Source organism: Acanthopagrus latus, chromosome 8 (genome assembly GCF_904848185.1).
Source record: "Acanthopagrus latus isolate v.2019 chromosome 8, fAcaLat1.1, whole genome shotgun sequence".
Lineage (NCBI taxonomy): Eukaryota > Metazoa > Chordata > Actinopteri > Spariformes > Sparidae > Acanthopagrus > Acanthopagrus latus.
In genome coordinates this window covers 28,154,181-28,296,495 of record NC_051046.1, presented here as the reverse complement: position 1 = coordinate 28,296,495, position 142,315 = coordinate 28,154,181, and the positions used below count along the sequence as shown (strand labels likewise).

General features: G+C 40.6%; 4 protein-coding genes and 2 long non-coding RNA genes across 10 annotated transcripts; 1 reads left to right on the top strand and 5 right to left on the bottom strand.

Moving 5' to 3' along the window:
• Positions 1–7,749: 7,749 nt before the first annotated feature.
• cry2 (cryptochrome circadian regulator 2) lies at positions 7,750–29,737 on the bottom strand. Of its 2 annotated transcripts, XM_037107901.1 has the most exons (14): positions 29,421–29,737; positions 23,094–23,202; positions 20,234–20,376; positions 16,197–16,381; positions 15,833–15,921; positions 14,793–14,933; positions 14,550–14,675; positions 13,643–13,828; positions 13,305–13,456; positions 12,948–13,150; positions 11,429–11,509; positions 11,147–11,302; positions 10,734–11,065; positions 7,750–10,428 (listed from the first exon to the last, which is right to left on the bottom strand). In XM_037107901.1, exons 1-13 carry the CDS (start codon positions 29,576–29,578, stop codon positions 10,740–10,742), a joined length of 2,055 nt encoding a protein of 684 aa, XP_036963796.1. In that variant the 5' UTR covers positions 29,579–29,737; the 3' UTR covers positions 7,750–10,428; positions 10,734–10,739. The 2 variants fall into 2 exon arrangements, with proteins under 2 accessions (XP_036963796.1, XP_036963795.1); XM_037107900.1 differs by having other exon boundaries at positions 10,734–11,302.
• Positions 29,738–32,479: 2,742 nt separating this feature from the next.
• Positions 32,480–37,633, bottom strand: LOC119024795. 2 transcript variants are annotated; one of them, XR_005076603.1, is made up of 4 exons: positions 36,427–37,633; positions 36,272–36,319; positions 36,044–36,170; positions 32,480–32,669 (listed from the first exon to the last, which is right to left on the bottom strand). It is a non-coding gene; the product is annotated as an uncharacterized LOC119024795 (long non-coding RNA). The 2 variants fall into 2 exon arrangements; XR_005076602.1 differs by having other exon boundaries at positions 36,044–36,319.
• Positions 37,634–37,740: 107 nt separating this feature from the next.
• Positions 37,741–38,705, top strand: LOC119024796. The gene is made up of 2 exons (XR_005076604.1): positions 37,741–38,435; positions 38,524–38,705. It is a non-coding gene; the product is annotated as an uncharacterized LOC119024796 (long non-coding RNA).
• Positions 38,706–39,266: 561 nt separating this feature from the next.
• On the bottom strand, positions 39,267–75,047 carry plcg2 (phospholipase C, gamma 2). 2 transcript variants are annotated; one of them, XM_037107895.1, is made up of 33 exons: positions 74,866–75,047; positions 66,212–66,403; positions 64,589–64,738; positions 63,902–63,995; positions 63,718–63,765; positions 62,347–62,431; positions 62,165–62,245; positions 62,020–62,063; positions 61,836–61,908; positions 60,631–60,732; positions 60,224–60,342; positions 57,468–57,553; positions 57,218–57,335; positions 56,809–56,977; positions 56,603–56,698; positions 55,757–55,843; positions 54,927–55,096; positions 54,071–54,271; positions 53,746–53,868; positions 53,474–53,654; positions 52,781–52,849; positions 52,575–52,684; positions 52,263–52,359; positions 52,100–52,172; positions 49,527–49,699; positions 49,273–49,375; positions 44,627–44,830; positions 43,995–44,131; positions 41,638–41,746; positions 41,365–41,532; positions 40,454–40,542; positions 40,180–40,346; positions 39,267–40,091 (listed from the first exon to the last, which is right to left on the bottom strand). In XM_037107895.1, exons 2-33 carry the CDS (start codon positions 66,393–66,395, stop codon positions 40,049–40,051), a joined length of 3,753 nt encoding a protein of 1,250 aa, XP_036963790.1. In that variant the 5' UTR covers positions 66,396–66,403; positions 74,866–75,047; the 3' UTR covers positions 39,267–40,048. The 2 variants fall into 2 exon arrangements, with proteins under 2 accessions (XP_036963790.1, XP_036963791.1); XM_037107896.1 differs by lacking the exons at positions 63,718–63,765; positions 63,902–63,995; positions 64,589–64,738; positions 66,212–66,403; positions 74,866–75,047 and adding an exon at positions 63,195–63,416.
• Positions 75,048–77,811: 2,764 nt separating this feature from the next.
• meak7 (MTOR associated protein, eak-7 homolog) lies at positions 77,812–92,202 on the bottom strand. 2 transcript variants are annotated; one of them, XM_037107902.1, is made up of 9 exons: positions 92,050–92,202; positions 90,980–91,144; positions 86,114–86,377; positions 85,794–85,938; positions 85,481–85,692; positions 82,447–82,633; positions 81,164–81,282; positions 80,216–80,392; positions 77,812–79,381 (listed from the first exon to the last, which is right to left on the bottom strand). In XM_037107902.1, the coding sequence occupies exons 2-9, from the start codon at positions 91,136–91,138 to the stop codon at positions 79,259–79,261; spliced, it is 1,386 nt and encodes a 461-aa protein (XP_036963797.1). In that variant the 5' UTR covers positions 91,139–91,144; positions 92,050–92,202; the 3' UTR covers positions 77,812–79,258. The 2 variants fall into 2 exon arrangements, with proteins under 2 accessions (XP_036963797.1, XP_036963799.1); XM_037107904.1 differs by lacking the exon at positions 92,050–92,202 and adding an exon at positions 91,889–92,035.
• Positions 92,203–127,263: 35,061 nt separating this feature from the next.
• cotl1 (coactosin-like F-actin binding protein 1) lies at positions 127,264–140,260 on the bottom strand. Its single transcript, XM_037107817.1, has 4 exons — positions 139,821–140,260; positions 138,819–138,901; positions 131,388–131,545; positions 127,264–129,727 (listed from the first exon to the last, which is right to left on the bottom strand). The coding sequence occupies exons 1-4, from the start codon at positions 139,895–139,897 to the stop codon at positions 129,617–129,619; spliced, it is 429 nt and encodes a 142-aa protein (XP_036963712.1). The 5' UTR covers positions 139,898–140,260; the 3' UTR covers positions 127,264–129,616.
• Positions 140,261–142,315: the final 2,055 nt, after the last annotated feature.

The window sequence follows — 142,315 nt, the reverse complement described above, 5'->3', positions numbered from 1 at the left end:
CCCAGAAACTACAATGGTGGAGGTAGAAGTGGTAAGTAGTGCAAGATATGTAGGTGCTTATGGTGCTACATTAAGGGTTATTGGTGTTGAACAGTCTGACAGCAGTTGGAAAGAATGACCTGCGGTAGCATTCCTTAATACACCATGGGTGAAGCAGTCTGTTGCTGATGGAGCTGCTTAAGGCCCCCACAGTCTCATGTAGGGGGTTGTCTATAATTGATGTCAGCTTGGCGAACATCCTCTTCTCACCCACCTCCTCAATCGAGTCCGGAGGACAGTCCAAGACTGAGCCAACCCTTTTGACCAGCTTATTGAGTCTCTTCCTGTCCCTCTCTGAGCTACCACAGCCCCAGCAGACCACAGTGTAGATGATGGCCGATGCTTACACAGAGTCATAGAAACATTTTAACGACGTCCTGCACATGCCAAAGGACCTCAGTCCTGTTGCAGTTGGAGATCACTGTGGCCCTTCTTGTACAGGACATCTGTGTTACTGTATGTGTCCAGATGAGGTTGTTGTTTATGTGAACACCCAAGTATTTGTACTCCTCCACAATCTAAGTGTCCAAAACCCTGAATGTTCACTGGTGTAGTTTGAGGAGCCTTCTTCCTGAAATAGATCACCACCTCCTTTGTCTTGCTGGCATTGATGCACAGGTGTTTCAGTTCACACCAGGCGACAAAGTTGGTGATAACCTTCCTATACTCCAGATTGTTCCCCTCTGTCACATGTGCAACGATGGTTGTATCGTTGGAGAACTTCTGAAGGTGGCAGCTGTCCATGTTATAACTGAAGTCTGATGTGTAGAGTTTAAAGAGGAAAAGAGAGAGCACTGTACCCTGCGGAGCTCCCGTGCCGCAGATTACCACATCAGACACACAGTCGTGGAGCCTCACATGCTGCGGTCTGTTTGTGAGGTAGTCGGTGGTCCATGCAGCCAGGTGGCAGGCAACTCCAGCTCCCTCCAGCTTCCCCCGGGCAGTGATGGCTGGATTGTGTTGAAAACACTGTAGAAGTAAAAAAAAACAGATTCAACTCATTTGCCCAGTCCAGGTCTCCAGATTCAGGGCCCCTCCCGCTGTCCTTAGTGAGGCCAGAGATGGTTTTTAGGCCTCTCCAGACCTCTCTGGCGTTGCTCCCCTTGAGGTGCTTCCTTCTGTAGCTGTCTTTGCCTCTCCTTATCCCCCTTTTCAGCTTCTTCTGCATTCTCTTCAGCTCCTCCTTGTCTCCAGATTTGAAAAACCTCTTTTTTTCATTAAGCATGGCTTTTGGCTCTGGGATCACCCAGGGTTTGGTGTTGGAGAAACACTGTATCTTCCCGGTAGGCACAGTGTTTTCCATGCAGAAGTTTATGTAGTCTGTGATGCAGCACAAATGTGAGGACTTAGAGTCGCGGTCAAGGAGGAATAATATCAGGATCGTGGGCGTACCGGAGAGCCATGACTGCTCCACAGGTACCGTATCAACCCTATTTCAGAGGGCATTCAGTCTAACAGAGACGCCGGTGTTAGATCTCATTGCTCGCTGCTGCCCAGGCAAGGCAACCAACCACGCATCATTGTGGAACTCCCCCAGTCACTACAATAATTTTGCATTATACAACAATACCAAATAAAATCCAGTCTCTCCTCTGTCCAAACTAGCAACTCTTTTTCTTTTCAGTTCCTGTATTTGTTTGAATCGTGTCATTTGATTAATCCTCTTCCTCTTGTTGGGGGAGCTGAGGTACGGAAAAATTGTTGGTACAAAGTTAGGGCTCAAAGGGTTCTGGCTCTTCACACCTGGAGAGATTTCAGGGGAGAATTTAGATGTGAATAACTCTCAAAATCAACATGTGAATGAAATCATGTGAATGAGATTCATGAACAATATGTTATTGGAAAGAAATCTACAATGTCAGTAAAATAAATAATACCAGTATGTGAATTTAATAAGGACTGAGGAACTCATATGTGCTTTGATTTTGCAAAACAGTGACTACAAACAATACTCCAAGCTGCCAACGTTATGGTGTAAACAGATTGGCTAACCACTTGCTCATGTCACCAGTCTTAGGAGCACTTGAATAATATCCGTGAGATATGTTGTAAATAACGTTGCAGGACAGAGTGCAGAGGGGAGGCTATGGCATTAACTCATTTACACTAAAACCATTAAAAGCACACACACACAAAAAGAGATGGTGGTGTTTTCGGGCTATAATCTTAAACTGCTTCAAAGCTTGAACAAATATCCTCAGCTAACGTTAATGACTGATATGATGTCTTTACAGATATTGTAAACTGACACCTGATACTAGACTCCTGCTGTCAGACACAGTATATGAACCAATTCACACTGATTGCTTAATTAATACTGTTTGGAAAGATTTGTAGGCTATGTTATCATCTTTAATTAAATTTGGCAGTTATCGACAGCAGGTTGGCTAGTGATCGGAAGGTCACTGGTTCAAATCCTGGCTTCCCTGGGCTGGACTGTGCTGCTGGTTGGAGTGTCCTTTAGCAAGATACTGGACCCCAAATTGCTCCCTGCGATGAGCTGGTGACTTGTCCAGGGTGTACCCTGTTTTCGCCTCTTTTTTTGTTGTTGCACCCTACCGCACAACATATTGAAGGCATAGCTAGTTCCTTTGTGACAGACTTAGCGATCTCGCCAAACCAGGCACTCAACATGGCGGAAGACAAGCTTGAGATGTGAGTGACGTCAGGTGGGGATACATTTGTGACATCGGCTGATATTCATGAATAGAGTTCTACAAGTTATTCTCACACAAATTGGTACCTATTCTGAACTCTGTTCAAGGAAATTATCCTGGCAGGGAAACTACCTCCAACCATGATTCGGGCAACAATATCAGTCCTATTGAAATAAGACAAAGATCATGGGAAGAGGACCTGGGTTTTGAACTGTCTGATGAGACATGGCAATGTAATTTAAAACACATACACACCACCTCTTTATGCAGAAGACATAACCTTATTAAATTTAAAATTGTGCATCGATTGCATTATTCTGGCCAAAATATATCCTGGCACCAATCTTGTGTGTTCGAGGTGTGGCCACCGTCCAACTAAATTAGGTCATATGTTCTGGTCTTGTATTTCACTTAATAACTTCTGACAATATCAGTCCTATTGAAAAAGGACCAAGATCCCTTGGAATGTGGTTCCTATCACCCTATTAGTCTCTTATGCTGTGATTACAAAATCCTTAGTAAGGTGAACCTCTTGCCGTAGCACTGAGGATGCAACAGGATATTCCAGGTATTGTTAGGAACCAGGTAATGCATAAAGTTTCACTGTATGCGGTGGACCTTCTACTCTATATATTCAATCCAACAGAATCAATCCCTAAGCTTATTGACATATTACAACAATTTTTCAGACAGGGAATGGCAGAGTGGGAGTACCAGATCTGATCGTGGACAGAGGCACCTGTGCACTAGTGCTGGGCTAGTCAATCCAGTCTGAAACATCGGGAACAATCCTTCCCCTGGCAGAGGAAGGGAAACGCCCAAAATATCTGACCCTTGTGAGCACTATTATGCTGCTCTTCCCAGGGGTGGAGTGCGTGACAGTACATGGCTATCCTGTCAGTGCTCAAGGGAAATTGCACGGGCCAAACCGGAATGTGGACGAAGCCAGGCAGCTCCAGCTGGCTAAGATAATCAGTAAAAGGGTGATGCTGTTTACTAGTGACTTATGCAAACAATATCTGAGCCTCACCAGGCAATCCTGAGTGGACTGGTAGAGGAGGTCCCCAGAGCCCCACCGGATTGTTCATGACAACGGTGGTGAAAGTCAAGCTGTATGTTTAGACTGAATGGCAGAAGGTCAGTTAAATATATGGGGAAAAAAAGGAAAAAAATAGAGAGAAATGAGAGAGATATCCAGTGTGCGTGATTACTATATAAAGGCCGGCTGGGGCCTACTACTCATTATTACATATATACCTAGACGTTGCTCGGTTGATGGCCTGGAAGAGGGTGAGCTGGAAGGCCAAGCTGGCAGTGGGTCACGATGCCCAGGGTGGGCTCTGGTGCGGTCACCTGGTGCCCTGCTTGTTGCAGGTAGTGGTGTCTTGGGTCGTATCCAGGGTTACAGGCGGGCATCGCTGGTGGCGATGGGGATGGGCTGGTCAGTCAGTAGCCCGATTAGGGCGGGGCAGGACAAAGGAAGCTGGTACCCGGAATGGACTGGTTCATGGGGAGGGTGTTTCGTTCGGTCAGGCTGGGGACAGTTCATGATGCCCAAAACAGGCCCTGATGCAGTTGCTTGACGCCACGATTGTTACAAGTGGTGGTGGCCTGTTACCGGGTCCGGGGTTATGGTGGGTCAGCAGCCTGACTCCGAACAGGGTGAGGCAGGAGAAGGGAAGGTGGCACTCGGTCTGGGCTGTTCCGGGGGAAGGGTGTATCAGTTGCTTGAACCAGGGATGGTCTGGGATTTCTAGGACAGGCCCTGATGCGGTTACTTGACGCCACACTTGTTGCAAGTGGTGATGGCCTACAGCCGTGTCTCGGGTGATGGGTGGGCCTCTCGTGGGCGTCTCCGGTGGTGGTGATGGTGGGCCTCGGCCCCGCTTGCTGCCACGGTCTCCTGGTCGCCTAACCTTGGTGGTCTGGCCAGCAGCCAATGCTTAAGAATGGGAAGCAAGTCAAGTGGATATGGTGTGTGGTGCCTGACAAGCAGCACAACCATGTAACTGTCTGACAACGCCACCCACTGATGGTGGGCAGAAGGGACCCCTCAGTTTTCCTTTATATGTAGTGTGGCTATCTGTTATCTTCCCCCAAAAAAGGGATAGTTGACAATGAGGCAAATATGTATAAAAAATAACAAATTTATTACAATTAGTATATATACAAAATATTCAGTATAAAAGCAATAAGTCTGGGATGTTATGAACAGAATGTTTTAAAAAGGTAACTGGTTGGAACTCCTCAATCAGGAAAAGGTCGGACTGGCATGAGCAAAGATCCCTCTTCCTCAGAAGGCCAGAAACAAGAGACAGCAAACCCACTACAGTGTCTCACCCGTGTGGTCACCCCGAGGAGATGAGCAGTACACCCATGCGAATCCGGCCTTATACAGAGACAGTCTAAGAAGAGAGCACATGTAAGAGAGGAGAACAACCAGCATCCGCGCATTTAAATTAACTCACTCAGAATTACAACTGACAATTGGCCCCAGAGACACACAAAAAAGGAAGAAAAAGAACCAAAACAAGTTGAAATTCACAAAGACATATGATTTAACAACAAAACAGTGGCTGGCCTGGTCCTTTCTCTAAGAGAGAAACAAAACGCATTAGTTGTCAGCCTAGTTTAACACCACAGCATATTCAACCTTTAACATAATCAATAAATATACATATGCCTACTTGGCAGGTATTCTCAATTGTCCCACATCGCAGTAACTATGCAGGTGTAGTTGAACATTCCAAGTGCTACAGACACAAAGAGAGGCTTTAAGTAGACATTTCAACACAGTTTAAAAACATTCAATAAAAGTGGGCATTATATAATTTACCATCATATCGGTGTCCATATCTCCGCAGCTGGAGTCACAATGTGATGATCCCGTCAATATAAAAAGGCCATGCAGTGGTCTGTGTTCTCCGCAAGGAGCAAACACACTAGATTATCCTGATAAAATGGAATAAATAAGTATTAAACCTATGTTTTAGTAACTGAACTGCCATACACCTAAATGACCCCCCATACCTGCGTGTGAGGTGAACCCAGCTCAGCTGTGCAGAATTGGCTGGCAGAACACAGAGAGACTGCCTGGCATCTCACAAACATTTATCACTTCCTGATTTCAGTCATGTGATCATGAGACATCATGTCACTCTATAGGGTGCGTGTGAGTGTTGCCACTGAGTGTGTCAGACTTCCTGCCCAAATACCCACAGGTGCATGATCCTGGACCGAGCCCCAGGAGTATATGAAATTGAGGTGGTGCATGGCCACATACCCACAACACGGGCTGACAAGGGATGTTGAGTACACGGAGGTAAAGGTGGTGCATGAGTACTGCTGAGGTAACACTCAGCCAAACAGAGAAAGGATGAACTGGAAGTGCAGGCTGGATGACAATTAGGCCGGGACATACTCGGCTGAACAAGGAAAAGGAAAAACTGGTGCCCATGAAGTCTTGGGTGTCTCGAGGCCCGAAGGGAAGGAGGAAAGGAAAGGGAAAGGAGCCAAGAAGGGAAGGAGGAAATGGAGGACTGAATGCAAGTGGTGAAAGTGAAACACTGTAATTTAATTTGTGATTTCAAAATGTTTTTCTTTCCTGTCAATGATGTAGTGTTTGATTAAACATAGCTCCATCAAGTTAAATCGCTTGTAATAAAACCAAGTAAAAAAATTAATCAAATGAAACTTCCATTTTGTGATAATATTTTTATCACATTATTTATTTTAAAACATGAATGTGTGAGCAGGAATCTTACTGTATAATGCAGCACAAACAAACATCACACCAGACGCTCTCGTTTCAATCACAATTCCTTCAGCAATTTTAATGAAAATAAACTCTTTTTGTACAATACAAAACAAATAAATATCTATGTAGCCCAAAGTTCCCAGACAGATCCCTGGCCCTGCAGAGCATCATACTGCTTTAAGTTGGAATGTAGAGCAACATAAAAGCATCCGATTAGGGCTTGATTTGTGTTCAGCCTAAGTGGGAACTGTGAGCTTATCTGACCTGAGGTCAGGCCAGTCAGCCCTGAGAGGCTGAACTGGGGTTCCACCTGCTGAATTATCCTTTTGCCTTCTGGGATTCAAACTGCAAAGTTCCCACTCAGACTTTAACACCAACAGTATCACACCTGCACAGGCTTCTGTGGTTTGTCCTTAAACAACCTATGATCCCCCTTCAGGGAAACTTTAACGTGTTCGGACAACAGAGGGGGGGGTTTCACAAAGGCAAACTGCTGCTATGGCCTGTTTATTCGGCACTTGGTTAAAAAAGTGAGTACTGAACAAAGTGGTGAGGATGAGATAGCCACACTGATTGTCACGTTCAAATACCAGAGAATCTCCCAAATGGATGAAAATGTGTGGTTTCTGCAGCAATAACATGACCTGGTTGGTTTAGAGTTGGCAGTTTTTTCTGTACAAAGTACAAATTAAAAATGATCTACTCTTCTATCATAGTATATATTGTATACAAGGGTGTGAGAGTGTGTTATATACCAATTCTGATTAAAAAAGGGCTACTGAAAAGATTTCCTCCAAACTTGGATGGAGGATGGGTCTCTGCCCAGAATACATCCCATAAACTCTCACTCAACTCATTATTATTGTTATTGTTATTATTGTTATTGTTGTTATTATTATTGTTATTATTATTATTATTATTATTATTGTTATTGTTATTGTTATTGTTGTTGTTGTTGTTGTTGTTGTTGTTGTTTTGTTGTTGTTGTTGTTGTTATTATTTCATCTTAGAGGAATACTGGATTTGTCAGTCACCATTTATTAAAACACTATTAGTAGTTGTAGCTGACTCCCCACCTCAACAAGGGAGACAGAGACAGAGCAGCAATGGTCAAGCGAGCTACCCAATTAATGAAGAGAGCGAGGTGTGGGTAGCACAAACAAAGCACAATGTTGTGCATCATTGCTAGATTCTGTGTGAATTCAGCTGAAGTGAACGCATGTGTGTGGCCACTGGTCGGCCCTGTGTCAGCATTCAGTCACACCACTGCCATGTTCAAACAGACACAGACGTGGAGCTCTGTCACACACGAGTCAGTAGCATCATCATGCAGAAACCTGTCATGTGACATGATGAAGTTTTCAGAAAGGCTTGGGAAAATAACTTTTTTTAGTAGTACAGATGGACTTTGACCAAGATTTGAATACATATGGAAAACTACTGGGGAAGCAACAGAATTATATTACAACCTAAAATGGCATTTTTCAACTTATTTATCAACTTCTCAGGGGATAATGGGTTTTGATGTGCCAAGTATCTGAATGTGAATAAAAAAATGTATACATTTTATTTAGAGATGCCTTTACAAGCACTCAAGGACACAAGAGCAAGTTAAAACAAACAGCTATGTATCACACATCAGTTGGTACAGTGTGATGTGAGATTTGCTCCCTCTTGTTATTAATGTAATTGTTAATAAAAGAGTGTCAATCATATCCTAGTGTGAGCTTGAATATTGATTTTGTTGATCTTCTGTAATTTGGCCTGTTTTAGGCCAAGTCAGGTTTTATTTGATATTGGATTAGGCCTGATTAAATCAAAAGAGGCTGTTGGGCCTTAGTGGAGGTATACGCTCTGAGTGTAACTCTAGTTTACATAAGTAATAAGACAAAAGTATAATTTTGGACATTTTGTACCAGTTTAATCAACTACAAAAATGTTTACCTCAAGGAGCTTTGAGACAAATTACACTGACTTATTTCAGAGACAGTTAAAGTGAAACTCTCGGCAAAATGCAACCTAGGTTTTTTTGTGACTATGATTCACAAAAAAAGCCTAGGTTGCATTTTGGCGAGTTTCACTTTAATCAAGTTAGAGTAATCTAGAAATAATTTGTATACACTTCTTGTCAATTACTTGATCAATTGACACATTTTTTTCAACTACTGTAACTGTAATAACTGTTTTGCTAATTTATCAAGATAAACTGCCACACACCATTCTTTTACTGAAGTGAAATTAGGGTGATTTGACTATTTTGTGACATTTAATGAAACAATTTGGAATTGATAAATCCAGAAAATAACCATCAGGTCTGAATCTTGATCATGATCTTCAGTCGAAGCTCTCGTGAATTTACAACTTGTCTGATAAATGTAAGTTCACTGCCCATGTGAACCTGCTGGGTATACTACCCTCTAGTGGACACATGGCAGGAACAAGACACATGCGTTTGTGAAACCCCCTTAACCAGATTATTAGTAAAACAGACAGGTTTAGTTTTACATACATCAAATAAAAACTGTGATAAATATTATGTATGGGGAGAACACCCAACAGTTTTTTTTCCTCTACATTCATTCCACACTGTATTTTCAATTGCCAGAGAAAAATATGGCAAATTCAAAATCGTGTGTGTTTTCTTCCGATTAAAGCTGTACAGTGCCTTGGCCAATTTATTTACAAATGGTTCCATTAGAAACGTGCTCAACCATCAGAGATGTGTGACCCTTACAGACAGATAGGGAACTGATGATTTTCGGAAGGGGACTATAAAAATGTTATGTTCCCTTTCGCTAATTAACATCTTCACTGCAAAGCAAAGATGTTGATTAGCAAAAGTATCATTTTCCAAACAAAAATATAATTTTCAAAAGTGTTCATCTTGCATTTACATGTAAATTCATTTTAGATGTTATTACTTACAAGTGTAGAGTTTCCGTAATGTTCTTTAGTGTTTCTTTGAGTTTTTATGCGGTAAAAACAGGAGAATGTCCTGAACAAAATCACCAGGGCCACGTGAACTCAAATACCCTCCATTGTTTTCTTTGTTGAAGTCTGACAGACAGATCACCATTTTCCCATCTGAATATAAAGACTGCCTCCTAAATCTGGCCCAAAACATGGACAACTGTACACTGAACGTAGCTACAACATACAGTTAAGTTTAGCACATTTCACTGATGGTCAGTAAATCTGTCTGAAACAAGATGTAGCCGTTCTTCCTGTCTGCCTTTTAATAACAACAATCAACAAAAAAATTTTGGCCTGGCCAGGACCGAGAATGACCTGGTTCATCACTCCAGGACTGTGTGGTCACCAACACAAATAAATCTCATGAACTACAGTTATGCAAAATCATATCTGCAAAATGTCAAAATACAATGCTTTTTCAAATGACTTAGGTATGGTTCTGTCCTAGAATATAGAACAACAGAGTGCAAAGAGTCTGGTGTACAGACAGAATAGGTGACCTTCAGGCTCCTGCACAAGCTTGTTTCTAAGGAGGGGACATTCGCAGAAGCAGAGAGGACAAGCAGAGAGGTGCTACTGCTGATAGTCAAACTGTGTTTTAAGGGTTCAATAGATATGGTGTGTACATTATGTTGCTGCTTATTAGCTGTGTGTGTCTAAGAGATGGAAGTGTACAAGAGAAGATCACTCGTTACTCGTCAAACACTTGCTAGGATCGTGGCTTTCATTTCATCATATAAGAATTCTTTTCGGATCATTTACAGTGATTCTGGACTTCTGTGCTAAATGTCAGAGTGGTTCAAAAGACACTTATTTAAATGCTGAGAGAATCTTGAGAGTAAAATGCTTTTGTACAGCTTCCATTTGTGTTGAATGCATGATACATGTGTGTATGTATGTATATTCATGTTGTCCACATGTCCAGAACCCTGTCCCCAGTACATCTTCATAAGTCCAGTTTTCAAGGATAGATGTTTGAGGAGTGTTCTTTTAAAACCACATCTGAAAGAGAAACCAGAGTACAAAACACTATGTTAGTCACAACAGTATTGCATCTCTGATAATCCAAGCTGTCATTCACTGACAGAGAGAAACACAGCATGTCATGCTTCTCTTAACGAGAGTGAGCCACTGAGGTGTGTGGCACATGCACCACCAGTGGTATTCTGGCTCCACCTAGCCCAAAGAATAGACACACACACACACACACACACACACACACACACAGATTTGGATATCTATAACCATTGCAACAGGTGACACTTTGCCGCATCCAGGTCAGCTCTAAAAGATACTGTGTAGTGTACCTCATATCACTGCTGACGTCCTGCTGTCTCTTCAGAGGGCTCCTCCTCCATTCTCTCTTCATCCTGCTCCATGTCCTCCTCCATCCTCTCCTCCCAGCCCGTTTCTTCCCTCTCCTCCTCCTCCAATTTCCTGCCTCCCTCCCTGGGTGCTGGAGTCCAACTCTGTCGCCCTCGTTGCCTCTGGCTGCGGCGGACCTTGTGGGCCAGGCCTTTCCTCCTCTGCCCAAGAGAGGAGGTCTGAGTAGGGGTTGTTGTTGGACTAAGGGATTCGGAGAAAGTGGGACATGAAGAGGATGGGGAGGATGGTTTGGACCTTGATAGAGGGCTCTGGGCTGGGGAGAGAGGAGCTGTTGTACATGGAGAATGGCTGGCAGATGTAGATGTTATAGCTGCAGAGCACTGTGTGAGTGAACCTGAGGAGGTGTAAGGTTTCTTGGATGGGTAATTGTCCCCTTTGTCCTTCAGGTCTGGATGTAGAGCATAGGTAGAGGATGCACAGACTGTGGATGAATCAGGAGCTGTAGAGCAGCCAGCCGCTTCGCTGTCTGCAGGACCTCTAGGAGGAGAGTCTAGAAAAAACAGGAGAGAATGCTGGGCACACAGTGTACAGTCTGACTGTGAAAACAATAATTATGTTAATATTGTGTAGAGCCTAGTTGGGATAATGAGAATGTTGCTTCTACATTTCTTCCTACCAGGGCCACTACTCGTCTGGGACTCATCGGTCATTGGTGGTTCTGCCTCCTCTTGGATCGTTGGTACTGATGCTAGTAGACCTGGTGCACGCGCACACACACACACACACATTTTTTGCTTTAAATTATACAATTACACAATCACCATCAATGAACTGGACCCTGTCTGACTCTCTCACTCGCGGGGAGGGAGGCTGTTTTCTGGGAGAAAGTTCACTGAAGTCTCGGTCAGGTGGAATGACCGTCATAGTGATTTTTTTAAAACTAACACTTGGTGAGTTAAAGTTTTTTGCCAGTGACAGACACTGTGCTTTGGGCAGAAATGTGACAAAGAGCCCGAACAACAGACAGGGTGACAGACACTTCTCTACGTATAACTGCATTATTTTTTTTCCTTATATGAATTGCCAAAGACAGTTACAGTTACTATGTTACTTTTGTTTGGTCATGCAACGTTACTCTGCTCTGTGGCGTATCCATTCACACAGGTTCGGTTCGCCAACGCTGAGCCTCTGATACTACCACCAGAGGGAAATTTCACCCCTCGCTGTATCTGAGACTTTCACACAGAGGAGGATGCGTAGAATTGACGCAGGATCCCAGCACTCAACGGGCAGTGTGAATGGGGCTAGTGTTTGCCTTGGGTTTAATGAAACCTGACAAAGTGAAAAGTGAATCATTGTGGTTTATCAGTGTGGATTTCAATAAAACTGCCCAACGGTACTGATGGAAGGTAGATAACAATCAACAAGATTTTGACTGGAGCTGTCAGGGCAATTATATAGTATTCAGATGAGGAATGGTTCCACATATACAATATATAATTTCTATTAGTTGGCAATCCGAGAGCCTGTCCCCTCTCCTCGGCCAGATGCCCGAGTATAATGGGAGAAAGGCTGATTGTTGGAGAGTGCAACTGAGGTAGCTGGAGGGTTTTCTGAGCATCGCCTGGTTTCAGTGAGGGCTAGCATCTTAATAATGTGACTGAATAAAAAATACAGGTATTAAATCAGCTTTATTGACAGCGGACTGGCAGCTACACAGACCAACTGAGAAGTCTGTAATGAGCGACTGACAGTGTATGCTTATAATCAAAACTAAACGGAAATGTTACTTCGTACCATATGACCTATGCCCCGGCACCCATAATGTAGCTGTGCATCAGAGGGATGACCGCCAAGGTTTGCATAGCAAGATATGACCACAGTAGCAAGAGTAACACAGACAAGCAGCATGTTTGGCTGGTCCTGTGGAGGCGGTTCCTCATCTGTTGATGAGCCACAAATATGTGCCTTTCTATTGGTCCAACTGCTTACTGAGGTGAAGGTGTTGTGTTCACTGTGCCCCTACAAACAGTAGTTTTACTAATGACAGTGACAGAAATTGTAAGCAGGGATGTTCACTGCAGTATGTAGCAAAATTGGTATACATTCTGTAGTATAAACTGTGTGTTGTCCTTTTTATAGACACCACGTGCTTATGTTAGTCATGTACAGGTCAGTCTTGTTAGTTGACTTACTGAGTCCTCTGTAATGGGAGAGTTGCTGGTAAACTTGTTTCATTCTCTCAATGTTGAGTCTGCTGCCCTCTGCGTGGTTGATCATAGGTTTGGGGTAATCCACTCCCACCACACAATTGGCTGCCTTCTGGACCGACTCTGGGGCGTTCCATGGCTCATAGATGTACCGGTTTGGGTAGTCCTTCAAGATCGGGATGTACCGCCTGCAAGGCATTACAACAGAACAGTTCTAACCATTTGACCAACTGTATTTGCGGCTGACATTAACAAGCATGATCAGTCACACAGACGAGTCATCCCTGAGCTCACATATATTTTATATGGGAAGTAGGAGATACTATAGGGTATAAAGTCTACCTGATGTAGTCTCCTGAGGGGTCTGTTCTTCTTCCAAAGCCAACAGGACAGTAGCAGTGGAAGAACTGCTGGAAAAAGGCACTGCAGGACAGCCACATCCAGCTACCAGCATTTACACTCCAATCTGCATCCAGCAGCAGCTCCTCAAACACCTGCGGGAACAACAGACACAAAATGCTACATGATGTATACTGTCCGTTGGTCCTACAGTGAACTTGGCGCAAGAGGTCATCGATGCTGCCACTAAACTGTGTACAAACAAACTAGATTTAAAATGTTCTTCAACCTGTGATACACCAGGTTTAGACTTCTAAATAAAAAAAACTGTTGTGTCCTACCCTCATGCCGCTCTCCCAGCTGACCCACAGGTCTCCCCTGGTGAGGAAACAGGCCACAGCATGTCGGGCCAGGTGGTGGATCCAGCCCTCTTGTCTTAGCTGCGTCATGATGGCATCAATCCAGGGAAAACCAGTTCGACCCTCAGCCCACTTGGCCAGTGCCTCTGGGTTCTGGTCCCATGGGATCTGGAGACATGTGACATGTATAATACAGGACAGAGACAATGACTATATACTGTTCTTTCGCTCTACAGACGACCAATCCTCTATCTCTATATCATATAACAGTCACTGTTTGTTTATTGTTTCTTGTCTTCGATGCGTGCACCTTATCCACCAAGACAAATTCCTTGTTGGTGTAAAATCTTTCTTGGTAAGAAATCTGGTTCTGATTCTGATTCTAATTAAGTGTCATTAACTCAGTTTATGTTGCTCTTTAAACAATCACTGGTTTACATGCCAGCTAAAGCCCAAAAAAAACACACATGCATGTAATTCTACTTATTCAGTTGTACCTGAACTACAATTTCAATAAACATTAATGAATTCCACACATCTGCATAGATTTTCTTTTGTCAGTGCATGAGTCATGTTATAATCATAACCACCACTGCACTGGAATAGGCAAAGGCTGCCATGCAATGTGCCACCTGCTCATCAGGAGGAATTTGGGGTTCAGTATCTTGCTCAAACAGCAACGTGCAGCTGAGGGAGCCGGGAAATCGAACCAGCGACCCCTGATTACTGGACGACCAGCTCTTCCTCTTGAGCCACAGCCACCCAGCTGCTGTCATATCTACAGGCCAGAGTGCTGCCAACTTTCTGACCAAAAATAAAGGTTGTTCACAAGTTTCCCCCCTGTTGTGTGTATAGCTTTTCTTTCAAACTGAGTGGTGCAGAGGCCAACCTGGACACAGATTGGGTTTCCATCCATGCGATCAAAGTTTGGGTTGTTGGTGGCAGCTGTGTAGAAGAACTCTCTCCATAATAACTGGCCAAACAGGGACAGAGGAGGACTGCAACGTTTACGGAGCTGAGAGAATTAAAAAGATGCAATGGTTCAATATTATAACTGTGAGAGCAAACAGACATCAGTGTGTGTTTGTGTGTTCTACACTGAAATCTGAAGTTGAGTGGCGGATCACAGTACCTTCATGTAGAGCTCTCTGAGGTTGTAGTACAAAACCCTACAGGACAGACAGCCGAAACGCAGGTAGGGACTGAGGCCAGTGGGACTGGCATACAGAGAGCACGTGTTGACCCGGGGGTGCTCCAAGTTGGCCACCCACACCTAAATAGATGGACACAGTTACATTCAAGTGATCATCTAAGATATGGTCATGTAAAACAAACAAAAAAACAAACACACTTAACTCTGGGTTCTTCACATTTGAAAAAAGGGGCACTCGGTAGTTTTGAAGAAGAAATTAAAACTCAAAATTGTAGTATTTCCAACATAAATACAAACTCAGCAAATACATATTTTTTTTCCCCTAAGTGAATAAACAAGCTATTCTCAGACGAAAATAAGGTCCTCACAACAACAGTCGGAACTAGAGATGTGGCAGGGTCCGCCACATATAAACAAAGTATAACAGTATAAATTGTCCTTTAAGGTCAGTTTATTTATTCCGTTTATTCCGTCATGAAAACAAGAAGAGAGTTTATCTATTTAGGTTGTTTAGACATTGGCTATAGGCACAGTATTACAGTCGTGTAACACTAATTATGGGCAGCTATAAAACAGATGATGAGAATCAATGAAGCAGGACCACAGATATCACCTTCTCTATTCCATGCGTTGTTCTTCCTTTTTTAAAACCTGGTGCCTACATTACCCAACCAATGCAACTTAGGACACATCTTACTCAAAAACGCACTAATACTCCCCAAAACCTGTAAACATACTTTAATGAGTAAAACTGGTAAAGTTACGCCCAGTGATTAAAAAACAGTTGCGTCAAAGAGATTGGAATAAACAGGGAACAAAGACAGCATGTTCCGAGAGGAAACTCACAGCAGCAGAGTAAGTATATGATACTGATGTCGTACTGTCGTACAAGGATAACAGCCACATTATTGGACAATTAAGTGATAGGTTGCCACTGTAACATAATTAATCAAAAGTAACAAGCTTAAAATACTGTAGATTAGACAGCAATATGGTCTTAACATCAACTTCTGGTTTACCTTTTTGTCCAGATGTTTATTGAGTCTGTCCAAGGCCTCTGACTCTCCTCCCCGCCAAATAGCTGGAGGCAAACCTTCTGTCCTGAACCCTGGATACGTTCAGATCAGGTAAAGGTCAAATACAAAGCAGCTACTGTGAAATTAGTCATGTTTTTTTAAACCATTATTGGCAATTAATATCAGCCAACCGGTTGACAACAATGTTCAGCTAGTGTGGAATAATTTACCAATTCAAGCCCAACAGTGATTAATAAACTTTTCAAATCCACTCTCCTTGCTGTCCCTAAATATGCAGTGCTCATCAGCAACATATAAATGCTTACATATTCAATCCTAAAAATGTATTATAAATAATCATATATACCTAGTTCTTCCAGTGAAGGTATACTGTATAGCTGGTCGTGGTTGTCAGCTATTTTAGTGCAACATTTGTCCATCTGCTGCTGGGTGATGGGAGGCAGAGGTCTCCTAGGCAACTCCAGTCTGCTCACAATGGTCTGAAACCGTTTAAAGGTCAGAGGAGGACTGTTGTTGTTCATCTCTATTATCCTGTGACAGACAGAACAAACATATAACTGGTTTAATTGGTGGCAACTTTAAGCTGAAATAGCCGCATAAAAACAAACATACACAAATAAAAAGTTGTTACTGTTTTGTTTTTATTGTTTTTTGTTTTACATGAAGGTAAAAGTTAGGCCAAACCTTTGACCTGATGTTTGTGGTGCAAATTTATCAAATATTATATATATATATATATATATATATATATATATATATATATATATATATATATATATATATATATATATATATATATATATATATATATATATATATATATATATATATATATATATATATATATATATATATATATATATATATATATATATATATATATATATATATATATATATATATATATAGACACACACACACACACACACACACACACACTCCTCAGGCATAACATTATGACCGCCCGCCAAATTTAGTGAAGGTTCTCCTTGTGCAGCCAGAACAGCTCTGTCCTGTCAGGACATAGGCTTAAGGCCTCTGAGGGTGTCCTGTGGTGTCTGGCACCAGGGCGTTTTATAGTGGATCATCTAGGTCCTGAATTTTGGGGGGGGGGATTTGGAGGCCCGGTCAACACCCTGGGCCCTTTATGGTGTTCCTCGAGCTGTTCCTGAGCAGTGTTTGCAGTGTGTTAGAGCACACTGTCCTGCTGGGGGGCCACTGCCATCAGGTAGGTTTGTTGTGATGGGGGGGTGTACTTGGTTCACAACAGTGTTTGGATGGGTGGTGCGTGTCAAGTGGCATTCACATGAAAGGCACCAAAGGTCTCGCAGCAGAACATTGCATTGTGATGAGATGATCAATGTTATTTCCATCACCTGTCAGTGGTTTTAATGTTGTGGCTGATTGGTGTATAGACACAATGTACACTTGTTGATACACCTGGACTAATAATCAGCAGCTTCAAACAGGAACTTTTGATTTTCAACCAGCTTTGTATGACTACAGTGTTGGTAATATATGCAAATGAACAATGGTAAAATTCTCTCCCTTTTGTCAGCACCCAGAGCTCCCAACTCTTTTGCCCACAACAATCTTAGGACTCTTGTATTATCACAGATGCTACTTTCGCATTTCTGTATGGCTGCATCCATGGACACAAAGGGCTCTATCTTATGCCTGGTGCAAAGGGCAGTGCAGCACAAGGGTAATGTCATTTTCCCAACCAGCACCCCATTATATCAATGGCAAATGTACATGGTACCATGTTGCTTAAACAGCAATCAGTGCGCAAGAACACTAGTGTTACTAGTGTTCTTGCGCACTGATTGCTGTTTAAGCAACAGAAAGTTATCAAAGAAAACCTGGTCTTAAGTCAATTTCTTGCCATTTAAAGGGCGCATTATTAAAACAGGAGGGTTGTCATCACAGGTAGACTCCGCTTTAACGATTAAAGACACTATTTTCAGTTAATATAGACATTTCTATGAGCAGTAATATGACTGTAATGGGTATGTCCTGGTGGTAGAAGAACAAGAAATCTAATGTGATTATTAAAACAAGTGCTCAGTGGATTAAATGGTATTGTGCCAGAAGGATGTTTAAATGATTAAATGTTTCCATCTAGATGGAAAGTAATGTTTGTTGATCAATGTCATTCCAAATCTTTGCTCCAGACTTTGAAAGCTCAACATGTATTTGTAGAACTGCCACAAAATGTTGCACAGACTTTCATGCTCCTCAGAGAATGAGTCCTAATGATTTCAGTGATCTCCTGATGTTTCTTCTCATGCCACATTATGTTGACATTTGTGGCTTTGAGTAAAATGTCTCAGCTATTGCATAGTTTGACGTGACATTTGGTTCAGCATGGCTACAGATTTTTAAGTCTTGTCTCTAGTTTTTTCTAACCTTTTTCCTTCTTTAAAGACTACTAACAATGTTGTTACTGCATAATGAATATGAGAGAAAACCCCTTTTAAAAGGCCGCCCATCTGAACTCCTAAGATTCATCTAAAAGTCATGTTGAACCATTTTTTCATAATCCACACTGACCTATGCTGTCATGAATAATTCATCTTTTATTTGACTTAACGGCTCCTCTTTTGCTTGTTTTGCCAGAGCAACTGTCAGTAGAGCTATGTATTTATAGTTTCTGTCTTACACAACTCATTTGTACCAGGGAGGCTTTTCTGGCTCCGTGGCTGCTGGATTTGCTGCAGGGATAGCCTCCTATTGGTTGATTAATTGTGACTACTGTGAATGAGCAGAATAAGCTGGCCACATGTCTACAACTACCAATATAAACCCTGCAGATGAGAGCACACAAAGCTTAGCTCCCTCCTGCCTAACACTGAGGCCAGTAATATTCCAATTCATTATGTAATACAGTGCTGTAATACTGTGTTGGCATAAATGCTCTCCGTGCAGAAGGCAAGACACAAAAGGCCTGGAATCTCGACTAAGGCGATACCAACAATAGCATCAGGTACCAAGTACTATCCACAATCATGGAAAAGCAAAAAAACAAGTGGAGTAAAGCCATGCAGTGGAAACACTGTATTCTCATCCAGCCCAAGTCCCAGCACATGTACAGGGGTGTGACCTGCAGTAACACAAGATGCTCACTGGAGGGCTCTGCTGCGTGTGATAATGTGTGAGGGATCTTAGATGTCCATGTTATGTTTGGCATCTTCTTGGATAGTGTGGATTATTGGTGGTCTTCTTAAATTACCAAGAAGTCTCAAATTGACAGGGGACTCTGTTTACAGGGTACCCTTTCTCCAGCCTTTGTATCATGATAAACAGTCGTCTAAATTTTTTCCAAATCCTTAGATCAATCTTAAAGGCTATAGCCCTTGTTTTTCTCTGTTTTAGCACATTCAGCTCAAGGAACACAACATTTAAACTTCCTACCAGGGGTACTTGTACCCCAGAGGAGTACTTTGGCAGCTGCCAGGGAGGTACACTGAATGATATACGATGTAAAACATATAGATAAAATGCTTAAAAATGTTAGTTAGGTCTGTCTGATTTACTTCACAGCCATGTGACATGGTTGTGGTTATAATTATGGTTCGTTTTAAATTCTGTATCTCAAAATTAAATTATTTAACAAATAAAACCCCAAATCTGAAAACAAAACAATGTCAAATATAGATTCTAGAGATCAACTGATATGGATTTTTTAGGGCTGATGCTGATTTTTTTTTTTCATCAGCCTTAGCTGATAACCGATATGGACTGCTGATTTTCTTGAGCCGATGCTACTTTTGCTCCCTCAATTTACATCATAAAAATTACACAATGATGATGACAAATGTTACAAGTCTCAATCTAAAAAAGGGAACATTTATTGAATTTAAAAAAGGTGAGGTAAAACAAGAACAAGTAAACAATATTTAAACAACAAATATAACAAATATTGAAAACGGGTGTGTTGGTTTTCTGCTCTGCCATTTCTTGCAGCGTCTCCAGCAACACGGAGCTGCCTGTGGACACCTGTCTGTAAATAATGCCGGATCGGCGAACGCAGCAGCCCGCATCGGCCGATGCCAATACATGTCAAAAATGCAAAAAATCTGCGATAATATCAGCCAGCCGATGTATCGGTCTATCACTAATAGATTCTTCAATCTGAGCAGCCTTATTTTTCATCTGTCATCATCTACATTAGTGAATATTGCACTGATCAGAGTTGATCACCAATTAGTTTATTTACATTTAAGTTTGCATGTCAAGATGACTATGAACAAAGTGTGCAGATGGTAAGACATGGTGACCAGAGGATTTTTCTTGCAGTGAGGTTTTTTTTTTTTGCAACATCAATACACAGTGTGTGCGTGTGCACGTGTGTGTGTGTGTGTGTGTGTGTGTTTTACAAACCTATCCAGGTTGTAGAGGGTGTGTGAGTTTCTGACAATAGTCTCCACTCCAAACTCTTGGGCCATCTTCATGATAGCCCCATCCCTCTCCTTCCCATAAGGCTCTGGGTCATATTCAAATGTCAACCTGGTCACTTTCCACTCCTGCAGCGAGAACACAGAAGCCGAGAGAGAGAGAGAGAGAGAGAGATACAACTTTGTTTAAACTAAACTAAACTAACCATTTAAGTGCTTGGATTCCACATGGTTCTCAGGATATATGCTTGCTGTAAGGTGAATTTAAGAAATATAAGCTTGTAACAAGTGTTGTCATTCATGTTTTTACTCTAATGGAAAACTACAGTAGCACATGACAGTCTGATATGACATTATTCGGCAGAGCTCCTGTAGTTAACCACCCTGTGATCTATGATCGGTCTATCAAGTGTACACTGTATGCATTTACTGTGTGAGCAATATAGTCCAAACTAATTGCTCAGTCACAAAACCAGTAATAACAAAGGCAGCTTCCTCCATTCCTCAGGTCTCGCTGCCCAGCCATGTCTCTCTAGTGACAGCTAGTGTATGTGTGGTTGTGTGTCTGCGTGCGTATGTGTGAGTGTGTGTATGAGTGTGTATGTTTTTGTGTATGTCTCTGTGCATATCTGTGGGGGTAGGAGGGTTGGGTTCTTTTGAATTTTCTTCTCTTGATTTTATTTGCTGTTTCTTTTTTCTTTTTTTAATCTCTGTAAGGCACTTTGCGCTACTTTTATGTATGAAAAGTGCCATACAAATAAAGATTGATTGATTGATTGATTGATTGACAATGTTTTTGGCTCCATGTCAGCTGCGGTGGTGATCTCAATAGCACTGCAACAACAAAACACAACCACACCAATACCAATACCTATACTAGTACTACGGGATTAATAGACCATAATGCATAATGCAACCAAGAACTGAGGGAAATGGGTGGGTCAATTAATCAAATGACAAGTTTTTCCTGTATTCAACACTTATGAGACAAAGAGTGTCCTGGCTTCTGTAGTCAGCAGTAACAGTGTTATCTACATGGCTGATACAGTCTACAGTCTGTCTGATACATACATAACAATCTCATACATAACAATCTGCTGTCAGATAATCCTTCTCTAAATTAAATCATTTTTAGTGTATTACTGTCATTGAAAGGGGGCTCTTGAAAAGAGAGGGAGAGAGTGTCAATCTTGGAACCACTGGATTCTGTCACCTCAGAAGCACACTCATGTGGGAAAATACGTTTTAAGATGGAAAAACAGCCAGTGCAAATGTGACCATAAGAGCTCCTGACATGTGTCACAAGCCGTGTTTAGACAGAGCACCAAGCCGCCAATTTGCCCGTCTTTTTGGCAGCTCGGTCCGCAGTTTTAGACAGAGGCCGGCAAATTGGGGGTATGTTTTGGTCCGCCGATTTTCCGCCTCAGAGAGTACACTTATTTACTTAGCTTGTTGTTATGTAGGAAAGCTAAAGACGGTTGCTACTTTCAAATTAAAAGCCCCCCGCTAAGAACCCAGTTCTAAACTCCTATGGGGTGCAGTGTAAAGCTCTTATTTTGAAGACAAATTCTATGTCACTGTTCACAGCCCAACTTCCAGCTTCACGTCACATCACATGTTTACGCCTACCTCAGAGGCGGCTTTTGGAAAAGGAGGAATATTACACCTCGGTCTTAGAAAGACAGGCTGGCACATTGCCACCCTTACCTTGGAGCAAATGTGCCACCATTTCTATCTAAAAAGAGCTACAGTTTGTGTATGCCCATTAGTTGTTAAACAAGGGTTGCAATAATTACTGGGTTTACTGAAGATCCTCCTGAGTTTCTCAAGATATTTTCATGGCATAAGGAATGACAATGTTATATTTTTCTGTCACCTCCTCTCTGTCTGCTCTGGATCTTTGAGAAGTCTTGACATGAGGTCCAGTTTGGGTAGCCACTGGTTTTCAGTGTCCCTGGAGTACTTTTGTTCCATCTCCACAGATTTGTACATTGGGGAGACAAAACAGCTTCACCATGAACAAATGGCACAACAAAGGAGGGCCAACTCCTCAGATCAAGACTCTGCTGTCCACTTACATCTGAAGGAGACAAATCATTCCTTTAAGGACTACAATGTGGACATCTTGAGGAAAAAAGACAAGATGGAAGACAGATGGTTTTGAAGAGGAATAAAACAATCCATCTGTGTCAAACTGGAACGACTGTCTTTGAACAGAGGTGGCGACCTATGAGACTACTTATCACCTACTGACAATGGAGTACTGAGTTCCCTCCATAGACATCTTGACAACCATTCACACCAGGGCTCACCTAGCTCTAGCGACCCACACGAAGGCCTCTTTGGTCAAAGACCCACAAGTGGCCCTAAGGACTCAGAAACTCAGAACTCGTGTGTGTCCTTAACAACTCTATAAGGACACTCCCACACAGGGTTTAAAAGCCTGCAACTCCCCTCCAGGTAGTTAGAAATGAAGATGCCTCTTGGATGACCACTTGGTGAAATGTCTTCAAGAAACTGAAGCATATCAAGCTGCCTACGATACAGCACTCAAAATTACCGTGACCTGGGTGACTGAGAGACATAATCAGCAGCCATAATAGAAGTAGGTTAACATTCCTTTGACCACTCCAGCATTGGATGCTGATGCCAGCAAAGAGCTTACTTCACAGCGTTGTTATGACAAGAGTCAGCAAAATTGTTTGACAAAAGACTAGGATTTTAGGCTTTGTTTTACAAGTTAGAAGCCTGTGTTTTGGCTCCATCTAGAGCCTTTAGTGTTTGCATGATGTGAGTGCTGGTCCCTGACAGACAATGAAAGGACAGGTAGTGGGCAGAATACAGACCTTTAAAAGCCTCGGAAAAACATCAGTGGGCTGCCCTCTGACTACAAACAATCTGGAGTTGAGCTTCTTCAAACTGCTGTCCAGGTCCTCCAGAGCCTCCAGCAGAAACCTGTACACAGACAAACACAAGGAAACATAATGAGTGAAAAATATTTCCTGCCTATAGGACTGCAGGATGTATAGTATAGCTGTAATGGTGATAGTTGTTTCTCAGCACACTGATAGGACAGCACACCAACAATTATTATTATTATTATTATTAATTAAAGTGAGTGACAGCGTCAGGAATGCAGTTGCCAAGACTCCAGCTCATTCGCTAACTACCAGCAGTCACGTAAAAACAGAGATCCTTCAGTACTGCTGCAATTAAGACTCTTCACTATGCCAGCTTGGTGCACACCACAACATAGTATAACACCATGTTTCTCGTCCTGCCAAACCCTGCATACCCAAAACTGTTGCAGTTGTGTGCAGTTTCTTGTCACAAAAGCTCACAACAAATATGTCATATTCTTTAATACAGTGTACATATAAACACTGTATTCTAGAATGCTTTGAAAGACTCTGTTCAAACAGATGCTGAGAGGTATGATGCACTTTAGTGTCAATAAACAGCTTTTACAGCAATGCCAGGACAAGTAACGTGAACCCTAGCGGGAATCAGGACACCCTAACCCTAGGCTTGAACATGCAAAATGTCTGAAGTGACATTTCAGTTATAGACTCATATTTTATGGATTATTTGTTGAGAGCTGAATTAATTATGAAACCAATTGTACCTTGAACCCAAAAGGCACTGCCACTTCACATTAGAATCTTTACACTAGTTGACCAGTGGGATGTTGTATAGTCAAGCAGCATGAAGAAGGAGTATGTCTGCGTTAGAGATCGTAAGTGTGTCCCGTGGACCACCCAGCTTTACAAGCATCACATTTTTAAACTAAAAAAACATATTAGTATCAGCCTCAAGAATCCAGTATTGGCCATTCTATATTCAAAATGCGCCTTGAAGTAAAATATCTAATACACAAAATTATATCATATTGATCATGTGGACCCAATTTGTTTCTCAGTCAACATGATACAGAAAAACTAAAGAGAAATGTGAACACTGTCAGAAAAATAGCACAGCCTCATTGAAAGTGCTCACCATGGCATGTGTGGCCACTTAGCAGGAAAGAGGGACTAGAGGGCGCGTGCGTGTGTCTGCCCTCAGACAGTCAGGCCTTGTCCATACACACCAAAATGATCTTTTTTTTCCTCTGTCTTCCTTGGCATCATTTCATGAATATTTGTGTCCACACGGAACCACTGAAAATGACTCAAAACGCTGTAGTTCACATTCCAGGCCTCTAGGTGGCGCTTGAAATTCACCAAAAACGGAGAAGAAGAGACAGAGCATGCGCAGTGTTTAGACTTTAGACAGTAGAAGGAGAATCCGAAAACAAGAAGACGATGAAAATGGCTAGTTCAAGGAAACCAGAAGCGTTTGTGTTGATCGATAATGAGGTCGAACTGCTGCTGTGACTCACACTCAACTACAAGGCGAGTACATTGCAAGAAACACGAACACAAGCAGTAGTCCGCCATTGTTATTGTTGTTGTTGTTATGAGATGTCACAGGTTTCAGAGGTCGAGGGGTGGGGAGATGGCGTCATTGTTTGGGAAAGTATGCAGATTCGCCATCCACCATGGACAGGAGAACGGGAGAGCTGCGTTTTCAGATTTTTCCACCCTGAGACCCGTTTTCAAAAAAGCGTGTTTTCAGTCGCTGCGTTTTCAGGATCTGTGTAGACGGTCGGCCAAAACGATACAATACATGTCGGTTTTCGCACGAAAACGCAAAAGAGTATTTTCATGTGGATGGCTTCTCAGAGTGTGCTGGATGTTGACGCAGTCAGGTTAGGAGTAAACTGTGACTCTTACCAGTTGATATTGATCCTGAGCTTGTCAGAAAATAAATGCTCCAGCACCTCAACAGCCTGGCAGACTTACAGTGTTTAGTTTACAAGCAGAACATTACCGTTATGCAGATAGCTAGTTGCCCAGGTGGCTATAACTTATGTTCTGGAGCTATGAAGAGTCTCCACTGTGCTTATCAACCCAAGACTAGAGGCTTAAACAGCAGGACAGTTGTTAAACTAATGTCACTCCATACCCTAAAACAAACCACTGATGGAATGGCATGACAGAAACCATTTAAGTGTTTCACTGTTTCAAATTCATTAACGATAGCAACATTTTTGATGGTGGCAACAAAGAATGTCAAATGATGTTCATTTTAATTTGATTTCCCTAGCTTAGCAAACAAATGCTTGGGTGTTCTTGAATACAGAATATGTGAAATAATATTAATGTAAATAATCCCTGATTTCCTTTCATGGGAGCTGTGTTGTTTAATAAAATCGTGTTTCATGAATTGTTCATTAATCATTTATCTGCTGCTATTTAACAACAGAAATTAAATAGCCATAACGGCTACTAGTAGAGACACTAGCCACCTTTATACTGATTTTTTTTTTTTTCCAGGATCTATACATTATTGCATGGAAAATTATCAACAATGTTGAAAATCACCCTAGCTCACAATGTTAAGGAACATGAAAAAAAAAATCCATTCAGTAATTTTGTGTAATCCACCAACCGACATGCCAACCCACCAACCATCAAACGGAGAGGGGTCCTTGTGGAGGTAATTATCTGCTTTAAATATTTTAGTCTTAGTTCCAAACCATACAGTGTGTTTGTTTTGGTATGAAAGTTAACTTGTGAGGTCCACTTAACAACACTGTCTACTTATTATGTCTCAAAAAAATTCCTCAGTGCAAGTTCTTACTGACCAGGGGAGCATTAAGACTGGTCATTTAAGTTAGCGTAATGAGATATTATATATTATTCGGTTTTTACTTTCAGATCATATTTTTTAATTTCAGGGTTTTTTGCCCTGATCTGGTGTGGGGGGGTGTGGCATCAACTGAGAGGTGCGTGGGATTGTGAGTGACTGCATAATAAAGAAGGTTCAGGGCCTTCCTCAATTATGTTGCCTTCAGGAAATGTGAGAAATATGACTCTGTAGCAGACTGAACGGACATAATTCACCATAATCTGGGTAGTTTCCCTCTCACTGACAACTGACTGCCGGGCAATGCCCCCCTAGTAAGCATCAGTAAATAAGTATGGCAATGGAGAGCTGTGAATGAGTAACCATGGCAACGGAGTTGGGAGGGGCTAGGAGAGATAGCAGTTTATTAAAATGATTAAATGATTAGGCTAATGTTGGCTGTTTTTAGCGGTTATTTGTGGGCTGCCACGGTCTTGTGAATCTCGTAGTGAAAAACAAGTGTCCCACTCTGATGCAGGCATTTGTTTGAGATGCTGAAATAAATAGGACAGCCCACTACAAATCCGAACTACTGACAAGACAGTGCCTTTTTAGGAACAAACTCTTGGCTCGCAGCATGTTGTGTTTGTCTGTGGAAAGTAAATGCGGGGGTAGGGTGGTGCCCACTATGAACTACGGGTGCCCATGGGGAGTGGCGGCGGAGCAAGTTAAAGTGAAAATAGATTTTCATTCTTTAAAATCATAATTAATTGTTTTTATTGATTTATCGCCCAGCCCTAGGATAATGTTTTGAAAACATTAACATTGGAACAGCCATCATTTATCGAAACAAATACCTCACATGTCAATGTAGATTTGGATACTGACTGACTGGCTTAACCCTTCTGTCCTGCTGGCTGCTTTTCTCAATTAAAATATTTAACTAATGTAAAATGCTCAGAAAAAAACAAAATTGACACAAATGATAATCAAGTGGTTAAAGCAACATTATGTAGAGATTAGCATTTTGTGCAATTTGGCCCTCCCACAGTTTCTGAGTGTAACACCACTATGATAAATACAAATCCCAGGTGTGGAATAGTTTGTCAGACCTAAAGTAGGTGCTAACTACAAACAAAACTCATGACATCATGACAATGTTATGAGTTGAAAATGTGTACGTTTAAGTAAATATGTATTGAATGCTGTGATCTTACTCTCTTATTGAAGTTACATAGAGCTGAAACATGTGCTAGAGACACAACTCATTCTGTTACAAGACACTGTACCATCAACATGATGCTGAAGATGTTACTTTAAGGATAACAGGTTCTAAGGGGTCAGTTCAACAAAATCACACAACACATTTGTAGGGCTTTATGCCCATGTTTTGAGGGATCCATCTGTCTCTGCCATCAGTACAAAATGGCTTGTTCTGCTTATCAAAGCTTTTAAAACAATACATCTTAAAAATGTGTTTTTCTTTCCAATAAAAAGCACTGAGCAAGTCATCCAGGGGCAGCTGGTTGATAGAGTGCAATTTATTGTTATTATCAGCTTCATTATCGTTGTTATTCCTAATTTATTAAACTGAACAAAGCTGTAACACAGGGTGTTATCCCACAATGCAATGCAGCGGTGACGACAACAACAACACAACAGACAATGGCGGACAGCGACACTGTGGTAACCCGTGCCAACCTCATCTCTACTGGCTCCTCTATAATAATATAAACGTTAATATCATGCAGTCCAGTACAACAACATCACTTAACGAGTTCGCCTGCTGTTCATATTTATCATTGTGTGGCTTCTTATTGGATGCCTAGATTGTTATTATTAGATGTACTAAAAGAGTATTATTGCAGACTGCCAGTAGAAGTGAGGTTGGCACGGGTTACCATTGTTACGCATCTCCAATCCAACTGGCAAAAGGCTCTCAGGAAGTGTGTCACTTCCCCAATAAACAGTGTGTCGGAAAAGATGCATACTACTGGTATTCACTCAAAAGTATGTTGAACGATAGTACACATATTGAGTATGTAGTGTACAGTATGGAATTTCGGATGCAACAAATGTTTTAGACCGGACCCTTTTCAATGTTGCGCTTCTAAACAGCTCTGCTCCGTTATGGTGAAGATTGCTAGGATAGACATTGCAGTCCATGACTTCATCTGCAGATGTCAAGATAAGGAAAGCTGCTGAGATCCGGGAGATGCTGACATGTTCTCTGCCTCTGTAGCTGTCAGCTTGCTGTTGTAGTGGTAAGCTACTAATGGTCATTACTATCAAATTAAAAGTCCCCCGCCAGGAACCAAGTTCTAAACTCCAATGGGGTGCAATGTAGAGCTCTTATTTTGAAGACAAATTTGACCTGCTTCCTGTTAGCTGTCTGTTGCTTGAGGCAGCTAACGCAAGGCGCTCGGCTGCACGCTTCCTTTAATTGCGAGCCACAGATTGTGGCATATTAATGTAGTATATTAATCATATTAATAATAGCCACATATTGTCCCATGCATTTGTTGTACGTCACTGTTCACGTGCAGCCGTTACCTTGCAGCATATGTGCCGCCTTTTCTATCTAAAAGGGGCTAATAATTCCTCTCTCAACCAGTAGAAAATGCTGTGAACACCTGATTATGCATGAAAAAAACCTCATATCCAATGAAACCGAATTATGAAAAATACCGTGATATACATTTTTGGTCATACCGCCCAGCACTACAAAACTGCCTTTCTATCTCCCCAACAGCAGAATGTAAATGACACGTTATCAGGCCCATTGCCCTGCTGTTTATTCTGCTCCAATAAGACACTTACAATTTAACGTTACTTATAAGAAGTTACAAGTTACTTATAAGTTTTTACATCCAGAGGTGTTTTGCTCGTAGGCGGCAGAGGTAGCTTATTAAACCCGGCAGGACAGTCGACATTCTGCAGCGCAATGCAGTGTGTACATTATTCATAAACACGTAATTGCTTCAAACAAACTGTTGTTATTAGGCGGTGATTTGCGGGTCGGAATCATGACCTACTTTTTGTTCCGTCCAACAAACTTGAGTGGGAAGTTGGGCGAAATATCGTGCATCTGTTGTTGTTTTTTTTTTTTTTTGTTTTTTTTTCTGTGACGATATATAGCTAGACAATTTCTTTAAAATAAATTCAACCACTACTTAGTTCACGTGTATGCCGAACAGACCAGTGGACAATGCTGACAAGTTAAAGGGAGAGGTCTTCTGCTAAGAGGGGGTACTTTGCCGATATTTAAGGATAACATTAAATTGTTATTTCCCTCTATGGTACCTGGCATGTCAGGCTCTCTATTTTAAGCTAGCGTTAGCTAACTTACGTGGAGTACAGGCCCAAGCCTAAATCCCAAACGCAGCCGCTTCTAAGGCGGTGAATTTTACCAATGGCGACCTGATTAATACTTTCACGTTATACACTACGTTCTACGAGCTTTACGTCTTACTTAATCATGTCACAGATCGAGTTATGTTACAAACCTCCATCGGTTGATTCCCACGTTAGCGGCGCCAGCAAACCACGGGTCCAGGATATAAACACAGCGCACTGTGTCCGCTCCATTCAGGGCCTCCTGCAACGCCGGATTATCGTGCAACCGCAGACCTTTGCGAAACCAATGCACCGAATTCACCACCATGATTACTTTTTATTCCATGTCTGGAGAAAGATCCATTGTGAATCCGTCAAAATGAAGGCAGAAAATACACTGATTTAAGAATGAAATGCGCAGTCGTGGTGACTCCCAAAACTTCACTCGCTGTCAAACGAAAACCAACACTGAGTGGGCGTGGACAGTGCGCTGTGTGACTGCTTAGATGTTATTATCCCTCCATCTGTTCGCTGATTGGGCAGACGGTAAAACGTCAGCATGAATTATAAAACTGAAACACGTTGATTGGATGACTAGCGAACGGCAGAGAGCTGTGTGGCGGGTTGTGTCACGTTACCGAACAGGAGCAGTGTCCACATCTGATATATAATAGAACGAGACATGGTACATATTTGTATAAAACCCCGTGCAGGTGTTACATTCTGTCTCAATTCTTCGCTACTTGATGGATGTGTTAACTAAGGTTTATATAAGTTAGTTAAGTTGCATACGTTATAGGCAAGCATAAGTAAAATATGTCACAGGGATAAGTCAGTTTCCACCCACCTGCAATTGTTTTTAGCTAAACTTGGCTCAGTTGGGAAAGATTGAGTATCCATAAAAGCTAACTGCGACAAATAGGCCAGAAATCATGCAAATAAATAATGGTGTACATGAAGTATGTGATCTAAATATAAACTGAGTCCACAGTCCACTGTAGAGATGAAAAATAGCATTATATTAAAAGAAGCCTTTGAGCCTCATGAAGACATGGCATAGAGGTGCTTGTGAAGGAGTTACTCCAGTGGTAGGTGTATGATATTTTGTATTTGACCAACTTTGTTTGTGGTACTTATTGTTAATGGGACTACTTGTCTTTGTTCTGCCTCAGCAGGTTCTTGAAGACATAACCGGGATGTATCCACCTACTAAACCATAATGATGAAAGTAGATTACTGAGTTGGCATAGAATGGGTATGATTTAAAACTTAATGTTGTGGTTTTTATGTCTGCTGATTGGAAGAAACACATGTAGTCCAAAACAAAAAGGTAAAGAATGCTCAGCTCAAGACTTTTGCTACCTGATTAATCAGATTACTAACATTTAACTTCCACCAGAGTATAGATCAGAAGTTGCTCCTCCAGCAGCCACAAACTTTATGCCACAGCCAGCCCCTACTTTCTATTGGCGTCTGACTGAAGGGATGAGTTCTAGCCTGAGCAGCAGATCCCCTCTACCAAGTCTCACCAACCCAAGCTTTGACAAAGCCAATGAACTTCCTGCTCTACGGAGGCTACGGTAGCTCAGCTGGTGTTGATGGAGGGGACGACTCCTACGGGTTTGCTCTGGCCCCTCGAGTATGACGGCAGCAGGAAGGAAGGACCTGCAATACCTCTCCGTCACACAGTTTGATGTATCAGTCTATCGCTGAAGGAGCTGCCCAGTGCTGAGATAGTGACCTGCAGGGGGTGGGACTCCTTCACCAGCAGAGATGACAGCTTATCCATCAAATTTCTCTCTCCCACCACCTGCACTGGGTCAAGAGGGCATCCCAGGATGGAGCTGGCCTTGATAAGCCAAGTCTCTCCCTTCCTGCTGCTGAGATGCTGCTGCTCCAGCAGACTTCTCCATAGAAAATGGTTGATGCCACCACAGAGTCATAGAAAGTTGTCTGGAGCGCCCCCCGCACTCCGAATGACCTGAGCTTCCTCAGCAGATGGAGTCTGTTCTGACCTTCCTTATATGATGCTGCAGTGTGATCAGTCCAGTCCAGTTTATTGTTCAGGTGTACTTCCTTGTACTTGTATGATCCCACCATACCAATGCCCGTTCCCAGGATGTTTACCTGTGTGCAGGTTGTCTATGCCTGCAGAAATCCATTACCAGCTCTTTGGTCTTCTGGGCATTGTGCTGAAGGTGGTTCCACAGGCACCAATCTATGAAGTTCTTGTTAACTTTGTCTTTCCTTGATGAGAAGTCTGCAGTGTACAGGGTGAACAGAAAAGGGGCCAGGCCTGTTCGCTGTCCCAAGTCCTCAAATATTCGTGGTCAGTCGGTGAGGTAGTCGAGTATCTAGGACGTGAGGTGCTGGTCCACCCCTGTGAGCTCCAGCTTGTTCCCCAGAAGTGCAGGCTGTACGGTGTTGAAAGCACTGGCGAAATCAAAGAACATGATCCTCACAGTGCTTCCAGGCTTTTCCAAGTGAGACAGTGATCTGTCCAGGAGGAACATGATGGCGTTGTTCATTCCGAAGCCAGGTTGATCAAATAAAAAGGTTAAAAAAAAAGGGTAAAAATATAATCCTGCTTCACACTGTACACTGAATTGTGTTTTCATAAATTGAAATACTGTCATGATTGTTCCAATGAGCACAGGCTAAGGTAAATTATTTACACCTGGTAGTTGTTCTGAGATGTTGCTTCAGATACTAGCAAAGCAACAGTACACTATCTTTAAACATTTCAGATATGGCTGAAATTAAGAAAAGAGATACTAGCAGATTTAATATGTGAACTTGTTGGTTCTTCTTGGATGTGACTGGGGTTCATAATTTTGTTGGATGTGCTTCATGATGTTTAAGTTGAGCATACTGCTGTTTTAGTGATGCATACAGGGGTTGTGGGGTGTGTTTGAGAAAACATGCACACACATACTTATATTGTTATATCTAATGATTATCTCTATATGAAACACACATTTTCCAAATACATTGAAACTCAGTGTTTTACAGTTCCTGACATTCAATCCTAGTTAGCATTGCTATGTTACTTAGGATCACTACTTTATTTTAGTAATGTCAATTGACATAAGTGTAATAGTGAAGTGATTGATTCATTTTAGCTTTTATGTCTTTCATTACATTCATTACAAGTTCACATACTTAGCATGCACCTTGTTACACCACGTTGTAGATAGTTGAACCCAAAAGCAAACAATGAGTCAGTGAGTAGTGTGCAAGGTAATTTGTTTAATTTGTTGGATGTAGAAGGGGTAGGAGAGGTTGGTCACAGTGGCACTGGAGGATAACATGGCGAGTAGAGACACTGTCGAGTGCAGGGCAAATCTGTTGGCTACAGAGGTGTGGAAAACTGGGTTGCCGGAAGTGGAGCCACTGGTAGCTGGGAATGTTGGGGAACACTGGAGGTAGCACAAAGAAATATTAGATCTCTTAGAGAAAGCAAGTAGTAGACACACTAGAAAATGATATAGCCAGAACCATGTACCACATCTGACTGACAAAATCATCTTGCATCTGGTGAATGGAAACTCTGCCCAGCCTCTCAGTGCACCACTGCAAGCAGAACAGAAAGCCAAACCAAAAACACAAAAATCTACCACAGAATTATGACAGACTGTGACACACCTAATATTTGGTAACATCATCTTTAAAATGTTTCACAAATGTTCATGTGGATAGTGGTCAGGGCTTTGTGATGGCCACTCCAGTACCTCAACATTGTTGTCCCCAATCCATTCTGCCACAACTTTGGAAGTATGCTTGGACTCATTCCCCATTTGGACCGATTTGTGACAAAAGCTTTAACTTCCTGGTGGATGATTAGATATGTTTCTTCAGTATCCACATAGTATTCGTTCCTCATGATGCCATCCATTTTGTGAAGTGCTCCAGTCCTCCTGTATCAAGTTACACCCACAACATGATGCTGACACCCCCTGCTTCATGGTTGGAATGGTGTTCTTCAGCTTGATCTCTGTGGTAAGACACAACTATATCCACAATATCTACCCCATTCTCTACGTGCCGTCTGCGCTCAGTTGACTTACTAGTGCCTTTACCTTGCAGGTCTTAAGACTCCAGATGTCTCATTGCTGCTACAAGAGCTGATGCCAATAAACTCATTGTTTAAAAATCTCTTGCCTCACACTGCTTGAAGATCATTTGGGACTCAAAGGGACTCAGTTTGTGTTCATTGGTCAGTTCACAATGGTCAGCCCCATGTGTCACATCCACAGCTACACCAGTATCACCTTGACAACACCAGTGCATTTCAGTCTAGTGATAACGGTTATATCAACACTCTAAAATGTCAGAACTAGATAAACCAATATTGTCTTAGACTGCCTGTCAATGGTGGGTACTTGACAAGAGTTTGTGTATGGACCTGCTGGCCTCAGTGTCTGTATTCTGCTGGGTAAAATGAAATGGGGCCCATGAGCAATTAATATTGTACAAGCGCAGTTTACAAAGGTCAACTGATACATACATACATGACATTTTCCATGTCATCACAAACAGACATTGCCTCAGAGGAAAGGAAGTTTCATTTCTCAAAACACATTTCCTCAGTCCTCTGTCCTCAATGAAGAAACAAATGCTAAACATGCAAAACACAAGGGTCATAAATCCACTATCAAGGTCCTGCTTACACATATGGAGAACACACAAAAACTGTATTTCCATATTGCACACATAATTCAATTCAAAATTGAGTAAATAATGAAACTCAATATATGGAGAAATGATAAATCCATGAGAAATACATGAATAAATTAATCAGGTAAATCACAACTTACACTATCTATATTGCCATGTAGGCAACAGGGGGTGTATAAATATGGTGTTGTGTTTGCAGCCAGATGGGGCACCACTCCAAAGTCCAAGTGGGGGTTGAATAAAAACGGATTACACCCCACACAGACATTGTTTCACCACATTTAAATAAATGTTCTCTGTTCTTTTTAGACCTGCAGGTTGGCCAGTGGGGCCTTTAAACAGCAGGATGGGAGGCAAAGGCTCATTTGAGGTGTAAGGAGGACCCCTGCTGGATGAAGCATTTTTTTTTTTTTGTAGTGAAAAAATGTATAAAAATGCATGCAAACACATTTGTTAAAAAATATTTTATTGCATACTCTAGTGAGCAATGTGATAATGTAATTAACAATTTTCTTCTTCTGATTTAGATTTTAAGTTGAGGCCTAAAGGCCCCTCTGCCCCTCAATTTTTAAATCCGCAGGCTCTCTGTCTTCGGCACTAGCCCCCAGTCCATGACGCACAGGTCAGTAGACCTGTGATAGATAATTGCTGGATGGAATGAGTTTGGAAGTGTTGTGCCAGAGGGTGTTCAGTCTGCCTTCCCTAATATTATAGAAGTATGTTTTAACCTTGTTAGCAGGGTTTTGCCTGTTTCATATATTTTTCAGAGATTACATATGTTACATACACATACACATATTATGCAGTAAACTTTTTGTAGATTTTTGCTTTCAAGAGTGAAATTGGTAGTGATTGAAGCCCCTACACTCTGTGTGGATTAAAAAGAATCTTCCTTGATGTAAAAGCCCAATGACTGATTGGCTCCCACCCAGCCACCTGTCTAATAACACTTAAACAAGTGCATTTTGTAGGTTTTTGTTTTCCATATGTTGAAGTTACTCACTCAGTATTCACCCAGCTGGTGGTGATTGGTCAAGTGAGTTTCAAAGCTATTTTGTAACTCTATGTCTAATTGCACATATTGTTTGCATAGCTTCTTACTAGTCTCTCCATCTTCCTTTAGGCTCCGCTGCTGTGCAACTTCAGCGGGGAGCAACGGGGAGGGGCTTCAGTGGGAGAGATAGGCTAAAGTGTCTCCTGAATGGAGTGTCCTCTGAAACTCAGGTTGTGAATGTGGATGGACATCGAGTTGTATAAGTCTGTTTGACAGTATGAGATTTTATGGAAACAGATCATTTGGGATTTGGCTGTACCTTTGAAGGTGTGTGGGGTGATAAATGGCTTTATGTGTCAGTGTATACAGCCTGCCTGCTCATGTATCAACAGTTTTGTGTTTTTAAGTTTTTAAGTGTCTATGGGCTCAAAGTAAACACAGGTAAGTAGTTTTTTGCTATGTGTGTTATGGTTAGCTTCATCAAAGAAAACTGTGGTGTCTAAAAAGTCGGCTGAAGTGGGTCTAGGTAGTATTTGTAAGAGATGGATGGCAGCAAGTCTAACACGTGAATGTTCAAAGCCACATTGGAGCAGGGATTAGGCCGCCTGCACAGTGGAGTGGGTCAGCCTGGCCTTGTAGCGTTTTTTCTGGCCCAATGTGTTGCTATGGAGAAGGCCACATTATCAGTAAGTATATAAGTATAGTATTGTCAGTAAGAATGAAGTTTAAAAAATGATCCTGGAGGATCAAATTATTTTGCATCCAGGATTCTGTATTTTTGGCTAGGGCATGTCTGGGTAGGAACTGATGAAGGCCATGAGTTTTACCACATGCTTGGATACCTTTGGGTAGACTGTGGATTGAAATTGATGCAGCAATTATATTTTTTGTGGTGTACAGCCTGAAGTAGCTTGAAGTACCCCTTTGCTAGCTGCCTGGTTTGTTTTTATGTGTTCTTCATGCATTTCTGTCTCCCTATTGTTTCCCTGTTTATCCTATTGAGTAGATTAATTTCCCTATGTCTAAACCTGTTCTGTGCATAAGCTTCACCACCGCCCAAGACTGAAGTGGGCTGCCTCAGACCTGTGAGAAAAAGATACATGGTCAGTTTGTGAGGCTTACGTCCTGCAGAAGCCTGGAGACTCGTCCAGGTTAGGTGTAGATATGGGTGAGGGTTAAATAACCAGGCGAGGCTAGGACATCCAGGTCAGGTTTGAGGATCTCTCAGTTTAGTTGCAGACGTCAATGGCTAGGCATCAATGTTTTAGTAGAGGTTTTGGTTAGGGTTAGGCTCTGCCTATTTGTACACTCCCTCAATCATCATCTGGGAAAGTTATCTGCATCAAGTACCTCTGGCAGCAACTTCTAAGCTCTTCAGGCATATGGTGAAAGAACGGTCTGTAAAACAATGGATTCATTTTTTTGAGCGTCACAACCCCAGAATGTCTTGAAGGGGTTTAAAGGGGAAAACTAAAAAGGAGATGGAACCAAATGCAGTTACTCACAGGAGGCAGGATCAGTGGAAACAAAAGGCAAGTTTTATTGAAACCAAAGTTGAGTGTAAGACAAAAACCAAGGACCAAAAAATGAAAATGAGTCCAAGGACCAGAAACCACAGTGGCTACAAAAACATCAAGACAAAGTAGAACCAAAAAGCAAAGTTCAAATTAAAAAATACACAACTCAAAATCAAAACATACCAAGACAGGAGACTGGAGACACAAGACAAGGTATTTGGAGGAAAAATCACGCACAATAACACCAGACAGAAACAGGAACAGAAGCAATGAACAGACAAAGACAAGTGGGAAAGCAGAGGCTAAATGCACAGACACTAACAATGGGATGAGGAACAGGTGAGGAGAGAGAGGAGGGAGGAGGCCAGGTGGGGTAATGAGGGGAGGAAGCACAGAGGAGAAAACACTGACAGACAGAGGGAGACAAACCTGCACAGAGGGAAGAACACAGGAGACAGTGAAAGGACACAATAGGGCATGGAATATCAAAACATGACACAACAAGACACAACACAAAGACATGAATCTAGAGCCATGACACAGAGAAATAACTGTCATAACTGGAGCCATCCCGTCCAATAATATTTGGAAAGTCTAGAAGAGCTGCACAAATGATTTATTGTCATTCAAGTTAGCCAGGTGCTAAACAGGAAGTTAGTTTGCTCAGTTGACAGAAGTTGCTAGTGCGCATGCTCTAAGGGGGCCCCACAATGCGGAAGCTATACTGATGTAACCCCTCCGGAGCATGGCCGGAAGTCGAGCGTTGTTGGTTTTATGCACCACTGTGCAGCTTTCATAATAATGAACAGGGCTCCACCTCAAGCGCTGTGTCCACTAGTTACAGGTCCATGGCTGAACTAGCATCTTTTTTGCTTTTTTAGTCAACCTTTAAAAAGTGAAATGCAACAAAAACCTAAACAAGATTTAATTCTTTTTTTCAATTATTAAGTCACGCACATTAAGTTATGTTTTTGTATTTCCCCCCCTATGTGTTATTTAGTTTTTTGTTGAATGGTTCAAGGTTCTTGCACAGTCCAACATTTTATTTTTATTTATTTATTTTTTTGTCATGATTAATTTCCCTCGTTTTTTTGTTCTACAACTTTGTGTATCTGTTGCTGGTGTTTGAATTGACAGTTGTAAACACAGTTTTAATGACAAAAAAAACATTACCGATGGCTTTTATATCTAAGGCATGAGGTCACTGGAAACCCACCTGCTATTTCTCTTCCAGGGGCTGGACAGTGTCTCATTACCCTGCCTTAAAAAGTGGGGGGCTTATAGTTTGCTCCTCTTGTGGTGCATTGACGATAGCATGGCACAGAGTAAAGCACAGCTTTAAAATATAGAATAACATCAAACAACACATCTTTAGGCAAATTTAGTACAAGTACAATGAAATAGAGATGTAGGGTTCTATTGTTGTGTCTCGTCTTCTCGTTCTTTTTGTTCAAAAAGGAAATAATCTCAAAAAGTCCTCAAAAGCTGAGTGCGGTAATGTTTTATTTGTTGAAAACTGAAATATGGGATCCCACAGACAAAAGCCCATGAAAAAGAGACCCGAATTTTCAACCCAAAATATTCTACTTGTATTCGCTGAGATGGCCCCATGGTTTATTCAATCCTTGCTCCTTCTTTTGTTTTATGTACCAAATTCTGCTGACTCGGAAATTTCCCTGCACAAGGCTAAACGTGTGCCCACTAGGGCTGTCACTTTTTATTCGAAATTAGAATATTCGTTCGAAAGTGGAGGGAAAAGTCCCTATTCGAATGTAATGACCTGTTCGAAATCAAAATGTACAACAGACCGCTTGAAGTAATTCGCCTTGTGATCCAGCAGAGGGCGCCCTTGATTTAGTTTGACCGATAAACACGCCCGATTAACTCTTGACCTGTCAATTCAGCTAGTAGTATTATGTTGTTTGCTACGAAAATGGAGGACGCTAGCAAGCAAAGCCGTCCTGCGTGGACAATCGCGACACCAAAGCATCTGAGATGTATGTGTGTGTATGGAAGTATTTACTGTTCTACACCGTAGATGGAAAAGTAACTAACAAAGCTGTTCGTCGACTTTGTACAAAGCAGCTATCTTACTCCACAACGACAAGAAATCTGCGGACTCACCTGCTAGCTTACAACCACGTAAGCTAACGTTAGCAGTGGAGTATACAGCCTCGTCTGATGGAATACTACTCGGCACACTCAGCTTCACCGGGGGGGGATTTATTCGAATTCATTCGAATAAATTGCGTGTCATTTCAAATTCACTCTAACTTATTTTATTTTATTTTATTTTATTTTTTTTTAAGTGACAGCCCTAGTGCCCACCCACGCCAACATCCCTCTGAGCCCACTCCTCACGAGTGTTACCCTTTAAACTCCCTTTGCAGGTATTTGGCCTTGAAACTTAGCTGTACTCCCTCAGCTACTGTACTTCAGCCTTGGACTCCTGTTGAACGCCTCCCTCCCCCCAGAGTGCTGCTGCTTGATCTCTCTGTCTTCCCTTTGACACACTCCACTGCCCTACTGTCTGCATTTCTCTTAAAACAACAAAGCTGCTTTAAAAGTAATGCAAGTTTTGTATTCAGCGTTTGATTACATGATACTTTTCTTGTATCTTTGGTTATATTTTTACACTCATAGATTCTACAATTCAGTGAATCGGCTGATGAGTACGCATTCAATCAGCTGGTGCAGAATAATACATATTTCAACATCCATTATAATTTCTTCACACTTGATTACCTAGCAGAGTTTGAATTTCTCCCCCCAAACTGCATAGTGTCCCTTTAAGATATAACACATTACCAAAAAGAGAAGAAGAGAAGTACACAACAAAAAACTTTTATTTCATCAGACTCAAATATCCCCCTGTATGCCACGGTCCATTTCAGCTGTTTTACATTTTTCAGTATTAAAATGAACCAAAAAAAAAAAGAGAGATCCTTAGAAGAAAAACAGTATTAAACTGCAGTGAACAGATTACTTCAGTTAGTCAACACAAATAAATATTCTGTATAGTTTGATTACAGACTGGATGCAGAATTGTCGAGCACTTCACTGGCTGTCTGTGAGAAGAAAATGTTACAACCTCACATCCAATCTATCATAAAGAACTTACACAATTAACCCTCCCTCCTGTCTTAACCAGTTCGGTTTAAATTAATAGTTTCCTACATTTTCCAGAAGACTTTCAGAGAAAAAAAAAAGCTCTAAATATTGTCATATTTCAATAATCTTATGTCTGAGAACACAAGTTACTTACGTAAATAAATATACAATTATTTTGAAAAACTCTTGAAAGGGCTCAATGGAACTGGACTGTTGGAAAATCTGACACAAGTCCCTCAAAAAGAAAATCCACAGTCCAGCAGCATTAAACAACTTCAGCAAATTGTCCACGTGCTTGTATTGGCAACTGAGAGGGACGGGAAAGGTCTCATTTTTCACATCACAATACAATCCACTCATATATGAGCAATGAAAAGTCATTAGTACATGTAAATTGCAACAAATCGCTTCATACAGCCCCGTTAACTGGACAGATTGAAAATCTTTGAGTAAGCAAACAGGCAGGAAGAATGTGGACAGGCAAAGTTCTGCTGAGTCCTCAGGAGTAGAACTTACTGTTGTTTATCTTCTTTTCTTTTGTCCTGGGGTACACAAAAAAGACAGCAGGAATAATTAGAGACCTTCCATATTGCATGTTATCTAACCACACACTGCGAGTTGGAGGCTAACCTGTGTTTCTCACTGGTGCTGAACTCTCTCTCGAGGTGGTTGTGTTGGCGAGGGAGGGTGGAGCGCTGAATGTTGGTGTGTGTGTCATACAGGAAAGGTTCACTGCTGAGCTCAGACTGCTTTTTCTTCAGCTGGCTGGAGGATGAGTACAGCTCCTCCTCTGCTTTCTAAATGACAAGGGTCATGTGATTACCACAACAGACATATCTACATGCTGATGTGTCAAACTGCAGATAGATGTAAATCAACAGTGATGTGTGCCGTGTTTTCTCACCCCTGCTTGCAGTATACTGATGTGGACCAGCAGAGAGGCTAACTCTAAGTTTTCACTGTAGCCGTTCTTTAGGGGAACGGAGCGGTAACCTGTTGATGACAAAAAAAAAACAACAAAAAACATTCAATCAGCTCCCTGTGAACAAAAACAATAAATTCCCTGACAAACCAGCACCGATGCCTCCAGGTTTGCCATTGCAGTAATTCAGTGGGTTAATGTCACAACAATGCTATTTAAACAAGCCACACTATTTGTATCTCGCTTCTGAGCGGACATATCACTTAGTTTTTTTTTAACAGACCTTCGACAACATTAAAAGTCGACCTGATGCTCACTGTGATGAATCTGCTAGTTCAAGCAAGGTTTTTCAAGCTGATTGTTGTGAAACTAGAAGAAGAAAGTAGAAGAAATTCAAAGCAAATTCACAACACTATTGCTATCATGGGACCATGATACTATGTATACATAATACTGTGTATTCACAGTAGTTCACCAGAAGAGCAGCGATGGACAGCCTACAGAGCATTGAGTATGTCTGCTTATAAGTTAGCGTTGCTATGCTAACAGCTGATCGTTGAGGCTAACAGCTGATCGTTGAGGCTAACAGCTGATCAGCGGGGCTAACAGCTGGCCATGCTCTTGGGGCTGGATGGATGGATACATACATGGATAAAAGTATTCACACCCTGTATCAAATAAAGGAAGGGACCTTTGACATTTCTACTAACTCTTCACTGCATGGAATCTGAATCATCTCATGACAAAGAAAAGGTAAGGTAAAACTGAAAAGTGATCAAGTCGGTATAGTATACACAAATGCTATACTTATGAGTAAAGTAAAACTCTTGTTTATTAATGACTTTGACAAGAGTTTCATAGGAGCTGTGCAGTAGAGATCTGTGTGTTCCCACCTGAGCGGATGCCTTTAACAGGAAATGTGGCTTGGGCTAGGAAGTTGGGGTCTGAGAACATGTCCTCCTCATTGACCACAAATCGCAGGAAGGTGAGTTCAGGCTCGTACACACTGAAGACTATAGGCTCTGCTGGGGCTTTCCACAGCGGGTTCAGACCATTATCTCCTGCAGCAGGTACATGATCACAAACAATGTATCACTTCGCAATCAGTTTTCTGTTCTCTACATGTAACTTTGATCCTCCCCACCTCCCACATCCCCTTTCCTTACGGTAGACAACAGTCTTGAACTTCTCTTCTGTGTGTCCGCACAATTCGATCTCCACGAATGGACTGGCAATGCTGCGGCCAGGCTTAGGAAGATGACGTGCAGCAATGACCTGCAGATGACAAATACAATTGCTGTTATAAACTTTTCTCCTGAACATGCTGATTTGATTGCCACAGCTCTATATCTTACAGCTAGTGTATAGTCAGGAAATCTGGCTGCCAACGCCACTAAGCACAATCAATCCCTCTGCGAAACCTGTGCGAGCCACACAAGGTGACAGTTTGCTGAGGATGAACACACCATTAAAGGTCCCATATCATAAAAACAAGTTTTCTCTGGTCTCTACATATATAACTCCCAGAATGAGGAAAACAAGCAATTCCTGCATGGTCTCTGCAGCCCATCCACTGGTAACACAGTGCTCCTACATGTTGGTCAGAATCTGCTCCTTTCGTTACGTAAAGAAAGGAGTCATTATCATAGGCCGACCTCCTCTGCCCGGTGATAGGAGATATCTGAGAGTGGGGCGTTCATCCCGAGGTGAAGTTCAGTGAGTCCAGCGGTGAGACAGCAGTGTTTCATAATGTCGTCGCTCAAATCTAGACACGCAAATAGCTCTGTTGTTGGTTGTCAAACTCATCATAAGTGCCTATATTCTGTCCCAGCTACAGAACTACAGAAGAGACAGTGGTTGCGTTTCATATTTTAAGACAACGTGCCGGCTACGGTTCGTCTTAGCTTGTGTGTGTGTGCTAATTGCTTCACATTGGACTGCTTCAGTAACAAGGGTCAGTACAAAGCTGGCTTTGCCTCGACACTGACCATCGCAAAAGGATCAGTCCCAACCATACCGGACCCAGAAACTGCACCCAAGCCACCTAAAAATGTCGCCGCGGCTTAATAGTATTTATAGTTGCCTACAAGTATGGTGAAGTCAGCTGGAAATCGGCTAACTAGTTAGCTCCGCTTCGGAAGCGAGTTTAATGTTAATAATACTATAATGGAGCTTGGCTGTCACGGTAAAAAGTCTGGAAACGTGTGCAGACTGGAGACAGAGACGATGCGAACCATGTCCAAGAGTTTGGAAAATCTCCGCGTGCCATAGCAATACATATATACATCCACCGTAAACATTAACACATGCTACCGCTAACGCAAGGGGCTTCCTCTCCCTGAGAGTGACGTAGCAGGCAGGGCTCTCCAAGTAGGCGTTGACAGACGGAGCTCATTAGCATTTAAATGTGCAGCACAGAAACAGACTGCTCTGTATAGAGCTCTGTAGAGCAGCTTTTAGACAGCTGAATTTCAGGACCACGGATGGGTTTGTGGCAATACATATCGAATACAGATCTGTTGGACCTCTGACAGCTGTGTGAAATTGATGAAAAACAGTATAATATGGGACCTTTAAAGGGATATTCCGGTGTAAATTTAATCCATGGTCTAACACACCGTGACACAAAGTAGGACCCCCCCTCGAGAGATAAAGTTTGCATACTGCTAGCTTTTGTAGTTTTAGCATCCTCAGAAACGACCGCACAACAATACACTGCAGTAAATGGGTCCACGTATTAATCACCATCAAAAAGCCACAAATAATGCTCAGAACAGCACCAAACTTCAGCAACATTAGAAACAGTCCCAGTACATATTTCAAGGCATCAAACATTTGATATCGTTGCCGGCTTTGTCGGAAAAGATAAACAAAACTCACCTCTCCAGCTGCAGGCTCGTTGTGGGGAAGCCCTGTGAGTCGATTACCGAGTGCAGTAGAGTTCCGCAGCTCAGTGAATGTCATTACTGCGGAGGCTTCTCAGGTGGTGAGTTTTGTATGTATATGTGCTGGGACCTTGTTTCTAATGTTGCTGAAGTTTGGTGCTGTTCTGAGCATTATTTGTGGCTTTTTGATGGTGATTTATACTTGGACCCATTTGCTGTCCGGTCGTTTCTGAGGATGCTAAAACTCGGTAAGCTAGTGGTCTGCGAACTTTATCTCTCGAGGGGGGGTCCTACTCTGTGTCAAGGTGTGTTAGAACATGGATTATACTTACTTTTATACTTAATGGAATATCCCTTTAAACAACCACCATTGCTAATGAAAATCTATCTGAAGAGACTCAGGTGCAAATGTTCTCCTAAAGGTTATAGCAACTGGTGACCAACTGAAACGCATTGTTACCTAGAGTAACAGAGATTTCTGTGAGTTTGAACACTGTTGGAAAGATTTGCACTAAAGTACTTACACAATTCAACAAATGTATAACACAGGTCTAGTTGATTGTAAACATTTTAGTGCAGAAATCATATTAAATCTTATACTGTATCTTTAAATGTGTGTGTTGTATGTGCATACATACCCGAATCTTAATGTTGTACTTGACCTTCTTTTTCTCCTGAGGGTCAAAGCTATCATATCGCATTAGCTCCGGTTGTAGCACATAACCTGTACATCCATTCAGACTGAAGAGGGCGCTGTTCAACTGGGTGTATTTATCTGGGTAAACACATACACATTGTAGAAATCTAAGTGAAATTCATTTCGTAAGATGGAATGATAGGCATAAAGACTGGTTCCGATAGCTGCTCTGCCTCTTTGTCTTGCCCTACATCAATTTGTGACGAGTAGCGTGAAGATAGTCCTGACTTATAATATGTATGTGGTACATGAGCAAGACATTTAGATATTGGTGAAGGAATGTAAAATCCAAATTCTCATCTAGGACAGACAGTAAACACCAGTGAGATCAAGAAAATACAAGTTGCTGTCGGACAACATGTAATAAAATCGTTTACATTTTCCCAGTAAGGTTAGCACAGCGAAGCCAGTGTGACCAAGTCATAGAACGCAGTGTCGAGGTTAGACATGGGGCTAATGTGACCAATTCCTAATAAATGGAAATGGATGGACAGACATAAGAATTGGTGGACCCCTAAAATGTTTCACTACAGTTGTACTTTCTGAGAGCTCAGCCCAGATAAACTACTGTACCTGCAGTCTGGTAGTTGAGAGCCACCATGTGACAGCCAACGGCCCATAGTGGGTAAGGGTCGTAGTTGGAGGACTCCACACGCTGACCTTTTGGGTAAATCCGACTCAGGGCTTTGCGGTTGTACTGTAGGAAGTCTTTGGTGCGGCTCTTTCCTGGAATCTTGTTCTCCACAAAGGAGCGGACCTCTTTGTAGCTGTAGCTGTCTGGAGAGAAAGAACAGAACAGCTGATCAGCTGATAACGTTTTCAGGACTCAGTTACCAAAAGACGAATAAATTGAACTGAAGCTGTGGTTACTTTCTGGTTATATTGAATATCGGTAGCTTAACATGTTCTCAGTTTATGACTAGCTGGTGATGATATACTTCACTTTCCATGCTTGCTAATGTGATGTAGCTTAGTGAGATGCTTGGTTTGTTTATTGGGGGGTCAAGCATGCTGTCAGTGATAACAATGTGCCAGGTAGTTGTTAGCTGGTTGTTAGCTGGCTGCATGCTGATAGCTGACAAAAGTAGCTACAGATGGAAGTTTGAGGAAACTGAAACACTGTCTCTGTCATGGGTGCGCCTCAACAAAACAACAGGTATTGTGAGGGTTCCACCTGCTGATCCTTTAGACTTGCCAGCAAGTTTACACTCACACACAGATTCATATTGAAGCCATTTCTTTCCTTTGAAAACAATGGTTCCAGAAAAATGACTGATGCATTGCTAATTAGTGGGTATTTGGAAGACTATCGTAAACAGTAAGAGGTGATAGTGGCTCAACTACAGACCAGGCCATGCTATTCAAATAATATTGTCTATCAAGCTAGTGGTGTCAGTAGTTTAGCCTAAGAAGATACAATGTATATGCAGATAGAGGGGATAGAAGAGCCAGTAATTGGTAAGCACAGACTGTTTTTTGGGAAAAAGACGATAGTTAAGTTGTTCAGCTAAGCCTTCTAATGATATGGTAGAACAAAATGATTTGTGTATATATTATAATTAGAAGTTGATATTTCAAAGTTGGTGCTCTTGACTTCTAATAAGAATGCATCCCAGTTCATCTGTTCAAGAAAATTTAGAAGCCCAAAGCATGACAATGTTCCATTTGTGCACCACCATACTGCTGTGATGTTGTGTGTTTAAATCAGTAAAGTCAGGCTTATTGGATCTCAGTTTCTGCTTGGACTGTTCAGTTGAATGACCCTTTTGTACAACTTTTCACTGTTGGGGGTCAGGTATTTTTGCAAGTTCCGGGTACAATAGAATGCAGCTTGTAACAAATGCACTAAAAATCATAATCACCTGAAAAAAATGAATAAATAAATAAATAAATGTGGTGGTGTGAATGACAATATGTAAAACTGCATTTCCAAATCTAGACTGGTGTAACACAGGAAGCTGTCTAGTTTATAGATCTTTCCCTTTGATCACATCCTGTCTGTGGTTTAAGAACAGTGAAGGCAGAGCGAAGGGGCCTCAGTTCAAATATTTAGTTGTAGGAGGTGCAGCCCTACAATGCATGACAGAGGCATTTACATGAAGTACTTACAAATTTACCAACATAATGCAAACAGGTATACATGTGTGCACATTCGTTTGAGACCCCCACATTTACTGCACTTCCAGGATGCAGGATTATTTGTGCACTGTAAAATGTTACCAGGATTTCACAATAAATTATTATATTACCACTTTACAGGCTTGAACTGTAATAATCACAATACTGTAATTTAGAATTTACTGTGAAATCAGTGCAGACACAGTAAATTACTGTGAAAAACTGATTCCAGGATTTAACATCATTTTACTTTTTATTTCACAGTAAAATACTGTATTAAAACCATCCTCTGTTATAACACAACAAATTACTGTAAAACTTGAATTGCATTGCGGGATCAAGAAGAGTCTGTTAAGTCATTTCAAAGCTGTTTTTCTCCGCTAAGAGTGTAGTGTGTGTCAGTTATTCAACCAAGAATATGCCGTGTTTTCACCGCGAATTAGTGTGAAAGCCAAAGTTAAAGTAAGTTAACGTTAGCCTCCAGCTGCAGCAACTAAGTCATTTTTCTCCATGAAGCTTTGCTTTGATCCACCACTGAATATCTCATCAAACTAACAAATGACATTTGAATCAAATTAAGCTTATGGTCATGAATCACTACAAAGTTGCTATAGTTGATATAACTTTTACCTCAACAATTCAGCAGCAATCCTTAAAGTATATTTATGTCTTTATGAACTGTATTTTAAGGTCTTTATCTTACAATGGAAGCCAATTCCAGGTTGATGGTAATAAATAAATAAATAAATAAATAAATAAATAAATAAATAAATAAATAAAAGTATATGGGAAGTCTGAAAGTTACAGGAGTTGAGCAAATGTGTTGTTGTTTTGTTCTCAGGATTTATTGACAGCATGCAATCCATCAAAAGGGATATTTGTGAGTTATTTGTGAGTAATTTAGCTGATAATAATTGTATACAAATATGTTTTAATTAATTTTAATTATTTTTTTCTTTTTCTCTCATTCCAGCCAACATCCTGCATTCTGCATTTTGTCAGTCATTTGGTGAACAATGTGTGAGCATGTGTCTGAGACTGTTTTTCAGTTTATTCACACAAAGTTGCACAGTAACACTCCCTATTATCACTATCAATGTGGTGTACCTGACTATACTCAGATGTACCGGAAAGCCACTATTCCGAAAACACATCTTTGTCGTCAGCCTGCCTGGCCGGCAATGGTATACAAACTTCCGGGTCAGATGGTAGGAGACGCCAGCAGCAGTTCAAACAGCAGTGGCAGATTAAACAAGACCATCACCAGGGGACAGAAGAGATATGGTCATGGTAGTGGTGGACCAAATGCTGGAAAATGATCCCAACCCAACCAGAGCAATGTGTCAGAGCATCGCCCGGAGCATTGTAAGGGACTATCTGCAAACTTTTGCCAATGTCACAAAAAAAGGATATATTATTGGAGACGACTGTCACTCTCTTCCTCAGCAAATTAAAACGAGAGTAGAATATAAAAATAGAAAAAACGCTCTTATTATGTAGTTTGTTCGTATTGTACATGTTCAGAGTTGTAAATTGTTTATACTACATTGTTTATACTGTATATGTTTAAAAGTGACGTGTTGTAAATTGTAGGGCTGGGTATCGATGAACATTCATGTTTATGTTCAGAGACAGCTCTAGTAAATTGTTGAATTTAATAGTTTTATAATTATTAAAAAGTTAAAATGAGTATTGTCTTTGTTTTTTTTTGTTCTTGCTTTGACTTTTGAGTTAGCAAATCCAAAGCATGTTTGTGTGGTAAAATCACAGTTAAAAGTTAAGTCAAATTTGAAATATTTTACAGTATTATTTAGCAACATACTGCTAAATTGCAGTAATTGGCAACTGTGAAATTACAGTTTACAGCTGTAGTTGCATTGAATTTTACTGTGAAATATTTACAGTGTATTATTGTGAAACATGTGCAGTACATTACTGTGAAATATTCATAATAAATTACTGTAAAATTACTATGAAAATAATGCAACTAGTAGCCAGTAATTTACTGTGAAAAATTTTACAGTGTGTTTCCTAGAGTCTCCAAAAGTAGAATGGGAGGCAGAGCCTTCAGCAATTAAGCTCCTCTCCTTTGGAACCATCTTCCAGTCTAGGTTGGGGAGGCAGACATCTATCAAAGTTTAAGAGTAGACTTAAAACTTTCCTTTGTGATAAATTCTATAGTTAGAGTGTGTACAGACCCTTTGCAATGCTGCTATAGACTTCTACTCCATATTACAGACATTATTACAAATATTAATCAAGATGCTGCAACTATATTTCCAAATGTTGTACAGCTTAAAAACCTTTTTAACATATTTCAATGGACTGCTCAGGTAAAAAGACAACTAACAGGGCACCCAGTGTGGTTTGGCATGGGAAGGCAGCCAAGAACACGCCCTTGGCCGCAGGCCCCACCAATCCCCATCCCTCTTGATGTTCAGCACACTACAAGAAAATCTCTGTCACTGTCGCTGACACGTCATTATATCCTAACTATATGTTCAGTGATTGTCCAGTGTTAATGGGTTCACATTGTGTTTTTCTTGTGGTTGATTTGTAAAAACAAACAGCCAGCTGCAGAGCTGTCATGGAGTTCTAAGGGCTGTCTTGTGGATTTACGTTATCCAGGTGCCGTATTTTGCTTGATTGTTTGATATTCATACATAATTTGAACTCTGCTAATTCCAGTGTAACTATCCTAATTGTGACTCTAATGTACTAAATCTAAATATTCTCGTGGTGTTTAGGGTTAGGGAGTGTGGTTGAATTACAAATCTTAAATTCAGATTCTGACCTAAGATACATGTTCAAAGATAAAACCAAGTTAAGCAATGATTTATAATCTAATTTAACAAATTAAAGCCTTATCATTAATCGTACAGACAGAATACTACACTTAATGGAACATATATGATTCTAGAGAAATGCTAAGCCAGACTGCTTAAAAACACATTTAGAGTACAGACTGTTTGTGTGAAATGTTGAAGCATATTTCTAATCTGAAGTGCTGGGAAAGTTTGTACCTTAGGCCCTTGTCATACTATCGTGCTGCTTGTGTTCACAGGTCAGTGTGTTCATAATCTTCATTTGCATTTGTTTACCAAAGCGGTCCTTCTCCTTGCTGCGGGGCTGACAGTAGACGACCAGGTCAGACATCTCCATGGCAACCTCTGCCTTCTTCTCTACTTCCTCCTGCTGTCTGATCTGAGATTGTACAAAAAAACAGCCACTTCCTGTTAGCAAAGTGATACTGACAGACCACCGGTAAAACACCCCTTTGTGATGATACAGTTTTGACTGCTGTGGTTAGCTCTTACACCACCACATCTGTTATGATAAGCATTTAGATACTAACCTCTTGTTCCCTGTTATACTGCTTGCTCATCTCTCTCTGAGTAATGTCCCATCCCACCTGGTACCATTCAAACAACTCCACCAGAGAGTCTGCTGCCAGATCAAACTGCAGACTGTCCTGCTCCATGTCCTGCAGGGTCAATACATGGGGCTTCCCATTTTTCCCATTCTTCACTAGAGACAGGGAGGGTGGAAAAGAGACACAGTCAGGGCAAAGTTTCAGTATTTTTTAGACATGGCATTCAAATTCCATTCTAAAGTTTTGATTATGTTGCTTGACCTTTACAGATTAAACCATTGGAATCCATATTTAGGATAAAAGCATGTGCAGTGCACTTAAGGCAAATGCCCAATTCTTCAATGAAGGAATACCATTGCATTTAAACCAAAAATAATAGAATTATTGCCCTGGTGGGTATAGTGTTCTCCAAATGGATTTAAACATAGTCTGTTATACAGTGTGTAAGACTGTCAATGTCCTCCCCTTGAGGATCACAAAGTTCTTCCCACATTGTCTCTGGTGTGCCAAGTGACATACTGGGTGAAAGGGGGCAGAGTAGAGAATGCATGATTAAAGCCCCAGAAAAGAGAATGCATGTATGTTATGTATGGATGTGCATGACATTACTTCCTGAAACAAGTCACACCGAAGTCACACTGGAAGGGTAGACAAAATGGGAACTTATTTCAGAAAAAGACTTTGTATGGTGGTAGACTAAACTAATGAAATACAAGACCCTGAAAATACGTAATTATGAAGCCTACACAGCAAACAGTCGTATTAGTGACTTCATCTCGATCGCCAAAACCCATAACCTAGACGTTGTAGAATTGGTCAGGTATACTGGCTTGCTCACAATTTCGATATGACCAGATTGATGATGATTTTCATCTTTTGTAGTACCTTTTCTTAGCTGTCTGGCTATAAAACCTTGACTATTTAATCATATCACTGCTAATATGTTGCCCTTCTATCAGTTTATCTGCTGTGAACGTGAAGGAGATAACTTCTGTGGAGTTGTTAATGTCTTGAGAATGCCAATGATTTGCAGCACATTTCTTGCAAGTCTGTTCTTTTGCCAGCTACCGTGAGAAGAGAATAGACCATATATGCTGTCAAAGTTCATATGTACATTGGTGCATATTGTATCATTGTATCAATATTTAAAAGGACTGGTGTTGGTTGCTAAATGTTCTGTTTAATGGCACGGCACTGCACAAATGTTATGTTAAAGGGTGGTCATGCTAATCACTAAGCTAAATTCTAAGTTTGGTCAGCAGAGCTGTGAAACATTAAAGGAGTATCTACTCTGTTGACATTATTTACTGATGTTTTAGTGAGGTTGACACACTGTAATGCTTGTGGTATAACTACATGTGACTGATTTTGGTTGTAAAATGTTAAAGGGATAGTCCGGTGTAAGTTTAATCCATAGTCTGACACACCTTGACACCAAGTACGACCCCCCCTCGAGAGATAAAGTTTGCAGACCACTATCTTACATAGTTTTAGCATTCTCAGAAACGGCCGCACATCAACAATACACTGCAGTAAATGGGTCCACGTATTAATCACCATCAAAAAGCCACAAATAATACTCAGAACAGCACCAAACTTCAGCAACATTAGAAACAGGGTCCCAGCACATATTTCAAGGCATCAAACATTTGATATCGTTGCCGGCTTTGTTGGAAAAGATAGACAAAACTCACCTCTCCAGCTGCAGGCTCGTTGTGGGGAAGCCCTGTGAGTCGATTACCGAGTGCAGTAGAGTTCCGCAGCTCAGTGAATATCATTACTGCGGGACTCTACTGCACTCAGTAATCGACTCACAGGGCTTCCCCACAACAAGGAGGCTTCTCGGGTGGTGAGTTTTGTTTTTTTGTGATAAAACATTAATTGTTGTGGTATATGTCAATTTATTTCATTGTACTGGAAGTATAGCCTTAGATTTTAATTTTACAATGTAAGATACACATATAAAGAAGTTAATGAGATATCATGTTAGAATTAGAACTAGGACGGGATAACAATTCATTTTGAAATACAAGATTTACTGACAAACTTAGTGATGGTGAGCCCAGTCCAGCCCAGCAAGATTGTGGATGATTGTGGATTCTGTGTGGCCTACCATAGGATCTACCCACAGAGGACATCGGATTTGCTCAATTCATTCATTCTGATCCCGTCATCCTATGATTCCTCATTGAACACATTTCAGCACACCAAGAAGTGAACTCCTGGATCTCTCTAAACTCCTACTTGAAAGGAACAACAGAGTTTGAGAGACTTTATTTCTTCATTTTTGTTTGTTATTTATGAAGAGCTCTCTTTTGTTATCTTTCATACAAACTGCAGCACCGCGAATGTTTTCTGTTGCTGGAAAGCAATATAATTTTCAACTGTTCAACACAATACCCACTTCCTTCTGTTTAAGGTATATTACTCCTGCAGGACCTAGATAGATGTTAGTGCCCCTTTCCCCCACCCAGTTAGGACTAGAGGTACTACATTTTGTCTACATTTGACCTCAGGGCTATTACAAGCATGCATCAGACACTAAAACAACTCACAGTTTTGGATGTTGCACTTGGAGATGTCCACAACACCTTTACAGAGTTCACCCAATGGGTTGTCTTCCATTTCCTGTTTTAAAACATACACAGGGATTACTTCCAGTCAATCTCTATGCTGACAAACCTCCAGTTAAACTGTGACCTCAACTATAATCTTCACCTGGTCTTTAGTCTCGGGTTTTGTGTTGTTGGACACTTCCTCTACATAGTTAGACGGGAAGAACAGCTGCACTTTCCCACCGTGGTCACCTTTCCACCTGTAAAAAGAAGGCAGAACAATGAACAGTCCTGTTTGTTCTGCGATGAGCATGCATGAGGCAGTGTCATAAAGTGAATAATACCTAAGAATTTGCAAAGACTCATTACCCATCATTAATCTAGCCTGTTACTGCCTGTTAGTGTGTGTGTGTGTGTGTGTGTGTGTGTGTGTGTGTGTGTGTGTGTGTGTCTGTGTGTGTGTGTGTGAACTAACCATCCATCGTTCTCCTTTGATACATTGTGTATCCAAGCTCCTTTACTGAAGCTGAGCTCATCTGGCCTTTTAGCTTGGTAGCTATATATAGCCCTAACTGTACTTTGAGGCTGAAGGAGACAGAAACAAAAATGAATGTACTTCATCAAAGAAAGCTGAACAAAATAACAGTCAAACAAAGCTGAAGGAGTATTGTGCATACACACCAGTGAGGGTTCAATCTCATTGGGTTCCACATATGTCTTCACCTCATACAGAGAGGCACAGCCCTTCCCCTGTGAACACAATCCACTGTTTGATACCAGTCAGAGCAAACAACATGTTATTCGGTTTAAAAAACATGTAATACTGATATTTGCCTTAAATGTCCAATTGCAGGACTAAAACACAGAGCAAAATACAAGTTTAGACTTAAAGAAAAATATATAAAAATAAAAATCAGTTTCTTTCAATTGGAAACAATTAAAAATCTGGTGATTGACTAACTTTGAATCTAGTGGCCTTAGAAGTTGACAGCTTTCGCCAAGAGAGAAATGTTTATTAATTGGATTATGGTGAAGTTTGGTTCAGCCATTCAAGCCTCCCTTGATGATTTGTAAAAATGCTTTTGATCATTACTTTTCCTTTAGAGCCATCATAAGGCCAAAACTTCTGTTTGTGTAACACTGATTTATGAACAAATACCTAAATAACGTCTTACATTCCCATAATTTCTTGTCTCCACAAGACTGCTTAGGATATCTTAGATAAATGGTGAAATGTCTTCAGCTTTACAATCTGTCGATTACTTTCATTTGCTCTGACTGTACATTCAAATGTCTTACTTACTTACAATTACTATATGCTGCTACTTTGACAAGACCTTTTGTGGTTTTTGCATATATCCTACAGAAACTCACCATGCTGAAGCGGTCCACCAGCTCCGGGGTGACTGGGTAACGGAGCTTGATCTTGCGATAAAGTGGCTTCTTCTTAAAGTAGTTGACCAGCTCCACCAGGCTCTCAAACTCTGTTGTGGTGCCCAACAGGTACATGCTGCCTTCCTTCTGGATCCGGCAGTGTTTCACCTTACCATCACCTCTGAAAGACAATGAACTTGATAACTAAAAAAGATAATACAAATAAAACATCAAACAGGAGAAGAGAAATAAAGTCGTAGTTGTAACTGAACCTGAATGTGATGGCGAAGGAGTCTGGTTCTCCTTCCCTCTGTCGGATGAGGAAGGCTCCGTCTCTGGGAATCCTCAGCAGGTAATCCTCTGCCTGACCTCTGCTCAGGTTACTGTAGAACCACCTGCACAACACACACAAGGACAGCTACATTATTAGTTTGCATGTGTGTGAGTGTGTATGTATATGTGTGTGTGAAGATTGCGATCAGCATTCAAGAAGTACAACAGCAAAGTGTTAAATCACATATCAGTTTAATGATCTTTATCAAGTGTATCCAGTTCCCTAAGATGTATCAGACTAATGATGGTTCATATTTAACAAACCCTTCATGTATATGTGGGTTGGGCTGTGGTACAGCATCGGTGAGACGCAGCTCAAAGTCTTGGCAGCGCAGCGGAGTTTCTCTGTAGTGCTGGATCAGGGAGTACACACTGGGAAAGTGCAGGTTTGGTGTCAGGTAGTAGTAAGTGTGTGTCCCCTCTGAACCCGAGCGAATACGACAGTGCTGGACCCTCCCACTGCGCCTGAAATACAGATGTGTTTAAAGATGCAAACAGTTGCTTCAGATTTATCATATAATGTGTTAAACCCAAAAGCAAAAGAAACTGAAACATTCTACAAATTGGACTTTCTACATTTAAGCTCCTGGCCAAGGTCATGTTTATTCACTTCACTGGCTAGGTGTTGGATATGGTTTGGGAATTAAAATATTTCAAATTGTCACTTTATATGTCAAATTGGAATAGTAAAGTGAGTTAACACATGACAACAGGATGGTGTATTGGGTACATAGGTTGTTCCCCACATAGGAATAGGTTGCATCCAAAATGGTCATCTTATCTTTCACATCCCACTGGCTTATCATAATACCATACATGAACCAGGTGGATAGAAGAAAATACTTTAACTGTGTCCCATTCTATATCCACACTGATTATGCTAGGTCATAACATGGCTCCTCCAAATATGGCTGGGAAATGTTACAGTCTTTTGACTAAAGCGATCTTTTTTTGAGGAAAAAAAAAAAAATCATTCTCTGTGGATCATCTCATTTGAAGAAGACACATGTTTTCAGCCACAGCCTTTGGAAGAACCTGCCACCTGTAATGATACTGTTCATTACACATTCCTCAAGGTTTGGTTGGGATGGGCATGAGATCAAGACATAGGATGTAGTACCAGAAAGAGAGAGTGAAGTCTGTGACATAGGTGTCACTTTCTCTGACCAAGAACGTGCCATCTCTTCCTCCAGTCTCTGCACAGTAATCATGGATGAGTCGCTCAGCCATCACCCTGCCCTCCTTCATACGACCGTGAAACCATGGCTCTGAAGTGTGCAGGTCCTGGTACTGATAATGACAAAAACAACCATTTTCACATATTAAAGACATTTCTTTAGGACAAACTAACTATCATTTGCCTAATTTACATACTGTAATTTATGTTAGCACTTTTCATATGTGCATGTGTGTTCTCAGCAGCAGTAGCCCTAAAATGCAGGATCAGCTTTTTAATAATAACAAATCAGTCATGATCATATAAGAAAGTGACCTCAGACAAATGGTACTATAGATATCCTATGGAGTTTTCATGTAAACCAAAAGAGTTATGTTAACATTCAGTGTTTCTCATCAAAATGCATTGTGAGTGTCCAGATTAAGACCTAACAGAGACTGGATGTATGAAATCAGATTTGTTGGACTACTATGGCACCAGCACTGTTTACATCCATGTTTGCTGGCTTGCACTGTTCTTCTTCCATTCCTTTTGCTGATGCTTTGCTGTGTTTTTTGGGACCACGTGTCGATAAGTGGAATGGCTCGCACTTCTAACCTTTGATCCAATAAAAGATCTTAACTTCTTCACTTTTTGCAGTTGTGTTGCAATGATTTCCATGATTTGATTGTAAAAATTCTGGATATTTTACAGTAAACCGCATATTGCAGATTGATTTTAAACTGAAAACAATGTAATAAAATTCAACAGCAAATTTACTCTCTCTCTTTTACCTTCCTGGGATCTTCTTCCTCCTGCTCATACTCTTCTGCATAGTACAACTTGTCATCAGAGATCACACAGTAGTGCTTGTTCCATTGCTGAGAAGGGGAAAAGAATATTTACATGTTAAGTTCACATGCAAACAAGCTGCTCAGACATGGAACTTTTCAGAGCAACATGCAAATGTTTTAATATTGAAAATTCCTCACTGAAATTTAAATATAGATTTTCTCCACATCCACAAAGGAATTCCCACAGTTACACAATATTCATATGAAGTATAACTTTCATAACTTTCTTATTTCACATTGATAATGAGTTCATTTCTACAAGCAGGTATCTGTATATGAATGCAAAACATTTAGGCAAGGCACAAGTTTTAGATGTAGTAAGCATTTTGTTTTCTGTTTTTGGTTGGAATAATTGACCAATCAAGTTTGAGCAGGCTTCAGTGGCATGCAGGTAAATGGTCCGTTCCCAGACTTTTAATGAGGTATTTAAAAACTGTATCTGTGGAGTGCCCATTAGCTCAGTTGGTAGAGCAGGTATTCCATGTGCAGAGGCATTGTCCTTGCTGCAGCAGCCCGGGGTTTGCGTCTTTCGGTGATGATTTTTCTCTGCAGGAGGTATAAGACTCCACCAGACTATGAGAACCTTCCTATTCTCTGGCAGCAGAGCCTTACTGCACTGCACTGCACAAACACTCAATTGTAAAAACAGTTTCAGCACATGTAATATCAAATGCTCCACTAATCATTTTGGTAATGTTGCTTTTGACCAGTCAACATTAAATTGGTAAATACATATTCTTGGCGTTATATGAGTCTTTGGTGCCTTGCTGACCCATCTACCAGTACCTGGTCCACAGGGTCCCAGATCTCCAGGTCTCCCTGTTTTTGCCCCTTCCTGAAGTCTTTACTGGTTCCCGCTCCTTCGACACTGAGCTTCTTGTGCTGCACATGGATAACAAGGAAAGGACAGTCATAGGCATTAGTAAGGACAACACACACACATACACACCCATCCACCCACACACACACACACACACACACACTCTCAGCACCTTGAGTATGATCTTGCCCTTCAGCTGTGTCGGTGAAGGAAGCTGCTCAGCCATGTGCTCCACAGGTTCAGACAGCAGTTTGTCTCCAAACACCTCTTTGAAGATACGTGCCATCTGACGCTGCTGATCTAAAGGACAATGCTCCTCTATGGATAGGATCACTGGGAAACTGAGGCAGATAAACAGATTTATCAAGATGTGCCAAGAGAAGGGAGCCAAAAAAAAACACAGAAACTATTACATTTTGAATAGTTAACATCAAATTGAGACATAAACAATACCATGATGGAGTTAGGTCACATAAAATAATTATGCTAAAAGAACACAAGATGTGTGTGTGTGTGTGTGTGTGTGTGTGTGTGTGTGTGTGTGTGTGTGTCAAAGTGTTTTTTTATTTTTTTATTCTTACTCTGATGTGACAAATGCATGTTCATTTATAGCTTTGACCACATCCTCAAACTTGATCTTGGTTGTCCTGGTCCAGCCGTGGTAGATGATTGGCTCCCCGGGCCCCTCCCAGCAATCCACTAGAAAGATGCAGCACCGCACAGAACACATACACAAAATGGCTTAAATTAAGACCAATTAAGTTCATTTAACAGCTAAATGTGAAAGATCCATGCTATATATGTAGTGCAGTGGAGCGGTTATATACTGACATTCAACACAGCGGCACCCCAGACGCAGACAGCGTACATAAGCCTCTGTGGAAGACTCACTACGAAGCTGATCACCTGTCAGGTAGCTGTTGAGGAACACACAAAACAGGAGACATGGTAAATCATATTTATTTGACAAAACTGAAATCGTGGACATGTTTATTTCCTCTGCTGCAGACGCCTGCACTGACAAAATAAATGGTCTCATTTTAGTATAATAGTATGAAGACTGAAATGTCTCCGGAAAACTCTTTTTTTCTACTTTGTGTCCATTTTATACATCTAGTTGCTGTTTATAACCTTGTGAAAACTCAATCAAAACTTGGTTGTGAAAAAAAAAAAAAATGTAAGTCACAACACTATTACTCAAACTATCAAGAAACCCTGTGCAGATCCGAATGATCTGAACAACTTTCGTCCCATCTCAAACTTGCCGTTTATCTCCAAAATACTTGAAAGAACTGTTGCAGCTCAACTAACCACTCATCTGTCTCACTACAACCTCTTTGAACAATTTCAGTCTGGCTTTCGTCCCCTTCACAGCACTGAAACAGCCCTGGTGAAAATCACAAATGACCTCTTTATGGCATCTGACTCTGGCTTACTCTACATCCTGGTTCTCTTCAGCCTCAGCGCAGCCTTCAATACTGTCTCTCATCACATCCTCATGGACAGGCTAACCTCCATTGGAATCATTGACATCCCTCTGGCTTGGCTGAAATCCTATCTCGCTGGTCGCACACAATTTGTCCAACTCAAGAACCTAAGATCCTGCTCTTATCCATTCTCCAATGCTGTTCCCCAGGGCTCTGTCCATGGCCCCCTCCGGTTCACTATTTACCTTCTGCCCCTTGGACACATCCTCAGGAAATTTTATATCCAATTCCACTGCTATGCTGATGATACCCAGCTTTATATCTCCACCAAGCCTACTTCCACTCTACCACCCACAGCTCTATCCAGCCGCCTACTGGAGTGACAAAACCCTCCATGTCCATCGACAAATCCACTGTCCCACCATCACCCCAGGTAAGGAGCCTGGGTGTCATCCTGGATGGCACCTTAACCTTCAGTGCCCACGTTAATAATGTTAACCGCTCTGCATACTTCCATCTACGCCACATCAACTGCCTCCGTCCCTCACTCGCACCAGCCTGAACTGATATTCTCGTAAACACCCTGATTACATCTCGTCTGGACTACTGTAATTCTCTCCTCCATGGTCTTCCTTGGAAATCACTCCATAAACTCCAACTGGTCCAGAAAGCAGCTGCCCGTATCATCACCAGAACTCTCTGTGCTGAACACATCACTCCAGCCCTGCAGCAACTGCATTGGCTTCCTATCAAATCCCTCATTGATTTCAAGATTCTGCTCCTCACTTTCAAGATCCTTCATAAACTGGCACCATCATATCTCGGTGAACTGATCCATATCCACATACCCATACAAATCAAGTAATCAAATTCTTGCCTATTCTCTATTCCACTCTATTGCACTATTCTCACCCCTGAAGCTCAACCCTGCCTAACCCGGCCCGGTTGACTTCCTGTGTGGTGAGGACTGCAGAGTCTGAATTCTCCTGTTTTTGTTGTAATGTTGTTGTTATGTGCGGACCTGCAAACTCCTCAGAGTAAAAAAGATGACAGAGTGGGGGAGGGGGAGCATTTTTCTACTTGGCAGCAAGCTGGCAATTTGGCTGTCCTTTTTGCGGCAGGTCCGCGGATTTAGGCAGAGGGCGATAAATTGGTGGTTTGTTTTGGTCCACCAATTCGCCACCTCGGAGGGTACACTTTTTTCCAACTCCACTGCGATCTCAATCCGAGACGTCGATATGCCGGAAATTGCGTGTGATGGGCGGAGGTGTCGATGACCTGCACTGTTGTGCGACCCACAGCCGGTGAGTTTTAAAAACAGGAAACGGCTGATCACAGCAGTCAGTCCATCACTTCATCCGCAGATGTCGAGATGAGCAACTGGACAGCTGCTGAGATCCAGGAGATGCAGCGTCTCCTCGGTCTCTGTAGCTGTCATCATTGTCCGCTTCTTGTTGTGATGACAAGCTACTAAACGGTCGCTGCTTTCAAATTAAAACCCCTCGCTAAGAACGCAGTTCTAAACTCCAGTGGGATGCAATGTACAGCTCTTATTTTGAAGACAAATACATTGTCTTTCTGACAGAGAATGCACTGTACTTTGCCTTCAGCCTCCAGTCAGTGCCCTCACCTCAGCATCATCCACAAGTGAAATGCATAAAATTCATCATCATTATTATTATTATTATTATTATTGTTATTATTATTATTATTATTACTACTATCATTACACACCAGATTCTAAATTGATCATTGATCATTCATTTCTTCAAAGTGAAGAGCCCCCCCACATGGCCATGGTTTAAAAACACTGGCAGAGCTGATATGGAAACACGGTGGGCAGTGCCTGCTCAGGCCTATGAGAGCTGACCAGTAAGAGCACGCAGGGTTTTTTCAGGAGAGGGGCCTTAAAGACACAGACACTAAAACAGAGCAATCAGACAGAGAGTGGATAGAGGTGTTGCAGCAATGGCCAATACGAGAAAAATAATGCTTTTTTAAACATTAAAGCATTAAAATAACATTTCTAAGTAGACATACAGAATAAAAGTATGGAGCTGAAAATGAACATAATGTTTATATGATTTGCTTTGATTTAGTCCATATAAAACATGTATAGTTCTATCATTACTTGTATAGTGTGTGTGGAGTCATACTGACGTGTTGTGAGAGGAGCTGATCCAGTAATGGGACAAAGGGTTGTTCATGTCCAGGTTGCTGATCTCTGAGAATTTCTCATCCCACACAGAGTTCTCTTTGGAAAACAGGAAACTGAGGAACTACAAGTGGAGAAAGGGTTCACATTTAACAACACAGTCCCTCATTACTTCTGTGATTTCTTCAAGTAATGATAATACTTCATAAAACAAACAGCAAAGCTTTTAGTAATATTTCAATAAAATATATAACACATTGAACTACATCCCCGTGATTTACACTATTTAGCCTGGCATTTCCCATATAACTCAGTGAAAAGAGAGAACACCTTCTATATACTGTGACCTGTGCCTTAGTCTGTTACATCTTTGCCTGTCACAAACAATACATGCAGGCACAGAGCAGAATACCTCGCTGACAGTGAACTCAGGATCATTGGTTTTCCTCATGGTGTCATCAATGAAGGTGGTCATCACTTCTCTGACCTGGATCAGATCACTGGCCCAGGTTTCCTGAGGTTAGAGAGACACGGAATGAGAGACAATGATATTGAAGCCAATGTTAACACTGTGGGACTAATAAATAGTCAATGCTCACACTGATTTGCTTTTGATTTCTACGTGTCTGTGTCAGAAAAAGTATATGAATGAGTCATTCAATCTGGAAACTTTTGATTGAACCCTAATTTGTTTAATTAATTCTTAAAAGTTTGAAGTAAGAATGTCATCACATCTTGCCTTTGGCCAAAACTAAGTTTGGAGTACCTCAAGACTCAATTCCAGACACTGTTATTTTCTCCCATTGCATTCCATCACATGTTTATGCTAATGACACACAGCTATAACCAACCAATAAAGCGCACTGGCTTTGGTGCATTTCCTACAGAATTATCTAGCTGATGTTAACACTGGATGCCAAAAAACGTTTCCTCGAATTAACATTAAATTTCATCATCATCATTAAACTTGCAGCTCGGAAAAAAAACCAAAAAACATTTGATCCCGTCTTAAAGTATTGCAGGTAACTCTAAAACTAGGGGGAAGCATAACTGCTAACTGCTGCTGATTTGCTATTGCTGTAGTTATCTCTGGCTAAAGCGACTAGCTTGTCAGTATCTAGTAGCTCAGTTAGTCATGGAGCTAAGTGGGCTGTCTTCCTGGATTGCAACTGCAAAGGGGGCTATCAGACTCCTGCTGTACTTAGTGGTATCGAAAGACAGGGGGCAAATGTCTACAATACAGTGCTGTGCAACACAGTGAATACTTGTGTTTGAACAGAAAGTCAGCTTTGTTGTTTCTTAACATTCAGTTGATTATCTAAGTTCATTTTTTTAATGTTAAAAACAAAAAGAAAAGAATGGCCATATCTTATTGCCCCTTTAAATCTTCATTACCTAATTTTAAAGCTAAATTACAAAAATAATTAACATTGATTAATTAATGATGAACATAAATAATTACAGCGTTATGTGTTCCAATACAATTTATTCAGAAAGGACTGAGAGAAAGGTTGTTTGACAGGCACAAAAGTGCAGAAAAAAAATGAGTCAGACATGCAAAGTTCCAACAACAGCTCTCTGTGTGGTGTTCTAATCATTCACTGTAGATTATTTTACCTTTTGCTCGTAGATAAGGAACCGCTGGAAGTCATGGAGCAGAACTGCTGAGGCATCTGGTTTGTCTGTGTTACTGTACAATGGAAGAGTGCAAACATGATGAAAAGCTATAAATTATTGTTATAAGTTGGGTTTCTATCACATCAGAGCCTGTTAAGATCAATTAAAGCAAATGAGCGCTCACCCCAAAATGAAAGCACACGATTCTTTTTTGAACTCATCAAGGATCTGAGATTAAAAAAAACACAAATGTGAATGAAAATGGGATAACATATGTATAATAATACATCCTGAGCATATTTACTTTTATATAATCAATTCAGACTCACCTCTTTCTGCTCAAACATTATATGGTTGTACAATTTATGAAACTGCTCAAAATCCAGACGGTCTTTCTTTGCTCCCACTTCCTGTGAAAGCACAACATAAAAACATGAATACAATAACAAGAGCACCTGCCAGACTGGTTACAAAGTTACATGATGATGATATGGCATGAACAGAAGAGTACCTGGAATTTGTCTTTGAGAGCACGAGAGCTAGGGGTTTTGTAGTTGAGCAGAGGAAGCAGTGCCTTCAGCTCTTTCAGGGAGATGCTGGTTAAAGAAACAAAATGACAGTATGCATCCAGTGGCTGGAGTAATCATATATGGTTGTTTATCTTGATGATCTTTAAGGCAGTCTAGATATGTTATTGTCATATGTTATCTTATTGAATAAAAGATGCCAAGAAAAGTCTTTTACAAAAGATGTAATTTTCAATATACAGTTTTTGATTGTAAGAATTGAAGTGAAGAGAAAGTACAAATGTTATCAAGTTGTAGGATTCCAGTCATAAAACACAATACTGATTTAATTTACAGAGCTACAGAGCTTAATGTACATTTTCAAACTAGTTTGAATGAACTGTAAAGGGTCATATTAAATGCAATGTTTCACCTTGAGTCAAAGTAAATATCTTGATGAGTTAGATCAAATTAATGCAGACTTAAAGATAAACCTTATGATTGATTCAGTTTTTACACATAAACATAATGTGTTTTTTAACTGTTTATTATGGTCACACATGCAAAAACAGGATCCAAATGCAGACACAGAAGCAGGCAGATTCAAGACAAAAAGCAAGCTTCAATGAAAGCTGATAATTAGTCCAAAAAGATAGGTAACAAAAAGCTGGTGAACACACAAGGAATGAAGAACAGTAAACAGTAAAACAAAGCCATAAATCCAAGGTGAACACAGGGAGCACATAAGGAAAGACAAAGGAACACAGGATAACAGAGTTATGTGATGATGAGAGCTGAACAGACGGCCAGAGCAAAGAGTGAGGGAAAAACACAGGCTTAAATACAAACAAACCTAATGAGGGGATGAAGTGCAGGTGGAGTGAGGCAGATAAACACAGGTGAGGGAAATTAACAGAAATATAGTAGAAACGGAAGGGGCGGAAAACACTGGAAAGAAGGAAAGGGTACTGAGGGAGTTGAGGTGTGGAGGGAAAGCAGACTGGGGAAGGACTCAGGTAATAGGGCTGGACTAATTAATCACATTGAACACAGGTGTGGAAGCAAAAATCAGGCTGTGCAGAATCCAGGAAAACAGGAGGGAAGACAGAATGCTTGAAAAGGTAAACAAACAAAACGCATAGCCAGAAAACCCATGTAAAACATGCACACAATGAACACAAATGACAGAATCATGACAGTTATTCAAGTAATGCATTTCAAATTGCTTATTCAGGCTGATGTAATAAATCACACATCTGGTTATCTAATCTATACACGCTGATTCAACATACGCAGAATACTGTCTTAGGGAAATTAGTATTATTATTTTTTCTAGTTAAGCATGACTGAGTAAACAGATCATATATGTATAGTACCTGTTTGTTTTGGTCTGGTTGACAGAATACATCTGCTTTCTCAGCCAACTGCAGGGGAAACAACAAAGAGAGATCACTGACCAGACAAGCTGTCCTCATTACTAACTGCAGTAACTGTGTGTGTGTGTGTGTGTGTGTGTGTGTGTGTGTGTGTGTGTGTGTGTGTGTGTGTGTGTGTGTGTACCTCTCTATAAGAACTGGAGTTGGAGCAGCCAATGTCTCTTCCCTCAGCAAATCGAGTCCTATCAGCCATTTTTGTGCTTCTTCAACAGAATCAGCTGGAAATTGTGCAAGACATAGTATTTTCAAATTGTTCTAAACAAACTTTGTGGGATGATGAGCATTGGAACTTTCTTTACACAAGGAGATCTGTTTGATATTCCAACATACTGCATCAAAGCAGTAGATGGGACCTTAAAGTTAAAATGAAACTCTACTGGACATGGAGATTTTTTACTTCATGTAAATCTATAAAGAGAACATGTCTACATGTCTGTCTACTTTTTTAAAAGTGCGTCATTAGAGAGCTGGAGTAAGGACTTAGCCTAGCTTAGCATAAAGACCAGGGGCATGCCAGCTCTGTTCAGGGGGAGAAACATGTAAACCAACAACTCCAAAGGTAACTGATGATCACATTGGGTCTTGTTAATTTAACCTGTGCACAAGCAGAAAGGTACAAACTGATATACGAGGTTGCCTAAACTAGGCTAACCACATCTCCATCTCACTCTGTAACAGAACAATAAGCATAAGCAAAATCAAACATATCCAAGACATATAAATTAATTAACATTTAATACACTTTTATAAGAAGTAATTAGAAAATGTTACTTGTCTGAAGTCCAGAAACACACATGAATAAAGAGCTCACCTCCCAGACTGAGGGTGTTGAGAACAAACTGTGAGCCATAGAAAATAGTGAAGCAGGTATTTTCATCGTGTTTGTCCTTGCCATCTTTGAAACGCTCAAAGTCCTTGGAGTTTCTCCCCGGACGAACCTCTCTGATCTCAAACAGGTCCACTGAAACACGGCACACATATTTCTGGTAGTTATTATTGTGAAGGAGATGATTTGCCTTTGTAAATCGTCACTGCTGGGGAAGACCACTTCACCTATAGTCAGGATCAAGTTCAATACATTGAAACATAGATAAACATGCACACTAGTATCTAAACAGTGGGTTAGAGGCTCTACTGCTACTTTCATACTGCTTGTCAAGAGACAAACAGTATAATTAGTAATGATAATAATTAAAAGTATCATTTTTGTGTTACATTTATTAATTTTGTATTAATTAAAAGTATCAATACACACATTGTGTGTATTCTTGAAGCCTAACAAACCCAGTGATTGCATTTGCTCCATTAAAAGTATCCGAATATTTTGAATCCTTTGTCATTTGCATTCATGCTTGCCAGCTCGGACTCTTCTCCTTCCAGCCTTTGTGCACACAATGCTATGCTTTATCATGCCAAACCATCACTGATCAGTGCAAAGAGAGTGAAACTACTGGTACGGTCGCCTGGATGCTTATGTGCTTGCATGTGTCTGTGGGTGCATAATACAAACAGAACTGGAGCCCAATTGTAAACTATTGCTTTTAGCATAACCAGAGGCAAAGAAAAACTCTACATGTTACCTTTGAATGACTATAATGGGTTCAGTCAGGCAGATCATTTGTCAGCAACAATAACTATGTTCAGAAGTGATGACAGATCTTATGATCACTGTGCATATAATGTAAAATGAACAGTAACGTGTATATTGGTCCTTGTTATAAGAAATAAGCAGACAGTTTATAGACTCCTTATGAAAATTAATAAATTCTTTATGAATTTCCTTTGATTGTTTGTAATCATATTACAAACACAAACTGAGTTTAACTAACTTACCTATTATGTGATTGTTAACCTTATAATTTTTTTGTTGCATAATAAGTTCAGACATATCATTATTATTATTATTATTATTATTATTATTATTATTATTATTATTTATTATTACTATTATCATTATAATCATTATTGATATTAATAATAATAATAATAATAATAATAATAATAATAATAATAATAATAATAATATAAGCTGTTCATTATGCACTTATTGTCCTCATTCATGGATACTGGACAGCTAAACACGCCTGTTCTTTCTCGATGCATTATTCCCTGAGAAATTAACAAAAATGTGGACCTACGCCCAATGTCATAAGTGCCAAAAAAAAGAAAAAAAAAAAGACCCATCCCTTTATCTGGAGCAACACAAAAAATGACAGGGTGTACTTTGTGCTGTGACTGGTCCTCCTTCTAAGTATTACAGAAATCTGTGACGTAGTGTTTGTGTAATCCTGATGGTAAACCAACCAACAGACCAACAAACAACCTAACCAACCAACGAGTGAAAATATAGAGGTAGTTATGCAAAAACTTTCCAGCCCAGTAGTTTTACTGCAGAGGAGATTTTGACAGTGTTTTAAAAATACTTCATACTCACAGACACCATCAGTCTTGTCTGCTGTGCGTGTCCATGCCACCTGCCGGGTTTCCATGATGACCTGCACAGTGAGCCGCTCCGCCTTCTGCCGGAACACTGTCATGACCACGCCCATCTCCATGTCGCGCTTGATCACAATCTTCTTGTACTCTGTCATCTCACCCTGCTGCCCCCAACAAGCCATCTCCGCAGCTGAGAGGGGATGGATGAGACACAGAAACGTTCATTCACTGGCAGTCGAAAACCTGTGTAAAAGGCTTCGGTTGCAAAGGGTTCTTGAGTACCTACAAGATTTTAAAAAGTAATATTATCTTGATTACTATTATTATTATTATTACTTGTAATATGATTAATACTCATATGTCAATTAGTAATGTTGTTATTACTGCCGTGGCTGCTGTACACCCAGACAGCTGTGCACAAATTTCTGCTTTTTTGCTGTTTTATCTCCAATGCTAATGTAGGCTACAGCATACAGATCATTTTTTTTTAACACATTAGGCGTTTGGCACCTTACAGTAATATAGCCAGCAGCCTAAGTGTAAAATAATCTTCCTGTGACACATCTATGGGTCCTGCAAAGGCCTTAAAACAAGTGCTCCAAGCTTTAAAGGAGAACTTCGGTCGATTTAAACATGCAGCTTCATTGCTCAAGCTACCCTTAACTTGCCAGTACTGAAGATGCGAACACATTTGGTCCAACCATTACAGGGCTCCGTGAGCGGAGAGTTAGCATTGACAGCTAACAGCATAGGGTCAGAACTTTACACTGTGTTTTAAGCATCTTAACATGCTCCAAATCTCACCCCAATAGTTATGCAATATCAGCAGACACCTTAAAACACAGCACTGTAGCGTGTATGACTCAAAATGAATAAAAAAAAGTAGTAAAGACAGTGTGTTTGTGCATGTAGCTATTTACCGGTTTGTTGACATCCGTGTCTTCCGGTAGCTAGACCAAATTAGTCAATCCGTCGAGAGTGCGCTTACTCCCTCACTGGCAGAGACGGAAACTTGAATTTTGCAGACAGAAACGTATGAGTTTGAGCCTTACAATAGCCTGTTACGCCCGTTAAGCGCACGCTCGATGGATATACTAGTTTGGTCTAGCTACCGGAAGACACGGATGTCAACAAACCCTTATGTAGCTCCTTGCGCAAACTGTTTTAACTACTTTTTTATTCATTTTGAGTCATTCCCTTTTCTCTTCTCTTCTTTCACAATATTCAAAAGAAGTCCAACCAAACATAGGCAATTTATTTAGTTTTATTAAGCTCCTCTTCTTCATAAACTCTGAAGACATTCTTCAGAAGACTATGCAACAGTTCTATAATTTGAGACGATTGTGAATATGGGTGAACATTTCCAAAGAAAAACATATAGACCAAGAAGGCAATATATGCTGATCAGCCTCAACATTATACTACCGGCTTATGTTCTCTGAGTTCCCCTTGTTAAGCTAAAACAACCTTGACCCATCAAGGCATGGCCATAAGACTTCTGGGGGTGTCCTGTGGTCTTCTGCATTGGGGCATTTGTCATGGATCCTTTGGGTCCTATATACTGGGTTGTGGGGCCTCCACAGATCAGACTTGTTCTGATGCTCCCCACAGACAATCAGATTGGGTTTTGGGGAATTTGGAGGCTGGGTCAACGCCTTGAGCTCCTGAGTGCCATTGGGGAATGCCCTTGCAATGAGTTGGTGTACTTGGCCCACAATGGTGTTTGGTGGTGTGTATCAAGTGGCATCCACACAGTCGCCAGGACTCAAGGACTCTTAGCCAAACATTACATTGTCACAAAAATATGAGTGTTATTCATATCACCTGTTAATGGATTTAATGTTGTGGCTGATTGGTGTAAATGTGTTAGCAAGGACTTAGACCACTAAATTTCAGTGTTCGTGATGGTCTTTCATTTCACCTGCAGTTTCTCTACTACAAGCTTGACCAATGAATCCCAACTCTGCACTTTGTTATACTAAGCTGAGAGTACTTGAACTAGCACTAAAAAATAAATTTGGTCAGTTCAGTCAAGATGACAGAACTACCTTGTTTCCTCTAACACATGAAAATCTTAATTTCATATATTACGTGAAGATTAATGGTCCTCCTAGAATCCTTTGTTCTGATAAAAGACAGTCTTCTTGTGGTCACCAAGAATTAGGATCTTTTTTTGCCATGGCTGCCATTTTGGGCTCAGTAAGTTCTCATGGAGTTATACTCTGTACATGCACATTACCTGTGTTCTCACCTCCTTCATTAATCTGCCTTGAATTATTTTTCAGATTATTATAAAAGGTCCAAAAGCAGATAAATATTACCATTGTAATTTACCAGATCTGAAATAGGCAGCTTCCAATTCCTTGTTTTAAAAAACAATGGTCCAAAATTTAAATATTCTCATTACTATCATATATATGACTAAGATAAACAGTAAATATTAATAGATAAAAAGCTGGGACCAGCAATTACATAGAACAATGAACAGATTGTCAAAACATTCACATAGTTTTATGCCAATCAAATAACAGATCTTTCAATCATTTCTACTCTTCCAGACACATTCTGGCTTTCACAGAGCCAAGAAACAATCAAAACCTAAAAGCAACATCCTTATTGTATGTCTTCTTCACTATTTCCACTGCACTTCTCCACCTCAAATTCAAGTCCGATAGAATTGCTCTCAGTAATGCTGCTTTCAGACAAAAACTGAGCTGGTGATGACTAAGTAATCTTGTTTCACTGTGTCTGGATTCAGGAAACTGATGTCACTACAAATGTTCTGATGAGTGGGTGGAAGAGCATAAAATCCACAGTAACTATTTTTGGTTGATGCAGCCTTTTATAGCTCAAGCACATTTTTGGACTCTATTTACTTAAATGGATCTGAATGTCTGCTTTAGTAATCCTGTTGAGGGACTATGAACATTTCATGTCAATGAAATAATGATTGTTAGACAAGGCTAACTTCCTGCTGCCATTTGGTGTTGGAGTAAAACATACCTCCTAACTGTCATGTAGAAGTGTTCTGTGCAGGAATCTCATCAAACGTGAAAATTTGGAAAACTGGGCCATTTACACAAACGTCCTGTTTCATGGTGAATAATAACTTGCTACTACATCAGTGTTCAATTATAACTCACTGTTTGCCATCATGACAGCCTTCAGGATTTTCTGACTAAATCTGAGGCTAGCAGGAAAAAAACATGTTGTTTCCCAAGCTACGTAGCTTGAGTGCAACATCGTACGGCCATATGTGCTATTGCTAGTATTACTGTAACCGCCGCCAACATAGCCTTGTGGTTAAAACATTTTTTGGCTCTGTTGTAGTTTTCTGTTCTCCACCATTGTTTACAGTTTGAGTTTGAGCTTGAACCTATCACACCAGGTGAGAGCAGACACTGTGCCCGTGCAGGGGGAGGGACACATGCTGAGTAAGCGTGAGTATGAATGAGACTAGCCCCGTTCACACTGCCATTTGCATGCGGGGATCCTGTGCCAACTCTCCACACCCTCTGTGTGAAAGTTTCAGATGCGGAGAGGGGGGGGAATTTCGCTCCGGCGCTGATCTGCCTCTGGAGGTAGTATCAGGGCCGCACTGCTGGTGAGCCACCCCAGTGTGAATGGATAATCCAGAGGCGCGGAGCGGGGGCATGTCGGTCTGACTAGTCTGATAACTGCACAGGTCCCTCACTACAGAGAAATGTAAATACAGACAAATGTCCCACAAAACAACGTTAGAGGACCGAACAAAAGCACGAAGAAAGTTTTTTGTAGATGTAAGTGCAGATAGATATGTGCACCCGATGTCATGCATGTATGTCCAATTAGCCACAGGGGCTTTAGTAAGAATTTCTGTTGCCACTAGGTGGCGCTATGACTGTTATGACAGATTATTGTCATGTCAGTGTCTTCAGGCTGAGACTGTTACTCTACCAGTGAAGTTTGGGGGCAGATTTAATGATGTTCACTTAAGTTCTAGCAATCACCTTTTTCATGGGGCCACATATTTCATATAAATGATGTTATTCTCATTTGTAGACCATGTAATGCTTCTGTTGGAATGATAATATAATAGCGAAATGACGCAAGTACAACCTTTCAAAGAAATATCTTAATAATACCTAATAATATCTTCAATATTTCAGAGAAAGAAAGTAAATGGACTATCAAGTTTTGTTAACAAAACGTAAACACAACATGTAATATTGAGGTCAGCACAAATGATTGCATTCATACACATGTTGTTGTTCAAAAGTGCATGGTAAGAAAAAACATGTACAATGAAATTGAGACTATAACTGCTATGACAGGTCTACTGAAAAATCCTGCTGAATACCAATAGCATCTGTGAACCAAAAGCATCTACAACACAAGTAAACAAAGAAAAACATTTATTCATATCATATCAATAACCTAATGATGAACTTTATCATTTGTAATTTGTACCCTCAGTATTGAGACACAAAATAATCGGAAATAATGTGTGCCAACGGACAGAACTGCAGAGTGAAAGTTAGTTTTTTAGGGAACTAATCTATTCTATAGTCATACTGTGCCATCAAGACCACAGAATACTGTATACAGGGTCAACCACTGGTAAAATGAATTCCCCTATAAAATAAAAATGAAAGACATATCATCCGATACCCTGTACTTCTGTGTGTCTTCTCCAGCTGTGAATGGTCACCCACTTTTCCTCATATACAAAAGCAGTATTAATATCAGATGCAAATATAAGAGTTCATTTCCTGTTGTGACCATACTCTCTCTGTGCCTGCGTTCATTTTATTATTATCAGTCTACTGCCTTTGCTTTAATACTTCTCACTTCTCTTTAGTTAATCATTAATTCTACATACGGTATTTTCCCAAGGACATCTTATCTGCAAATGTTTGTCATTAAGTTTGGGATACTTTGGCACAGTGCAATGTTATGGCTCAATGAGACTAGGAATATTCAGTGCAGTGATGGAAAAAAAGGGTGCCCATGACTTGTGGAGTTCAAAGTAGTGTTAAAGGGTTTTCAACCTGATTCGCCACAATAGCTAATATTTAACTTGCAATACCAGGGAAAAGTCAAAAACAAAAAGGTGGCACAGGAGGAGCTCTGTCTGAACTAAAGTATAATCCAGACATGTTATGAAATATCAATAAAAGAGAATAGAGAATAGAACAGAAATCATTCTTAATGAAAGTCAAGATGGAGTTGGCACAGGGGCCGCATTCTTTAAATCTATTGTGATTGAAAGAAATGCTTTAATGCTTCTTATTATGAAAAGGCAAATGTTAAAAAATACACCATATCTTCATGTGCAGATGATCATTTTCCGCAATGTGGATGAGATTGGGTTGAATTCCACCTTATAGTAAATGCACAGAGCAAATGCACGAAGACAAGGAAATGCAGTTACAATAATAATATATGTACACTGTTGGTTAAATTAATAAATGTGTGTGTAATTGTGTAAATAACAATTCAGGGCATAAATCATCTACATCTATGCTTATATTAAGGCACACAACGCAAAAACTAAGAAGCGTTCTTCAGTGTTCTGAAGAGAAATTAATCATTAACTGACATTACTGCACAACTATTCCCCCGTTTTTCCGGCTGAAACCTTTAGAGAGGACTGTCCCAGCCTTAATCGGACTACCACATTGCTTCATACCAACACAGCAGCCATACCGAACACAAATACTTTTCCATTACAGCCATATGTGTTCATGTCACACATGCACCAACACATGTGATTCAGGAAAAAGCAGTGTTTACGTGATAATGTGATAAATAACTGTGTTGAATTTTTACAGAGCAACGCGTATATATACTCATAAATTCACCATGAAACTCATTCATTAATTTCTTAAAGGTGCAACATGAACTATACATGAAGTATGTACAGAATGTGAAGGAATAACAGTTTTGACATTGTCTTGCAGATATATCCACTGAAGTCAACATGCTTACCAGCTAACATTTCCCTGGTTCTCTGAGCTCTCAGTCTGGACCACTAGCTGCACAGCTAACTGAGCTAACTAGCTTACAGCGGCTTTACTTACTTTAAATCCACTACATTTCTGTGTTTTTATCACTGCAGTTTTAGACTGAAGTAAGCCTGAATGTAAGCTATGTGTATAATATTCATAGGCTATGAATTAACAATAATCTCCAATAAAAGTATTAGATATAAAAAGGAAAGAACAGAAAGATTTTCCCTAAAACACAGACAAAGTGTTAAGAGTGCGTGTAACTGTAAGGGTTTGCTCACCTTAATGTAAGAAAAGCAGAAATAAAAACATGTTAATGGCTTGGTTGTGCTTAATCTTTCTGTATTGGCACTGAATAAAAAGATAATTGTATCTATGGCATGGAGAGGATTAAACCTGCAGCAGTAACTCCCAACTCTACGTCTTTACATAGCTTTTTTGTCTCTTTTTTCAATGTATTTCTCAAGAAGGTTGGTCAAGACATAACAGAGCTAAACAGAGTGAATATCAGACTTAATCAGGTGGACAGAAACATGACTCCGAATGAGTACTATAGTACTGCTCCCTGTTGTGAAAATGTTAAAACAGATGTCATATTCATCCAGTCTCACCAAAGAGCTCACCACAGGCAAACACTAGAGGAGCTAATTTCAATGGCACAACCAAAAAAGAATACAAGTGGACAAAAGAAGCACACATACTTGACCCATGGCTAGGCTTTTATAGTCCCAGTTTGGTGTATTAAGCGAGGAAAATATTCAACGCTCAGGAAATTAACTGTATTATATGTTGTTACACTCTAGTGACTTTATGATGTTATACAGTATAATAAACGCAATGTTCCCACATGAGGACGCTATCTTTTCAAAAAACTACTCCCACTTCAAAGATTATGCTTTTTTTAAATTTTTTTTTTTTTTTTTTACCTTTTTATGGCTTTATTGATAGTACAGCTGAAAAGTATGACAGGGAGGGAGAAAGAGAGGGGGGGGTGACACGCAGCAAAGGGACCGAGGCCAGGAGTTGAACCCAGGTCAGCTGGGGAGCCTTGTCACATGCGACACCCTACCAACTGAGTTAAACGGCACCCAATGCTTACTTTTCAAACTTATACTCCAAAGTTAAAAAATTAAAAATGCAGACCAATCAAGAGCTCATGAGGTGAAAGGTTTCATTTGGAACAAATGGTGACGAATTAAAGGTAGTGATCCCATGATACAGGGAGCAGCAATACAGGGAGCAGCAAAACCACTCGCTGCTGCTCTGTAGATTTGCTACTACTTGCTGTGGCTATATTTACCTGCAACAAGTAGCTGCTGTGATCAAGCAGCTTAGTTAGCTGAGGAACTATGTGGTTCTAATAGCTGACTGAAGTTTGTCTTGGGTAAAGAGGGAGTCACTTAGGGAAACTGCATAAATTAATCCTAACCAGTAATGTGTTTTTGGGGGCCAATGCAATGATCCCTCAAATGTGGTTATCAAATGCTTCTGATGGAGACATGTAATGGATCCAGAATATCTCACTGTTTTATTACATTTCTTAAGTTGCACAAAATGGAAGTACTTGTGTAAGGTAGAGCGAGCTAAAATTAATCACTTGATTAAATTTACTCCGTAGCATTCCACCACTAGTTGTTAGTTCATCAGGTTACCTCCTCAACACATGGTCCAGCTTGTGTACCGACTTCAGATGGGGTGCTGAAAACACTTTTTGCTTAGCAGCAAAAACACTGTAGCTCAAAAACAGTTTAAAACACATTTTCAAATCAAATTGGGATTTTGGGGCTTGGATTACGTTGGATGAGAAGGTCCCCGCGTAGGAGGTGCGAGGCTCCAGAGATGGACCAACACCCAACATTACATCACATGGCGATGTGTAGGTACTGACTGAAATTTCTCCTTTTGGGTGAGATGCTCCTTTCACTAGCATTGAAGTGACAGCGCCTCGCAGGCAATGTCGCTGTGTATTGCAAAAGTAATGTATCAAGTACAGTAAAAAAAAAAAAAAAAAAGACTTCCTACAGGGCGTGAATAAGTAAACCATGACTTTTTAAAATAGTAACAACTAATGTATATAACTTTTTTGAGAGACGGATTGGTTGTATTTTAGCTTAGTGGATGTAAATGGAAAATTGTCTGTTTACTGTGTAAACTGTGTTATATCAAAAAAAAAAAAAAAAAAAAAAAACATCAGGTTTTTATCAAGCCCTTGTTGGTCAAACCATGAAATGTAAGTACCAGTACGAAAAGGTTTAGAAGCACTTAGGTGACACAACGATGTGGGGGAAAGACGCCTACATCCTTGTGTCAGCATGCTGCACTTGGTTATGTTTCGACCTTTGATACATTATTGTTTTCCCTTTTAACAAAACGTTCATAGGGTTCCTCCAGCACCTAGCGCTCAGCTATGACCGGGGAGAGCAGGTGGAGCTGTTACAGCACATGTGCCTCATTAGAAGCTGTGTGACCGGGCTCAGGAGTGACTCCATGCTGTGAAGCCGCCCGGTCAGACACGCACACGCTTCATCTGCAGCCCAGCAGATATGCAGTCAGTAAAAAGCGGATTTCCCCTCGTCTAGCTTTACTCTGTCACACCACGGCCACTTCAACGCAAACTGGGGGAAAAAAAAAAAAAATGAGTTTAAGAAAGTCAAAGTCTTACCTTTACAAGTGATCGAATCTCTTCAGCTCAAGTTAACGTTTGGTTTTGTTTTATCGGAGCATGATTTGAAAGTTATGAAATGAAGCTCGAGAGGATGTAGAATGTTGACAAAAAAGGACAGCCGCAAAACGGTCAGTTCCTCTATCTGTGTGTACAAGGAAGTAAAAGTTAACTTGCATTATAGGCATAGCCTGCAACTTATAAAAAAAAAAAAAATGCCGGAAGCAGGGACGGTATCTATGCAAAGAACATCGTGCGGGTGACACCGGGTGTGTATGAGCTGGCACAGTTTTGGATGAAGACTAATGTTCGGTTCATGATGAATGTTTTGGACCGAGTTTGACTTTTTCTCTGGCTGTGACTGAGACCGTCTACACAGCCCGCTCCCGGAGCGAGCAGCAGTCCGACACGACGCTGAAGTTAGCCTCCGATTCGCCAGCTTCCGATTCGGAACTTAAGGGGAAAGTTAAGAGGAAATTAACGTAACGTGCAGTGCGACTGTTTGTACACTGTTTTGTTTTTTTTTTTTGGTGACACTTCTTGATGTAAACCCATTTTAGACATTTTAAGTAAGACATTAACTTTGCCTGACACCAAGTATTGCATTTGTGAAACGTTTATTTTATTTGTGAAAATGCTAAAGAAAACCAAAAACCACTGTACCCAGACTTCTCAAATCTGCACTAGATTAAACTACAGGCCCTGAAGATTCATTCAGACACAGTTTCTGGTCTGTGAAACCTTTATTCTAGTTGTGAAAATGCAATAGAATGAAGGTTTCACAGATCAGAAACTGTAATGAATGTTTAGTCTCTGTTGGATAATCTAATCCAGATGTGAGAAGTCTAGGCATAGTGGTTTTTGATCAGGACCTGGTCTAATGCGGTCTATATGCTGAGAAAACAGTGAAATCTGCCTTTATTGCATTTTCACAAATAGAATGAAGGTTTCACAGATCAGAAACTGTGTTATAATGAATTTTTAGCCTCTTTAGGATAATGTAGGCCAGATTTGAGAAGTCTAGGTACAGTGGTTTTTGACCTGGACCAGGTCTAATGTGGTCTTTATGATGACAAAACGGTGAAATCTGCCTTTATTGCATTTTCACAAATAGAATAAAGGTTTCACAGATCAGACACTGTGTCTGAATGAATCTTCAGGGCCTGTAGATTAATCTGGTCCAGTTTTGAGAAGTCTGGGTACAGTGGTTTTTGATCTGGACCTGGTCTAAATGAGGTCTGTTACGTAGGTATTAAACAAAAACGGTGAAATCTCCCCTTTAGCATGTTCACAAATAAAATAAACGTTTCACAAAGTTAATGTCTTACCTAAAATGTCTAAAATGTTTTTACATCAAGAAGTGTCACAAAAAACCGATAATCAGTGCACAAACAGTCGCACTGCGCGTTACGTTAATTTCCTCCGAATCGGAAACTGGCGAATCGGAGGCTAACTTCAGCGTCCCGCACACATGTTGGACAGTCAGGTAGGCTGCTCCTCTGAAGGGCCCATCACCGGAGGACACGGTCAGGAGAATGACTTCACTCACTGGAAACAGTCCCAGTTATTTCGCATGAGAGAAGGATGGGAGAGACGCTGATCTGCTTTGTGAACTGCAGTGGTGGAAGGCGTATTTAAGTAGCCCTGCACAGCCACACTGTAAATAAGGCTGCTCTGTCACAATGAAACGTCTGGTCTCAAAACTTCACTTCAAAATGACAAAGTGCTATTGGCATAATGTACTCACAGCAGACCATCAGATGTAGGCAATTTATTATGCTGCAAAATGATCCCTATGACGTTCCATTATTATGGGCCTTAATCATATTGGAATATACTGACACATTCAATTGCAAATAGGGTCTGTTGGGCAGAAAATGTCCTTCAGATAAATAACTGGATAGTTACAAAAAACAGAGCGCTGAAAGACAAAGACATGTTAGAGAATAGTTGAACAAAATATGATTCAATAGAAAAAATGGTGGACAGTTCTCAAATAAATGTATTTTAAATATACAGTATGTATATGAACATTCTATAATGCATGATGTATGTGCATTGGTCTTATATTGTCCATTGTCACTTGCATAGATATTTCATAGACCTATAACAGCCTTTCTTAAAGCGTCCCCCTTGTGGTTCACCAGTAGATTTGGTCAAATTAGTTTGTCTCTCTAAAGCAGGGGTCTCCAACACGGTGCCTGCAGGCACCAGGTAGCCCCCAAGAACCACATGAGTAGCCCTCAGGCCTGTTCTAAAAATGACAATTGAATATTGATATTACCTGTTTCCCACCTTGTCAAGTCATTGTTGATAATTATTGTGAGAAATCATTCATGTGATCTGTGTCTTCACATAGATGAGTATCATTAATCATTAATAATCATATATAACTAAAGGCAAACTGAGCAAATTTGTTATTTTAGAAGAGTGTATCAAACTGGTAGCCCTTCGTATGACTCAGAGCCCATGAAGTAGCTCTCAGTGGCCTATAAGTGCACTGAACTGCCCTGACCTGTATGACAGGTGCTTTACTGTACATGTAACGTTTGGTCAGTTGGTTTGTTGATGTATAAAAGAGATAAGGGGTGACTGTCCATACAATATATATGCACAGTGGATACAGAGCAGTTTATCTGTCTCTAATTATGGGTTTATACTAAGGTGAACATGGGGCTTAAATACAGGCACATTTCTGGGAATAAAGCAATAAAATAATTTCCATACACAAATATAAAGACAAGTCTAGACATTCATTATGGAACCATGTCTTTCATGCCACTGTGTGAACTGCTGTGGGGTTATATGACAGATTTGCATGTGTATCGTGCCTCAATAATTTGCATGATAGCAGAACAGAGTGGGCGTGGGGATGTATACAGAGCAGCCTTTTAGCCTTTGAGTAGATGTTTGTATTAGCCCAAAAAGAGATGTCAGGAGCGGAGAGCTTGTCATTTATGTTTATGCCAATATTTTACAGCCTTTTTTTGATAAAATCAGATATGATCAAACGAATGTTCACTCAACTGAGAAACACAAGTCAAAGTACAAAATACACACACCATCAACTGTTTTCTATGACAACTGAAAATATTGCAAGAGATAATAATCATGTTCCCAACTGCATAATTCAAGGTTCTTACATCATTTCCATGGTCAGCTTTAAACCTTTGAATAATTTTCAAGGTATATTTTCAGCCATTTCCTGCAATCATATCTGTGGTTTACATGTATAAATACTCAGAAAGGTTATTTCACTTCAGCCGGTTAAATCAGATGTTGTGCTTTAAACAACCAAATTCATGTTTTGTGTTAGCACCCTTCAGATAGCAAACACAAAAAAGCTTCATATTTGCCATCCTATATACCCTTACAAGCCAGAGTCAATTTATAATGAATGTAAAGCAGTTAAAATTTCAAGTTGTTTGAAGCATTTTTCAAATTTCAAAGCAAAAAAACACCAAATTAAAATATGTTTTCAACCATGAGCTCTATGAACCCCTTCAGTTTGGCTTCAGGGCACGCCATAGTGTCCTTGGGCACCCTGAAAGGCGCTATCCAAATTAAATGTATTATCATTATGTATCTTCTGGTATTTGGGAAATTCCTTGAAGAACTCCTTAGCTTCTCAGACGGTTACACCATTTATGAAGGATCATGTCGAGCCACATGTTCAAATGCATAAATACAGTAAACTGACACTGTAGTAATAAATTAATGTTACGCAAAAAACATTTACACTTAGATGTTACCAGATGTTTATTCCCTGTATTATTTTACCTTGAGCTCATATTCCCTTTCCTCTAAGTAATACTTCAGTTAGTGATAACAACAGAGTTGATGTGGATGTGTTGAATTCTGGTCAACTGAAGGTGCAGAGATTTGTTCCTCTATCTTTCTGATAGATTTTTCTGTTATAATTCTTGAATATTTAATCAAAAAAATACTTTGAGCGCCAGTGTAGCTTGGTGTAAAAAAGTGTGAACACACTCATGATATATTAGTCGCATTCACACTGAATATGAAATGTGGCTTTGGGTTGAGTGAGAAAGCGACCGTTTATAGGTTGCTTTTTGATGTTATTAAGGCTCTGTCAGCCCTGTTTATGTTGTGATCACATCTAGCCAACACCATTTTTCACATCCGGTGGTTGGAAACATGAGGATGACTGTAGTGTCATGTATCATTGGAAGAGAGAGCAGATGGTGTGCTAAAGGGTCCAAGCAGAAACAAAGGCAACTGAAAATAAATCTAATATCACAGCTTATATTGGAGACATGTCTCTGATCTGATGTAAATGTTGTCTAGTTAGGTCAGATGATAAACTCGAATCTTGTGACAAGGTGGGCCTGGAGCGTCAAGAAGGTGTTTTGGTCTATCGCCATGTAGCCCCTCAGTGCTCCTGGTCTTCCTCAGGCTCCCTGAGGCCTTGACTGTGTAGAGTCTTCCCAGCCATCTCCATCATCGCCTGGACCTCAGGATCAACATCCAGGATACTCTTCTTACCCTCTCCCTCCTTATCCAGAAACATAACAACACAGAAATACCATGGGTTTTAAAGGACAGTTCACCCCAAAAGGAAAATTCAGTCCACAAAACATCTAGAGCTTCACAGCAAAACAGTGTTGCAGTGCATTCTCCTAAACTGAAGGAGATGGGGACTTGTTTTATTGTAAAAAAATAAAAAAGAAAGAAACAAAAATAATATGAATAAATATAAAATAAATGCTCATACAGCATGATCTAGGTCTCCGGAAAACCAGGGATCCCAAATTGATTGAAAGAACACATTTGCAACTACTCCAGTTGTTCAGAATGCTGTAATGTTGTTTTACTGTGACTTTCCAAAACAGGTTTCTCAAAGGAGCACTTGAATTATTTAACATTACAAAAATAAAAACAGTTCAAGACCTGAGAAACAGACCAGTACAATGGGTCACAATTTTTATCTGTCTGTTTCCCTCTTTCCTTCCCACATCTGTCCCTAAACTCCTGTGCGTTTCTGACCACCCAGAAGATGATCCTGCTTTTTTCTCCATGGTTCTCCCCCCACAGCAGCAATATTAGCCCCTTCATATTACTGTAACATCTGTACAACACTGCGGTGAGCCTGCAGTGTAGCACAATTTAGGACTGTGCTAGTACTGAGGTTCCTCTTGTGTAAATGTGGGGAAATTATATCAAGCAAGATATTGTTGGGAAAACAGCGTGGATCTTTATTTACTTTTAAAGAATAATTAAACAATCTGTTAATGATTACTACATTTCCTGTCATGCACTATGGTCTGCTTTCTAATAAATGAATAATAAAGGAAAACAGAAAGTATAAAAGAGCAAATACTCTGACCACCTCTGGTTCTGGGGGTTTTCCGACTGCCCACACTTCCATTGAGTCCAGGCTGAAGTCCTCCTCTCCAGAGAGCTGAGGGCTGCCATAGGTGGTGCACTTGGGTCTTGCGCGACTATGACCACTGCCAAAATTACTGTCCAACCACAGACCGAAGTAGCCGTGCTGACCACCCATACCCTATTAATATTAAAAGTACATATAGCATTAAACATAATAAATTACATTGTTTGTTATCTAATTATCTAAGGTGCATCTCCTCTGTCAACATATAGCAGCTGTTTGAACACTGTTTTAGCAAAATTCACCATTTACACCCAATTTTTGAAAGAAGACAACAATTTCTTTACAGTAAACACGTCACAATTCAAAGATCAATTTGGTGATGTTTTTTCAGTTAGGAGAAATCTAAAGTTGTGGAACAATGTCCATGCTGAATCATTCATCTGTAGAGCGGGGAATTGAGATGCGACTACAAGTGGTCACCTGAGACGCATGTTAATGCCAGGCGTACGCTGACAGACTAAGAGCTATCCACTTGTGATCGGATCACTCAAGACAAATGACAAGTACCAAGTTTGAACCTCACTCTTGACAACATACTACAGGCTGATCTTGAGTGATAATTCTGTCCTTCTCTGTAAACAATCAACAACTATAACATCAGACATATATATTTAGTCATTTGTTGAATTTTGGCTGATTACACCATGGCCATACTGTTGGTTTACTGGCTATTAGGGCTGCTGTTCTATCACTGAGTCAAGTCCACTGGTTATACAATAAACATTGTATTAGATAACAGACAAGACATAGATAACACTGCATATTATCCATGACATAACAGGTCAGTGGCAGCAGCTGAATGTTAGACTCAGTTTATTAGCTACATTAGGGGAATTACTGAACTCTGTGATATTTACAGGCCATGAATAACTAGTGTGCTCTCACCAGTCCGTTGGGCATGGTCTGCTGATTCTGGTTGAGGTACATAAAGTGTTGGTTGTATCCTGTCGCTGTATAAACTCTCAGTCTGGGGAATACAGTGAACAGGAAGCATCTGGAGTCACCTACACATGCGTGCACACACACACACACACACACACACACACACACACACACACACACACACACACAGATATACAAATTATAAAGAACTGAGTGAAAAATCAAGTGACTGCCCACAGTATTCAAACAAGTGGTATTACTTCCTTAATGTCGCTCATTGTCCAATACCAGAGCTTTAATGTTAGCGTTGGGTGTAAGTTATCCGTACAAATTACTTCTGTTCTTTAATCAGCAGGCCAGAATCAACAGTTCTATGAGCAAGTCTACTGGTATTAAAATTTAATTCGACAGCTATGCATTCAGGACAAACCAAGGGCTGCACAATTAATTGTGAAATCCTCAAAATCGCAACATGACTAAGTGCAATATCCAAATTGCAAGAACTGCAATTATTTTATAAAAACAAAATGTGTTTTAATGACTGTTTGGACTGCTGCAGAGATGCTCTGACCTACAAAGCTTGTTCTCCAGATGTAACAAAACAGGTTTGTTTGGCAGAGACCAGGAGAAATCCTACACCACCATGACTTCATTCGTTTTTCAATTAAAAAGGAAAATTGTGATGTAAAATAAAATAATCTGTCAGAATAATTGCAATATCACTATTTGACCATTCTGTGCAGCCTTAATGCAGTTACGTTGCAGCTAAAGACATGAGAGAGCACACTTTTTGATTCTGCATTTTTCCTGGTTTACAGCAGTCTGAAACAGGAAATATTAAACCAAACATACAGGTCAAAGTCATGCCAACCTCATCCCGTTACACAGCCATGACTGATTATATATATGTTTTTGTAATCATTAAGGAGTGGTGGAGGATTACTTTCAGTGATGTCACAAAATAAGAGAACTATAGAAATATTGAAAATACCTGGAATTATTTTTTTCTTTATAAAAATGTTGATGACATTTCAAATATCTGGGCAAGATTTTTCTCAGCCCTGAAGCAAACTGACATTTTGTCATGTCAACATGGTGAACAAGATAGTGAGTGCCAGACTCCATTAGCATTTGTATGATCATCAAAATAGATGTAGGTGTTCTCTACAGCCTTGTATGACCTACATTTACCAAAATACTGATCAAATTGCAAGTTAAGTCCAAGGTCCAAAGTCATGCAAAATGAAAGTGTTGTGGGAGAAGACATAGCCAGTCCCTTCTCTCACCCTGGAACTGAGGTTTGACTTCCCAGGTGTGGGATGCAAAGCCCCCAAAAACATGTCCCTTTGTGTCTTTGATAAGCAGCAGAGTGGGACCATGTTTTGTCAGACCAGTCACCATCCTGGTGAAGCTCTCCCCATGCAGCCGTGTAGAAAACACAAGTTTCCAGGGGGCACTGTAGCCGTCTGGCAGCTGGAGAGATAAACAAAGATTGTACATGACAACCATCCCGAAGAGAGGTCTACTTAGCCAGCATAAGTGAAAACACCTGTGTGAGTCACAGCCACCCCTGGTTCTGTAAAGTGGGTATATGAATGAAATATTAGTAATATTTTCATGTGCTCATTTATATGACCCTCTCCTTGACAGTAAACAGTAAACAGTAAAAGTTTAGTTGATCTTGGAACCTGTAACTGCATCAAAATGGCTCCAAGTGACTTTCCTGACCTGTTCAAATCAGAAATGTGCTGTTTCAGTGGCTAATGCATGAATCAAACACGCCCTATAATAAATGGGCCCAGAAAAGTCACCAGCTGTTATCAATCAGAATCACTCAGAAACAGTGGTCATGCTACCAAGAACATCTGATGTACACAACTTTTCTATAATGCTTTGATAGCAGCCTTCACCTCGTCTGCATTGTTGGGTCTGGTGTCTCTTATCTTTCTCTTGACAATAATACACCATAGATTCTCTATGGGGCTCAGGTCAGGCGTGTTAGCTGGCCAATCAAGCAAAGGAATACTATGGTCAGCAAACCAATTACTAGTAGTTTTGGCACTGTGAGCAGGTGCCAAGTCCTGCTGGAAAAGGAAATCAGCATCTCCTTTTTCAGAGGAAATAGAGACTGGTTTGCTGACCACTGTATTATTGTGCTTGAGTGGCCAGCCAACTTGCCAGTATTGAACTTGATAATTATTTCTGTCATTTGTCTTTAACAACCCAAAAAGGGACTATACACTGTTTTTTTTATTCCTCAAACAATTAAAGACAGCCTTCAGTTAATTTCCTGATCATCGCCAACATTTTGTTTTTTATATGTAATATACATATATACAGTACAACAGACACACAGTTTTGCATAAATACTAACAAATATATGACAAAAATCTTGAGTGAAACTTGAAACATGTTGATCACTGTGTCCACTTGATGTCTACCCTGGCCTGCTTAACATGGTGACTGTAAACATTTTTCCTCTGTCTTCTCAAGGTCGCAGATGAAAGCTTATTGTAACGCTTATTAAAAATGACACAAATGCAACTTTAGACAGAGCCATAAACTGAAAAAAGGTACATAAAACAAGGAATCTATGCTTTTTCTGTGGCATTGTCAGCATGAAGTGGTTCCTTTTATAAATGTAACCAAAAAAAAAAACAAAAACATTTGGCAGGCACTTTAGTTTGAGTTTTAAAAAATTACCAGAGTTGGATTTACCAAAGGAAATGAGAAAACCATGAAGGCTTATTTGTTTGCCAGGAAGTTCTAGAGGACTGTAATACTTCAGTGAATTTGGAAAGTCACAACTATGAATAACAGCAAAACTTATTTATTACCTGATAATAATGGTATGAGTCGCACAGATGGCATGCTTAAGCAGAAACATTTATATTGTGAATTAATAAATTATGTGTAGAGGAAACTATTTATTGTTTATGATGTGACTGAGGTTGGGGTAGCAACGTCAGATGAATTGTCTGAAGCTTTGTTGAAACCAGACAACAATACGGCAGGTAAAACTGATGTAAATACTGTTGACCATGTGAAACATGATGTTCTTCCTCTTTCCACTTGAGTTACTGGGTTTCTAGATAATACCATTCTACTATACAATGCTCTCAGGGCTGAAAGTTCCTGTAGTAAAAACAGCAATAGGTCAAATGTTTCAGAACTGCTCCCTCTGTTCCAAAGTTATTTGAAAGAATTCTGATTGAAAGGGTCACAACTTTATTAAGTTAGGCTGAACAGAAACCAACCAATCACGTCACTGTTCCTATAGCTAGTCGGAGTACAGCAGCATAGAGAGCCAAACGGTCACAGTCCTTCGGGTCTCGTTCACGACAACTTGCTTAGGAAAAGATACGAATGGTAGTGAATGGCAAAAGACAAATCATTTTTTGATCTTGTTTGAATTATACCAAAATAAAAAATCAAAAAGATTATAACCTGCCCCTTTAACATTTTAGAACTGACGAACTATCCTTTCACATAACTGCAGTTGTCAGTATGGCCAGTACTAATGAAATTTGTGTCGAGGCAGTGGCCATGATGGTGTTGCTGACGTATGTTGAGCAATATCGATGTAGCTCAATTTATCTTTCATATTTAAAAAGCCTGTCAGCTGCAACAGCATAAGGAGACTTAGCATGCAATTACTTAATGGTTGATTTATTCTTGATGCCCTTCATATTCAACAATCCATAGTCTTTTCTAAACTTGAAACATTTTTTACTTGTATCAGCTGTAAAGACATTTGCAATTATATTAGCAGGGACTGTAAGTAGGAATTAAGATCACCTGTGCCTTTAAACAACACAGAGTCAATCAGTCTGAGCCTATCAAACTACCAAACTTCACTTTCAGTGTAAGGTTATGGTTTATCATACCATTGTAACATGCAAGTGCACTGAGACCACAACATGATGATGAGCCTTCTGTTCACAGCACTGTTGCTGATTGGAGTGTTTTGTTCTTTGTCAGCAAATGTTTATCTTTATTTCTATCTAGGATGAAGTTGCTTTTCTATTTCTCAGGGACCTAAGTTTGATGCATGGATATTCTGGTGGTGTGGTCGTTGGGTCTGCCTGGTGAGTGCTTTGGATACTACTCCACTAGACTGGTGCTTATATACAGTGTAAAGGGTCAGTACAGTTACATTTTCAGGTCATCACTTTTGGTTGTATGTCAGAGATTTAAGGTCTTTAGCATGACCAGAGATAAATAATATTAAGTTGAACAGAGTTATCTAAGTTGATTGACATAAAGAACACAGGGCCACTTCTACATACTACCAACATTTTCTGTATTGTACATTCTTACCTGTGGTGCCAGAAACATGAGGGTGAGAAGGTCCAGCAGACAGCTAAGCTCTTTCCAAGATGTCTCCCTGCAGGGAGGCAGCAGGGGTGAGGCCAGTCGGCTACTCAGGGATAAATGTAGGCCCTCAGCTACCAGCATCTCCAGGTACAAAGATACTTGGGGGGCCCTGAAGATCCAGTCCTCCAAACAGGAAACATCACAACCTCCCTGATCTGAGTGGATGAGAGGAGAGGAGAGGAGAGGAGAGGAGAGTCATTGGTTACATTTTCTTTTATTAATAAAATGCTCTAAAATCTTACAATCACCACTTTACCTGAGGGTTTGAGTTCAGAACACATCTGCTCTGCCAGTAATTTGACACCTAGGGCACCATCACCCATTCTGTCTGGCTTCCAGCCCTGCAGACGCCCTCTGTAGACCAGAATCTGAACTACAGCTGAAATCAGGTCCTGTAGGAACTATGGGGGAAGGGAAAATGGCCAGATTAGGGAATAATTAGGGAAGGAGGGAGTGAGAGCAGTGAAAAGATGGGGTTGTGACGAAAGGCAAAGAAGTGGAAGAGAAATGTTGCGTGCATTTCCTATTCTAATTTTATTTTGCTTATCAAAATCACATTTTACCCCCTCTACTCACCTCTGCTACCTGGTCACATGTGACAACCATTGCTGCCCCTGCTCTACTCTGAGACATGGCCATGACAATGGGAGCCCGTTCCTCTGCAGTGCCTCGCAGAGTGTCTGCTAGAAAGATGACCAGTTGCTCTCGACCTACTCCAGAGGCAGCAGAGTTGCTGGACTTCCTGGATGCTTCAGGTGCTGCAAGTTCAGGGTCGATACTACACATGCACTGGTAGACTCTCCTCACCATGGGATGTGGTACCAGGCTGCCCATTGAAGACTGGGGGAGAGAAAATGGAGAAGTTTAACACACTAAAAGAAACTACCCATCCCTGGCAGATGTACTGATAGCGCAAACTGAACAGCAATGACAGCATGAACGAGACTTATTCATAAATAAATCTTTTTATTGGAGGATCAAGGATGTTACAGTTTACAGGAAGTGAAACAGTTCTCCAGTTTCATTTATCTTAAACAAAAAAACTAACAAAAAAAACCTATACAAACCCCCCAAGAGAGAAAAGAGAACATTGCTTGGTAATACCCCCCCCCTCCCAACACAGTTGTCCCACTCTTCCCACCCTCCATATTTTGACAATATTCTGGGAAATCAGCTTTTTTTTCCATTTTGTTTGTTACACAGTTCTTTAAAACAGTTCAAGGATCTACACACTGAAAACAAGCACACAACTGCACGCCCACATTTCGACACCAGTTCGTTAACAAGGCTATAAACTCACAGTTTCACAGTTGTCAGTCAAGCTACTCAGTTCCCACCACACTAAGGTAATTGACCTCTGATTTGAATAAACACACACAGGAAAAATTTAAAAAGAACTGGAGGGAGGAAGTAGATGTAGAATATAAAATAAAAGGGTGTCTCATATTTCAGGCAATACTTAAAGATCAGAGGTAGACTGCTCAACCTTTGGAAGTCAGTTTTCATTTGGTTAACTAGGGGTGTAAATTTAGCTCCAAGGAGAGAGGTGAAGGAACGCGTAATGTTTATTCCAAGATATTTGAAACCAGAATGTGTTAAGTGGAAGGGCACTGCTTCTTGTCTAATTTGCATTGCCAAATCATTAATGGGGAAGCATTCGCTTTTCTGATAACTAAGTTTGTAGCCAGAAAAAGACCCCCAAATTGTTCAATAGTGATACAATTACAGGGGCGCTAGTTTCTGGATTGCTTACATCGTCTGCATACAGAGAGACGCGATGTTCCTTAGTCCCACGCCTAACCCTCCGCAGCAACGACGACGATCTCAATGCAACTGAAAGAGGCTCAGTTGCCACTGCAAACAGGAGCAGGGACAAAGGACATCCTTGACGTGTCCCACGTGACAGCGGGAAATATTTGGAATGAGACTGATTAGTTTGAATGCATGCTTGTGGGGACTAATAGAGCAGACGAATCCATGCCAGAAAGGTGTCGCCCAACCCAAACCTTTCCAATACGGCAAACAAGTATTTCCACTCCACCCGGTCAAAGGCCTTCTCTGTGTCCAGAGAGATTACAGCTTCTGCAGTTGAGGAGGGACCAGGGGAGTAGATCACGTTAGCAAGTCTGCGAATATTTGAAAAAGAGTGGTGACCCTTTATAAAACCAATCTGGTCCTCAAAGATTACTTTAGGGAGAACAGATTCTAAACGGTGTGCCAGGAGGAGTAGTATAATCTTGGCTTGTGTGAGGGTTGGGGGCAAGGAACCGTTTCCCAACGATTTGTTAAATACTTCTAGCATTATAGGTGCAAGTTTGTCTTTAGATGTCTTGAAGAATTTGGGAGGTTAACCGTCAGGTCCTGGAGATTTACCAGTTCGCATATCTCTGATGGCTGTAGTGATCTCTGACTTTGTAAGAGGTCGGTCCCTTCCCTGTCTCCAGGCTCAATAGTAGGTAATTCTAAATTATCTAAGAAACTGTTCATATTCATAACATCTGATGGAAATTCAGATGTGTTAAGTGTAGAGTAAAATGTTGCAAAAGTATTATTGATTTCCTTTGGGTTGGTGACTATATATTGGTCCTGATCTCTTGGGGTATGAGCCGTGAGGCGGTCTGACGTTTCAGCTGGTGAGCCAACAATCAACAAGCTTTTTCTCCGTACTCATAGTAAGTGCTCCGGGTCCGCAGTAATAAGTATTCAGCCTGGTTGGTGGATAGAAAATTAAGCTTAGACTGTAAAGCTATCCATTCTTTATATAATTCTGGGGAGCAGCTTTCAGAGTATTTGCGGCCTAAATCAAAAATTGAACCGGACCTATTTGTCATGATTCCTGTTTGTGTTGTGATCTTGTATCTGGTTTTTGGTTTCTTGTATTTGATTTATGTCGGTGTATCATGTCTTGTGTCATGCTTTGTTTTTCCCATGCCCTCTTGTGTCTCTTGTCCTTTAAGTCTTTCCTGTGGTCTGCCCTCTGGCTCCCTCTGTCTGTTGTCTTGTTCCCTCCTGGTCTGTTCCTCTGTGCTCCTCCCCCTCATTATCACACCTGGCTTCCTCCCTCCTCTCTCTCCTCACCTGTTCCTCGTCATGTCATTAGTGTCTGTGTATTTAGTCTGTGTGTTTCCTTCACTCCGTGTCTGGTCATTGTTTTCTGTTTGTATTCTGTCTTTGGCTGTCCATGCTCTTCCTGTCTGGTATGTTTTGGTATTGAGATTTCCATGTTTGATTTGTACTTTGCCTTTTTCTTTGCACTTTGTTGAACTACTTTGGTTTTTGTCCTTGATTGTTTTTTCCTGTGCTCCTTGGTTTTTGTTTTTTTTTTTGTTGTTGTTGCAATCAGCTTTGAATTAAAGCTCGCCTTTTGTTTGTTCCCCTTTATCCTTGCCTCCTGTGTGTAACTGCATCTGGGTCCACCTCCCCTTTAAACCCCTAACCTGACACTTTTCAACTAGCAGCCCATGGGCTGAATGGGGCCCTTTAACAACCTCATTCAGGCATGTCATGTCAGCTATATTGCCTATTAGGTTTTCACACACAGGGAATTTGCTTTTGTGTTTGGGTGTATATGGAATAATTTAAGGTGCACTGAAAATGCACATGATGGCTTTAAAATCTTTGAATAATGGCAAGAATACATGAAAAAGTTTGCTGAAAAAGCTGACACCAAACTAAATTGGTGGCTTTAATCAATTTGAATGGTGGGGTGACAATGAAAGATTCAAAATATACTAGAAGCTGTGAGCAAAACGGCATTACTGGCTTGAATCTTTGCAGAGAAGCAGGTGATGTCAAGTGGAGCACCTTTCTATGGCCAGTTGTTGGCATACTGTCATACTCAAAACATATAAAGTACCACATCATCAATGATGTATGAGTGTGATGTTGATGAAGTGCTGAGCGGCTACGGTGTGGGGAAGGCATTGTTAGCAATCAACGGCAACTCCCAGGCTGGTAGACCCCCCCCCCAAAGCTTCCTCTAAGGCAGAAATAAGTCTGGGCATTGTGTATATCTTGGAAATAGGAGCAGATGTAGAATTGGTAAGCTTCCATCATATTTTCTGGGACCCTTTGGCTGGATACAGTCAAGGCTGCTCCAATAAAGAGTTGCCAAGAATAAGCGGGTGGAAATCCCAGACAAGGCTAGAACCTGCATAACTTGTGAAAGAAACTTGGGATCAAGTAGCCACTTCACCAGATTACATGATGACCGTGAGGATTTTCTGAATTGCATATGATGTGCAAGGAACTCATATGGGTGAGAATGGTGCTTGTCTAGTTTGGAGTACATTACAGGAATTGGATTGTCAGTTTCGTTGGTTTTGCTTGGTTTGCGTGTGAAGACCAGGCAGTCTTCTGAGATGCAGTGAAAGTCAGTCACAGAGGGATAGAAATGAGGACTGAATTAAATAGAAAGAAACCAAACCAAAGAAGGCCAAAAGGAAAGTCGATTCTGGAGTTTGGGCTAGATGATAACGTAGGAGATGTAGGGTATTGAAGCAGCGGGACAAGAGATCAGTAATCGGTGGAAGACAGCGCAGAGCAGAAGTTGGCGATTGCTGCTGGAGTAATTCAAAGAGAGACGACAACTGGTTGAGCATAAAAGAGGTACGGTTCAACTTTGGATCAACTGTCGAGAGTGACTGTGTCGGAAGTGATGGTACGGCAGATCCAGTGGCAGCAGGTGAGGAAATTATGACTGACCTTAAGGATTTATGTGCATAGCCAAGTTCAGGTGACTTAGAAGGAAGGGCAGTTGTCATTTGTGTAGCAGATAAGTAAAGGAGAAAGTTGTGAATGGAACGATTTATGTGATCGAATTTGTCAGTGCTGGAAATTTGACGTGCAATGAAGTGGACATGGTTAGTCGTTGGTTGGGTAGTGGACACGAAAAGAGGTAGATGGAGGTGGAACTGGCAGAAATGAAAGAATGCCTGTGCTCCAATACCCATGCCACTATACTATTTGGTATGCCGGAAAATATTTAGTATGTCCCAATATGAAATGTGTAAAATGCAGTATGCCAAAAATACCTGGACACGAGTAAAGGAAAAGTATGCAATTAGGAACACAACCATGAAGGTTATTGCGAAAAAGAGACAGTAGTTGGAAGAGGAACCTGCAACCCAATGCCAATACTGAGAGATAGAGGTTGAGAGGTTGCAATGACATAGTGGGGAGAGGAACTGGAAGTGGATGACATCATGCATGAGCACATGCCTGCAGCACCTTCATAAGAGGTGGTTGTTATGATTTATGACTTTTTGTTGTGTGGAACAAAGGTACAAAGAGTGGAAAACTCTTATTAGTTTAGATTATCTTTTAAAACCTTTATCTTTACCTGCATTGAGTTTTAATTTGAACTGTTCTTTCTAAACCACTGGAATTACAGCTGTATGCACAAATAATTATACCATCTATTTACTACTTCAACAGACACACCTGCAGCATCTCAAACGTTAGAGTCTTCACAGCTGGTGTGTTCCCAGGAGCTCCTGAAGGGGCCTGCAGCCTGTCAAAGACCCCTTCAATCATAGGCCGCTCCTCAGGACGGAAACGGGCCAGCCGCTTCTGCACCACCACACTCTCTGTGTTCCCCATGGTGCTCTGTGGTACAGTTAAATAAAAAAAAAATCAGCCCTGCAACAAAATAAATATTGGGCTATATTGATTTCAGACAATACACTCATGTCATATCTGTCTATATCTAAATAATATAGAGCCGACCACTAATGGACTTAAAATTATGATATGTACGGACTTTGTTCGCTAATAGTGCTGCAACTATTTCAAATCATTTTCGTTATTGATTAATATGTGGATTATGTTTACGATTAATTGAATAATTGTTTCATCTATTAAATGCTCAACACAACTTCCCAGAGCCCAAAGTTTGATCCTACTTTAGATTAATTAGTAGAATAAATTAATCTCAGTTTATCCTACCAAAAGTAAAAAAAAAAAAAAAACCCAATGATGCTTAATTTGCTGTCAGAAGTGACAAAGCGACAAATCTTCACTTTGAAGAAGCTGGTCTTCCAAGGGTCCCACACTCCAGATTGGGAACAAATCATCCTGGAAGCAGCTTCGGAATTTGACAGTTTAGCTAACTGTTAATACTGTAGTAGTGATTAATCTCAATTTAGGGCTGACCATAACCACACTCCAGAACGAATACTTTACAAATACTTGTGTATCGTCATGTAAGTTGGCTGTTGGCGATGAAATGTTAAAATTCAGCTCAAGTGTTAAATGAGATTTGCCTCTCTTTAGAGTCACGTTGTACGCGGTGCAGGCAGGTGCTAATTATCATGAATTATTTAGAGGCAGTGTTTTTATAATACCGCTAACCTGCAGATGTCTTCATGGTTAGCTAAATAACGTTAACGCTGTAGACCTTGGATGATTAGCTCATACTAGTTTAAGAAAGCACATCATCAAGACTTTGCTTTGATGTTCTCAAAGCAAGGCAACTTTTACGACAACACTGACTGTATCTATGTGCCTCTAACCTTTTAAAGAAGAGCAGGTACGTTGTCCATCCTGTATCTATTGACAGCAAAATGTAAACTTCCTGTTGTGTTAGCAATGACACCTACAGTAACCAATAAAAGTACCCAAATACGTCGTCTGTTGTCGTTTGTCGTTATGATTGGCCCATGGAGTCCGGAGGCGGGGACAATTGTCCGCTGGGGTATGTTCACTAACACACTGGATCGGTGTTCTGTTCTTTGAAGCTAAAAGAAATAACAATATGCAAAATTGACCGAAAAAGGCGTCTGTATTTTCATTTCTACGTGGTCACAGAAATTAAACGCATGTGGCAAAATACACAAGTTTTTCCATGGCTGGCTAAACGACTTACTGTCAAGCAAGACAAGGATTCTATGTTTTCTGCAAGGAAAGTTTTGCTGGTGACTCCACTCCACTCTATATTAGATGACATCACTGATGTTCCCTTACCTACTTTTTTTTTTGTTTTTTAGTAATTTGCACTAACCTGGGGAGACACTGCAATATCACAGTCCTATTCCATCCTCCACCAGTAGAGTCTGCAATGGAGCAACTAAGGAGAGACGGCCGTCTGCAGAAAGAGTGAGCTGTTGAAAAACGCCTTTTAAGGGCATGAGACTTACAATGTGAGCGCACTAAGCTGGGTGTGTTGCATTGTAATGAGGCCTTGTAGGACAGAGGAGGCACCCACATCGGCACCGCTGAATGTGTAGGTGACACGAAGCCATCTGGCCACATCAAGTAAACAAACTGGTGCAACAGGATACAGATGCTGAATCAGTGTGTGCAGCACGATATAAACCACACTGCAAAGGAATAATTTCTGAACCCAAGTCTTCTGGACTGCATTTACTGTAAAAACATTCTCTTAAGTTTATATATATAATTCTGAATAAATGTGCTCACCTGATCTGGTACCAAAGAATTCAGTACCCATCAGGTCATCATATAAATACACAGGGTAAAGGTAAATGGTGAAAATGTATGTGGCGATGCTACTCAGTTAAACAAAAACTTTCAGAGTGGAAAGAGTTAAAAATGATGCAATATGTGTACAGTACAGTGTGTGAAGTCTAACAATTCATGTTATTTTAGAACATGAGAGCCCAAAGTGAATAAAACACTCTTTAGACCTTTTGGCAGCATTATGAATGGACTTAACTTGAGCTCTTGCATAATGATTGTGCTCTTGCACAAGTAAAATGTTTGCTCCTTGCTTCAATTAATTAATTTCAACATAATCCGCTCATGGGGAGAGATTTGAAATAAGACAGTTAAACCGGAGTTGTTTGTGCTCTGTCACAACGTGTTGAAACTGAGAAGGTGAATCAAGTGTATCTGCAAGTCATAGAGTAGAGTCATTGTAAAAGTGACAGAATTGTAGCTTCAAGTTCTTGGTCGACTCTCTCCCAAAATAATCCCAAAAAGAGGTGCACTTTTAAACGCATGAATGGTTTATACCATTAAATGTAATAATCGCAAACCAGGTTACTCCTGAGAAACTATCTTTGCTGAATAGTGGCTATAAACTTGGTCCACAAGGTTCACTGCTTATCTAACACCAAAACCCTGCACAGAAGTGCATTATACTATAGGAGGGATAATGATTGTACGACCTTGAGGAGGTGTCACACTGGCAATCATTTCTTCTTTTTATTGAGTTTAGACAATTGGGAGGAAAGCAGCTCAGTGAGGACAGCTGATTGGAAGTGTACACATTATTTACAGACATTTGAAAGTGATGAGGACAGTTAATTTGTCATCAATCAAACCAAGATTGTATAAAATTCCATTTGTAATTCCCTAAACTATTTATTCATAAATGATAATCAGATCAGCATAATAAACCAGTTATGGTGAGGTTTTGTTCAGGAGTCTCACAGCCTGAGTAAAGAGCAGCTCTGTTCTCTGGTAGTATGGCCGCAGATACTGTACAAATTCAAATATTAAGGGGTGAAGGTGGAATGTGTCAGAAAGAAAAAAAAATCATGTATGTTGAAATTTTGAATATACCATTTACATTACAATGTTATCTACCAAGAATGTGTAAGTACAATCTGCAAAACTCACATGTGAATCAAACCACTTTACAATTTGGAAATCTCCCTCTCTTTGCTCTTTCCATTAATTCCTGCCCTGTTTCTTTTGGCACATTAGTTTCAAATAGGTACAGGCAGAAACAGGTGGTACGCATGGTTCACTGCTACGGTATGAGACCGTAAGTCAATGAAAAAAAGAGAAACTTGGCTTGATCACTATGAACTGTGAACTGAGCTGTGTTCACTACTCTATACTGATTCAGCTGTCAACAAGTTGAGACTTGAGAAGTGAGTCATGCTAGTTCTTCTTTTCTCTTCCCTTTACCCACCTACCGTCCTCTCAGTTTCATCCCTATATGGTAAAAGTCTCACTGCTGACTGACTTCACAGGAAATCTACTGCTGAATACCAGGTTCTAAAAAGAAAAGCCACTCACCACACTCACACAGTGATCGACTGAAACTGTCACCCAACTTCAAAGTGTTCTAGCATATCCATTTTAAGAGAAGTGATGCTGTAAGTGCCTGCCATGTGTAACTGTAGCCTTGTATTTTTTGTGTGGTGTGTATTCTTACTTCAGAGGCGAACATAGATTTTTTTGAAAGAGCTCCTGCAAAGAAAGACATAATAATCTCCATTGAAAACCAAAATGTTTCTTTGTTGAGGCTTTGACATGAATGGCACACGAGGCCTGTCACATGGAGAATTGTGTGTTACCCAGGTCTCATAGTAAAAGTACACCAATTACTTCCTATACACATTCTTCTGTGCCTGTGTGTTCCTGCTTCACAATAAATCCCCACAGGCTCAGCATTGAAATGCTGCAATCAATGTTGTCATATGGTTTCTTGTTAATGACAATCAAATAAAATAAATATTCTCTGTGGGTTTAAGGTTTTTTCATGCTCTGATGATACTTGTCAGATGTGAGAAAGCTATTGGCCACATGGAACTTTTAACCTAAAGCAACAGTTCATCCAAAAATGAAATGATCTACTCACCCTTGTACTGATAGAAAGTCAGGTGAAGAATTATAGTCCACAAAACAAAGTAAATTGGTAGATGGGGACTTGTTTTAAAATGTTAAAAAAAAAAAAAAAACATATACATATATTGGCTCCATAATTTGGTCGAGCACAATCTATGTCCCTGAAAGCTGTGAGAATCCAAATTGATTTAAAAAAAAAAAAAAAATATTTACAATCTTTTTTAAGTGGAAATGTTAGCTTTACTTGCAAAGCTAATGGTATTAGCTTTTAGTGCCCCGTCTGCTGACATGTGGGCATCAGCTCTACACATTAAAGTACAACAGACACCTTTTCTCCATAGCATTTCTGAGTGGCAGTACTGTTTGCTCCACTTTTGGAAAGACAACTGGATCTTTTCTGTTTTCCTCAGTCACAAATAACATCAACACAGGATAAAGTGTGAGTAGCAATGGTGTATTGCAGTGGTTGCTGGGAGTCTGTCTTGGGTGTATGCCGGGGATGGCTATGACCTCTGTGTGGGTGAGTGGTGTTGGCGGTGTTTGGCTGGAGATGCTGGATTGGAGGTAATGGACGACGTAGTGCTAAAGGATGTGGATAGCAGAGCACAGGTGTGACGACTGGCTGGCTGGGTGTGTTTGTGTCGAGATGATCATCGACAGAGGAGATTTGTAGATGGTGGATCTACTGTCAAAAAGATTTTTGTCCAATGGGTCGAGAATCAGCTCGTGGTCCATGAGGTTCCTTAGCAAAAAGTAGTATACTTGAAGTTCATTTTATTAACTATGCTTGAGTATAAGTATAGCAAGTATACTATGGACCATGTACTTGTAGCATACTAGAAAGTATAGTAATTTAATACTTTTTCTGACTAAATTGGAACATTTTAAGTTTATAAAAATGTACTTTAAGTATACTTTGTAAGGTAATTTTTAAGTTTACAGAAGTGCACTTTCAAGTATACAACAAGTGCACTCATCTATATGCTAATAGTGTACTAAGTGTAAACTTCTAGTCCACATTTAAGTTTATTAACATGTAAGTTTATAACAGGGGAAATACCTCATTAAAAATTTGTGTAGTGAAAAACATTTTTACTCCATTGACTTGAATGTAAGCACAAGTCAATGACTTCACCTTGACCTGCACTTAGATCAAGATATACTAAGTATTAGTATTTGTAATGTTGCAAGTTCTGCCCAGAGATTTGCTAATTATTACCTCACACACCAACAACTTAATAGATGGGAAGTCTCTCCCGGAAAACACCCCTTCACTCACGGTGCCAACATTTTTATCATCTTTGTTAAATCGACGCAATTTAACCACAGAATCTTACACATCATCATTTTCACAACCACATTCACAAACCATACTTACACCAATAACAACATAAGACCCAAGAGTCTTTGCACCACCGTCCACAAGGGGTGTTACAGTATACTAAAGTACAAGTATAAGCTGTAGTATTAAAGTATAAGTGTAAGTCTAAGTATTAATGTATTTAGTCTTACACTGAAAAATATAAAGAATAGTCTAAGCCTAAGTGTATACTTCACTATACTTTTCTTAAGTATATAAAATATAGTATATAAAAAGTACACTTCAAGTATACTGCCTCAGTTTTAGTATAAAGTACTTGTAGTACACTTGTATAAACTACTTTTTGCTAAGGGGTAGGCTGTAAGGCTTTTAGTCAACTTGAGAAAACATTGGTCTAAGTGCGAACGAATGTCAGAACTTGAGACAAACAGGAGAGAAATGGTTAGATTCACCTATATAGGTCTACTCAGGTAAAGGCACAGGTGTTTGCATTAATGGGACACAGGTGGTTTGATATGATTAGGCTTGGGTGGCAAATTAGCAAAGGGATAGTGGCGTGGTCTAGTTCCTGAACCTAAGTTATAAAAACTTCATTTGTTGTGAAGCTCCAGAAATGTTTTGTGGACAACAAAACTTCCCCTGACTTTCCATCATCATGGGGATGAGTAGATAATGAATGAACTTTAAAGGACCCATATCATAAAAAACATGTTTTCTCTGGTCTCTACATATATAAGCTGGTCCTCCCTGAGCCTGCCAACTCCCAGAATGAGGAAAACAAGTGATTCCTGCATGGTCTCTGCAGCCCACCCACTGGTAACACGGCGCTCCTACAGGCTGTTCAGATTCAGCTCCTTTTGTTATGTAACAAAAGGAGTCAATTACATAGGCCGGCCTCCTCTGCGCGGTGATAGGAAATATCTGAGAGGGGGGCGTTCATCCCCGAGGTGAAGTTCGGTGTGTCCTGCGGTAAGATGGCAGTGTTTTGCTATGTCATCGCTCAGATCTAGACATGCAAATTACTCTGTTGTTGGTTGTCAAAATCAACATCAGTGCCTATATTCTGTCCCAGCTACAGAAGAACAGAAGAGACAGTGGTTGTGTTTAATTTTTTAACCACAACGTGCTGGCTGCAGTTCTAGTAAGTTGTGTGCTAACCACTTCACTTCGGACTGGTATGGTTAAACGAAAGCATCTCTGCAAGCCATAGCGATATATATACATCCACCATAACATTAGTGCATGTTACCACTAGCGTAAAAGGCATCGTCTTCCTAAGAGGGACCTGTAGCAGGCAAGAAGACGTTGACAGACAGAGCTCATTAGCATTTAAAGGTGCAAGCACATAAACAGCCTGCTCTCAGTAGAGCTCACTTAAGTGACTTTTAGACAGCTGAAATTCAGAACCACGGATGGGTTTGGGGCAATGCATATCGAATACAGTGTTGTTGGACCCCTGACAAATTAATGAAAAATAGTACAGTATGGGACCTTTCATTTTTGGGTGAAGTGTTACTTTAATCTTTAGTGGAAATACTCCTTATAAAACTGAGACTTTGTGAATCTTTGCAAGACTTTGCAGACTGTACTTTGTTTATTGTGTTTAGCTTTTTTGGAGTTGTGTGTCCCCTGGGAGTTGCCATTGGGCTGCTACAAAGCAGTTGTTGTTGGCAAGGTTCCGCTGTGGTTAACATGTGTGAAGAGGAATAAAAACAGAAGCTGTTGCTGGTCACTAAACTAAGTCTCTGTGTCCAGTTTATTATTTTCTTAATTCTTTTCTGCTTTTCTGGCCACCTGTGGAGGTAATCTCAGCTGACTACAGTGATCTCAATCTTCCTGACAGTTCCCGAGTCACCTACACCAAGACTCAAAAAAACAACAAAAAGAAGGTCAAAAGTCAAAGTCAAAGTCATTTTATTTCGTCTCCCCAGGGAGAAATTTGTCTTGGGTATAGGGAAAATTTCTGTATCAATAACAACAGTAATACATACCACATACAACAAACAGAGGCATCCAGCCAACTATAAAAAAACCAGTAAACATTAGGGCTACTGTGCAAATTGCCATCCATGTGCTTGTGTGAGAGAGCTATCCAACATTCATTCTGTTCTACTTTGCATGCCTTACAACCACTTCTTAATGCTTACATAATCATCCATGCATCCAGTCCATTCTGTAAACATTCCGTTATCCATTCATCATTTCCCATGCGTTCAATCCTAAAAATATACATTCATTGCTCCATTTCTATACCCACATACATTTAACCTTAAAAAGTTCATTACTTCCTAGTCTACAATCAGTCATATGTAACTACTCCATTTCTCCATTCAGCCCTGACCATGCATTTCAGTCCTACAAAAATATACATTTGTTGTTCCATTTATACCCATACATTCAGCCATGTGAATACATTACTTCCTATATTCCTATATACCATACCCAAGAATAGACTCTGTTGTTGCCCTAAAGAAGATTAGCATGATATTTTACTGACCCCAAACACTCCAAGTCTGCGCAAGAAGTGAAGGCACTGATGAGTTCCGGCACAAACATCTGCCAAGTGTGTGCGCCAGCTCAGGTCACTGTCTATGTGAACTCCTAAATATTTAAAGGAGGTCACCTGTTTAATATCAGCACCATGAATGTTCACAGTGCTTTGGCCTCCAACTGATCTGGGATCTACCAGCATTTCTAGAATCTTTTTTGTATTGATATGAATTTGATGCAGATCGTACCAATTAACAAACCTGTCCACACCAGCTCTGTGAATGCTTATGTTGTTGTTTTTAGTGAGAAGACTGAGAATGACAGTATCGTCAGAAAATTTTACTATGTGTTGATTCAGTTCAGAACTGACACAGTTGTTAGTGTATATTGTAAATAGGAAAGGTGAGCTGACACACCCTTGGGGAGCACCAGTGCTGCAGACTGCTGGATCTGACAGAGCCGAGTTAAGTTTCACCTGTTGTGGCCTGTTAGACAGGAATGAGTGGTACCACATGATTAAGAAAAGGTTAACTTTTAACTCCACTAGTTCCCTGAGAAGGATGTCTAGCTGAATCAGATTAAATGCTGAACTGAAATCAACAAAAAGCCGTCTAGCATATGCATTAGGACTTTCTAAGTGCTTAAGTGTGAGGTACATTGCTGTTGATATGGCGTCAGTTGTGCTCCAGTTTTGAGTGTAGGCAAATTGGTGTTTGTCGAGCATAGGTTCCACTTCTGTATGGAGTACCTCAATCATAAGCCTCTCTAATGACTTGAAAACATTTAAGTAATGGCCATTGGCCGGTAGTCATTGTCCTCCTGGGGACATGCCTTTTTGGATACTGGAATTATGATTGATTTTTTTCCAAAGATTTGGTACCGTGTGTGTGTGTCTATAGACAGCTTAAATAGTTTATGCCACACTGGAGAGAGTTATTCAGCAAAAGTTTTAAGAAGGAAGGCCAACAGATTGTTCAGGCCTGTTGCTTTGTTAGTCTGTATGCTTTTAAACACCTTAGCTACAGTGTGTGGTTCTGGCACAATTCTGTCCTGGTTCACATTAAAAATGACATCATCTAACACTGCCGCACATTCATTGACATCTGTATTAAAACACATATAAAAATCATTCAGTTCGTTTGCCCTTGGCTCTTCATTCTGGGCAAGCAGGGGCTTCTTTTTTGGGTCAATAACACCTTTACACTTCTACAGGTTCTCCTCAAGGCTTCGTCCTCTCACCTCTGCTCTTCATCCTTTACATAGATAACTGCAGGTCCACACATCCAGACTGTCATCTAGTAAAGTTCGCAAATGACACAGTTCTCATGTCCCTGCTCTCAGGTTCGCTTTGCAGCTGGATGAGATGACAGATGTGAGTGGAGAAGCTCAGCTTCATTCTTTACAAAGATGTGTCGGACATAAACAAGCATCTTTTATTTTGCAAAATGCTTCCAGGAAAGACTACCGGGGAAGAAATCTTCCAGGTTATAGACAGCTTTTTTAAAGAGCATGATCTGCAGTGGAAAACCTGCAGCCACACGTGTACTGATGGCGCGGCTGCGATGGCAGGGAACGTGAAGGGACTGCTTGGACGTGTCAAAAGGGTAAGTCCCAACATTAAATGGATGCATTGTATCATTCATCGTGAAGCACTGGCTAGTGAGAGAATGAGCCCGTGAGCCCATGAATCCAATCCTGGCCATTGAATCACAGACTGTTTCAAAGTCTTTGTCATGAGAGTGGCTCGGAGCACGAACAGCTGTTGCTTCACACAGACATCCACTGGCTGTCTCGTGGGAAAACACTACTGAGACTTTATGAACTTGGCAGTGAAGTTTGTGTGTTTTTGACGGAGCATCTGCATCCTCTTGCTGCGGTGTTTGAGGACGACAAGTGGGTGGCGCACCTGGCATATCTTGCTGATGTGTTTAACAAACTTAACGAGCTCAAGTCACACATCCTGAAAATGTATGACAAAGTTCGAGGATTCACACAAAAGCTCAAATTATGGGAGAGGAAATGTGATGAGGTAGACGTGAGCTGTTTCCCACTACTTGATGCCCATCTTGCCTCCACTGATGTTACCAGGGGTCCAGTGGTCAAACTGGAGCAAGCACATCTGTCCAAACTCTGATTTCAGCGAGTACTTTCGGGAAATTGAAGCAAAGTCAGAAAGACTGGATTGGTTGAGGAACCCATTCTTTGTGAGTGAGAGCAACAACAACCTTCCTGCAAGGCTGCAGGAGCATCTGATGGATTTATCCTCTAACCATCACTATTGTTGGATGGGGGAAACGCTCGCTATCGTCAGGAGGGAGAGAGAGAGACGGTCGCTATCATCGGACAGGGGGGGGGCGCTCCTCGCCATTAGGCAGGGGACGGACAGATGCTTGCTCGTCACCCTCACCCGCTACAAAGCAGCTAACATTGAAAATGAGTATAGTGGGGCTGAGCTAGCAGTATAGCGGCGCAGGACTGCTGTTCCACCATCTGGGCAGAGCCCTGCACACTGGATCCAATTCATAGAGTGAGCTACTTTTCTTCACCTTTTGATGCTCCATTAACACTGCCAAGTCCTCTGTGAATCTTTGTTTCTGACAGTACTTGATGATTTGTGTTTCTGCTTCCTTCAAATCTTCACAAGTCAAATCTGTGCCTCTGAAATCTTTCTTGTACTGGTCTATTCTGCTTTCTTTGTCTTGTGTGTTGGTTTCCTTTCTCTTTGCTCTCAGTTCCTTCAACAAATCTTTAAATCTCAGAAACCAGGCAACAGCACACTTCAACTTTGTCCAAGATGAATAGTGAGTCATCAACTGGTTCATTGAATCTTTGGTTTCTTCCACCTGTGTGGAGTGCACTTGAACCACTCTTTTGACCTCTGGGTCATCAACGTCCAACATTCCAGGATCTGGATTTGTAGGCCACTGGACCTGTGTACAGAGCAAGAACTCTGGTCCTAAGTGATAACTCTCACATTTCAAGAAATCCTCAACAGTTTGTCCTCTCGAGATTTGATCAGCAGGATTCACAGTGGTATTGACATACCTCCACTGAGAGGTTTGAGAATGCTCTAGGATACCTGAGGTCCTATTAGCAACGAAAGTCTTGAATCTGGTGCCTTCACTGTTCAAATATTTAAGAAGGTCGACTCCTGAAGTTCCAGCTCAAGCTCTTTCTTGAGGAGCTCGTCCATCTTGACTGCAACTGTAGTAGCAGTCAGCTCCATTCTTGGTATGGTTGGAGATTTCAAGGGTGCAACCCTTGCCTTTGCCATCATCAGAGTGGATTGCACTTCGCCAGTTTCACTGCGTAATAGCAAATAGCTTGTTCCATAAGCGTCTTCAAAGTGATGCAACTGTGCGAAGGCTGGTGCACCAAACTGCTTTGTCTTGATGCATCTGTCAACTCCAAAATTCTCAAGCTGTTGCAGACCAAAGACCTACTTCTTCCAGCTCTTAATGACTTCAACTGGCAGATCTTCATCCCAGCCATACTTTCACCGACATAAATCTTGAAGAATTCTTTTGGCAGGCGATACTACTGGAGCAAGAAAGCCCAAGGGATCGAAGATTGAACTGACGAGGGAAAGAAGGCCTCTCCTGGTATGTGGTCCATCTTTGAGATTGATCTTGAACATGAACTCATCCGATTCAGCACACCACTGGATTCCTAATGCTCTCTCCATCTGCAAATTGTCTTTGTCTAAATCCAGATCTTGAAAACCTTGTGCCCCTTCCTCTTCAGGGTTGAGCAATTTCCGGCTATTGCTTGACCACTTTGTTAGTCGAAATCCACCTTTTGCCAACATGCTCCTCATGTCAGCACAAAGGGTGATTGCTTTGTATTCATCCATAGTTGACGCAAGGCAATCATCTACATAAAAGATTTTCTTGACCATTTTGGCAATTTCTTGACCAAATTTCTGCAGTGCAAAGGTTGCCACACTTGGCGATGATGTTGCACCAAAAAGGTGGACCAACATTTTGTGTTCGACAAGCTCCTGCTCATGGTTCCCATCAGGCCACCAGAGGAATCTGAAGAGGTCTGTGTCCTCATTGCTGACTCGGACTTGGTGGAACATGGCCTCCACGTCAGCCATAACTGCCACCGTCTGTCGTCAAAACCTCACAAAGACCCCCACCAGCGAGCTTGTTAAGTAAGGTCCCTGTAGTAGCTGCTGGTTCAACGATGTTCCCTGAAAACTTGCTCCGCAGTCAAAGACCATGCGCAACTGATGATCTTCCTTGGACATTTCAATATCCTTGTCTTGTCCAGCATTAGGAAAATCCTGCTTGAACTGCAGCTGCCAAAGCTCTTCTGGCTTTGCTACTGAGGTTCCACCACTTTGCCTGATTTTGTTACGTCGCTTCCACCCCTGAGTGGTCCATTTACTGTCCAGCCTAGTAAGGTTTTCACAGCGTATGGTCCACCGTTCACACTGTTGATTACTTGAAGTGGTTCCATAGCGTGGGAACGTTTGCTCCAATAGGTAATCCAACCTCTGCTTGGATGGTGGAAAGCTTTGCATCCATTAGGTGAGGCCAACGCTTGATATCCTCTTGGCAGGGAATATTATCCTTGGTTGCAGGGATGGTGTTCTGTGAATATGCCTCTGAAATTTCAAAAACAGTTCACTGTCCAGGCTACTGATTTCCAGTCCTTTTACAACACAAGTGTTGACAACAGCTTCGTTGCCCATAGTTCGCAACACGATGCTTGTATTGTGTCCATTCACGTTGAGTTGGTTTATTAGTGACTCTGTAGCAAAGGCAGCTGAGTTTCCTGGGTCCAGAAAGGCATATGTTGTCACTGCCTTGGTTCCCTTTTTTGCCTTGACATGCGCTGGGACAACTGAAAGCACACAATCTTCCCTGCCAGCCCCAGTGACACCAACAGTTTCCATCATTTGTACTAAGGCACTTGATATGGATTGTTGTTCACAACTTTCACAACTAGAGTGGGTGTAATATATACTTCACGTGATGGTTGATGAAGTTAACAAGATCTTTAAAATTAACTCTTTTCTTTGTTCTTTCTTGTAGGTTGCAAGCAGATTTTCTCCAGGCTTCTTTGAGCTTGTATGGAAGCTTATTAGCTAGCGCCTTTATGTGTTGTCCAAGTCTTCCAAGTAGCTATTGTCTGTCTTGAAGTGCAGCACCATCTTCTGAATTGATTGTCTGCCAATCCAAGGCTTCCTTTATGTCGTCATCACCAAAAAATTCCTGTAGCATTTGTTTGGCTTTAGTGTAACCTGCTGAGGGTTCCATGTGGATGCAGCTCTTGTAAAAATCATGTGGTTGTCCATTTGTTTACTGCAGCAAAAACTCTAAACGATCACAATCATCATCAGAGCGGCTTTCAATTCCACAGATCTGATGAAAGATTTATATTCCAGTGGATCTCCTTTAAATGTTGGGATAGAGAGATCAGGAAGTAGAGATGCCTTATGGTTCTTCATCAGGTACTCTGTGACGTTGGCTTGCTGAGAGATAGCTTTGCATAGACTATCCAACACTGGTTCGTCGTTTATTTCCACATTTGATGCAGGTAGGATTCTTTGTGGCATCGCTGGCTGAGCACTGGGAATTATTTTGGGTGCCGGTGAGGTGTGCTAAGGTGGTGGTTGAAAGATAGTTTCCACCTCTGTGTCACCAACCTGATCATTCACTTCAGTAATGTCCATGTTCATTTGTTCAAATTCATATTTGTGCAAAACCTCCAATTTTGCATCCGACGCTGCAAGAGCGGTTTGCATTGCGTGCACTCCTTTCTCGCCTCAAACTCAACCTTTCTGTGTCTTTTTTCTGCATGCCATTCAACTTCTCCTTTAAAGCAGCAGCCTTTGCCATTAAAGATGCCCATCTCTGCCTTAACTCTGCCTGAGGATGATGATGATGATGATGACATGCATCCATTTTGTGATCCAGGTCTACTTAGACGTTTAGTGGTTGATTTGGATGATGTAGACCGACTTTCTGCATGCAATCCACTTGTGTCATGCTGTTCAGCCTGCTCTGTTCTTTTCATGACCCCTTTCATCCATTCTTCACATTTCCAGAAGAAATCATTCATTGCTTGATTTTTAGGATCAAACCAGCATCTTCAAATTCTTCCTCTGTAGCAAGACGTTGCAAACCGAAATTTAAGTCAGAGAATTCTTGTTGCAAATGGCTGAAAGCCACACGCAGTTTGTCTGTAACAATGTTCACATTTGCACCATCTTCCATTAATTGCTCAGTTTGCTTTACCGTTGTAGTAAACTGAGATAGCTTGTACCTGCGTGCCTGCACTTGTCTGGCTTTGTGTCCTTCCATACCTTTCTCTGTCATCCTTATTGCTCGTTTTCCACTGTCTTGTGTTTCCATAGTGAGCGAAATGTCCACTCTTAATCCATACTTTAATGCTCGAGGGCACTTGAATGCACCATAAACTGCATTTACACAGTGTTTTCTTCTTCCTTGTTTGCCAAAAGATGTCCCCTTACCACACACGTGGCTGCCGTCCTCATGTGCGAGTTTAGCCAGCGATCCATAGCAAAGCACAGCGAAGCACGACCTACGTCCATAGTTTCCTCTTCCAAAGCAAGCATGAAGTCTGCGAAGTTTCCTTCTTTTATAATCCACAGAGAGGCGGGCTGTTTCAGAGTCACTTAATCCGTGAGGAGCAAGTTTTTTGACTAATGTATGTGGCGAAGCCTAAGTCTGACGCTCTTGACAACTTGACCGCTCCCCCTCGTGTCCACATCCAAAAAATCCACAGAGACCAGTCGGTAAACTTGAAGCGTTTACTTTCAAAATCACAAAGTCACAAAACGAGTATAGATTGGGTCCTATACGCGCGATAATTGTGAGAACAAGAGTAAGAGAGTAAATAGAGAGTTGGAGAGAGGTCCAAAAAAATCTGGCTGCACTCCCGCTTGTCCTGACTGACCACAAAATTCATCTCATCTACCCAAAAACACACGAGAGAGAGAGAGAGTGTGCCAAATTAAAGGTGCAATCTGCACAAACAAAAATACATCCTGCCACTAGAAAGTACCACAAATACACTTTGTAGGATTGTTTTGGCTCTCAACTTATATTGAAATAACCCAAACATGTACTTATTGCATATTACATGTATGAACTGTAAACAATGTAAATATTTTTATCCTCATTCCCCCTTATGAACTTAAATTACTCCATCAACATAAAAACTGCATTTAGGCTCCTACAGCAATCGTTGTATTGGCCTGTCATGGTGAAGAAAGAGCTGAAAAGCTGAACCCGGCATTCTGTGTGAATTACATACTGGTTCATCTTTACACTGGAGCTGCTTAGCTCTGTGTTAACAAACAAATGGTGAATTGCCGCTGCAGTGATAATGCAAATGGCTACTAAGGACATTTTGCAGGATCGTTCAGGACCCCTCCCACACTCTGTTCCCAGCATTTGAGTGGCTCCCCTCGGGATGCCGGCTTGGCTGCAGAACACAGAGTAGGAGAGCAACTTTTGTTCTTAAGGCTGTTCAGCTCCTAATCTCCAATCCACCCCTGCAGACAGTAACTAACCTGATGATGGTTACTGCATTTCCCGCTCTCTATCGCATTTTTTACATTTGCCCTTACTTGCTGCTGCCTCTAAATGCACAACCCAACGTACCTCAGTGCTATTTTGCACCTCATGTAAATACTTTTAAAAAAGTCTTGTTTGTTTTATTTAGTCTATTTCATTATATCTGTCTTGTTTTATATCCCACTAGATTGCATGGCCGGTGGGTGCCGGAGCTCAACCCCTTCAACTGGACCATTGTTGGAAGGGATGATATGCTTCATACTAATGCTGAAGCTCTGTCCTTCTGGCCTGTTTCTTCTGACCCTACTCACCTGCAGGACTCTCAGACAAGCATGCACATGGTGGGCTCGGTCGACTCAAAGCAGGCCTGCATCAACCAAAGGCCTGCTTACTCTCTCTTCTACAGTGTCTTTGAACTACAGTCCTCACAGAATAAGGACCCTGACATTGGTTTGATACTGACATGGTTGGGGCAGGGTGAAGCACAACACTTGCAGGTGCCTGGGAGCCGCCTTGGCCAGCCTCAAGAAGCTGTAGACAGAGTTTTATTGCTTGTCGATCATTAATGGACTGCTGTATAGGTCTACACTCATTCATGAGGGGCAGGCAAGTTCAGGTGGTGATTGCCTCAGCCGTGGTCCCTGAGCTTCAGCAGCAACTGTATGGAAGGCACATTTTTCAGCTGAACCTGGGTGAAACCAGCAGGTCCCCGGTCCCAGACTGATCAGCAAAGATATTCTGGAATTGTCTGTGATGTCACAGGGCAACAGGTACATTTTGGTGATAGAGGATTACTTCACAAAGTTTGTTAACCTGTATACTCTGCCCAAGCAGACTGCTCACACTGCAGCCTACTGCTTGTCAGAAGATTACATGCTGGTGCATGGACTGCTGGAGGTCCTGTACAGGCGGAGGTGATCCGGAGCCTCCGCCATCTGTTGGGGATTAGAAAGAGACACACCACTACCTACAATCTCTTTTAAACCACTTCTACCTTATGAATGGACGTGAGCCTTGGGTTTCAGCTGATGTGATGGTGCCTTCCTATGTGTTGGGTTCTCATAGCACTGGATCTCCTTTGGAGTATGTGTCGTCCATGGTGGAAAGGCTAGTGTGAGCCTTCAAGGATGCCAGGCTTGCCTATGAGGAGGCTCTTGAGAGGCAAAGACTATATAAAGATGAGAATATTTGCCATCAAGCCTGTGTGGTCAGAGCATTGGTGTGGCCGAGCAGTCCCACGGAGAGCTGACCAAAGTGTACCACAGTTAGCTGGACATATGTTACAGACTGTGCTGTGTTCACTGACAGTGTCTGGCAATGAAGAAGACATTAATATAGAACTCTTCCATGTCCTTGTTTTATAAAAAAAATGACACTACCAAACCAGAAACGGTAGCTGTGATTGATAAAACATAATGAGCCTATGAAATACACTATGATACGTTACAATGATGGAATATACGTTGACTTAGTTACATTAACATTTACATTTAGGGCATTTAGCAGATGCTTTGTCCAAAGCGACTTACAGTAAGTGGTACTATACTCTTAAACTTTTGTAGACTTTTATTAAATTAATATTTTCTATCAATATACAGTTGTGGTCTATAGTTTATATACACTTGTAAGGAGCATGTATATCAACTTGAGTTTCATAAACCTTTGTGATGGAATCAGTGGAATACAAACTATTTTATAATATATATATATATATATATATATATATATATATATATATATATATATATATATATATATATATATATTAAGTTTGGTTTGATAACAGATTTATTGTAGGTCTCCAAATCTGCTATAATAAGTGTCTTAAATTTATTTTGTCAGCAGTACTTCTGTACTCCTAATTAAGTAAAGTATTAAATGCAGGACTAAGGACTAAATAGTTTTATATTTTGCAACTTTTGCTAAAAGAGCCCAATATGTCTTCCCGTGTTTTTTACCCATCTCAGAATGGTCCTTAAATAAAAATGTTGAGAGAAAGGCTCACGGGTATTGCTGTTTCAGGATAAAGTTTCTTAAAGTAAGTAAGTTAGAACAAATATGGCCAAAGGACCTAAATCAAATCGACGTGCTGCCGGATTACATGTTTGTACATATAGATAAGAGGTATTTGTGTGTATCCAGTTTAAGTCCCTTCACCATAAAAAAGACCTAACAATATGAATCAAGCTGATGAAGCTATGGCTTACAGATCAGTGCCTGATTCCCCAGACAGCTATCCAGTTGACCCATGTCTTGATCTACAGTGAGATTACTGATGCTGGTCTTGGAGTAATTCAGACTGCCATTAAAATACACAGCCACATTGCTGTTTATTGTATGAGTCTGTGCACAGAGGCAGTTGACCTTTAAAGATACCCTCGGAAACAGAGCCGCTGCTCTGTGCCAATGGAACAGGTTCAATAAATGAGTAACTATCTTACTGGTTGTCACTGATCCATGCAGAGCAGAGAGTTATGGTTTAATTAAAATGATAGTGTAATCACCACAAAATAGATGTGCACAATGTATTAATAATGGCAGTGAATAGAAAGAAAGAGGACAGTCATTGTTTGAGACAGCAAAAAAGGGTCAGAAGGCAGAATTATGTCAGATATTGCTGCGGTCTGACAGAGACAGACAAAAGGGGGAAGTATAGGGGAGGAGATTTGTGTTGCCTTAAGGTCGAGCATTGACATGAGGGTGAGTGGAGCTGTTGTGTTGGCTGATGGTGTGCTGCAGACATGTGACACTCACAAGAAGACACTAGGTACAGAAAAAAATCTGAATTAACAGGCTGTTAAATGTGAAAATGTTCTGTGGGGTTGGTGACATGGTGTCATGTTCAATAATCATGGCCTATGGTACATAAAACTGTTATCACAAACACGAGACACAAAGCCAGACAAGCAACTGAGCGATAAAGCCAGCATTTAGTAATAAAAATCAAAAACTGAAATCCATTAAATAAAACATACAACTTACATAAAATGCAAGGAAAAAAAAGAAAGTAGCAAAGGGCAAAGCATCAAATCAAAAGGCAGGAGTTTGAACCGGGAATAACACAGGAAATCAGGAACGAAAAGCCAGGAATGTCAGAAGTAAAAGAAAAAAAAAAAAAACAGACAAACTGGTGAAGAGACCAGAGAACACGCAGACTACATACACAAGGGAGTTAGGGATAATTGGACACAAGTACAACACATCAGGGAGGGACAGATAATAGCAAAGGCAGGAAAATGGACAAAGGGAGGAGGTAAAGAGTGAGACATGAGACAGGAGGATACAACTTCATAATTAAACAGGAAGTATTGCAATGCAATGATGTATTAAATAAAGTGCAGGACTACCAGAAGCTTGTGGATGGCTATCAAAATCATCACACTGATGTGAAAATGGCCAGGAGACTTTCAACAAAATATCATAATTACTTTATGTATGTTTTTGATGCAGTAGGTTTGGTCATATTTTAAGAACATAATTAATTCATTACTGAACCAAACTTCATGAATGTTTTTGTGACAAAGTAGTTCCTCTCCCTCTGTTCCTCTCATTACATCACAGAAAAATGAGAGCTGTAGAAATCATTGGAACTCAAGTTTGCCATGGTATACAATACAGTCTAACAGTGCATGTAAACTATTGACCGTAACTGTACTGATAGCATGATATGAGAGAACACAATATGTTACAAATGCAAAAAGATCTTGTATGAATGAAACAGTATGAATGAATACACTCTATCTGCAGAAAACATAATACATTATGATACAGCAAGAGGCAAAAGAAAAGGAAATAGAAAATAGTAATCTCAGACAGATTTTATTGACAGTAATTTAAATTTTGGTCTCACCAATGGGGAATTATCCCTTTATGTTATTTGCTATCTTTAGAATCAAACTTTCTTCCTCCTAACAGGGGTTCACATTTGTGATTCTAAATCTTGGACAATTTGGGACCAATGCAGATGATACCATCAAGTCTGTGAAGTTAATTTAACCAGCTGAATCAGGACAAAGTGTCATGAGGTTAAAATTTGACTTTTGTCCTACTCCCTTCCTGTGCTCAGTCTAGTTTGGTCAGCCATCTACAGATAACCTTTAGAACAGGACGTGAGCTGCTCATTTCATCTTCCTACATACAGATGAAGATAAGGACTTTAGTTCACTTGATTGTACTTATGACCAAAGTCAGCTGCTAATGGGGACTGTATGAATTCTGAGTCAGAAAAAAAGAGAAAACACGTGCATTTATTTTGTTTTATTTTATTTCAGTGTATGTCAGTGTAAGCATATTTTCTGGTGTATCAGCTTAGTCAAATTTCAGCTTTGTAAAACTTTAATACATCTCCTGGAGTGTTGATATATGAGTCACTGACATCCTTGAACAACAAAGGAACAAAGTGATATTCTACAGATCTTCTCAGGATTTATCAATATACGAAGTGATTGAGGAAAATGTTAGAAGACATGATAAGAAAGTTTACAGATCTAAAGCATCAGAAACTTTCTAGGTTGTTGTGGATAGATGTGTGTGTGTGTGTGCACACACGTGCATGTGTATGTGTGGGTGTGTGTGTGTGTCATGTCCCCATCACTCTTTTCATTTTCATTTCTATAAGAACTCAAAGTTTACTCGTTAATTTGTTGCATTTTAAACATCATACACTGGCTATAAGCACTGTGTTGTATTTTTTTTTTTTTTTAAATAGCTGTTAGTGTTAAGAGTTACTTTTTAAAGTGACGTCGCCCAACACTGTTGGCCTGTGCTGATCCCGGTGTAAAATTATGACACTTGAAACACAGTACAATAAAATGAATAGCTACAACATGCAGGAAAACCGTTTTTGTTCATTAGATAATAGATGTGATCAACAGACACTGTCAAATCTCACAATGTAAAACACTGGATGGATTACTGAGCTAGCTAACTAGCTAGAATGGCCTTAGGTTTATGTATTAAGGTGTGTTAAGATCGTTGCGCCCTTGCATTGGCACCAGAGGTGGATTTCATCATTTGATGTCGAGATTCAGTTCCCATCGGTCAGTTCGGCAGGAAGAATCGTTCATATCGTTTGTTTGTTCAGTCGCATTTCTGGTACAACGTTGTTTAGTGGTGAATCAAGTAATGCACAGTTCTCAGCGCCTCGTTCTCAAACGATCGTGCAGTCAACATAACACTGTAGTTCAAGGTAAATACATAGCTGCAACTTCATGATTATGTGTACTTTTAGACAACACAACAGTGGAAATGTGTATATTCACCTTGACATTAAATTACATTTATTAAAGGTAAGCCAAGGGTGACTGACTGACTGAACGAGAACGATGATCTACAACAAAATGAAATGGTTTTTTTTTTTTTTTTTTCATGGAAACAGTTGCTATGCTTTCTTGTTTCTCACTGGCTGACATTCGACAACGGTGTCCTAGACTCAGCGTACGATTGGCTGGCTCTGAGTCCTCCTTACCACTCTGATAACTACACAGTGAACAACATAGCGACTAGTCTGAGAGAATGAAAGAACAAACGAGAGACAAGTGAAATGTGGAATCAGGTCAGTTCATTCGTGTTAGAGCCATTCCTTCGAACTGATTCTTTTGCAAACAAGCCATCTTTAATTGGTACATGATTAGCTATTACGTATGTTAGCATGTACATTAGCCTGTATGTTAGCCTGCAGTTTAGCTGGCCCAAGTAGTTTCTCCTTCCTTCTTCCACTTGTGCATCACATTTCCTAAAGTTGCATAGGCCTTTGTTGAATTTCTTTTTCATCTGAGTCCTTATGTCCCCATTACTTTTCAACACAAAAAGCGCACTTGAACTTAAGCTCAGCCAGCAGTGATGACAAAGGACATCAGCCAAACTGACTGAGCATATGATTTAATTTCTGTACTTAAACTCTTTCTGGTTTTGATGTTTCTTGAGGTGAGAAATTAAATATCTTGATAACAAGTAGGCCTATTTGTTCCATTGATCAAAATAATGCCTTTATACAAAAGTTGCCAAAATTACGTGCATCATTCAGTGGTATCCCTCACCCTGGGATATCATTTGAAAATGGAAGCTTGACATGAAAAGTCTATTTATTGAAGTTTAGTTCCGGTTAGGATTCATTTTGGGGATATAGACTGCAATGACTGTGTGAGTGCTTTCACTAGCTTTATTTCCAGGCTTTGATCGTTTTTGCTTTACTGAAAGCCTCATTAAACTATGTTAATGTCTCCCCATTTCCACTGCTTAATCAGAGAGAACATTGTCCACCCTGCACCGTTTAAATAGTTACGTACAGCAATGACCCAAAAACACATCTTGTTCTTATGCATGTTCATGGTGATATTTTGGACAGTCTGGATGCTGATGCCCTAATGAGGACCTTCATCAGTGCCAGCCTGGAGAGAAAGGCTATGTTTGGAGTTCTGTGATGCCTTGATGCCTACCTTTCAGATACTCAACTGTCTAGGTTGCTATTTATAGGTTTTGGGTTTTTTTTTGGTGTGTGCGTGTGTGTGTGTGTGTGTGGTGTGTATGCATGGATTGTTGTTGTTGTTGTTGTTAGTTAAGCACACACAGCGTCATTCCTGCCAAATAAGAGGTACTCCCTACTTCCTTTATTTTCAGCAATCCCTGTTCAGATGATGCTACATGCCTTGTTTAAAGTTTCTGTAAATTTAGACACATTTCCAGGTCAAGTTTTTTTTAAAAAAACATCAAAATGTATTCTTGGAAAGTAGCAAGGTTTGTAAATGGGGCCTGAAATGCGGACACAGCCCTCAAGAGTGGAAGTTTTTGCACTTTTATGATTTTATTGATATAGTCAAGGACTCAGACTATGCATCTTTTTTTATCATCAAAATAATAAAGATACATTTTAAATTAAAATCTAAATCCTTTTTTCCCACTGTATGCCAAATTATTTTAAATGAAAGCTTTTACTCAGACTCATTAATAGTTCAGTCTAACTAGCAGCGTTAGATTTTGAGTGTGGATGCGAAGAGTCATCACAGGGCCAGAAACTGATTAGTTCCAGTGTCTCCTGAGTACGCTGACCGGTAAGACGATGGAATAACTGCATTTTGTTGACAATTTAACACATTAGTTGTCCTGTCATTAATCTAAGCAATAATAGTATTTCATGAAGCCAGCTTTAGTAAGTTTGTAAGATTATTATTTCAATTACCTAGTTAGTTGAATTAATTACAGTTATTGGCATTATGGTTGGCATGCAGAGATTATCCTTGCTCATTAGAGGTTGTTAAACTGGCCTCAGATCTGCTTTTCTTTCTACTGCTGTGGGGAAGTATGCAATGTATTTCCAATCATTGTCTGCCTTTCCTGGCCTCCTTGCTGACATTCAGTATACTGTATGTCTCCCTGTAGGCTATAGAATAAGTGACTTTGACCGCCCATCCATGAAAGCACTCATCTGCAGACTCCCCGGATAGTTTTATAAATAAAATGATTTTTGTTTTTTTTTGTATTACAGTTTCTATCCTAAGCTTTTGACCACAGAAGCACAGGAAAAATATGAATTATATATATACATTCTGCAAACCCATGGGGGTTCTCACATCTTTTCTTTGAGCAAGAGTAAAAATACTATAGTGTAGAACTGCTGTTACAAGTAAAAGTCTTGAGCATTTGCATCAAAATATACTAACAGCACTAGAAGTAAAAGTATAAAAAGATGTTTTAATACTGCGTATGATACTGTACTGTGTTTAATGTCTCTATGTACCGCTGGCTGTCATGTGAATCATCTGCCAGTAATTGTGATGATCTTATCAATAAAAATAACAATATTACATAATTTATTGTATCATTATAAAATTAGTAGTAGCAGTGTGATAAAAAAGTACAGTACAATACCTGTATGCCTCTGAAAAGTACTGAACTGAAAAGGAGCAGAACATGGAAATTCTAAGATAAAGTGCAAGTAGCGCAAAATTGTAAGTAAATGCGCAGTTATTTTCCACTGCTGCACAGAATTAATTGACACAAACACTGACTAGTGGCTGTTTTCAGTGAGTTCTGTCATTTATTAAGTTTCCAGATGATTTTCTTTATTGAAAAAACTTTAGGAAATTGCAAATCCTAAAAAAGACCTGTCCTCTGCTTGATTAGAGTTACATCTTTCATAGTTTTGTTATGCTAAAAACGGGTATCTGGGGGTCTAGGCACAATTAAGTTCAAGTTTAAGTTATTATGATTCCCATCAGATGATTTAAAACATTCAGTCAAAAAAGAAAGTTTACAAAGAGATAGTTTAGAAAACTGTGAGAACCCTGTGACTGTTTTGTTCATCTGGCCTTCTTGTCTAATAATGGATGTATAACATGTAATGTACAAACAAGTTATACAATTTTTTTTTTTTCCAAACACTCCACAAGAGTTTGATATTGTTATCAAATCAATAGCCTATAGTATAGTGTCTTTAGCCCAAAGCATACATCTTGATGAAATTACTTTATGGGAATGGCCTGTGACAATTAATGGGGTTTCTATCTAATACTAATACTTTTGTTAGAAATCATCTTGATCATATCACAACTCCCATATGTAAATACAGATGGCTTTATTTATATAGAAAACGATGGAGCACTGTCTTTCTCTTGCCTGTCAAGCATATAATTCCAAATAGAATCAAAGACTTTCCTCTCAAAATTTTACAAAGGTACTATCCTGTAAAAGACAAAATACAACAGATGCTTTTTTTGTGATTGTGAAGGAGAAATGATTGAACATGTTTATACAGATTGTGTCCATTCTACTGCCTTTTGGCTTGATTTACAGAAATACCTTTCAGAAATGCTTAAAAAAAGATGTCACTCTAACAAAGATAAATATTTTACCAATTTCTAACAAGTCAACATCTTTAGAACTTTTCTAAATTGTTTGTGTGTATTTGAAATTCTTGAACAAAAAAAAAAATAAATAAATAAAATGCAGTAGGCCTCTGATGACTTACTGGCCTATGCAAACAGGCATGTACAGTCAAATCAGCCTCTCACTGGTTGAGAGGATGTAACCAGACCTCTTACTGCCTATCACCATGTGCAATGAGAACTCGTTATGTCAGTTAGCCTCGAGCTAGCTGCATTTTTGTTATGGAAAAGTGATGAAATACTCAACACAACTCAATGACACGGATGACACTGTGTCAGATATATCATTGGGGATTTACTGCACAGTGACCTCTGAAAGACACTCAAGTTTGAGGCTGGATAACTCAGATTTTGTAACAGCTATGAAGGCAGGGAACGGCTTATTGTTCGTCTAGCTGTTACTCTCCTTGCCAATGGCCTTTCAACGCCAAAAAAGTGAACTGATGACACTGTATATTGGAGATACTTACTTACTTTACATATGGGAGGTGGATACCTGAGAGTGATAGTGATAAAAACCAATAGACTGACATTGTAGCAAACAGACACCCAACTGTCAGCTTGTATTGAGTAAACTCTGTAAACTTGGTAAACAGATGCTGATTTGGGGTGGGAGAATGAAGTCGCCCTCAGCTCGTTAGTCTCCGACAATGGCAGCTCTGTGCCAACACTGTTCAGCGCTGGCACACAGGAGCACTGAGAATTGACCCATTCACACTCACATTCCCTCTCTGCCGCTCTGTCTTCCCTATTCACATGGCCTGAGCGAATCTGAATAGAGACCCACCCCACCTCCCACCCCTTTTGCTTTGCTCAGTTGTGCAGATTTCAATTTCTAAGCCCCCCTTCGTCCTCCCGCCAACCCCGCTCTCTCTCTCTCTCTCTCTCTCTCTCTCTCTCTCTCTCTCTCTCTCTCCCTCTTTTCTCTCTCTCACGTGTCTTTCTCTGTGTCTCTCTCCCTCCTCACCCAATTGGGATCTGAGTCAGGCTTCTTACACCTTCCCAATTTACATACATTCATAATAACATTCCTGGATCAGAGGAGATTAGATCAGAAAAAAAATTGTGATAATGTAAACCAAACCTTTCATGCCGCTTAACATTTAAAGCATTCCCAGACAGTAAAAATTACCTGATACCCTCATCCAGCCCACATACTGTGTGGAATGGTGGCACTACAGTGGTCGAATTGCTGAACAGCTGAAGTGATTGTTATTCTTAAGTAGGCTAGTCACAGGAAGTGCAGTGTGTTCAGTTAGTTAAGCACCACTAATGCAAAACAAAACAACACTTATTTTTGGCATTTGTTGCAGGGATCAATTTGATATTTCTCAGGAAAAAGTTTTATACAGTCGGACGTAATAGAACATATGCTAAATGAAGAGCTGCAGGTGACAGGCTGCATCTTCTCAGTGAGGTAACCAACTCCTTCTCCTTCATTAAAGACAACAGGTTCATTGTTCAAATTTGGTTTAAATCCAAAATACTGCCAAATAGGCGCTTTTACTTTTTTTTGCTTTGTATGTAACACCATAAACACACACCATGGCAAGCATTTGGCAGGCGCTGTCTGCATAGTTTCCAGAACTAAATATTTAGTGCTATAGAAATACGAATGCGCTACCTCATACAGCAGCCACTGTCTGACTTTTTTGTCTACTCTAGTTGGGTGCTAGGCAGGTAGTGTTCAGTGGTATTAGCAGAACTTCTTTTTTCAAACAGCTGGAAATGAAGTTGTTAAAAGCAGTAAGAGTAAATCTAAGTAAGTTGTAAGCTGTGAAATCAAAACAAAGATTTGATCCACAAATATAGACACACAGCTTAAAACACAAATGTGTAATTAAAGGGAATTAATTATACACATTATTTCAAATTATGCAAGGTTGATGCAAGTGGTAGTCAAATCTGGAAACTGCTGGTAATAAAAGTGGCCAATAATCTTGTTGATTGATAACAGGCTGTGACTAATTAGTGCAAATATGTCTAGAAAACACATTGACCATGAGCAATAGTATAAGGTAAATTCATTAAGTGGGAAGAGATCCCCCACTCTCCAAAACACACACACACACACACACACACACATACAAAGCTCATACACACCCAGGATGCCTGCCTGTCTCTTTCTCTGAGCTCATTCCCAGAGTGAGGGGTTACTTCAACACCATTTGCACAGAGATGACTTGGAGCATGCTGGTCCGTTTGGATTTAGGACCCCGCTGAGCTGTGACTAACCAAATGTTGAATTAGTCAAACAGTGGTGATTGAGTCGCAGATTTGAAGGGAAAGGAGCCGACTGACAAAATTTGAAAGGCTTTCATTTCATGTCTTACACTGTCTATCCACGGCTGAGGATTAAACAGATGTATCACATTACAGCCTTTCAGTCTTTCAGTATTCAAGGAAAAAGAAGTGAAAAATCAATACTGGCACAAAAACTCACACTGTCACACACACATTTAGAGCAACACTTTATCATTATTTTTCGTATTATTATTATTCTATTAACTACAGTGCATGAATACATTCACCAGTTTACCCAGTTTGAACTTCATCTGATCCAAACCCCTGTGCCATCATCCTGTCTCTGTGAGGGCTCATGAATGTCGTCATCACATCAACATTTAGAAACATCGTGAACTTACAAGACATTTTATGCCCTGCTTTCTCACACAGAAACACACACGCACATGCATATTTGCACAGAGCACATGACTTGCTGTGGGCTGTAAAATATGCCGCTGCGTCGTGTTTTGAGGAGGTTTGAGGAATGCAGGAAGGATGAGTGGTATCACTCTGCAGGAACTGATCTGACAGTCCTTGTTTGGACACTCCTACAGGTCTCTCTCTCTCTCTCTCTCTCTCTCTCTCTCTCTCTCTCTCTCTCTCTCTCTCTCTCTCTCTCTCTCTCTCTCACACACACACACACAGACACACACTCAAATAGATCGGGTAAGGCCACACTGAGACTGATGATGCTGCCTTTGTCTACCTTTGGCCACACTGACTGGAGCTGTCAGGACATGCAGGTCTTTAAAGTGAGAGGAACGAGGAGATAGACGGCCAGATGGAATTACAAAATCAACCAATGAACTTCCAACAATATCTATTGTTTTCCATTAAGGGAGTGATGTACATATAAACTTTTCTCAATTCAATTCAATTTTCAATTCAAATTTGCTTTATTGGCATGAATGTTACGAGAACTATGTTGCCAAAGCATCAAGAATCACTTCAACAAAGCAAAAAATACAATTTATAGGTTAAAATACAAATAAATGAAATGAAACTTAAGAAATAAAGAGAATAATGTGTGTGTGGAAGGATTAATAAGACTGGGTATGATCAGGCAATTACAAGTTGTCATATACAATGAAAAACATATATACACATATAGTTCATATTAAATGATAATAATAATAATAATAATAATAATAATAATAATAATAATAATAATAATAATAATAATAATAAAAACAACAATATTATACTATAGCAATAACGGCTCTGATCAGCATCCGTGTGTTTCTCTAGCATCATGGCAGAGTTACATATTGTGCAGCTAATTTTATAAATTGTGGATCTTCTCCCAGACATACTTTTTAAGTATGTAGTACATTGTTAATGTGCGTCTCTGTTTGGGTTTTTTTATGCTGACCAGATAATGTGCTGGAGAATATTCTCTATCCAGTAAGCGATAGCATTCTAATTTATTGATGGATTTAATTTCATTCTTCCAATTGTCAGTGTAAGTCTTTTTGTTGTTTCTGTCTATGGATGCCAGGTGAGTTTTGGAGAGATTTTGGAGGTCTTGGATTTTGAGGTGGCAGGTTTCTCTGGTGCTTCTCAGAGGGTCTGTCTCTGGACAGAGGCGGTTACTGAGAAAGGCTCTGTGGTGATAGGAATCAGGATCAGCTTGTGTTAAGTGAACCTGGAACTTAATTGATCATGTGTAGTGAGAGAGGGAAGTGTCCCAGCTCAGCTCTACATGCATGGTTTGGACAGTTTCTGTGGACCTTGAGGATTTCCTTGTAGAACTGAAGGTTAAATTTCTCTGTGGATGTTGTGTCCCATGAGGTGTGCCTCTGGGTAATTAGAGGGCCCCACACTTCACTTCCATACATAAGTATGGGTTTGATTACACTGTTAAAAAGTTTTAGCTAAATTGTAATTGGGGGGTTGAATTTATATAGTGAAAACATGATTAGATTCCTGTGGTCTGGCCTTTTTTTGGAATACCATGACTTTGGTTTTGTCAAGGTTGATATCTACCGCCGAGTTTTGACAGAACGTCTCTAGCAGTGAGAGTTGGGGGACAGTAGAACCAGGTCATCCGCATACATGAGGAATTTGATTTCTTTGCCTTGTAGATCTAATCTTGGGCTTGGGGACTGTTCAAGAAGAGTGGCCAATTTATTAATATAAATGTTGAACAGAGTAGGAGACAGGTTGCATCCCTGATGCACCCCTTTTCCTTGTTTGAAGAACTCTGTTCTTTTGTTTCCAATTTTGACACAGCACTGGCTGTCAGAATATTTGGATTTGATTAGATCATATATTTTACACCAATTCCATTTTGTAGAAGTTGTAAAAATAACCCATTGTGCCAAACTGTGTCAAAAGCCTTTTTTAGATCTACAAAACATGCAAACATCTTTCTTTTGTGTTTTCTGAGAACATGCTGTTGGATGAGTGTATGGAGAGTGTAGATGTGGTCAGATGTTTGATGATTGGGTAAAAAGCCAATTTGGCTTCTAGACAGAATATGATGATCAGTGAGATATGTGATTAATCTGAAGATAAGGATGCTACAGAAGAGTTTACTTAGGTCCCTGTTAACACAGATGCCCCTGTACTTGCTGGGGTTGTACTTGTCTCCACTTTTAAATATAGGAGAAATGAGACCTTTATTCCAAACACTGGGGTAAGGTTATTTGGCTATGGTATTGAAAGGGGCTGTTGTGGTGATACAGTGAATACATTTATATATTGTGGTTCAATGTCAGTAATGGCATAATCTACAACAGTACTTACCTAACACAGAGCATTGTGTGAGTCTGCCCAGAGAGTCTCCTCTGATTCTGCCATTAACAATGTACAAACCCAAGCCTTTACACATTTGTCGTGCCTGTTTGCCAGTTTTATTAACCAGGACCATTAGATTGATTTTTGTTTTGATTCCAAGTTTCATTCAATATGATTATATCTACATTTCTAATATTATTTAGAAATTCAGGGTTTGCTAATTTCAAACCAAAAACTAAAGAGCATAAACCCTGAATGTTCCAGCTACTTATCAAAAAAGGCTGCTGCTGCTGCTGCTGCTGCCAACTGTATTGTTCCTGGAGAGTTTGAGGACATAGAACAAACTGCAGTTCAGGTACCTAAAGAGGTGAGGTGTAGTATGGTGCGGCTGGGTTGTGGTCTTGAGGAGGTGGGGCTGAGGTGTACAGCGGTGTGATGGGGCTGGTTCCCTGAAGAGGTGGGAGTGGAGGGGGGATGTAGTGTGGTGTAGTGGGGTTGTAGTCCTGAGGAGGTGGGGCTGGGTCCCTGGAGAGGTGCGGCTGGAGTGTAGTACCTTGAGACAGGTCAAAGTCTCTTTGAGAAGCTCTGGCCATTATTGGTGATATCTCTAGTGTGCTGCAATCTTCCGTGGAGGTTCCGGTGGTTGGATGTGCTCTTATTGGTGATATGAGGTGCTGATCTGTTGCGTTCGAGAGCTGTATCTTTAATATCTTTGATGAACAGTCGCACACCGCTCTGGTTTAGATGTAGGCCGTCATACAGGTGCTGGTAGAGGATCTCTGTGTGATGTGCCATATGGACGTTTGGTATTTCTGTGCAGGCTTTGGATATTTCAGCATTAATTTTGTTGATCTGATGCTGAGGAACATCTCTTCTGGGTAACAGGGTGGATATGGTTTCCCTGGCTGTGGGGGCCACTGAGGTTGCTCTCTCTGCCACCTGTCGTGGTAAGTGAGGTATGTCCTTGTTGTGTGTGAGGTCATTAGTTCCAGTGTGAATCAGGATGTGTTTAACACCCTGGAGGTCTGTAATGGCCAGCTTCTTTATAGCCTCTGAGATGGTGGGACTCCAAATCATCTTGGATCTTCTGCCTGGGAGGAGACGTTTCATATTGATGTACTTTCCATTGGAATCACACAGAAATATTATTTCTGTATTGTTGTGTGAAGCAGGTTTTGGTCTCCTTTTCTGGGTCCCCAGGTCTGTGGTGTCCAGAGGGGAGAGGGGAGGAGAAATTCGGGGGCAAGAGGCTGAAGATGTCTGGGTGGCAGACATCTCTGGTTTCCTACCCTGAGTCTCATCATATAGGGACTGTTGGGTCTCCTGGTGCAGGGATTGCTGGGTCTGGTTTTTGACTGTGGAGTACATCTCCTCCACTTATCAGACCTTTGAAGACTGCTCAGTGTCTTCTCTTTGAACTCTATGAACTCTTGCTCAAGTACCGAGATACCTTCCTTCATGACTCTGAGATTGCTGAAGAGTTTTGGTGATTCGGAGTATGGTGTAGGTGGAGGTCTGCTGGAGATGGGTGATCTGGTCTGGAGCTCTCGTGGAGGAGGAGGAGACACTTTTGATGCTGCAACAGTCTTCAGTGTTTGGACGCTGTTATCAAAGTTATCCAGACTGTTCTCAGATCCCTGGACCATAACTGTTCCATTGTGATATATGATTACTGTTAAAATGGGACTTGAGCGGTCTGCATCTTCAAAGGTAGTAATCTGTCTGCCTTTGCTTATCCCGTTCTTCTTCATGTGAGTAAACTGCTCACATATTGCTGTGTGCCAATTTTCAGGATGTTGAGTGAAGAACACTAGGTTGCATTTTACCTTCTGGTTGTTCTTCTTGCTGAAGTCTGCTACCAGTGTTCCTGGGTTGGTACGTAGTCTTTCTTCTGCTGTGCTGTAATCACTTGTTCAGGTTATTGTATTTCACAGCCAGTGATTTGTCCTGCTTGCCTTTGTGTTACTACAGTTGATATATCTGTAGATATGTTTATCAGTTGCTGCTGCTGCTCAGCTGTTACTCCACAGTGTTCCATTAGCATGGCTGGTTTCAAGTGACAGTTGGTTCACTGTTAGTAGTTGTGATGTCCCCAAAACTTTGCCATTTCTGTTGTGATTGGAAAATCTTCTCTTCTTTTGAAGTTTTCCTCACTGTATTATTTCTTCAGACCTTTGTTGTTGTTGTTGCTAGCCAACCGTCATTTGCACAGTAGCAGTAGAGTTCTTTTCCTCCAGCTAGCTAGGTAGCAACTTCTTTTGATTAAAAAAAAAAAAATACTTAGAAATCAGAGAAAAGTCTGGTTTCTTCTCTTAAGTGGATGAGTGTGCCTTCCACCCACTTGATGTTGTAAAGTTGCGCTGTAAATTAGACATTTTCAAGTGAAAACACCAAAAAAAAGTGAGAGGTTTTCAGGAGCTCATATCTTTTGCTGCCAAGCTCTTTTCATTGCCAAGCAATCTATTCTGTGTGAAACCCTTCATAGCCTGGGGCTGTGAGCACATCACCTTTTGTGTTCAAGCACAGTATTGGGTGTAGGTTACGCGCATTTTAGCAGTGCCGGGCCTCAATATGGTCACTGTAGTTCAAGCGATAAATGGGATAAAAAAAAGATGACAGATTGCAACTCAAAGACTCTGACAGCCCAGCTGCTCAGGATTGACCCACAGCATTGTGGTCCCAGCTCAGTTAGCAGTCCATCCTGGTCTGAAGGAATCTTTAGGGATGGTAATGTTTGTCTCTTGGCTTGGTTCTTGGTTCAGTACTTGGGTTTATGAACTGCCAAACTGACGACATTCCCATTGCTCTGTGCTGTAATATTTGTTTGATGCAAATTAGAACATGTAAGCATGTTATTACAAAGCTATAAGGGTAAACACTGGAACAATATCATACTTTTTATCAATGTGCTAGAATTATAATTGTGCACGTTAGAATTCTGACAATAGCTTTAAGCTTAAAGCACCCCTGAGCTTAAGTAACACAGTTAGTATGGGTGTAGACTCTTTGGTTCATTTATGCTGTGAATGTCAAATATGTATATAGATGGAGCCTTTCATTCATACGTTCATAAATGGAGATGAGATCACTGTAGGACATCATGAACCAGTCTGAACACATAAAGTACTTCAATTTCTCTCATTGTTGAAGTGCAAAGAATTGTCAGGATTCTGTGATATTTAATAACCACAACACAGCCTATGCTTTTTCCTATTTTTTATCAGGTACTGTAATTATTACAATGTCCTCCACTGTTAACATGTTTATTGTTGTCAGTACTTCTTGACTCTGAACTAGCCTCGACTGGATATACTGTCTAACATCTCTCAACATAACGGATGTATGGACATATGTTAGTTACATCGCTTACATTTACATCTTTTGAGAAGGACATATCTATTTTCATATGTAAAAGCAGCAAAATTTGACATTTGCTGTATGTGTACCTTGGATTGCTGTTATTGCACAGCGCAAGCTGTTGGAAATGAAAGTTTGCAGAGTGCAGTGGTGCTGTGGCTGGGTTGTGTCTGAAATGGCCTGTAGTCTTTCTTTTGCCTTTCTCAAACACCTGAGAACATCGTATGAGAAGATTTTGAAGTTCCACAGGAATCAGCTCACCCCTATATCAAAAGCAACATAAAAACACAGAAGCAACTTATTATTACCAAATTCTTGGTTTTGTGTGAACTTTATATTAGGAAGAAGATTTCGACATCAAGTGCCAGTTGTTCCTCATTTGTTTGAGCATGAGAATAGAATGGAATGTTAATTGATTGCGAGTAATACTGACAACACATTATTTTTCACTTTTCCTAAAACTGCTATGAACTCCAGAAATCACAGTCTAATCTATGTGAAGGCCTTGACCTCATTAATGTGGCCCCTTTATACACATTACTCATTAGTCTTTTTTGTCTCAACTAGTCTTACCTCCTACACACACTCACACACTGTAGCATGAGCTTAAACTTCATCCTTGACAGCTCACTTTCTTACAGCTTACTTAAAGCCACAGTGACCAATACCAGACATCTGACATCTGTCGATATGTAACCTGCTGTTAGTCCTCATAGATCACTGCAACCACCCAGCTAGCCTGTCAGACACACACACACACACACACACACACACACACACACACACACACACACACACACACTCAACAGAAATCATGCTTGATCAGTGGCTGAGTCAGGGAGACTTTGATTACTTCACTGACCTGTAAACTCACGACCTCACGACACCCGACAGAGTATTACTGACTTTGGATTTAGTCATCAGGAAGCAGCGTTCAATTGTAACACACTTATCGGTGACATATTTACCAATATTGACCAACAATAGTACACAGAGAAGACTTGAACTTCAAATAATGGGCACACCTGGTATCATCCACAGTGCGATTTAATTTGCAAAAGAAAGAGAGGACATAAGCATAACAGAAACACAGTAACCTACAGATCTGCATATTATTTGTTCATTTGATATTAACATAGAAGTTCAAGTTTATGAATGTGATACAAAACATGCTTGAGACACTGACTAGAGCGCTATAGAATATTCCCTCCTCCTCCCCAACTGCTGACTGGCTAAGCATGACGGTTATAGTGGTGACCATGGAAACCCTTAGGAGTCCCCAAAGCCCCCAGAAACTGTTGCTGTGTGGACCCTGAATCCACAAGTGATTGAGTGCTCCCATTATCTATTTTTTCCAAGTTCAAAACCTTGTTCTCCCATTGGCTGAAAGTGCACCTAAACACAACACAATTCTAGCTTATTCATTCAATGCTAAGGAAAGGAGCTGGATTAATGAGGCAGAAGGACACACGCTTATCCCCACCAGTGCAATCACACTGGACAATGTCTGGACGACACCAATAACAATTAGTTATTAATAATGTGTTATTGATGTATATTGTATTAGTTTGGACACAGTTTCATTGATAAGTAAATATTTTGGTAATTAAGCTTGCCTTAGTTTGGTTAAAGAGAAACTTGAATTCAGGAGATACAAAGACACATGTTTCTTTTTGGAAAGGAAATGGATATACAAATATGTACATTTCTGACATTTTGAGTTTATTCTATTAACTGAAATAGAATATTTAGCGAACTTGCAGCTTTTCATCCCCCAGCTGAAAGTAAATAACAGACTATCTCCTCTTGATATAAAAGTGGTAGTATGAGAGTGGACTTGGCTAGCTGGTTAGATTGCCAACTTAAGGGTATATTGCTCCAACACAGTACAAAGATGTCTTCGACGCATTTATATCGAACCTACTCATGTTCTCTCAAGACCTGCCCTACTCTGTCACTGATTGGTTGCATTTTCTTGACTCAAACTGTTAAATCACACAGTCCTGGTCTTCTGCTGGTCCTGTCTGTGTCACTCATCCTCCTGATCTGCACTTCACTGTGAGTAAGTCTAGGCTTGTTTGGTTGAGCAGACAGACATCTGCCGCTTGGCTGCTCTGCCACTGTTCTGCCGCTTGGCTTTTCTTTCTAATGTCACCTAACAAGCCCAGAGCCACTGCAGCTCTGACAGCCAGCTGTTATGGTGCGTTTACCAGGTAACTACAGCTGCAACAGTCTGCTACATCAGCATGGCTGTTTGCTTTAAACAACCACAAGAAAAACACAAGTACAACCCATTAACACTGCATATCCACCGAACACACAGTTGGGAAATAATACACTTGATAGCATACTATTGTCTCTTTTGTAGTTAGATTCAACAGTAAATTCATGTTGGCCCACTGAGCTCCCTCCCTTTCTCTTGTTGTTCATTGGACTACCAGGTCGCCCAGGGGGGTGTGGACACAAGAGGACAGCTAAGAACAGGCACTCAGTCGTGGGCGCAGGTCTCTCTAATCTCTCTCCCTCTTGTCCAGTGGACTTCCAGGGCCATCAAACTGATGTGGCAGACTGTAAGCCGTAGCTGCTGGATTAAAAGCATTTTAACAGCACGCTTTGCATCACCAATTGCTGTCTGGCTGTTAATGTGACTGACCTATGGATCTGACTGTTTCATTCAATTAAGTTTGAAATTTCAGTTTCTCTGTTCACGTAGACAGAGAAAAAAAACTGAAAAACTGAAAAACACTGACCTCCAATTCAATTGTACAAACTTGCTGGACTTGTATAATTACAGAACATCCAGTCCTCACTATTTTTATCAGTTACATTATTCTTATCATCAGTAAGTAATTATTTACAGACCTTGTTCAATGTGAATGAATGCACAACCCAAGTAAGTTTCAAGAACTTCTGATTAGAACTTTATACAGTACAGAACTGAATGAACGTCAGTAGACTAGAATGGATTTTTACAACAGACATTTTGACTTGTCTGAGCAGGATCCATTGAGGGTATCCTCCCTCAATCACTTGGCTTACTGGGACACTTAATAAAATGGGGCCGTCATTAACATTAGTGATCGCACCAGGTGCTTTCCTGCTTTTGTCTGCTGTGAAAAAAGTCTACAGCTGCAGTGCATTTAAAAGCCAAAAGGCAGGGTATGTTATTGTTTAGCAACAGACTTCCAAAATGACAGTGCACAGAAACAGTTAACGTGAATTTAATATCATCCCATATTGGACCACATATCCACAGATATGATACGTTGTTTGGCTCTAGTAAATTTGACCACATCAGATGCTGTAGAAAACCTTTTTGATTACAAGATGTCTTATTTATTTTGATTCACTAATATTCTTTTAACAAATGAGAGGGACTTCTGACACAGCTCTGAAGTGCCTACAACTTCTGACCTTAAAATATAACAGATGAAATACACCCAGGCCAAACAAAAAGCATGGACACAACTCTGCTGATCTTTGCAGTTTTAAGTCCCACCAGAATATTCATGGTCTTCTAAGCTTCACAGACACACAAAAGACACTTGCAGAAGCAGGTTTGGAAAAAACATCAATTTTTATTTTGAAATGAATCGTCTAGTGCCCATTATTTCTTTCTTTTTTTTTGCTTTATTTTTTTAACATTTCTTCTGCCAATGATCAAGATAACAATGCTCTTAAAAATAAAATCAAAAGTTAAAGTTTCAGAGACATTAAAATTAATCTCAAAAACAAAACAAAAAGAAAGTACAATAAAAAAAATCCTATTTTTTTTTTGCAGGAGGAAGGGGGGGCTGAAACCAAATAAAGAGAGATGCTACAACCGAGAAATGGCTCCTCCTGGGTTGGGTTGATAAGCACAACCCATTGTTGTGATGGGTCATGTGCTTATCAAAGTCCCGCCACCATAGGATCGCCAATCACAGTGTAGTGTCCAGAAGCTTCCATGATGCCCCGTTCTCTCTGGGAGACTAAGGCAGTCAAACACAGTAGGTTACAGTATGATGGGGTAAATTGTAAGATGAACACCAGAAGAAAAGATCTCCATTTTCCAAATCCTTTTGGGAAAATTGTATACATGGCTGAAAGATCTGCAGAAATATCAATATATTAGTTGTTTCTCTGTTTTTCTAAAGCATAATATGTACAGGCAGAGAGCCTTCTGTGAGACCAACAGTCTCACTCTTTGCCACGTACTCCTCTGTCCCAGTTCTGAGAACTGCAACATTAATTATGTCAGAAGGTAAAAAATACATTAAAAAAAGGTCCAAAAAAGTTCACGGTGACAGTAAGACACATTTGAATGAATAATAAAAGGGAATCAAAGCTTGAAGCAAGCAAGTTTGAGGACAGAATGATGAATTACAGCCCATCGCAGGACAAGACGTCATGGTTGGCTTTGAGGCTGTAATCCAAACACAGCTGTCTGGCTAGAGATGAAGAGATGGTTTACTCAGCACAGTGACTCAGGCTTGCTCAAAGCAAGCTGCCAACCACCGCCAAGGATACTGTTAGAAAATGGAGATCATTCCCTCCTGGAGGTACAGTGTATCATGACTAAGAGCATGCTCTGGTGTAAAACACATGTCTGCAAGTAAAGAGTTTCATTTCAATTAGAGACTTTTGTTTCTTATCAATGAACTCAGTCTCACGATGTGATCAATGATCACAGTACAAGATTTTGAAGTGAAACCCTTCAGTTCTTTGACATCCTCATGGCATGAAATTATTCCTGGAAAACAGTGCTAAAGCGTTGATGTCACTTTATATTGCTTAGCTGCAGTCCAGCTGAGATCAAGATCAGTGTGAGATGATAATGCACTCCACAGTAGATAACCAACCATGAGCTCACTGGGGAGAGGGCAGGTAGGAGAGGAGAGAAGACAGTCTGTGATCTTTAAGAGCACTTACACACTTGATTTTTACTGTGCATTTGTGATGGGCCACACAAGTGCTTCAACTTGACCGTCCTGTTTGTCCAGATCTTATAGCCTGAACACAGGTGCCTGAGACATTAGCCTGGTTCTGGGTCAGAATAGGGCCAGCAATAGTCATACAGTTGACTGAGATATTGCTATTTCATGAGCACTTGCATTCTTGCTACCAGATCTGGACCACCTGTGGACCATAATTCATCGTTATATTTGGGTCAAGTGTAGGTAGGCTATGTGGCCCATCCCTGGGCCAGACAAATCTTGCTATGAGGGAAGTGTCACAATGTTAGAATATCTTTATGCGCTAAATCTTGAAAGTGTTGACTATTTGGCGCAGCTCTGCCCCCACATGTCCTTTGGATGGACTTTTCAATCTTCCAGATACACAATATATGTGAACAAAGCAGCCCAGCATGTTAAAACAAAGTATATAAGTGCCCTCATGCAGATGTAATCATTTCGGAGGTGCACCAGCTGCATCTGTACTGTCAGGTATCTGTACCAAAACAAAGAGTAACTACAGGAGCTCTGATCTGTTTTATCGGTCCTGATGCTATTGTTGAGAGTACATAAATAAGCTGTTAAAATAATGAAAGAAGAGAATCCCAATCACAATAGGCCATTGTTAGGCAGAATCAAAATTGTCTGGCCAGCGTTTGAAACTCTTTAACTGGTTTTACAAACTGCTCCTGGTGCACTTCTGCTTTGTTTTTGTGTGTACCTACAGTACGTTTTTGTAAATGAGCACATTGTTTACTATGAGCTCTATGCTGCACCTCACTGCGCAGGTAAGATGTGTGTGTTCAATGCCCCCATTTCCTTTTTCTATTAGCACCCTCTCAATCCCGCCTCGCCCTCTCCCCAAGAGGTAGCAGCCCTGCCCCAACACTCCCCACCCCTACCTACTCTATCCTACCCCTCCCAGACTGAACCCGACCTCCCCAACCCCAACCCTTCCAGTGGACCATGGCACTTCTCTACTCGGCCTGAGCATCATAATTGGCTCCACCCGCCTTCTTCAGCTCATTACGGATGTTGTCCTCATCGAGTTCCCTCAGGTCACTGAACATGAACTCCTTGGCAAAATTCTGTAGAAGAAAAACAAATGCTGAAGTGAAGAAGAGCACTATCAAAGGGTAAACGTGTCATTCACCAAAAATGCAATGAGTTTATAGCAACTGTTGGCATACAGAAAATCAGTGACTGAGAACCTCAAGGCAACAAACCCAAAGACAGCTAAAGAGTAAGTACACCAGTGTCTGTATCTGTTCAATCAACTAAATGTCTGTATCCATACTTGGAATGGGTCGGACTTTGGGAAAGATGTTAGATTAAGCCGGTAATTGATATTGGTAAGGGTTGAGCTGATATTTGATAGCCTAGTCAATCATGTCATCGACCTCTGACCCCAGTGCCATTGTGTTTTAAAATGCATCCCTAAACCCACAGAGCACATGAAAAAGTAGAATGTCTCTGAAGAGTTACATTGCAGTAGTTGGCAGTTGCAGTAGTTGGTTGGCATTTGTGGAAGCAGAGAGAAAAATTAGGTTTTGCTACTTTAATGTCCAAGTTAAGCTAGCCAGATCACTTTTATAAGCTAAGTCAGGGACATAAAGTGCAGAGGTAAAGAATATATAAACCAATGTTTCACAGTGGTAGTATCATATGATATTGATTGTATATGTATATGACACTCTTCTAGCGCTCATATCATAACACAAAAAGATGAAACGTATTTAAAGATTTGAAATGCTTCAAGGATACCCAACGTGAAAATGTAAACATGTTTTGTTTACTCCCACGGGTACATGTACATTTTTTGGAGACTCGAGGGCAGAATTTCAAGCAACGTACTGTATATTCCCTAAATATATTATAAATGCCTACTGACTGATAATGATATCTTTTTATAATCCCTTCTCTCTGTTATGCTCACGTGATCTTGACAACTTGCCAGGCTTCCAGCAATGTCCACGTGGCCTAATACACAGGCGTTGAACCAATCAGCTTCATTTGAGAAACTATTGGTAGCGACCGCCATGGTTTAAATGTGCCATACAGGAGATATGTGACCGTTCATTTAAAAACAACAATGCCGACTCTTCAACAGGTTAGCATAGCTTGCATAGTATCACTTATATCGGAGCTGGAGAATCTATTTAATTAAAAGAAGAGCTTTTTAAAGCTGCTTCAAGTTTTTGGTGACTTTGGGGCAAAGGAGCAAACAAAAAGAATAATTTGGCATGAATTTATGTCCAATATTTACTCTCGTTTTTGGTCTCCTGCTTGGCAAAAAGAATCACCATGTCATCATGAGCAACCCCTTTCACATTACACATTACACATCATGATTTTTTTCTGTTCTTAATATAAAAATATCAATTAGTGCAGCTTTTGCGCAATACGCTGAATGTTTACAGTATATTTACACAAATTGTCCTTTTTGCCATGGCATTTAGTTACTAGATTAGGCACATAAACTACTAGATTTCAAATTTGAGTCCTCTGATACACGTTTCATGGTGCGTTTGCTCCTGTTCATTTTTGTCTCAAATCATGTAAAGATGGTTTGTTGTTTTTAAAAATCCTTCCTGTCTAGCTGTTTTGAGGGTTTGGTTGCCAGTTGCCTCTGTAGCCAACCGATTTCCCCAAAGGGACAATTAAAGCTCCACTCTATTTTACTCTCATGATGACAACCATCACTTTAATTGCTACTCTCTACACATGCAACAGCTCAGACTCTCTGACCTGCACGATCTCTTTGACCATGGCCTTGTCGGTGCTGATCTTGGCCCGCTGCAGCCCACTGATGTTCTCGCCAATCCAGGTGATGAGAGTGAACTTGGCTCGTTTGCTCATTGCATCTCCTGTTGTGATCCGGACAAAGCCGAACAGACGTGAATCATCTAAGGGAAGAGATGGTAGAGACTGTGTGAGACTAAAATATAGATTTAACATGTGTGTAGCTTATAATTGAAAATGTAACATACTTCATCACATCCATCCGTTCTCCTGTTTGATCAGAGATGTACACACACAAATAACTGCAAATCATTGTCCTAGTTTTTGATACACAAGGCAGGTTCTAATTGAGTTCCAGTCATGTGATTTAAAGCTTCCTAAACATTGCTTATCCAATATTGTGATAATATATCTCTTTTCAAGTTAGGAAACCACAATGAAATTTTCCTCGGAGCAACCTACTGTGGAAAAGAGAAAATAGTCAGAAAACTCAGGTTTGTATCCCATTTGGATCATTTTATCATACTGCTGACTTATGTTAATCTTTATATAAAGTTCACTTTCTGTTTCTTTTCAGTGTTCTCTCACTGTTTGGTTAGTTTTATGCAACAAAAAAATACTTGCTGAGGTTTAGACAACAAGGAAAACATTGCCCGGCTTTATATAAACATTTTGTTTGAAACTTGTTTAAAATGATACCTTCTCACACGTGCAAATATTTCCAGTCTTTTTCCTGATGCTCATTGTGGTCATTAGTTATGATGTTCTAGAAAACAAAAACCAACATGGCGATATCTTATCGCTCTCACTAACACAATTAGTGCACAATGTATCAATGTTACAAGAAATGAAGAATGTATATAAGAAAACACATTTAAATCTGTGCATTTCTTTATTTAATCACTTAGCAGTAGCATCAAGTGTTTCAAAACTACACTGTCTTTATGTCAATATGCCTGTGTGAGGTACAGGCAAAAGAGGTCCAGTGCTGCAATGCAGATGAATACAAAGTTCTGCATTTGAATGAAGTTTTGTTAAGTGTGTGTGTGTGTGTGCGTGTGTGTGTGTGTGTGCGTGCTTGCGTGTGTGTGTGTGTGTGTGTGTGCGTGCGTGCATGTGTGTGCGTGCGCGCAAGGAGGAAATATTTAGGTCAATAGACTAAATGAGTCAAATCTTTTGTGAGCCCTGCAGTTGTGACACAGACCTCCCTGTGACCATGGCAGTCACTGTTATGGTGGTCCTCCTCAGAATTGTGAATGCTGTAAATAATATCCTAATACACACCACCAGACAGGATAAATAGGCAAAAAATGTCTTTTCTGATGTTTATTTGTTTTGTTTTTCCAGAATTGTACCTCTCTAAATCCTGTTCAAAGGGGACACCACAATGATGTTATGTCAGTCGACCTCTTAGTAAAGCAGTTACACTAAACCTGTGTTCGAGTGTATTTAACTTTTCCTGCAATGTATTGTTTATCCCTTAAATTTGTTATGAATGCCTACTGACTAAATACAAACTGAGACTGATTTTGGGTCACCAAAATGGATAAGGTAGACATGGAGGAACATAAGGAATGCGTATGCTGTTTCCTGGGACCAGCAGTGCTAGGAACCCTATTGTAATTGTAAGGATTTTTATCTTTTTTTTTCTATGGCTAAAAGTGGTGCTGCAGGCTAAACTGTGCAAGGGATTTGGAGGGTTGGTCCAGACTCCTGCAAATATCTCAGACACAAAAAACTACATATATCCGTATGCAGGGAGCGCTATAACCTAGGCCAACACGTTTTTGCCTTTAACTCCCACACATTTATCCACAGATTTCCTGAATGGAGCTGAATCCCTTTGCAATTGGCCACGCCCACTTCCCTCCCCACTTCCCCTAGAAAGTGTATTTCGCAAAATCGCAAAAACTGGAAAACCTACTTTTTCGAACTCCTCCTTGGGATTTTGTCCGATCTATACTTTTCAGCTGGATCTGATCTTAAGTTATCAAAAAATGTGCAAATTATTAACGAACAAATTTCTGTAGCTAGCTATAAAAATGTAAACTGTTTGATATCTCGGTCAAACTAAATGCTATTAACACCAAATTTGAGATCCTTGGTTGCCATGACACTGGGAAGGGATGAGCCGAATTGGGTGAATTTTAGCCACTAGGGGGCGCTAAAAATATGGGAAGTTTATATCTCTTGAACGGCTACTCCGATTTTTTTACTCCAATTCTGACGCCATATCTTGAAGGTGGTCATGATTGGTCAATGTGAGCGTGGCTCATTACAAGATAAACAACAAACATTAATTTCAGCCAAACTATTATGCTGACAGCTTTGACATTTATAAGGTACAGATAGAATAGGACACAGTTCTTCCATACCAAAAATTGCACATGCACTCCACTAGGTGGCGCTATAATGGATGCAATCGCATTTTTGCCTGTAACTTTCACATTTTAAATAACACATTCGCAAACCTTATATCCTTGTGTTCCCTGAATAGAGCTGGGTTTTCTGACATAGAACATGCCCACTTCTGCAGCACATTTCGTTCGCTAAATCGCCACATATGCAAAACCTACATTTTCAAACCCCGCCTGGGATTTTGACCCATCTACGTGAAACTTGGCACGTACACTCTTCAGCTGGACCTGATCTAAAGTTATCAAAAGATTTTTGCTCTGTCAAAAAATGCACAAATTATTAACAAACAAATTTCTGTAGCTAGCTATAAAAATGTAAACTGTTTGATATCTTGGTCAAACTGAATGCTATAGTTCCTTGGTTGCCATGACACCGGGAAGGGATGAGCCGAAATTAGCAAATTTTGGCCACTAGGGGGCGCTAAAAAGATGGGAAGTTTATATCTCTTGAACGGCTACACTGATTTTTTTCTCCTAAAAAGGTGGGCATAGCTGCTATAGTATCAGTTACATAACAGCTGGACAATAAGTTTCATTGAAAGAAGAGCTAGAATGGAACTGAAGCTTTTTCTCGATCGTACAGATGTTTTTGCACTGTTCTCGACTGGGTTCAAGAACTGGATTTACCAACTGGCTCCACTGGTGATAGCTTTCTCCTACTGTTTGGGTATTCAATGTTTCCCACAGAATCAGACTTAAATTTTGCGGTGGCTGTCTGGCTGGCGTGCCATTGAGCACGCGCACTCGACCGACTGAGTCGGCTAACTACCGGTTTAGTGCCGTGTTAACTTGGAAGCGGATAAAATGTAATCGGGCAGCTCTTCTTGACTCTCCAGATTTTATTGGACTGAACTGCCCAAACAGTCAAACAAGTCATTTCGCTGGGTTATGAGGCTTTTATTATTGTTTTATAGATGTGTCTTTCACACTACTAGCTTTTGGGAAAAAGTCCTCAGTGCGTCTCATAACCAGCTGTCTGTGTGTTATAGAGTCCTACCTCTTCCTTGTTGGTTTTCCCGGTGGACTAAAAACCCCAGCTCCACCCACTGTATTGGAGTATATTACATCATTCTATTCACTGAAGGGTGCGCTGTCTTGAGTGACTGAATACAGAACGTGCAGCTCCAAAAACAGAAAATCAGTATGTGGCAGTTTTTGTTGGACAATAGACAGCCAGTGTTGACCACGTCCCCCCAATTATTTTCTCATCAAGGCTTATTTCTCCTGCTTTAGTTTTTTCTCACTAAAGAGTATTAACATTTATTTTATCATTATGTACCTACTAAGGCAGCTGATAAAGACTTTCCTGACAGAGCCTTACTCTGTTCTTATACTGTTCTCAGATCAGACCAGCCGGACATTAACACCATTAAGCAGTCCCTGTACAGTGTCTTCTCAGTGTGAACACAAAAGAATTCACCAGTTTCAACACTTTGTCTGCAGCAGTACACACACACACACACACAAAGAGTGTGTAGCCCTTTTCACAAATGACTCCGCACCATCACCACAAGGAAGGCTTGCCTTTACGCCGCCTCTTTTTGTTCACACTGAACCAAGCAGCTGCAGAACCAAAAGAAGTGTGACAGTAAACATCATGATGTTGACATGCGTCTGTCTTTCTATTTTTATGTGTTTCCACCTGTTAAACTACATAGGTATCTGCCAAATGTTTATAATCATATGGATGCAGTAAGAATGTGTCATGATTGAGATCCTGATTGAGATCCTGAGAGCAGTGTTTCCCACAGAATCAGACTTTGTGGTGGTGGCTCGGCTTTCCAGCTAGGGTGCCATAGCGCATGGGCACTCAAGACTTCCGCCGACCGGGTTGGCCAATTTCCGGTTTAGCGCTGAGCTAGCTTGGATGGGGATAAAAAGTAATCGGGTGGCTCTTCTAAGACTCTTCAAATTTTATTGGACTGTATTGTCAAAATTCTGAGTCATTTGGTGGGGGTTGTGAGGCTTTTATTACCATTTTACAGACATGTCTTTCACAATATTTGTTTTTGAGAAAAAGTCTCTAGGGCATCACATGATTGAGATGTAATTACATGGCCATGACAAACACTGGTTTCAAGGCCTGGTGCTCTTTGTGAGGGGTTGATTTGGACGATGGGGCCAGCCGACTTCTTTGCAGAGGAAGTCACACTCAAGCAAACTGCGTTAAATAGTCCTCCTCTTTTTCGTTGCTTTTACTAGCGGACCAAAAAACCACACTGCCATCCATTACATCGGAGTATACAGACCCCCCCCCCGCAACTTCCTCCCTCTGCCATCCTCTTCCTGGTTTGTCTTCCCTCTAAATCCATGCTGACTCTGCAGCCGACCTCCCACTTCTGCAGAGAAAACTGCTCTGAAACTACAACAATGATGAGACAGCAAGAAAGCCGTGTTCGGAGAGACTTTGTTCTGCATAAATTTACTTTGTTTAAGCACTGCAAAGGCTGACAGGTGACACCGTATCTTCCTGTGTATGCCACCTCAGACTGCGCTCAGTCACTCTGCGACAGTCTGGAAACTAGAGCTGTCTCCTGCGGACAGTGTCAGGTAGTTCTGGAGAGGAGTGGTGTTACCAACATGTTAACTGAGTCCAAAGTTGCTCTGGTTTTTGCCACATACAGTAGCCTAAGCTGTAGCCTACAAGTAGCCTAGTATTGCATTGAAATCTGTTTGTTGTCAAGAACTGGCTGGCAGGTTACGGTTTTATTTGTTACAGTATCTGTGTGCAGACATGGGTCCCATTAGTGACAATTGTTCTAGAGTCAAAATTTGGCATGAATAAACTAATTTAATTAAACACTCTCTAAACAATAGATTTGTGTCTATCTCAAAAACAACATTTAATGTGGTAACATCAAATCAATCTGCAATGTTGAGGTATATCACAGGCTTAGTTTCAATGAAAAATCTGAGGATTTATTAAATCATTAAGATTCATTTAGGGGATCTTAAATATCTGAACTCCATTTCAAGGCAATCCAGTTGAAAAGATTCTCAGAATCCATAATGAGAATCTTGTGGTTACACTTGAAAAAAAAAGCCAGTACAGTTCAGCCTCAGGAGACTAGGGTTGGGCAGATGGATAACATCACAAATGGCTGACAGTCATCCTTTACTTAACCCTGTACTATTGTAACATAGTGACTTAAAAGCCTCCGCACCAGAGCACAGAAAAAAAGCTTGTCCCCTCAGAGTTGCTGTAAGCAGGAGTTGTTCACATTTTTGTTGCTGCTTACTGCACAAATATTACATCTCCATCTTCTGTCTATTGTTAAACCTGCCTTGTTAGGCGAGCCAAGACCCTTGGTTACAGTGGTGGCCGCGTGGTGTCTTTACTGTGGGCTGCTGTTAATGCATGTGCACCTTCGTCCTCAAAAGCAAAAAGAGACATCGATACTGGGGACTATGGAAGTCTGCAGAACACGGTGTCCTTAATCCACTCAGTTGACTGGTGAAAAATCTAACCTGCTGGTGGTGCTGGAGGAAAAGTCAAGAGATTGTCAAAGTCAGTCAGATTCATTCCTTGAGGACGTTAAAGGTCAAATTGACAAATTTCATTATCAGTCACGGTGATCCATCTAGTAATTTCAGTCCAGACAGAACTTCCATACATACAGCAATAAAAAACAATTTTGAAGGTACAAAACCTGACAAAAAACTTCCCATCAGCCAACATTCAGGACTGAGTTCCCCTTTAGCTTGTAGTTAGGTGACCTACAATTAATAATTTATGACACCGACTAAATATGTTATTGGTTACATTTTGTCAGCAGAAATCAGGTTTAAAAGTTCTGGTGGATAATTAAAATCAATAAAGTGATTTGGGACTTCGTCAAACAATAACTCCAGGCCATGCACACCAGAATTCCTCTATTTTTACTTCCTGAATAAGTAAAACATTGCTACTCAAAATGAGCACTCCTCCTCAAGCCTCACTACACTATCAGTTTGCATCAACTCCTCCCACACCCAGTTTTTTTTTTTTTTTTTTTTTTTTTTTTTTATGCACAGTTGCAACTTCACTGCTAAATAAGGAAAACAAGCCCACAGACAGAAACATGTCTGATAATGCACGTGTCATCTCTGAACAGGAACCAATGGCAAACACACCAGCTCAACTATTGCAAAGCACTGACATACGTAAGTGATTTCAACATAGGAATTTGTGCTCTGAAATATCAGGAAGAAAGGCCTGAGGCAGCAAGCTTTTAAGACAACACAAGCTAGCGTCAGAAACAGCCACACCCTGCATCTGAGCAGATGCTTTACTCTGGAGGACACTTGCATCAGAGTCACAGAATTTTATCTCTACATCCGCCCAGCGCCGATTATTTATCCATTCTCAAAAGGGAATCATCATCTGAATGTCTGCTTTCTACTTTCTTCTGTTCTCTCCTTTTTGTGAGGAACAAACATAAACTATTGTACTGTGCAGGGAACACACAGCAGACCAGATCGCTCATAAAAACACACACACATCCACACACTCATAAACCTGTTTAAATGTGTATTCTTTATTTGGCTGAATGCAGATGCTTTGGTGGGAGCGTTCTTGAGGACAGGTGACAAATGAAACGCACATGAATGACAACTAGTCGGAGAAAAAGGACAGAAGTTTTACAGTAGGCTTCTTCACATGTAACTCACAAGAAAAACTTTCCGCCCTCATACAGAGGACCTTAATAAATGTGTCACCTTGTAAAAACCACGTACAGGATATTGTGGGACAGATTATGCAATGCAATGCATACAGTGTTAAGTGCTTTGACAGCTTTGTTAAAGTGCTCAAGGCCAATGGGTGACATGGCAGAGAGTCTTAAAAGATTAGTATCCTGCCAAGTCAAGCTGCGTGGCATATAGGCTGTTTAACCATTCAGAGACACACAGGCCACACACACGATCACACCCCAGATCTCGACTAATAAGCAGCATGGACATACCGGGCAGACATACATTATGCTGGGAAAGCTGGGTTAACATATGCGGTTGCATACTTGAAGTAAAATGCAGTCTGTACCTGTGCACATCCTCTTGAAGTCCTCATAGTCAGCCCCTTGTCCTGCAGGCACGATCCTAGAGCCCTCATATTTAAAGGCAGTCCTGGAAGATGCACAACACACCGTGCGTTAATACTCTGCGCATTATTCAGCCTCGTGATGTGTTGATCCATAACACATGCGAACATCAGACCCATTTTATGCGAGCAGAAAGCCATGCACAACATGCCTCAGACACCCATGCAAGGTGGCGGCTGCGTGTCAACCATGTGCAAGTGTCCCCGCTAGAGCGTTATCCTCTCTGAATACAGGACAAAGGAAATTACTTCTGCCCCGCTGGGCCTCATAACTGTGCCGTGTGTGACAGCGAAACAAGCCTTAATACAGAGCAGCTGGCTCACGACACGGAGAGCTGCATGGATTTTAGACTATGGTTTTTGTAAACAAAAGCACTACAACCAGGGTTTCACGAATCAAGTGTTGAGGGGGGAGGGAGGGAATCCCCGGCAAACCCCCCAATGTGCCATTGTAGCGCGACTTCCAAGCAAGCAGGTCGAACTATGTTTAAAAATCGAGCAATTTAAAGTTAGCCTAGCTAAATGTAATGGTTCGTTTAAGATAACCTGCTGCTTATACCTTATATTATACTTATATTGTCTCTGTCTTCGGGCATCTATCTTCCATTCGGCATTCATCCAGTACGCCAAACCGATTTTAATAAGACGTACACCACAAGATCTGTTATTATTTTAGCATCGTTTTTGGTCGAAAAGACAGCACAGTGGGCGGTAACAGGCGGGGAGAACTAAAAAAAAAAATGTAACTGAGATTAGATCGAAAAACAGATTGCTTGATGAATTAAATTATTGCCAAGCTAAATGACGGCTTGGTTTTTCATACCCAGCTGAGGTCCTGGGTTGTATGTACGACACGTTTAACTTTGCAAATATGCCAACAGAGCAGTCACATTCTTGAACGGGTGTGGATGGAGTATGGATCACGAACCATGTCCGTATACTCACCAATTGATGTCCGTGTTATCATCTCTGACTTGGTTGTAAGCCTCTCTGCAAGCCTCTTTATCGATCTGGGTTGCCATGTTTTTAGGTGGACAGGAATCACACAGGCGAAGTCAGCGTTGTATCGGTCCAAACCAGGGGAGAGGTAGCTACGCAGTAATAAAGCAGCTAACTTAGACAGCTGATATAATGCATCAGAGAACTATAACTGATACGTTGTACAATAGGCTTCACTTCAAAATCACGACCACTACACTGTAGCAAATTAAGCTGGTCGGACTTAGCGGGAAAAGACGGCTCTTCTTCTAGCAGTTCGGCTCATTTCCTGTATATTGCCACTTTATGGGCGTTGGTGATGTTAGTCGATCAGGTTGCCAGTAGACAGACGGAGGAGTCCCCCAGACGCTGGATTCACCTTCTCCCTGTGAATGGTCAATGCTATGAGGACCACTGTCAACGCAACCGCAAGATACAACTACATTTTCCGGCAAGGACTTTCAAAATAAAGTATAAAGCAGTGGAAACAATGACCGCAGGATAATATTATATACAACAATTGAGTTTCTTTTTAAAAAGTACATGAATGGTATAGCTTATTACACTGCATTTATTTAACTGATGCTTTACCCAAAGCGTCTAATACATGTATTCAACCATATGGATACCGCCCCAAAAGTACATTAACTATTATTATTAATAATGTTAACTATTTTAAACAGTTTCTGCTGTACTGATGCCATAGCAAGATGCTGACACTGACTGGGGAGCCAGGACAGCAAATAGTATTTATTTTGTTGAGCAGTTTGTGGGCCACCTTTGTAGGGAGGTAGTGGCGCTGATTGGCAGTTACCAAGAGTAGTGGATAGGCTGGGGTACACACAGTCTGACCAAGTCCAGCATTGCAGGTGGCAGGGCAAGGAAGTGTCATGAACCAGATTTGGGTGGCCACTGGTAGCCAGTGCAGAGGAGAGGTGTAGTGTGGGAGTACTTGTGTGGAAGACCAACTGGGTTGCTGCACTGTACATCCAGTGTTATAATGGACCCAGTCATTGGCTGGCTTTTCTGATCCACAGTCCGCCCATTCCTCCGCCATCTTTGCAGGGACTTGGTCTGCAGTGGCATTTGGGTTGGTGGTGCATATCAAGTGGATTCACACACTGTCCAGATGAAAGGTTTCCCAGCAGAACCTTGCACTGTAAAGAGATGATCAATTTAATTCACTTTACCTGTTACCTGTCATTTTATTGCGGTGGCTGATTTGTGTATATGTCTGAGTCTGTTAGGGAAAGGGCAGCAACAGTGGAGAAATAATTTTTTTAACACAAAATCATGATCTTGTTTACATGAACATGCTTCCTACAGCGATCTATTTCAGCTAGAAAATTAGCCGGAAATGAGCTAAACAATGTCAAAAGCATTATATTTCTATGATATATGATTTTAATTTTGCGGCTGGTTAGAATGAGTGTAGCCCTGTGATAGACTGGCGACCTGTCCAGGGTGTCCCCTGCCTTCGCCCTAAGTCAGCTGGGATAGGCTCCAGCCCCCCCGCGACCCTGCAGAGGATTAAGCGGCGTACATATAATGTGTACAGATGATGGATGGATGGATGGATAGAATGAGTGTTTTGGGGTTTTTTTTATTTATTGGACTAATTTTTGCATTGGAAATGATACAGAAAAGAGCAGAAAAATGGGGAAAGATGGAGAGGTTGAGATGTAATTTTGACCGTAAAGGGGGGAAAAAGAGGAGAAAGAGGAAAGTACAAGAAAAATGAAATTTGGCAGTTACGGGGCATATCTCAAAAAGTAAACCTTTTTGTAAACCCTAAACAAGAAACAACTGCCACCAAGGACAAAGAGTGGACTGGCAAGATACACTTAATATGATAAATAATGAGTAGCGTAGAAGTGTTGCTGTTGCTTTTGTATGCCAGATAATGCAGAATACCTGATGATTCTTTACCAGTGTCACGAGTCTTTTATTCTGACGGCACAACAATCAACTTCCGGTTTTTCTTTTGCTAAATAGTGCAACTTGATACGGATTGATGCAGCGGTATTAAAATTCACCAATTTTCTTTGAGTCATTTCAAATCAATTATTTTTTTATTCATTCGGGGTTGTCACTGGGGGTCAATTAAGAACTTTTTATAGGAGCACAACGTTACCAAGTACAACACTGTACAGTAGTGTGTTATATAAAACGGATATGCTGTTTATTGCGACTTTCTTAACAATGCAGGTAAAGCACAAAACTAGATAGCTACTATATATAATACAAACTATATACAACAACACAGCCAAGAGCAGGAGTGGTATACTGTGTGCATAGTTTACGTTCAGTGATTAAGTATGGGGCTGTGATGATCAGTGCAGTAGGCAGACAGCACACCGGTCAACGGTCTCCTCCCTCCTGTTGGGAGTCCTGAGTCTACAGGCTCGACCGGATCACTAATGACTGACACTGATGAGGCCTGATCTCAAGGAGGACCAGCA

Coding starts and splice junctions, on each gene's coding strand:
- meak7 (XM_037107902.1), bottom strand. CDS start 91,138: ATGGGGAACACAGAGAGTGTGGTGGTGCAGAAGCGGCTGGCCCGTTTC. Junction 81,283..82,446: donor AGTCAAACCTCAGTTCCAGG/GTGAGAGAAGGG, acceptor ACGCATGTGTAG/GTGACTCCAGATGCTTCCTG. Junction 79,382..80,215: donor GAAAACCCCCAGAACCAGAG/GTGGTCAGAGTA, acceptor TTTCTGGATAAG/GAGGGAGAGGGTAAGAAGAG.
- cotl1 (XM_037107817.1), bottom strand. CDS start 139,897: ATGGCAACCCAGATCGATAAAGAGGCTTGCAGAGAGGCTTACAACCAA. Junction 131,546..138,818: donor CTTCAAGAGGATGTGCACAG/GTACAGACTGCA, acceptor CTCTTCCCTTAG/ATGATTCACGTCTGTTCGGC. Junction 129,728..131,387: donor TGGTCAAAGAGATCGTGCAG/GTCAGAGAGTCT, acceptor TTTCTTCTACAG/AATTTTGCCAAGGAGTTCAT.
- plcg2 (XM_037107895.1), bottom strand. CDS start 66,395: ATGGCTTGTTGGGGGCAGCAGGGTGAGATGACAGAGTACAAGAAGATT. Junction 52,360..52,574: donor TCAAAGGAGAACGATGGATG/GTTAGTTCACAC, acceptor TTCTTTTTACAG/GTGGAAAGGTGACCACGGTG. Junction 41,533..41,637: donor GTTCAAGACTGTTGTCTACC/GTAAGGAAAGGG, acceptor TACCTGCTGCAG/GAGATAATGGTCTGAACCCG.
- cry2 (XM_037107900.1), bottom strand. CDS start 29,578: ATGGTGGTGAATTCGGTGCATTGGTTTCGCAAAGGTCTGCGGTTGCAC. Junction 23,203..29,420: donor GTGGGAATCAACCGATGGAG/GTTTGTAACATA, acceptor GTCTGTGTACAG/GTTTCTGCTGGAGGCTCTGG. Junction 20,377..23,093: donor TTTTTCCGAGGCTTTTAAAG/GTCTGTATTCTG, acceptor TTCTCGCTGCAG/GAGTGGAAAGTGACCAGGTT.